Source organism: Tenrec ecaudatus, chromosome 9, assembly GCF_050624435.1.
Source record: "Tenrec ecaudatus isolate mTenEca1 chromosome 9, mTenEca1.hap1, whole genome shotgun sequence".
Taxonomy (NCBI): Eukaryota; Metazoa; Chordata; class Mammalia; order Afrosoricida; family Tenrecidae; genus Tenrec; species Tenrec ecaudatus.
The window spans coordinates 109,925,251-110,069,429 of NC_134538.1; positions in this window are offsets into that span (position 1 = coordinate 109,925,251).

The following is a 144,179-nucleotide window of genomic DNA, read 5'->3' on the forward strand; positions in this document are numbered from 1 at the left end:
CTCCCTTGCATTCTTCTTGATTCTCCTTCCCTCTCATGCCCAAACTTTCTGGTTCTGTATCTTCCATCCAGAAATGTTATGTAACTCTGCGTCCTTTCCAAGTTAGGTAAGACCCCGGCATCCCCACCGTATTCCCTAGAACACACAAGTCATGCTGCACTGTATCATTATCCCACCTTCTCAGTGATCTGTCAGCGCTGCAAGAGCAAGATTAGAGCAAAATTTTTTTTGTAATAAAGCATACCTCAGAATCTTTACCTAGAGATACCAAAAAAAATCAGCAGTAATTGGAGGAAAAATAAAAGATCTAATCATTGAGAAAATGAGGAACCTGTATTTCCGAAAAGACATATCTTGAAAAGAAAATACAGATGACCCTTTAAGAAAACACGTGTGTTTAGAGAAAAGAAGTTTAAAGCCAAAATACCTACTTCAGGAGCAGGGAAGTAAAGTAGAACAGAGGTAACTATTGTCCACAGCAAGCTAACAAGAATTATGGTACAGTTTATAGCTCGGGGAGGAGACAGATGTTGGGAAGACTAAGAATGTGGCAATAAAATATGGCCTAAGGGGGTTGTGTGATGTATAAAATAATCTATTTTAAAGAAAATGATTGTTAAATTTAAGTTTTCATTTTCTGCACCTGCTGCATAGTAAGTATATAGAATTCATACATGGATTACCTACAATCCCGCTCAGCCTGTATCACTGGTGGTGGGAAAAGATTAAGGAGTCCGTGATTCAGCAGCGTGGACTGAAGCTGAGGGAAACAGGAAAAAGAGAAACAGACTGACAGAAACCAGCTATCAGAGCAAGAGCTGAGTAAATAAATGACAAGTCAAAAAGAACTTTTAAAGAAATTTTTAGGGCTATCTTACCACTGGTAGAATAGAAGGTCTAGTTATGTTCTTTCTTAGTAAATATGAAAGTTCTCTGGAGTCCTCGGGGCTAGTAAGGCTGTAAATATTTGCATGATAGAGAAATAAAAACTTCTAGTTTTCGAAAGTTTCAATGTCCTGGAGGTTCTTAATGACTAAGCAAAAAAATCTGAACCCACGTATATTTCAAACAAATAGCTAAATTGATATGTAAACTGTATCAAAAAGGTTACACAAGAAACGTGAATAGTCCTCAAAACACATTTAGAAAGGGTACATTTGCCATGAACACTGACGATACATTAAACATTGTGTACCAGGTAACAAGAAAAAGCTCTGAATCTTACTCAGATTGAAGGAAAACACTTCATGGAGAATGGTCTTAGTATGCAAATGAGAAGCCAGGAACCAGACAACCTCTAGAATGATAGCGCTCACAAATAGTCAACAAAGCTAAACATGTCAGGCAGGTGAGGAATTTTCCCTGGAAAAAAGATTGAACTCTCTCTTTTGCAGTAAGTAATGAAGTAAGCCCGCAGAATATACTGTGGCTCTACCTAGGAATTAAGATATCGGTTTTGGGCACTTCATTTGAATAATAAGTCCTTTATACACATGAAAAAAGGAGAAAAATACCTGCCTTTCAATTTAAAAAAAATAATGTAAGTTATAATGGGTGTGTTGGAATTTCTCCCAGCACTATCATCTGTCTGCATTTGGGCAAGTGAAAATTAAGGAATAAGGTAAGCATCCGGGTGATATGTAAATGTGCAACTGAATGCAAAGAGGTATTGTTAGATGCAACATTAAACCTGGAAGTTCACAGAGGTGGATTCAAGGTCGTCCTATGTCTCTCACTGAAGCTCAACCCAGAAGAGAGTGACCAGACATATGGCAACCTTCAAAGTGACTGGCCAGGTTGAGTGTCTCACGCGTGCTCCAGGAGTTTCTCAGTGGTGCAAACAGTTAAGCACTCAACTCCTAACACAGAGACTGACTGGTAGCTATCTACTGATATGTACCTCAAAAGAAAGTCCTGGAGATCTCCCTATGGAGCACAGATGGTCATGTTAGCACCCTTTCAGGAGCCCTGGTTACAAGATGGGCTGACACCCACATAGGCAGCAGGTGGAAGGCAGCAGCGGCTCCTGGGCTTTCTATTCCCTAAACCAGGGGGTCAAACTGGGGCCCGTGGGCCACATGCGGCCCGGAGGTAATTTTTTGTGGCCCACGATGCTCTGAAATAAAATGAAGATATAAAAAAATTGTTATGAAGAAAATAGCGCTTAGTGGAGATGGAGGCAAAACCATAAACACAATTCCCTCATTAACCCTTTAACTCCTGAAGACGAGGCTACACATGGCCCAGTGTCTTTCTGGGGAGCCTGTGGACGGGTATAAACGCACCGACTCCATTCAGGAGACATTTGGAAGTGAAGTGTCTGCCACTCTCGGTGCCACATAAGCAGATCCCCCTAGCGAAAAGGTTAGAAAGGGCACTCTGGGTTGTGCTGTTATGAATCATACCTAGTGGCAGCGCTAGTTAACAATTTTAGAGGGAAGCCATTGTGTGAGCAACTATTTTTGTCCATGAAATTAAATAAAATGGCACACAGATCCAATTAACTGATAAACACCTATCTGACTTAATGAAGATTGTCTATTCTCAGTCTTTGAATCCAGATATTAGAAAACTAGTAGGAAGAATGTGCTGGCAAGTTTCGAGTAAAAAATAATAACTTTAGTTTTAGAAATATATTACATAAAATAAATGTTTAAATAAAAGCAATTATATATTTTTATTATCCTATCTCTCTTCCAAATATAATTTTTTCAAGGAAATGTATTACATTTTTTACAAAACCTTATCATCTTCAAAGGACTCTCCATTACATTTAATACATTTGCCAAATCTGCGATTTTATTTTTGCTCACCTGGTAAGACAAACGCATACTACAAAAGCTCTACCCAGCAGAGTTCTCCAGCTGGTTTTGTTTTTTTTTGGAGGGGGTACCCCTTCTAAGTATCTGTGTGTGTATACATACACATGCACACACACATACATAGACTGGCTAAACAATTTTAAATTAAATTAGTCTTTCATTTTATATGTATTTTTGACCTAGAAAAATCATTTTTTTTGAGAATTAAACTCAAGAGGAGAATTTAGGAACCTAAGAGTAGAAAGAAACATTAACTAAGTTAATGAAATCAGAAGTTTTCATTAAAACTCATTATTTGTTGTTGGGCAGGGAAAGTAAGTATAAAATAATGGATTCTGTTCCTTTCAAATATCCCAGTATCACATGAAAAAGGAGAAAAATGTCTTCCAAGTCAATATGGTATAAAATCTCTCAACAATTATGATATAAATAATGTGAGATTATCTTAAACATCTCTATGATAGGCCTTTAATATTTATCTTTGATTTTACACTACACACATATACACGTGTGTATAAATGCACACATGGGCACATATAGAGACACACTACCTTCAGTTAATATTGTATGTTAGACCCACTTATGATGATGCCTGAGGACATACACCTGATTCCTCTTGTTTTTTGGGGGAAGGTGGTCAAAAATAAGTATTCTCTGATGAAGAAATGTGCTCTTATAGAAAACAATAATGATGGGATTCTTCCAGGAATGCTTCTTAATATAAAAGTAGAAAGGCTTACAATAACTCACTCCTCACAGGTATCAAGTGTGTTCCCTCGTTGTGTCTATGACAGGTATCTGAGACAAGCACTAATGGTCGGTGGGGAACTACCCCAAGGGCCAGGGGCATCCTTGTTGCTATAAACCCTCAGTATCAGTGCTGAGTCAGACAGGAAAAAGAACCCACTCTAGTTATGGGGCTTTCGTTTATCTGCAATTTAGAGTTTTCCAAAGGAAAATTTTCTTCAATGATAGACTATCAGAATTTTAGACTTTAGACATTATTTACTCATCAAGGGAGGAAAAAAGTTGGTATAATTAATGTATCCTGGGTAAGGTAATGCAGGGAAGTCTCCTGAAATTCAGTTTATGGAATGATAACCACAGGCACAAAGACCGCTGTCATCAGCATTCATAAAGCATTGTGGAGACACACTCAACGGCATGCAGGCTTACCAGCTTGAGATCCAAAATAGGACGTAACATTTGTAAGATAGCAAGCATTTTATAATGTATTCATAATAACTAGAAGACAGTGAAATGAACCAAGTGTGTTCTTTCTCTCCTTCCTCTCTCCATCCAAAGGATCAGTTTGTCTACTCTCAGACAGCTCTACCTTAGAAAATTAAAGCTTAGACTATAGAAACTCTCTAAAATTTAAGTTATTAACATGTTATTTTCTTTGCATTATACGACAGAGAGAAACCCTCAACCAAATTGACTGACATAGCGACTGCGACAAGGGGCTCACGCGTCACGACTAGAGAGTGTGGCGGGCACAACTGTGCTCTGCTGCACAGAGTCTCCACGAGTGTAGCTGACCCGATGGCACCGGACAAGGATCTTATATATGGAAACAACACGTCACAAAGTGTGATCCAGGCATCGTTACATTTATAAGATAAACAGAGGCAGAAGGGAAAATGACGGGAAATAAAACTTCAAAAGCTACGTTAAAAGTCAGAATCTGCTCAGGTTTGGATTGTGGAAAAGCTATGCCTGGAGAGATGGAACCTACTTTATCTGATGTTCTTGGTTCCTGGCTTATTCTTCCAGGTGGATACATTTTAAGATAGTCATACTATTTTCTATCAATTTCAGGACTTTGGGATGAAAATTGGCTCCAAAATGTCACGAAGGCTTTCATGTGTATCAACGTAACAATTTTCTTAAGGAAAAATCTGAGTTACATATATCCTTTGCAATGTGTGTTTTATTTTCTATAAACACCATTTGTAAATGTGTACCTTTTCGACTGAGGACACTGAACTTGTGGAGATCAAGGAAAATACATTGCATATGGAAGAAACTAAGCAACGCAGCAAAAACTGGACTCTCTGAGGAACAGTGCTTGGCAAGTCCCACTACTGAATCAGACAGCTATCTCCTGTATTTTCCACACAGTTACATAAAGTAGAAAGCTCCTTTTCCTAAATTTCCTTTTTATTTTTCTAAAAAAGACTGGTTGCCATTTTGCTCTCATTACTCTACTGAACAGTTCTTCTTGGAATACTACAACTCTGATCTTAGCGAAATACCTTCACAAAATAACTAAAATAATATCATAAAATACAGTTTTCAGGTTATGAAGATATGATCTTGCAAATTATAAACTAAAGGTGTGACAATAAGCTAGTTACATAATATAATATAAAGAATTCAAACTATTTTCCCAGAGAAGCAAAATGCAAACCTCCTCAGACAACCACAAAACTATGTATTTGAAACCTCTCCTAGACTCGTTTGGGTATTTCCAGTGCACATTGTTTAGTAATTTTTAAGGGTGGCTTTTGCAGTGAATGCCTTTTTTTTTCACACAAACAGATTAAAAGAAAAAAGACTCAACAATAAGATCCTATATATTGGTTTTTTCTTAGACACATGGAGTTTGTCACACTTTTGAAAGAATATGAGTTAAATTGAAACTATATTGTTAGAAAATAATAAAAACTTATATTAAGCAGAATATCAAAATGTGAAACTTCTGTTCAAGGTATTTTTCATTTGCCTATACACTCTTAAAGCGGTGTTTCAATCTCCGTAACCCTTCTCTAGAGAAGTCTGCATGTTAGCTTATAATTGAGGGGGTGCCATCCCCTAAAAGGGAAAAGCTCACTGGGCAGTGCTTTCACAGCACACAGTTTTTTCACTAGGTGAGCATCTAGCAACCCACTCTGAGTTAGTGACCCCAGGGGCATCGCCTGGGAAGGTGTTCTCTAGTCACGGTGATTTTTTTCATAAAATGAGTTTTATTCAAACTTTGTTTTGGGGGGTGACTGATTTAAGAAAACAGGATGTGGCTGTGTAATTTTGTTTTCTGCTCAGGAAGAATCTTGCAGAAACTGCTGTGATGTGGAACAGAGCTTACAAGGACAGCACTATGGGAAAAACTCACGCAAGATTGGTTTTCTCATTTCAAAAAAGGTACATGCCATGTGTTAGTCCAGGTAAAATTTTATTGACACTCATATGTGTATAAGAACGAGCTTTGTGTAAGATATAAGAGCAATTGTGCATTGAGAAAACAGCCCAACCCAGTCCAGACGAAATACTAAGACCAATATTAGCCCATACGTCCGATACTAGTCCATCGATTCCTCTTTAGACTCACACAACACATGCAATGATGTGAAATGAAGGAAGATCATAGTTCAGTGGAAGGAAAGTCTGTGGATCCAGTGGCCGTGGAAGTATCTTGACACTGGTGCAGGTCTCCAGCGGCTCTTCCAGCGCCAGGGCTCTGGCTTCCGCAGTGTGTCTCCATGCGGTTTGTCAACAGGAATGTGAAGCAGGGAGTGGATCCCACCTCCAGGGAGGAAGACAGGAGTTCCCGAATCCTCAAGAGAAGGCCATTCCCACACAGAAACCTTATTGGCTATGACCTGATTGATAGGCTAGACTCCACCCCTTCACTTAAGTCGACAGGAGATGATGTAACTGCCACATGTGGATTGAAGACAAACCATTTTCTGGACATCCATCAACTTCCTGAATGGATGAAAATGTTGACAAAATTCATGCACTGTGCTCAAAGACCAACAAAGGGTCATTGAAGAGAGGGGGAAGTTTTCTGGACTATCTTGGAGGTCGGTTCAATGATTTGGGATTCAGAAGGATCGCAGCAAAAGTTTGTACCTCAGGTTCTGACTGACCAGCAAAAAGAGTGTTGACTGGAAATATGGAAAGTTTTTAAAGAACAGTTCTGAAGCGACCAGATTTTTTAAAAATAATTTTATTGGGGGCTCGTACATCTCATCGCAAATCATACATACGTCCATTGTATGTCAAGCACATTTGTACATTTGTTTCCCTCATCATTCTCAAAACATTTGCATTCTACTTGAGCCCTTGGTATCAGCTCCTCATTTTCCCCTCCCTCCACGTTCCCCCTCCCTCATGAACTCTTGATAATTTATAAATTATTATTATTTTGTCATGCCTCATTGTCCGATGTCTCCTTTCACCCACTTTTCTGTTGTCCATCCCCCAGGGAGGAGGTTATATGTAGATCCTTGCAATTGGTTCCCCCTTTCCACCCCACCCTCCCTCCACCCTCTGATATTGACCCAGACATTTTTCCCCCAAGTCTTACTGGTGGCCAGACATGGCTTGATTCTTACGACCCCCGAAAGTGAATATCAATCAAGCCAGTGGAAGATACCAATCTCACTTCATTCAAGAAAAGTTTTTCAAGTGAAATCAAAGGTCAAGAGGATGCTCATTTGTTTTTGTGTTTTTTTTTAATGTGAGAGGGATAGTGTATATGGAGTTTGTTCCATCAGGTAAGATTGTCAAGTTTTATATTTAGAAGTTTTGAAAAGATTGCACAACAAAACAAGGCCTTATTTGTGGCAGATTGGGGACTGGTTTTGCCACCAAAACAATGCACCTGCTCACGAACCATCTCAGTGCACCAGTTTTTGGCAAAATACAGCATGCCTCTCTTGTCCCACATAACCTGAAACACCTACACTCACTCCATGGGACTTCTTTTTGTTTCCACAAATGAAGAGGGACCTGAAAGGACAGTGATTTGGCGGCATAAATGAAGTGAAGGAAAAATGACGGAGGTGCTGCTCTTAGCCATCCAAACAGATAGGTTTGAGAAATGTTTTCAAGAATGAAATCACAGAATTGACAAGTGTCTTTAGTGTAATGGAGAGTACTTTGAAGCTGATAAGGTTGTTTTGTAAGAAAAATTCAATACATCACTTTGAGAGAAATTCCTTTTGCGGGGGGCGGGGCACTCCCTTGTATGTTGAGACTCAACTGGGCTATGTCTGAGGATCACAGATCCTCTTCCTGTGGAATGTTGAGCTTGGGGAACAAGAAGAAACCTGAAGGGTGGGGTAAGGTTTTCCAAAAGCTCTCTCATAGGGTAGCCCTTGCTATATTCTCAGGTGCATAGTTGTGATAGAACAAAAAAAAAAATCTCACTGCTACTTCAGGGGGCTTTTTCTTACTAATAGTTTTCTCTTTTTTTCTTAAAACTTCTCCTAGTAAGACCTTGCTATTGACTCATGTCCTTTGAGCAAATCTAACAGGGTTACTTATTAGAACCCAGACAGTTACCCTAACCTTCTTAGCTGACCTCTCTGCCCTAAATGTAACTGGCCCAGAAGATCCCTCAAAAGTCACTGGTTTGTGGAACGTTTTTGAGGCACCCTGCGAGTCTAAGACACGTGTTACTCAGAGAACTTTGCAACCCCAATTGATCTTAGATACGCATTTAAATGCATTTTATTTAGAATAAAACCTGAATAGTAATAGTTTTGACTTGCTTACAAATTTTAATTTCCAATAAAAGATATGTATATCTAAGTTTAGAAGATTCTAGTCATCAAAGGTATGGACAAAGTGAATAGTTTTTCTTTCTTACTTTTGTATTTTGAGCCCAGATTTGCTTAATGTCGATTACATTAAGAGTAACAAGTATAAAAAGGAGCGATGCCATAAAACCACTTGTGTCCTTCGTTTGTCTGAAATAGCTACAGAATGAGACAGACAAATTACTTCTCTCTGGCTCTTCTGGGGAAAAAATCAATTTTATTCACTTTGATAATGCATTTAGATTGAAATTAAGGCTAGAAACATAGACAACTAGATACAAATATCATTATAAGCTTTCAAGTCATAAAAAGTTAGCAGTGAGTTTTAAAAATAATATTATGGCAGATATTCGATAAGGTGAATGTTTTTAGAAAGAAATTTCATTTGAAGAACTGTATCCTAATGAGTTAATCAGAAGTGTATACAAGTGTCCAAAAACACCCACAGTTGTAACATTTACAATAAAAACTGGAAGGAAACAATTGAGTAAAGTAAGAAGCTGGTAAATGTGCTACATAAACAGACAGTAATATTCCTTTGTTAAAAATCATGATATATAGCGAGGTTGGGAAGGAAAAATAATTATTCACCCTGTCTCTGGGAAAGGGGTACACTGTTTGGTTTTCTGAGGATCTTTCTTGTCCACAAAAAAGCACAGAAAGATTCTTGAATTTTGTAGTCTAGAGTTTATGAAATCACATTTTCCCTAATGGATAACCAAAGCCCTTTACCACCATCCAGTCAGCACAGACTCACTGGGGACCTTCTCTGTGTGAGATTTCCTATCATTCTCCAACAGGCTGCCTGGTTGTTGGGGCTTATGGTTTTCTGTTAAATGTGGAATAAAGTGAGCAGAAGAAATGGTGACATTAAAGAGTGGAGGAAATATCTAAAACATCTTGAATAGATGAACTATAAAAATAAAATGGCCAAAGATCAGGAGTTAGAAAAGCAAAAGGGACGAATACCTTCAGCTTACCTCAAAGAAAAGAAATGAAGGGGAAAAATCAAGAATCAGGTTGTACTATTAAATACATCGATGAGATATTATTGAAAATAATGCAGGGAAAAGAAAAAGAAGATGGAAGAAATACATAGTCACTATATCAAAAAAAATGATATTCAACTATTTCAAGTGGTAGCATCTGAGCAATAACGGTCTTTAAAGGTTAAGTTCAAGCCACCCTGAACACATTGGCAAAAGGCGAGCCTCCAGGAATTGTCGTCAGTTGAGATGTTTTAAGTAACCTCATGTAACACTGGAAGTGTTCCTTCATCGTGCCATGGGATTCAGATGACTGGAAGCAAAGCATACTTATCCCCATTTCCAAAGAAACGTGATCCAATGGAAATTGAAAAAATATTCATATCACAGACAAGTAAAATTGTGATAAAGATTGGAACTGACAGATATTCAAACCGGATTCAAAAAGAGAACCTGGAGAAAGAGATATCATTGCTGACACCATATGGATCTTGGCCGAGAGAGTGTGTAAGATGTTTGTATAAGACTTTACATATATATTAGACAGTGGATCATAAAAACATGTGTAACTTTGTTAAGAACAGCAATTGAGCAACCCAAAATTGTGCTCATGCAGAACCTGACATAAACCAAGAGGCAGCCATTCATCCAGAAAAAGGGAGCCTTGCTTGGTACATCAAGCGGGTACCATATTCATTCAGTCTCTATTCTGAGCAAATGATTCAAGAAGCAGGCTTATATGAAAAAAATGCATAGCCCCTGGATTGGTGGAACAATCATTAACAACCTCTGGAATGCAAATGTCACTTCCCTGCTTGCTGAAATGAAATGAATGATTGAATAAATAAATAAATAGATAAATAAACAAACTTAATGCTAAAGATTAATGACTTCTGTGTGCACTGCGTGTGGATACCAAAGAAAACGTAAATCATTATATCTGAACCAATAATAGACCACATCACAAAAAAGGAGAAAAGATTGAGTTTGTCTAGGATTTCCTTTCACCTCATCTCACCATCTATGCCTATGGAAGCGGCAGTCAAGAAATCAAAGAATGGGTTACCTTGGGCAAATCTGCTACAAATTATCTCTTAAAACTTTTAAGATTTCACTTAGAGCAGAAAGGTGCACCCAAACTATGCCATATTTTTAACTTCTTCCATGCATATTAAAGCAGGATAATGAATAAGGAAAACCAAAGAAAACTTAATGCACCTGAATTACAGTGCAAAACAAAAGAACAAATAGGACATGGGCTATCAAGAGAACAGAAACATATTCTTGGAGGTACTACTGTCAAAATAATCCTTAGAAGCAAGAGTGGTGAAATTTTTATTTTACTTATTTTGGACATATTAAGAGGACCCTATCCTAAGGAAAGGATTTCAGGCTCATGGAGGAGACAATCACTGAAATAGAGGAAGACCATTAAGGAGGTTGATTGATGTAGTGGCTGGAACAGGAATCAAACAGAGCAACGCTTGTGAGGCCACTTCAGACCAGGCAGTATTTCCTTCAAGCATGGGGTTGGGATGACTTAGGCTAGACTAGAAGGTACGTCACAACAATAAGAAGGATCAATTAAATAATATAGACAGTTCGACAAAGCAGACAAGCTCCCTATCTCAAGGAACTTAGGTTTTTGAACTGCATTGATAGAGGAGACAGTAGAAGAGGAATCAAAGCAGTTATAAATACATAATGTTGTGCTTTAGGAAAAATCAAGGTGTCAAGCTCAGGGTTAGGTGTTGAGTGTTTTAGAGAGGATGGTCAGAGTAGTTGAATTTAAAATGAGAATAGGTAAAGATCAGGGAATTTAACATTCCAGATTGTGTTGACATAGCCCAGGAGTCACATACTGAAATGATTTTGACATGCTCTAGAGAGGACACGAAAACAAATGAATGACTGGGGCTTACTGAGCAAAATGGAGAACAAAAAGAGGTAAGGATTTGGAGCAGAAGCCTGTAGCCAAGTCATGCAGGACTGTGTCAGTTACAGTGAGTCCTTGATTAAAAATAAAACAGTGTAAAGTGGTGATGGAATTAAAATTTGGGGTGATGGAACAAATAAATCTAACATCATATGCCACTGGGAGGAGCCGAGATTTGAGAACCCAGACTAAGAGATTATTGCCCTGCACAGCTTCTCTCAGCACTCAGCAGGCGTCTTCCCATTGCCTGTATGTGGACAACTGAGAATCATCCTGGAGTGGTGAATGGGACCCTTACAGTATCTGCCATCCTTTCCTCTTGCCCTTAATTCTAGGACGATTCAGTGAAACACAAACCTAAAGATACACCGCAGTTCAAATGCCCAGTTCTGCAGAGATCCATTTTAATTTCCTTTGTTTCCCCTACAATGAAAAATGCAGAAAGGCATAGAATATCAAAATCATTTCCTGAAATGACAGATTACAGATGTTTTGTGCTTACTATTTCTCACTTCATTTCTGCTTCATTTCTCACTTCATTTTCCACCACTTCTGCCCTAATAATGTTTTCTTTGGGCAATCAGGAATAACAGCAGTTTAAAATGTCAATAAGCAAATGCAAGCTTGGGTATCAGATGCATACAGAATGAAACAAGCTATCACATCCCTAAATTCAACAGAAAGGAACAAATGACGACTGAGTAACAAAGAACATCACAACCAAACCCCACTCACCAAACCAAATTAATCTTGCTCTGAACCACATTACGTCAGCGTGCTTGCCCCAAGTATGATCATTAGTAAAATGTTTTGCTTTAAACATAAAAATGGACAAGATTGTCAATTTTGGATCTTTCCAGCCATTTGCTCCTCAAAAGCACTCCAGGTAGGTCCTAGAGAACTAGCAGGAGAAGGCATGCACACAAGCATGATCACAAAGGAAGGCTTATACCAACGACAATTCCATCATTGCAGATCTGGCAGGAAGGCAGTACAACCATGCTGCTATGAAAACAGTGTCAAAGCCTAAGGACTCTGTAAGAGCCGTCAGTTTGGAAATCTAACTGCACAGTCTGCCAAAAGACAAGCATATTTCCCTCCCATGCACTCAGAACCTCCTCCAAACGGCATTTTGGTGCTGGAAACACCCCTGCACTAAAGCTAAATGAGGAGTCCCCTAAAGCATCCCGTCCCAAGACTTCAATTTCCAGGAACGAAATACCACCCACTGCCAGCTGGGTGCAGATATAAATAATGGAAGATTTTTCCCATAAGTGTGCAAGTATGTTAATTTTGAATGTTAAAAACAAAAATAAATGACAAACGTGTTCTTTTAGAAGTTATCCTGAAATAAGCAGAAGAATGCATTTGTATTATTCGTTTTTTTTTAATGTTAGAGTTCAATGTCGTTAATGAATACTTTAGAGTCATTTGCTCATCTTTATGTGCCTGTCTCATGTATACTTCTACATATAACTATTTTTCCTCCAAAATAATTTATGAGTATAATTTTAAATTATCCTCAACTCCTTTAATGTAAAAAATATAATTCCTGCCACAATATATTGGCATAAAACTTTTAAAATACTATAATACAATAATTTTTAAAGTAAAAGACCTTATGACAGAATCAGAAACAAAAGATAAAAATATGCAACACATATACTAATGTGTGCATATATATACATATATTAATTATATATGTAGATAAATATGTCCAGTTATAAGTATTTTTCTGAGTTATAATCCTTATAAAAGACTGCAGTCCCTTGACCCTCAATCAGCAAGTTCTCCTCATTTTCAGCAAACGAGGTTGTTATTTGTATTGTCATAAGTTGTTAATAAGCCTTCCTCCAAGCCTGATGCTACATATTCTTCACATTGTTGAACTTATTGTACCATTTGCTCAACATACAGATTGAAGAGGTATTATGAGGGTATACAACAAAGATACATATGTTTCCTGATTTGAAACCATGCAATATTCCCTTGTTCTAATGACTTTAATGATCCATGTACAGGTTCCACATGAGCACAACAACTGTTCTGGAATTCCCCTTTTTCTCACTAATATCCAAAGTTTGTTATAATCCTTTTCACAGCCAATAAAACACAAGAAAACATCTTTCTGTCATTCTCTACTTTCAGTCAAGATCCATCTGATGTGAACAATGATATCCCTTGCTCCACGTCTTCTGAATCCTGATTGAATTCCTTGCAGCTTTCTGTCAATGACTGCTGAAAGCACTGTTGAATGATATAAAGTCAAACTTTCCTGTTATATTATATTAATGATACTGTTTGATAATTTTCACGTTATATTAGGTCATTTTTCTTTGGATAGGTACCATCGCATTCATTTAGTTGACCAGGTAGCCATCTTCTGAATATTTCAGCATAGAGTAAGTGCTACCAATGTCTCATCGAATTGTTAAAACATTTCTATTGGTACCTTGTAAATTCCTGGCACCTTTTTTGCTAATGTCTTCATTGCAAATTAGATGTATTCCTTCAATACTATCAGACCCATAGATAACATGCTTATAAAATATTCAAGTTGGCTAGGATTTTCTCTTGCTTGGATCCACAATCAATGTTCATGGAAACAGCAATCAAGAGATCAAATAACACAGTCTGTTGGGTAAATCTGCTTCACAAAGCCAATTTAAAATGTTGAAGACCAAGGATGTCACTTTGAGGACTAAAGATACACTTGACACAAGCCATGCCATTTTCTCAAACCTCATACGCATGTATGTCGAAGTTGGACCTTGAAAAGGAAGACTGAAAAAGAACAGATGCATTTGAATGACAGTGGTGCCTAAGAATATTGAAAAGTACCATGACTGCCAAAAGATATGACACGAAAACCAACCAACCAATACGCAGAAGTACGGGAGCACTTGGGAGAAGTACAGCCAGTGTGCTCTTTGGAAGCAGATGGCAAGACTTCCTTTCACGTGGTACTAGAGGAGACCTATCCTTTCAAAGGACATCATACTTCATAAAGTCAAAAGACAGTGGAAGAAGGGAAGACCCTCAGGGGATCGACTGACACAGTGGCTCCACAGTGGGCTGAACCACCGATGTGGAGGATGGCGCAGGATCAGAAGTGTCTTCTGTGGTTGTGGGAAGGTTACTGGGAGCCGGCACTGACGCCATGGAACCACAACGTGTGGGTGTGTAAAGCATCTGCTAGAGGCCAAACCAGACTGAGGGCCACACAGCAAAATAATAAGTAGAACTCTAATTCATTTCTTCAGTTCATTTCTAATTTAAATCTAAATTGGAATAAGTATCCATCCAGGGATCTACCTTAAAGTCAAACACGAAAAATATGACCATATACATGTTTTTTTCTTTTTCATAAGTTCCCATTCCAAAATATTTGTAAGGGCACATGTTGAAGCTGGCAGAAAGGAAAGCGAACCCTAACAGCAAAGAAGCACCCCTCCTTATATGTCGGACTAGCTATTTCAGACCCTCTGTGGTACATTTGAGGCATTTGAGTTTCCAATTATTCTCCATCTCATAGCACGTGCACACCTTCTGATATAAAAACACCTTAAGCAAGTGTGCGCTGAAAAGAAGGCTTAACTTTAACATAACTTTAACATAAGAGCTCAGAAGAGCTCTTTGCTAATGGCTTAGTGATTTTCCCCTAAAGGCATTTTATATAATAAAAGCACAAGGTGTTTCATGTAATAAAAGCATAACAGGGGGAAAAAGCCACTGCTCACTGCTTCTTTTTATTCTTGAACCGATGAAAGTCCTGCGGAAATTTTCTGTATCTCTGCAAAGGATTACCTTTTCCAAAAGCATTGTGCCATATTTACTGCACATCTATACACCACATAACAAATTTTCTCATTTTAAAGTTTAAAATATGTTTTCAAAAAGGTAATCTAATTTGAAACTGATAACACATTTAAATCTTTAATTATGGCCAGTAGTTTCCTGAAACTTGCAAAGACGTTAAGAGAAAAACATTTTTGACATTATGCACAGCATGATTCTCTTAGGGCTCTCACTGAACTTCTTCTTGTGGATAGACTCACACGTAGACTTACACATGGAAGGGAGAGATCATTCAGTTCTACAGAGAGATTGCCTACACGTCAGCCACTGGAGGGAACAGTCCCCTACCTGTACTTAGGTGCACTTGAAGTTAGGTGATTATGAACCCAAGCTGCTCTTGTTTAAGCACGCAACTGTTAGCCACAGGACAGTGGTCAAGCCCAGCAGCCACTCCATGGTAGAAAGATGTAGCTATCTGCTCCTGTCCAGGCTGATAGCCCTGGAGACTCTATGGCATCACTATGAGTCAGAAGAATTGAGAAGTTGTGTGATTGACATTTAGGATTCCAAAAACATGGGAAAGCGAATAGATGCCCAGAAAACATAGTAAGCCTCTTAACATAAAAGTGGCTATAGCGTCTTTGGGACTTCACCTAATCATTGCTGTTCTAACTACCCTTGAGTAAGTACCAACTCATGGCGACCCTGTACAAACTAGAAGGAAACACTGCCTGGTCTTGGGCTCACGATGCTTGAGTCCATTGCCCAACCATTACATAACTGGAAATTACTAAAATATACTTTGGCATAGCTTGCTAAAAGAATTTTCCAAAGCATGTTTACTGTTGTATATAAACTAATTGGAGATTATGCCATGGTTCATTTCTTAAAAGTATTACTTTAATGCAGTAAAAAAAATGTATGATTTTTAAAAAGATTAAACAAGACTATAGATTATTGTTTTAGACAATATTAAATAGGCTTTTACCTCTAAGATTCTATCAGAGCCTTTAATATGTACAATATGAATCTTCAGAAAGGAACTATATTATCATCATGTGTATATCAATAGTAGTGTTATACTGGTGACACAAAATGTCCTTTCAGGATTTCTTTAAAGACTAAGACAAAATATTCTCCGAAAAAATGTATTCAGGATGATATGCTGTGGCTTGTAGATAAAGAATCAGCATGGCATCATATCATTGTGAATGAGGGGGAGTACATGGTGGGGACTCAAAGCCCAGTAGGCAAATGATGGGGAACCTTACAGAAGGGTAATGGGGAGGAGAGGAGCCAGTCAAGGTACAGTGTAGCAACTTCCCTCTACTTCCTAAATGCTTCCTCCCCCTCACTATCATGATCCAATTCTACCTTAAAAATCTGGCCAGACCAGAGGATGTACACAGGTACAGATAGGAACTGGAAACACGGGGAATCCAGGACATATGAACCCTTCAGGACCAGTGGTGAGAGTGGCAATACCGAGAGGGTGGAGGGAGGGCAGGGTAGAAAGGGCATTGATTACAAGGATCTACTTATAACACCCTCCCTGGGGAAACAGACACAGAAAAGTGGGTGAAGGGAGATGTCAGTGTAAGACATGACAAAATAATACTAATTTATAAATTATCAAGGATTCACAAGGGATGGGGCTTGGAGGGAGGGGGAAACATGAGCTGATACCAAGGGCTCAAGTAGAAAGCAGATGTTTTGAGAATTATGAGGACAATAAATGTAGAGATGTGCTTGAAAAAAAAAGGTTTATTCTATGATGAGGGAAACAAATGCACAAATGTGCTTGATACAATGGATATATGTATGGATTGTGATAAGAGCTGTATGAGCCCCCTATAAAATGATTTTTAAAAGAATCAGCACGATTAAATACTTAATAAGCAGAACTTACAGTGTTCATAAAAGGAACAATATGCTCTATTTCTTTATGTCCCTTCTGATAAATTGATAGTAAATATTCACAGATTTTAGTATGAAGAAAAAGGCCATCAATCCAGAGACAATGTAAACACTGAAACAAAACTGTACGGAAAGAGCATATGACACTGAATACAGTTCGCCCTCTCTGTCCTGCAGCGTGCTTGCTATCGCCTAACCTAGCTGTGCATCTTCAGAGGCCGCTCTCTGAATGAACAGTGTGAAATTCACTTGGGTCAGTATGAAGAGACTTGCTCTTTCAGGGAATTTGTGTGTGTGTGACCGGGAATCACACTCCTTTCATTGATTCCCTATGACTTGGGGGTGGGAGCTCGACACAGGATTGTGCTGCTGAGTAATGAGCTCATGAAGAAATTACCTCCAACTTCCTTTCCCCAAACAGAACAGTACCTTCTGAAACAAAATAACTGATTAAATCTTGCTCATTTAATTTGGTCTTCAGTACATAATAAAGCTGAACTGGAGCAAGCAGTTAGGCAGAAAGAGCTCTTCTTTGTAATTTGCTCTTAACATTCCTAGGAGTGTTCTGGGATTGTTGTCTAGAGTTTGCAAAAGAGCAGTGGGAGAATGCATCAGTATGCGAGACAAGTCACAGTTACGCATTTATGTTTGCAACTGTCACTCAGGTCTTTGGGAAAGGATGCTTTAATGAATCTCATTGCATCTTAAATGTTACATGTCTGCAGATCAATATAGGCTAAGGTTGTCCCATAAATGAGGTCTGTTATAGTCAGAACCATAAGCCACACTGTGGAGTCAATATAAAAAAGGACAATGATTAACACAGTTAAGGGAGAATCGGAATGGATAATAGATAAAGGTCCAGAAGATGCAACAAACATAACATGAAAACTTAAAAGTTGGGGAAGACGTCTTTATATTTCCGTTTAGACTGACACCTCAACAACAAGAATAACAACAACAACAACCAAAAGCAACAGAAAGGAGATAAACCAGCCATCATGTGAATTCTGACTCACAGCGACCCTGTTTTATATATATATATATATATATATATATATATAAACAAGACTGGTTGTGATTCTCTAGGCAACCAGACCTAATACAGCAACCGTTAAGTAAACATTTACTGAAACATAAAGCAAACAATGTTTCTGTACTCCACAACACTCTCATACACACTCCACAATGAAACTAGGTTGTTTAATTATAGGAAATGTCTAAACTGTTATATGTTATGAGAGCATTATTAGTTCATTTCTACCTTTATCAACTGCGCAACAGACAAAGCTGTAACTGGTGATGGAGACCATTCAAAAATAATCTACTGTGGAGATGGAGACCCAGAGACAATTTCAAATAATGTTAGATCTACTGACACTAAATACACATACACACATACACAAACAATGCTATTGAAAGTAATGTTGAGGCTTCAGACACAATGGGTAAATCAAAATAGAATGCCCCAAACCAATTAAACTATAGGAAATTATTTTTAAAAGAAGCAGGGATATTAGAAACAGGAAATACAAATAAAAACTAAAATGTCAGATGTGAGCCCTATCATGTCACTAATTATATGAGAATTCAATGGTATAAATATACCAATTAAGGCAGAGAATATCCAAGAAATTTAGAAAAATATATTACCACAAAATATATATCTAAAAGAAGTTTTGGCATTTTATTAAAACTAAGCCCTAGTCCATTTATAGAGGTGTAAATAAAGGCATGTACACATGTAAATATATTTATATATGAGGATGGGGAAATAAATCTATGTGTATATATTTATAGGTTTAGTATTACGGTAGCGGATGGGCATTGGGCCTCCATTCAAGTACTTCCTCAATGCAAGAATATTTTGTTCCATTAAATTGGCATTCTATGATGCTCACCTTCCTGACACAATTGCTGAAGACAAAGCAGTGAATAAGCAAATGTGGTGAAGAAAGCTGATGGTGCCTGACTATCAAAAGATAGAGTGTCTGGGATCTTAAAGGGTTGAGGATAAACAAGTAGTCATCTAGCTTAGAAGCAAGAAAGCCCACATGGAAGATGCACACCAGCCTGTGTGATCACGAGCTGTTGAAGGGATCATTTATCAGCCATCAAAGAACAAAAATCACATCATTGAGTGCTCACTTCCATGATACGATCCTGAAGACACATGGGTGCATAAGCAAGTGTGGAAAAGAAAGCTGATGGTGCCCGGCTATCAAAAGATATAACGTCTGGGTTCTTAAAGGCTTGAAGGTAAACAGTGGTCATCTAGCTGAGAAACAACAAAGCCCCAGTGGCTGAAGCACACCAGCCTGTGTGATCATGAGGTGTCGATAGGATCAGGAATCAGGCATCAAAGAACAAAAAAATCATATCATTGTGAATGAGGTGGAGGGCGGGGTGGACAACCAAAGCCCATCTGTAGGCAATTGGACATCCCTTACAGAAGGTTCGCAGGGAGACCAGCCAATGAGGGTGCAGTGTAGCAATGATGAAACACAGAACTTTCCTCCCCGTGCTCCGCTCACCACCATCATGATCCCAATTCTATCTTGCAAGTCTGGCTACAACAGAGGATGTGCACTGGTTAGATAGGAAACACATGGAATCCAGGGCAATGATCCCTTCAGAACCAGTGGTATGAGTGGTGATACCGGGAGGGTGGAGGGAAGGTGGGTTAGAAAGGGGGAACCTATTACATGGATCTACATATAACCTCCTCCATGGGGGACGGACAATGGAAAAGTGGGTGAAGGGAGACATCGGACAGTGCAAGATATGACGAAATAGTAATTTATAAATTATCAAGGGTTTATGAGGGGTGGGGAACGGAAGGGAGGGATAAAAATGAGGAGCTGATGCCAGGGGCTTAGGTGGAGAGCAAATGTTTTGAGAATAATGAGGACAATAAATGTACAGATGTGCTACACACACACACACACACACACACACACACAAACACAAAACTAAGCCCTAGTCAATTCACAGCACAGTAATCCTGTTTTACTGGACACATTCCTATACTTTCTTGATTAAACATTTAACTTGTCTTAAATATAAATACTAATTATTGACTTCTCTAAATTACAATGCATGAGTCAACCGTGAATTTGATTTTATGGGTCATCATTCCTAAAATTAGATCTTGCAGCCTTTATAATTATTTTACTAATAATTTTAAGCATAATGTGAAATATATATCCTTCACAGGAAAGTTTATACTATTTAAAAGATCATTGATGAAATTGCCTCACTGAGGCAAGACAAAAATATTCAGGTCTTATCGGCTTGTAAAAATAACAAGTATATAGAACTGCTGAATTATAAATGCTATGTTCAGTTTCTAAGCGACTGATCAAAACCAGAATATCAATGTAATGGTTAATAGTAGCTGGATTGTATAATCTACTGATGATAGGAAGGACTTGTTCTAATCAAAGATAGAAACAATTTGATGGTTCTCTGTATTATTTTACTTTTGTACTATATATCCTCGAGTATAAATCAACTCGAATATCAGCCGAGGCACCTAATTTTACCACAAAAACTGTATTAAAAATGTGCTGAAAAACTCGGCTTATACACGAGTGTAAGTATTTTATGGGTATAGCTATGTGCAAATGGATGTGTTTCTGATGTAGCCCAGGGTAAAAGGCGGATACTATAAACTAAGCCAACTACCATGGAATCAATTCTGACTCACAGAAGCTCTAAGCTCCCTAGGGTCCCCAGACCACAAGGGGAGGACATTACATCATCTTTTCTCCCCCTGAGCATGCTGGTGGGTTCAAACTGCTTACCTTGCTGTTAGTAGCTCATGGACTAGCTCCTACACCACAAAAGAGTTCTGGAATGGTACTGTAGCCCTTAACGCTTTTGATGAAACAATTATGCCAGAACATCAAACAGTTCCCTTTTCCTAGTGAATGCTCTCTTCAACAATCCATAAAAGGTCAGCATTCTAGGCCATTAACTCTCCCCTATCAATATTACAAAATATGATAGCTTAAGTTACTCATCCATATTCTTGCAATGATTCTCTTTAATGGTAATGCAAGCTGAATGCATGGATCATAAAGATAATTCAAGAGATGTAATTTGAAGTTTTTTCAAATACAGTCTGAGGTACTTTTTTTAAGATCTAAGCCCATATTTATATTAAGATACTTATTAAGTATAAAATAGTGTTTTTTTTAATGTGTGCATTTTGCCAACACTGGTTCTGCCTCAGAGATAACAAGTGGGCTAGTTTTTAATCGTCAAAAGTTAGTTGGCTACTAGTGATTAAATCTGACAGTTTCCATTTGTCAACAAAGCTATTAAACATTGTTGTCAGTATAGCTGTCATTCTTAATTGTTATAACTCTGTCGTAGCCGACAATCACGTACATAATTTCAACTGCATTCTACAGTGATTAAAACCAGATTTTGGGGCATAGTATCAAAATACAAAATGAAAATATTATATGGGCAGTTTCACTTGGATCTTGTTTTTTTTAAGTAATTAATTAATTTTATTATTTTTATTAAAAGATCATTTTATTGGGGCCTCTTACAGCTCTTTTTTTTCTTTCAGCCAAGATACTTTATTACAAACATATAAGGCTGAATTATTATTATTATTTTTAAACAATTTATTGGGGCTCATACAATTCTTATCACAGTTCATACATATACATACATCAATTGTATAAAGCACATCTTGTTTTTTGAGATGGCGTATTTAAGAATACAGAGTGCGACCCTGACATTTTGTTTCCTGCTCAGAAAAATGCCACAGAAACTGCTGTGATGTTGAACACAGCTTACAAGGACAGCTCTATGGAAAGAACTCAAGTGTATGCGTGGTTTTCCAGTTTCAATAAAAGTGAAATGTCAATTGATGACAAACCTCATCCTGGAGGTCCACCAATTTCCAAAACAGATGAAAATGTTGACTCATGGTACCTTTGGAGTTTGTTCCACCAGGTCAGATTTCTAGTCAGAGGTTCTGAAAACATTACAAGCAGTGTGTGACCAAAAAAGACCTGGTTTGTGCCAGACAGGGGGCCTGGTTTTATCGCTACGAAAATGCACCTGCTCAGATAGCCCTCTCAGTGAACCAATTTGGTGCTACATGCACCTTACTCACCTGACCTTGTTCTATGCAGTTTCCTATTGTTTCCTTGAATGAAGAGGGACATGAAAGGACAGAGATTTGACAATGTAGAATTGGTGCAGAAGAAAACTGAGGGAGGTACTGTCAGCCATTCACACCGATGATTTGAAAAATGTTTCCAAGAATGGAATCGCAGATTTCACAAATATATTAAGTGTGATAGATATACTTTGAAGGTGATAAGGTTGTTTGTTAAAAAATCTAAATCCAAAATTTTGAAAAAAATTCTGGTGTTTTTTGGATTTCCTCTCTTACACAAGTAATATTAAATGTTTCCAAATTTGCAATTCATCTTTTCCTACTTTCTTTAGTCTAAATCTTTGGATTTATAAAATTTTAAATATGTTACATAAAGAAAAATATACAAGAGAAACTACAGCTTTCCTTTACATCTTTGCATGGATATTTTTTGGCTTAACTGTACATAACTTAAATATTATACAGGCTCCTGAATAATCTTTTAAAATATGTTAGGAAACATGTTCTAAAATTGAAGATGAGAAATATTGGATCATCAAATACTTCAAATGGTCTTTTGGGTCTTAGTCATACTAAAGGTATGTTTATGTTATTTATGAGGAAAGTTATTTATGATATCTATGAATAAGAAGCCCTGGTAGTGTAATGGTTATGCATTGGGCTATTGACCGAACTCAGCAATTTGAATCGACCAGCATGCTGCAGGAGAAAGATGGGGTTTCCTGGTGCCATAGAGTCTGGGGACCCCACAACACCACTTCCACCTGGCCTACGGAGTCGCCATGAGTCAGTACGAACCCAGTGGTAGTGTGTTTTTGAGTGATAAATGCATTGCTTTTTGTACACGTGAATAAAGAGAAAGGAGCCCAGGTAGCACAAGGAGTGAGCATTTGTCCATTAGTCTAAAGGTAGAGGATTCAAACCCATCCTTGGTTTTGCAGGAGAGAAGACTGGCAATCTGTTTTAAATTTTTATCACCTAAAATTCCCTACAAGGCAGGGCTACTTGGTCAAACAGTATGATCATGCAAAGTATGATGCAATGTATTCAGTGGCAAACAACAACAAAAATTTCAGAATTGAAAGATGATCCGAAAATTTAATATTCTGAAAATTTTAAAATTGAAATCATGGTGAAAATCACTAAATAATTCTAACACAAATAATTTTCACAACAGAATTTTTTTGGGTCTAGTTTTATAATAAACAACCTTGTTCTCAAAATACAAAAAGAAAGCCCTAACAGTAACTTGTTATTAAGTCCATGAATGAGGATTTCCTGGACTGAGGCAGAGAAAGTGGCAGGTCCCTATGGACATCGTTGGTATCGAGTGTCCTTCAACTACAGCAGATACATGAGTGTGACAGGAAAGCACTGATGGAACAAATGCGTAGCATTGTTGAAAGTCAAAGATAACTACATCAAGATCTATTCTTATACTTTTTTAGCTCAATAATCAATCCTTTTTGCTAAACCTGTGGATTACAACCCCTTTGAGAGTCGAATGACCCTTTTCACAGGGGTCACCTGATTCATAACAGTAGCAAAATTACAGTGATGAAGTAGCAATGAAAATAATTTCATGGTTGGGGGTCCCCACAACATGAGGACCTGTATTAAAGGGCTGCGGAATTAAGGTGGTTGAGAACCACTGCCATATAAGGAGCCCTGGTATTGTAATGGGTGATGAGTGGGTTGGGTTAACCCCAAAATCAGCAGCTCAAAATCACCCTGAAGATTTGTAGCCACAGATATCAACAGGGGAAATTTTACTCCGTTCTCTGGGGTTTCCACTGAGTAGACATCAGCTTTAAAGCTGTGAGGCTTGGGGAGGGGCTCTCATGCCACAATGGTTAAGTTTGGGTCCAATCCCAAATGTCTTTGGTTAAAACTCCAAGCAAGTCTGGAGTTGACTCCACCAGCATTCTGGGAGAGAAAGATGTGAGAGCCCACTTCTAGAAAGATTTATTGTCACCAGTGAAGCCATGCTGATTCATAGATACCTTAGACTAGAACTGCCCCATAATGTTTCCCAGGTCCCTGGATGTTTGCAAGGCTCTATTCTCTACAGTAGCCACTGTTATCTCTTTCTTGTGTGAAGCAACTGATGGGCTCAAACCACCAACCTTTGAGCTAGCAGATATGCTCTTACCCACTGAGTCATGAGAGTTACTGCCATAAACCTTGGATATTCTTCAGGGCAGCTAGACTCCACCCTGTAAAGTCAAAATTAACAACATCGTGTTTGCATGTTTATTGGTTGATCTGGTTTTTTGAGGGCATGGGAGTGAAGAAAGTTTCACTGAAATCTACTGACTATCCTCTTTATTGTTTCTTACCTAGTTGTCACAAATGAACAGACTTACATCCTCAAGACAAAATTACATTTTCATTATTTTTAGGACACTTTGGGGAAGGTTGACTTTCTTGAGAGAGCCGTAGGAAAATGTCTAACTTGTGCTTGGCAAGTGACAAGACACTAGCTTGGAAATTAATGGTTTATCTGCATGGAAAAAAGCAATTGGGACATATTTTGAGTTTCATTGTATTATTAGGACTAAAACCTAGAAATAAATTTAGATGATTAGATTTTCTAGGTAAGGGTGTTAATTTTTAATTAATAAAAATTTTCTGTCGGTATGTCAACTGAATTTAATTTCCAAAATATATGTGTGAGAGGTGAATTAACAGAATGATCTGGAGCATTTGGAAATTATTAATCAACAAAACCAACTTTGAAAAAAATAATGGGCATAATACTACTCAGAGAGCCATGACCAAAAAAAGATGTCTTAAGGTTACAATCTATGTTTTATCATTCTGAATTGGACACTTTATAGCGTTTTTCTTGCTAAGATTTTAGAGTTGCTATGACTCAGTATCAAGTCAATTTCCATTTGGAAGGCACTGGGAAGAGAGCGTTCCTTATTCCCTCTGGCCCTTTGGGGGTCATTATGTTATTCTTTTTAAGGAAATACCCCTGGATCTGCTCATCAATCAAAATACAGACTAAAAATAGTACAATCTAAAAATGGATGCCAGATGTATCATATCTAGGACTTTTCTCGCCCCATGGTATTTGCCAACTCCCACTTGACACTTCCCAAATATTTTTAGCACTTCAAAGTCTCTTACTTATTGCCTGCACAGCTGGTAGCTAAAAATACGTACACTTTCTATCATGCTACTTTGTAAATCAGAGATTGTTTTTCCATGTGTCATTTATGCCTACTGTGCTTTCATCATGTGAATACAGATGGAGGCAACTTGGCTCATAATGGAGACTGGCATGGCAAGCAGTTGTAGAAAGTGAAGGTCCCCAACCATCGCCATTCAATGAACTCTAACTCATAACCGTCCTGAAGAGAGTTGCTTACCTGAAAGGGACATTGAGGCTCCAGAAATGAAGCTATGGGCCAATCGCTTCAGAAAAAACAAGCAACTTTGTAACCTAAGAATGAAAAACTACAAGAAAGATGGAGCAGGTGGTACCCCTTAGAGAGATCGCTGACATAATCCTCATACATTGCTGTCCGTTCAAACCAGGGCAGATCAGATATCTTGGAGAGACATAGATGCACAAGGACCAACAGTGAAGAAGTCTGGCAGAAGACCTAGCAAGAGCGTCATGAATAAACTATTTCAGGAATAGAACACACACGTTCCTAGCACACTGGGTCACAAGATGACTCCATCATGACACTAATTTCGGCATATGTGGTCAAAACATAAATGTACAGGACGTTAAGGACAATGTGTGTATCCAGTTTATATCAGTGTAAGTGGTGAAATGATCAAACTATGAAATTGTCTCAAAATACCAGGAAATATGAATTATTGAAAACAAAATAGTGATAACTTGGGCAAAAGACTAAACATCAGTTGTGGCAACAATAAAATCTAGGCAAAGTAGAGGAACAGAGAGAGCTAGGCAGAACAGCAGAGAGGGAAAATGAAAACAAAAGGGGGAGAGAAAGAAAATTTAATGCAGAGTCAATTAACTTAGGTCCCCTGGTAGGACGCATCTCAAGGACAGGTATGAGATAAATTACACACTGCCTAAAGATGTGAAAGACAGAGATCATGAATCCAAGCTGTTTGGACACATTTGTACTTTGACTCATTCATTAGGGATATACTTCCCTACATACAGGTTAGCATACTTATTTTTAAAGTGTTCTCTGTAAGTTTTCCTATTACACTTTCAATAGTAAAGACTATTCATGCCTAAAATCAGACATTTTATTGATTGATTTCAAGAAATCAATAAAGCATGAAGCAGGAGCATCATTGTGTGGAAAGTCTACTGAATGTAGACAAGAATGGTCTACAGACAATTGGTTCCCTGACAAAAAAATTAGTCTACTTTTTTCAGATTTGCATTTGATTTCTGAAACATACTTAGAAAAATTACCTTTGTATTCACATTTAGTATACTACTTAATATATGTTCCATTGAATGAACATTCACTTATACCACTCTGATAACTTCACAAGGCAGCTTTGAAAGTCAGCTGACTTAACATACTCAGATTATCCAGAAACATACATGCACATAATATACATAGCACATACACACATTATACACACATGCACACACACCCAGGAATTATTTTCATTTTGCCACTGCTTTGATATTAAAGACACATCTGGAGATACAGGAACATTTTCAAGATCTTGGAGGACCTAGTTACTCTTCATGGAGTACCTGAAATGCCTGGGCCGCCATTCACATTTTCACTCTTGTGAAGAGCCCTGTACTTGTATAGTAAACTCTACAATAGCTGTTTGTTTGTTGTTTCCCCCTGGTTATCGAGCTGTCATTTTGCAACTTAGTAAAACTTAAGACATAGTGACTAAGCAATAGGACTTGAAAATATATATATATTTTTTGAGATACATGCAAAATGACAATAAGAGTTCTATATAATTTTTAGATTTGTGTTACTGGTAATTGTGATTCAGGAATTAAGAAAGTCACCTAGCAAGAGCTATCAGGTGCCTTTCAAAGTTGGAGAACGAGAAAGGTGGGCTAAAAAATGCTCGGTAACAGAAAACGGGGTATGCTATTTCTCCTTTCTTGTCCCCACTCGTGCTTTGTAAAGAAAACATACAGTGTGGACAATTCTTCTGTTACAAATCAATGACCAGAGCATGACCAACTATGTCTGTGTCGTGTTTTCTAGATCTTTAGAACTGAAAGTGTGATGTCCACCATTTTTCCTCCAACCCTGCTTGCCTTTGATGCTTTCCCCAGGCCTTCAGTTTGGTGTGTGGGATTTAGGAATGGATTGTAAATGGTCTCATCGACACTAACATAGTGCTTCCTTCTTGCTTCCTGACACAATGAATTGGCAATAATGTTTCACTCTTTAGTTTCTAGACCTGAGAAGCTTGTTTCTGATTGTTCTCCAGTACCTGACTTAAAAGATTTTCTCTTTGGGCCTTTGCTTTCATTGAGCCACAAGGGACACACGTCAAAAGTGTGCAGATCACATACATTTATGACCTTGCCAGTTACTCAGATTTAAGATGTTCCTGCTGCCATGCTTTTCCTTGCTTACTGGATTATCATCGTTGCCACTGACACCAGATTACTTTACGCCAGGTAAAAGCATCCTCTATCATTTCTGCTTAATGTATTCAATGATAGTCACTGTTGGAAAGGCAAACTGCAGCAGTCAGATTGGCTTCCTCAAGATTTTAAAGAAGGAACATCTAGTCATGATTTCATTTTATTTTATGTCATCCTTGAGTTTTAATATCTTAGTATTCTTTTTTATACGAGTCATTCCAAATTATAACACAATAAATAGATACAAACCTAAACTCAAACATATGTTCTTTTTGAAATGGTCTCCTTAGAATGTATTTCTCCCTCAGAGAAAGTGCTTTAAATAGTGAATGCATTTCCAATTTATTGCTTACTTATGGAAACATTTAATCACTGAGAAAACCAAACTGTAGGTATGTAGGAAAAGTGAAATGATGGCTAATTCCACCATAAATACCTGAGCCTAGACTGTCTTCCAGTGTTATAACCTACTATGTCATCCCTCACACTTAGGAAAGAGTAAACTTCCTTGGAATCAGGTATTAGAGTCAATGAGAATGAGGCTACTGTGTGATTTGAGGATATGGTCTAATAGCTCGTGGAAGAGCAGCAAATGACAGGAATCCCTGGTCATCTCACTGGTGTCACCGAATACTAGAAGGCCTGCTCCAGCTTGAGAAAGGAGAGCCTTAGACATACAACTGAGGCTTATGTTTACATATGCGACTTGGTTATTACTAAAAAACTCTGGCATGGCACTTAGAAACAAGGATTAGTAAGTAATTCACAGAGTTCACTGAAAATTGATGGCAAGTCATGCCTATGTAAGGATTTGGAAAAAGAATATTCTGAAACAGCATATCCCTACAACACAGTCAAGTTCTGATTTATATGATCTGAAAGTTCAAGATTTGCAGACCTTGTTTTAAATGTAGACATCAAAAATAGAAAGCATTATCAAAAAATGTATTTGTGTAGTGCCAATCATTGTTTCAGATGCTAGGGTAACAGAAGGATGCAGAAGTAAACAAAACAGACACTCTTATTATGAGTATCATACTATAATGGAGGATATTGTGAGTAAATAGACAGCCAGGTAGTAGATAATAAACAGTAAGAAATACTATTTATATGAATTAAATGAGAAAGAGATACCTTGGTGTCAATTTTCATATTCTTTACCCCTGAATAAAGCGGATGCGGGGTGCCATGTGAACCACTAGTAGACAAGAAAAGACTTGCTTTGCTTGAGGAATAGTCAGAAATGCAGAGTGGCTAGAATCAGCAAGAGGTAGATGGGATATGATACAGAAGAACTAAGTGGGGTCTTATTGTGAAAGGAGTTGTAGGTATAAAAAATTTTCCAAACGTGTAACGGATACATATTTTGTGCCGATTGTACATAAAGAGCACCTGAAAATTGCTGGGAGAGAAATATGCAAACAAATACATAAGAGTAGATGAGTCACATGCAAAGAAACCTATTAAGTAAAAGAGAAAACTAAATGTAAAAAACCTGATTCTATATTCAAGCTCTTTTTAGAAACTGCAAACTCAAATTAGGTATGATGGATGTTCACCAGTTAGACTAGACTTAAAAGAAAGAAAACAACACTATTTAGGATGGTGTTACAGCACAGAACTAGTCACTCACACACAAGTATTGGTGAAACGCAGGAAAACCTAGGAAAGCAAGAGCCTTTGCAAGGTGGAAGCCTAAGTGAAGAAAAGAGCAAATATAGTTTACTAAACAGAGACCTACACACGTATTGAGAACTGTATCCTGTCAATGGGGGAAATGTGAAAGATCTGGAAAAGCCAGTCAGTTCCATCCTGCTCTTTTCTTGTATATTGCTACAGCCATTTTACCAAGAAATAAGCAATGTTGTTCAAAATGCCTGTGTGCTCTGTCCTAGCAGCAGCATTATTGAAGTTATACTCTTGAGAAAAAGTTGGCTCTTTGGAGATGTTCCCAATACAGTGATCTTTGCGGTGGCAAAACCAATACAAAACAAAATGGAAAGAACATAAATCTGTTATTAAGAAAATAGTGGTATAAATAATGCAACCATTCAACCAATGTGTCTAAGCCATGTCCTGTCAATTCCTGCGTATCGCAGCCATAGATACAAGAGAGACACTGCTCAGTCCTGCACCATCCTCCTAATCTTTGATACTGTCAAGCCCAGTGTCGTGGCCACGATGTCAATCCATCTTTCTGAAAGTTTCCCTCTTTTTGAATGAACCCCTATTCTACCAAGCAGTATTTCCTTCTATAGTAATTGGTACTACACTTCCTGATAACATGTATAAAATACACGAGACAAGTTCTCACCATTCTCTATTTCAGTGGTTCTCAACCTTCCTAATGCTGTGACCCTTTAATGTAATTCCTCATGTTGTGGCAACCCCCCCAACCATAAATTTATTTTCATTGCTACTTCATAACTATAATTTTGCTACTGTTATGAATCAGGCAACCCCTGTGAAAGGCTCTCAACCCCCCAAAAAAGGTCGCAACCCACAGGATGAGAGCTGCTGCTCTATGGCATATATTCAAGTGTAACTCTTTTCAAATCACATTTTTATATTAGACATCCATCAGAAGCCAATGGCATATTCAAAATTCTTCTATAACACCATAAAGACTTTAACTATTCCTTAATCGTCTTTATTCATTGCCCAAGTTCCACATTAATCTGAGGTGATTGAAACATACCATAGTGAGGGTCAAGTGCATCTTAGTCCTCAGAGTGTCATCTTTAATCATCATTTTAAAGAGTGTTTGTACAGCAAATTTGTCCAATGCAATATATCCACTGGTATGACTGCCTCTGCCATAAGAACCGATTGCAGATCCTATTTTCTCGGTTTACCCAGTTGTCTGTTGGTCCATTTGTGAGACTTTTTGGTCTCCTGTACACCGAGTTGCAATCCACATAGCATCCACTCACTGTGTTGAAATAAGTGTCACTGGTTTATATACAAGTTTTATATGAACACAAGTGTCTGTAATTCCCATTCGTTGCAATCTCATCCATAGTTTGTTATCATCTACACAGCAGAATATCTTGCACACTCAAAACATAAGTAACATCTTTCTTGTAGTCTCTACTTACAGCCAAGAGCCAGTTGACAAAAGTAATATCCCTGTTACTCATCCTCTTATGAATTTGACTTGAATTTCTGGCAGCTCCCTGTCTATGGACCATTACAACTGTCAAGTATCTTCACCTAAATTTTCTTTGCATGTAATATTGAGAGTGTTTGAATTTTTTGACATGTTATTGGGTCAACATTCTTTGGGACAAGCACAAATTACTTTCTTTGGCTAAGTAGCTATCTCCATTATTCTTGGCATAGTTGAGTGAGCATCCAAAGCACGGCATCAGTTTGTTGCAACATTTAAATTTACAGTCTTTCAATTTATGCCCCCTTGGTTTTCTTCAATGCTTTCAATTATATGCAATACTATATAACTAATTAAAGTATTTTTAAATTAATTGACCTGGAGTAAGGTGCATGAGACAAGAGAACCATGTTGTTTTTTGCCAAAAAATCAGATGCACTGACATGGCTGCATGAGCAGGTGAATTGTCATGGTGGCAAAACCCGTCCCCCATTTGCCACAGATTAGGTATTGCACACCGTTCTGCAATCTTTTCAGAACTTCTAAATAGAAAGCTTGATTAAACAGACTGACCTGGTGGGACAAACTCCAAATAAACTATGTGTCAACATATTCATTTGAAGTTGATGGATATCCAGAAATTGTTTACTTGGTTTTCGTTTGTTTCAGAACCAGGTATGTCATCATTCGACATCTCGCCTATTTTTGAGATGAGAAACAAACAAGCAAACACTGTACACTTGAGTTTTTCCCATAACGCTGTCCATGTAAGCTGTGTTCAACATCACAACAGTTTCTGTGGCATTTTTCCTGAACAAGAAATGAAATTTCACAGCCAAACGCTATTCTCTTAAATCAGTCATCACACACACAAAAATTGAGGTTTGAGCGAAACTGCTTTTATGAAAAAATTCACTGGCCTGAGAGAACCTTCCCAGGTGATACTGCTGGGTGCATGGCCTCGCATGAAAAATGCGAACTATGAAAGCCCCACTCTGTCCAGCACAAGTCCAGTTTTTGTGTGGTACCCCATTGTACTCTACTGTTATTATGTTATACAAAAGAAAATGAAATATTTATTCAGTATTACTTTTTAGTAAAATAAAAACGTGTATTCAAGAGCCATTTGTATTACCGTGCATATCTGTGTATAAACCGAGTTTTTCAGCACACTTTTATGCAATTTGTTTGGTACAGTTAGGTGCCTCGTCTGATATTCGGGTTGGCTTATACTCAAGTATATACAGTAAATCACATTCTTTTAGGAGCCTGAAAAGGGAAACACTGTTAACTACCTTTTGATCTCCAAATCACCATTATTACTAGGTTGAATGTTAATGAATTGGCCAATTAAAACAAATTTAATGAGCTACTTGGTTTTTGATACATACAGCATGAACCATTCAAATTATAAGTCATCTTGGAGAGACCATTATAGACTTTTCCATTAATTTTGAGAACAGGATTATGGGTAATAAGTGTCCAGAAGTTATTGATGCAAATCATTTTTAATAGGAACTCATCGATAAGTATGGAAGTGACATTAATGGTATTTTGGTTCACTGAGCAGAATTTGCTTCAGCTAATCCTATCACATGGACACAAAAGGAGTATTTTAGAAAGGTGCTTTTCAAACTCAGCGACAAATGCTCTGTTTCTCTTGGTTCCCTTTATGATGAGTAACTCATGTCACTCATGCTACCGTGGCAAAAAGCCTGCAAACAAACTACACTCTGAGTTTCAGATACAATCAGTAAAATCCTACTAAATTGAGCTTTTTGGTTTAATAAGAATATAGAATGATAGGAAATACATGTTATAATATGCACATCTGAGTTTTTTTGTCCTCTAAGTAATTAATCTATTAGCAGAAGAGGATATGGTTTAAAACCATGCATTTTCACATTTACTTGTAAATACTTTAATGTATTTTTCTATCAATCTCAGACAGCTAAGATCAATTATGGTGCTAGTGAAGAATACTAAAAATATCATGGACTGCCAGATGAACAAACAATTCCATCTTGGAAAAAGTATAGGCAGAATGCTCCTAGAAGCAAGCATTTTGAAGCTTTGTCTTATATAACTTTAGACATGTTACCAGAAAAGATTACTCCCTGAAAAAGAGTATCATGATTGGTAAAGTAGGAGGGCAATAGAATATAAGAAACCCACCATGTGATGGACAGACACAGTAGCTGCACCAGTTGGTTCAAAATGATAATTGTGAAGATGAGGCAGAGGCAGGCAGTGTATAATTCTTTTGCACATGGAGACAAAAAACAGGAACCAATTTGATGGCACCTAACAGCAACAATGAGTAAATTACATTTACCTAATTTATTAGGTGGTCATGTATGGATTTTTTTTCTCAAAAGAGAATAACTGAAAACAAAAAGATGAAATATAACATTCAATGCTGGCATTTTAAATGAATCTATTAAGGTAGAAAAAGAAAACATCTCCTTTAGAAGTTTAAAATAATGAGATAGCCATGAGGCATATCAGGAATTTATATATAATTGGCTTTTGTTAAACAAAAAACTAGTGATACTCTGTTAAAAGTTGATAAGAATAAGCTTTGATATACAAATGCACTTTAAAACATATTGCAAAAGTCTGAATTATATAGATTAATTCTCTCACAGTTTCATCAAAACAACTTTTGAATTGCTACTGTCGAATAAACAAATGACTTTCTAAACCATCACTGTTGTAACATTGATTTATCAACACTTGATTTCAGGCAATCACAAAGTTTAAAGGGTAAATAATGTCTCTTGGCAAAACTCTCTTAAAAATGAACATTGTTAATTGCTTGAACTTGGTAGTAAGAGAGTTCCCAGTGTCGACTGTTTTTCGATTATTCTACGATAAACTATATCAATAAGTTAATGATAAAATTAGTTCTAACAGAACATCTCAAATTGTACTTTGGATATTAACCTTAACCTACAAATACAGTAGCTAGATTAGAAAAATACAATGGGCAAAACCTAAAATCTATTGATCCTGAAGATCTATCATAATCTTAAATGACAAAGTTTGTTCTGAAAGAGAATCACCTAAGCATGTATACTGAACATCATTTATTAGTATCAGCATTGAATAAAACACATATTCTCTAACATGGTGCATTTTTCAAATTTTAACAACTCTTTTTACTCAAAGAGAAATTATTTACATAAAACTAAAAACCCAAAATATTTAAATGCTGATCTTAGAAACAGAACCCAACCTTCAAATTATCTCCTTACTGTCATTTTACTACATCTTTATTCTTAAGTCTATGTCTTGCTCCTTGGTAGAAAGAAGTTGAGCAGTCAATCTGTAATCTACTTCTCTTGGGAATGGAAGTAGGCAGAACTCATGAACTTGTTAGACATTTACCTTCGTGCGAAGAAATCATAGCATTTGCTAAGAGATTCATAATCCATAAACTATTTTGAGTTAAGTGGCCCATGATTAGGTATGTGTGGGTTTTTTCTCTGAAACAAACCTAAAATCTATGGATTTTATGGAGTAAGGTTATCTGGGAAATGACATACACACTACACAATCATTTAGGTATATAATATGGTGATGCTCACAACCTAAAATGCTCTCTATTCACTGAAGAAGCTCATGAACCTCACTTAGCAATTTTCTCTTGTTCTCAGCCAAAACATTTGGTCTAAGAAGAGAGACCTTGATATCTAAGTTTGAAGTCCCAGAGTTCTGTATTTGCCTGTGTCTGTTTGCTTGTGCCCCTGGGTTAGCTAACTCCTTCTCTTTCACACCCAGTTATGATTTCTCTCTCAGTCTGGACATATTCTATCCAACTACAAGGTCTCAAGTCCCATCCTCTTCATAATCCCTCCATTAAACTGTACATTCTCTGAAACAGAATTTTACAACTCAAAGCCAAGAAGGATCTTAGGGACTGATTATCTGGAAAAAACTACCTAAGCTACAATAATGATTCTCAGTTCAGAATTTTCAACATAAATCATAGGTCTTGATAGCTTATGGGGAAATTAATTTTTTCTTGGTTTTGTTTGTTTCTATTCAAATATTTATATACCTCATATTTAAAAGTTATAAATGTTGCTCTTAGCAGAGAAAACACACCTTAATAGATAAGGAAAAAAATTAAAGTAAGAGATAAGGGAATTTTTCTTCAAACTCATTGAAGCCCTGTGGGATGGCATCTAAATTAAAACAGCTTAATGCATACGTGCATGGGTAAATGAATTAATATGTTTTGAATCTTTTATAAAAGAAATTTATACTAGCTAATGGTTTGTGTATTTTGATTGTTTCCTAGTAACACCTTCAAATTCAGATTTTACTTCCTTGAACTTCATCCTCATGTATGTAATACCTACTTCCTCTAAGTAGAAGCAGACTAAAGGGATTGGTGGTGTAGTCTAAGACTATTTTTTATAACGCCCCAGTATACGCTGGTAATGATCAAGTTTAAGGACAACTCTAAATTTGTTTACTTTTAGAAGAAATGCATGAATAGAAGGGTTCTCTCTACATAAATTTAGCAAATGTGTTTTAAGTCAGTTTCCTAATTGAGCCATGATGAAAGGTTACTGCTACAAACAGAAGTCAGTAATTCAAACCAACCAACTAGGACTATCACTCTAGCTTCCCAAAAATAAATATTTTTAGGACCAGGAAGCCTCATCGTTCTCCCTTGTTGTGGTTGGTAAGTTTAAACTGCTAACTTTGTGTTCAGCAGCCCAGTAAGTAAGTATTCACTACTCCAGGAGGATTGTTTTCTATAGATTTCAGTCTGGCAAACCCTTGGGAAGTTTTACTCTGTCCTTACAGTCAATATGTGATGAGATGAACTCAACAGCAATGGTTTTTGGAATTTAACTGCCTCTTTATGATTCTAAGTATGTAAAGTTATTATCAACTTAGGAGCTAATTTACTTCTGAAAGTATAATTTCAAATAAGAAAACACATTACCACCAGTTAAATATTGAGAAATGATTTATATTTTTTTAAAATTTTTGAGCCTTTGTAATAAATTCTAACACTTGGGATTATATTTTAGTAACAAGAAGTAATGTCTTTTTTATTATGCTTGATTGGAATTTTCTACATTTATTTTTATATGTCAAGCCTCCTTCATAACATGTCTACTCATATCCTTTGGATGTTTCATCTTTTGAATTGCTCTGAAGGATAGACCTTCACCTCTGGCGTGTTCTGTTCTTAACACATCTCTGAGTACAAATTCAACTATTTTTCTTCTCTACTGATCTGTGTAATGATTAGGATATAAGAGGTCATGACTGACATTTAAAATCAGGCGTGTCTCACAACTTGGGTTGTTAATCAGAATGATTACATGAGGAAAGCCCATTACTTTTATAGTATAAGTAATGCTGTGATAGCAACATATCTAGATGGGAGCTTCTGCGTCTGTCTAGGACCAGATTTAGGTATCCATGGAGAAAGAAACTGAAGTAAATCATTTTAATCCAATTTTCAAATTCAGAATGACAGAAATAAAAATAGTTGCTTGTGAGCCAACAGTACCTGTCTAAGAAATACAATCTATTCCCCAGCCATGTGAACCCTGAAATGCGTCTTCGTAGAGAAGCAATTCCTTTATAAGGAACCAAATAGAAGTTGAAATTTCTTCCTTCAGAGAATTGTCCCTCTCAAAAAGATAGACTAGGTGTGCTCTTATTGCGGAGTCAAACAGCATTTATGGGATTACATTTGAACTTGAATTTTTCCCTAAGCATCAGTAAAATTCCACTTCCTTTCTATTCCAGTAAATAAAACTACTACATAAAACCAGTAATTAAATCCTCAGTATTGCAAGATGGGTGTGGGGTATGGCCATGGGGGAAGGGGGTGGTGGTGGTGGTGGTGGTAGTGTGTGTGTGATGTCCACCCAAGTTTGGCTCAAAAGCATCATCAGTTTCTAAAAATAAGGTTCATCTCCCCCCAAGTCTCTCCTACTCCTGAAAAGGTCTAGAAATATGTCACGATGGGGATATTCAGACTTCCTGGAACATGGGAGGAAGACTGGGCTTTCTACTCCCATAAAGCCTTTCAGTCCCGGAAACCACAAGCAACTCCGCTTTGTCCCATTAGGTTGCATGGAGCTGGAATCGCCTGGGTGGCGGTGTGATTTGGGTTTGGTTTGGGTTTTTCATAGCTGTGAAGTACAATATAACATTAAGACATGTGTGTTGGACAGGGTTCTCTAGAGAGACAAACCAGATTGCTAGTAATTATATATAAATATATTCATAAAGATAGATATATAAGAAATGAACTGTTAAATTATATACAGATAGATAATAAAAGAAATTGACAGTTAAATTATAAAGCAGTGAGACACTAGCAGTCCTTTAAGGCTTGAGAGCCACCAGTTGCCAGTCCCTTTCTGTAGAGAGAGCTGGACTATATATCCAGGGAGCAAACAGCAAGGCAAGTCACCAACTGTCGGTCCCCAGCTCCAGAGACGAACATTCTAATCGTGTGGGATTAAAGGGACCTCAACTTACAGCGACACAGTCCACAGGCTAGGCATCCCACAGGTAGTGTACCCCTTTAAATTGAGGCACAGAACAAGCAAGGCAAGGCTCACTGAGCCATTTATCCCTCTGCCCTTCAATTAATCTTACTTGTGTTTATCGGCCAGGCTGGCACAATAAACTATTGCAGACATGTAAGAAGAAAATACGTGACAGCGATTTGACACCGCACCAATAGAAGTCCTACCTTCCATTTTCAAAAAGGACTTGATCTTAGGTTTCCAAGCCGTAAACCAAAAACCAAACCCATTGCGGCATTGTTGATTCTAACGCATAGAAAGCCTGTCTGACAAAGGAGAACTGTCTTCAGTTTCCAGAGCTGTAACCTGGACTGAAGCCAACAGACACATCCTTTTCCCACAGAGGAGCTGGTCGGAGGGAGCAGCCTCTCTCTCAGTGAGAGACTGAGTGCTGACTCACTCCCTGATGGGCACTCTAGGTCCTAGCCTCAGTCAACTTGAATGTGTCCTTCTATTGCCCCCTTTCCTGTGTGTTTGTTTTATGATGAGGCCCCCACAGTCATTTGCCATCTAATCTAACTGCAGGAAACACAGTCATGGAGAGAGGACTGGGAACAAATGCACACACACATGCCCAGCCCACTGGGGTCTGCAAGTTCATTTAATAGGGGATTAAGGAGGTACCTGTACTGGAGTGCTGGGAAGAACTGATGCAAAGGAGCATTTATTGAAAAAAAATTCATCTTCAGGTGCCATTGTATATATGTAAAGCATGAGTGACCCCTTACCATTCATTTTCTTACTTCTCATTGGGAAAACAGTCTTAGCTCCGAATTCCAAGAGCATGCCTAACAACAAGCTGATGAACTTCAGTTTTCTACATTAAATGTGTATCATTGCAGAATACATTAACAGCACTGTTTAACTGCTGCTTACAGTGAGTCATTATCTTCTAATTTCCACATGCACAACACTTATACATAGTTTAACATTTTAACTTTCTGCCAATAGTAGAATATTATCATATTCAATTTTCTCAGCTCATACTATGTACTAGAAAATTTAAAAATTATTTTGTTAACGGAAGTATGTAGCCCTGTATAGTTGAATACCTCTTTTTTACCTAAAACAAAATGTTACTAAAACTCCGTATACATGTAGCTTTAACATAAGTGATATATCAATTCCACAATTATACGATATACTTTTCTTGAAATCTGAGTAATTTTTGGTTATTCATAATACAGTATCTTTTCCAAAGTATAGAACAGACCCACATTTCGCTTATCGACATAGCTAGTTTCTGAAGACCATCATTATGTGAAAATGAAGAATGACCATGTCACCTAACTCCTCACCTGTGCTGTGAACACTACGTTGGACCTGTGCTGAGGTCACCAGAAGTGCCTTGCCCACCCCACTGCCACCTCAGGAGAACTTGATCTTCACTGGAAACCCTTGCTGTCTCCTCCAGCCAGAGTTGCCCAAGTACTGCTCCCCTGGCACCCCTAGGGGCTCCTCCCTATCCTGACCTCGCAGTGTTTTTAAGATGACTGGCACATAATCATTCCCTCAGTGACCCCAATATGTTCCCAAGAGATCTGTTAGTGGCAGGGCTCCTTGATCATGGGAAGGCGAGATGAAGCACTCCACAAGGCGGTGCACATTCCTCACCGTGTGCAATCAAGGAAAAGTGAGGGGCTGAACCAGTGGCAGTCTACTGTCAAAGGTATCGGGGACCCCAGGGAGATTCAGTGCTCCTGCTCTGCGGCCTCGTAGATCTGGGACTAGACCCTGTGGTTCCTCTTCCTTCCCAGCCCCTAGGCTAGCCAGTGTTATGACTGACTGCCAATATCCTGATGTGAGCCCACTGTGGGCACTCAGCTTCTAGTGCTTGCCAGCCCCACCCTCCACTCTATCTGGCACCTTGATAGCACAGGGAAGCCACATGCCTTCTTACCAACGAGGCTGTGAAACTGTATGAAGTCCTTTCTACATGCATACCAGGAAGCACCGTCAGGGAGACCAGGACCCTGGCCTGCATTATATTTTATAAATTAACAAAATAGTTTTGTGTTGTTTTACCATTTTCTAAACGCACAGTGTTAGATGAGCTAGTGAGTAAAGAAGACTAAGTGAGCTGCTTTATAATGCAGCCTGCGGAAACGCTGCTCCCAGTAATTCCGATGTCATCCGCAAATGAAAGTCCGTGAAACACTATGTGATTCCACTAAATAAGCTTTCACATTTCGAAGTGGCAAAAAAGAAATAGCACCATGCTGACATTCTATTCCATAACACAAACGTCATTGCTGTGTCTCATAGTGAATTCTTTTCTAAGCTAGTGCTATTAAGATGCATGGATGTTTGTCAGCAGTTCCATAGCTTAAAGTTTCGTTGGACAATCATGACCGAAACCTAACCCCAGCCACTGCTTCCATGACTATGGTCTTCACACCCTTTAAACTGTAGTGGAGTCAAAAATACCGTATAGTCACCAGTTTACGTGAATAATCACATGTTCACAAAGGTTTATGATTCACGCTTACTGAGATTGACTACTTAAATGTGATGTCCTATCTTGACTCAGGGTTTGATGCAATTTACACATACAAAATTTGGCATCTAGTTCCACATAATAGTTTCAAAATCAATAATGGAGCATACAAATTCAATCGCCTCCCATTTTTCCCAAAAAATTAAATGAGCATTTGAAGGAAACAAAGCTCAAATGCCTCCCAAGTAAGAGTTTTCATTTTGAATAATCAATAGGCTTTATAAGGTTATAGATATTTTTATTGGGTTGCTTTCAGAATAAACCAGGGACACAATTTTAAGTATATACATTTCAAACTATGTCCAACCCCCTCAATGTATACATATTCATATATCCCATACATCTTTATGGGAGTCAGTTGAAATATATATCACTACCAATTAACAAAATATTTTATTATGTATATTTCTTTCATTATATTTTAGGTGATAGGATTTAAAATAAAATTGGAATCGTTCCTCCACTTCTCATAATTTTATGATGGAACTATAATTTCAATAAATTGCCATTAAAATTTGGTAATGAATCTTAACTATGGCAATTCAACAAATAACTATATTCTCTATCCTCCAATTCTTCTCTACTTCCAATATAACACAATATAGTCCTTTTTTCTGGATTACATTGCTAAATTTGGACTGTCAAAATGTATATACTGTTACTCATATACACTTCACAGTTCAACTTCAAAAAGTCCTAAATCATCAAACTATAGAATTATAAAATAGCCACTTCTGGAAATTAATTCAGTCATTCATAAATATCTAGTATAATTTTCTTATATTAATCTTCTTTCCATTTATGAAGACAAAACAAAAGCCAAGACAACCATTAAGTAAGTGAAGCTATGCAATTTGCTCAAAATAAGCCCTCATTGTTAATTTCCCAGTTAAGGTAGATTGGCGTCTCCGTGGGAAATGTTTGTCCATGAGAATTTCATGCATAACCAGAGGGAGCTTTAATATGTCATGAGTCCTGTTCAGGACACCATGTATCTTGGGACTTTAGATCCCATAAACCAACGCTCCTGGGAGGAGAAGTTAAGGTCACGGACAGCGTCTCGTGTAACGCCATGGGTCATGCTTGCTGTGGAAATGAAAGTGAGCACACGAGTCTGCCGTGCAGGGGAAGCCAGATCATTTTCTTTTGCTACTTAACTGATAATATTAAAACCAAGACCAGCCTTCTCGAAGTATACATCTTCCTAATATAGCCCCTCTCTGATTGCTAGCACTCACTTATTTCATTTAAAAATGGAGTGAGAGATGCATTCTTTGTTTTTGATTTTCTTAATAGGGTTTAATTAAATACAAACCGATGCACAACTGAGAGTGAGGCTGCCAGTTTTAAATTTTAATAAAACATTTTTAATATAAGATTGTAATATTGCATGTGTTACTAATCCCTAGAATTGCATTTCCTTTTTCCACTTGCATTGCTTATTAAAAACACCAAGGTTTATAAACCCAAAATGCATTTGTCAGCAGTATTCTTTCAAACTATCACACGGGTTTAATGTGTGCTCCTGTAATAATTTGACTGATCTACCCGTGAACTTCAGGAGTTTTAAAGACCGCTTCTGTCTGCTAGAGAACAACTCTTAGACTTTTGCACACCAAAAGATGGTCAAGGAGAGTTGCATTTCATTGTCCCTGAACAACTTATGCATACAACACAGGTTTTAATGATTATTTCACATTTTAACGACATAGAATCTCCTGAACACTGACCTCCCCAAACACTGATTAAAATTTGTCTTCAGAAAAGACTACTACGTTAGGCCACATTTCCCTCACGGAAACCTAACGGCGATTATTGGCCCATTCACTTCTGGGACCACACAAAGTAAACTGGCAAGAATGTGGGAACGTGGACTGCACAGTGAGCGGAGGGAGACCGCAGTCCTCCATGAAACCTTTTATTTACCCTGCGATCTGGTTCCCTCGCACTCGTGCCCTCTTTCCTAATCTTTCTGAAGCCCATCCTGGGGGAAGCGCTTCTTTTTCTATCCCAAACAATTATCCCGAGGAGTGCGCTTCCCTCTAAGTCCTATTATTCCCCTTTAGAACTGATATTTGGTTGAAAATTGAGACACAGAGGTAAGGCCAGACCCAGGCCTGAAAGATGACAAAGTGTGGCCGTTTTTTAAGGTTTCCACCAGTCAGATTCAGTCTCTGAATCGGCGTGGACTCGTGGCAGCAGTTTGTTTGGTTTGGGGTTCCATCTAGAATCTTCTAAGAAGATCCCTCAGGGCTTTGGTAGCCACAGCCTCGCGTGGTCTAGACTTATCTGGTCTAAGGTTGAAATGGACATGGTGCTCTGTGTCATTTAAACAGTTTTCCCCTGACATCCATGATTTTCTTCATTGGTCATTCTCCTTCCTTTTGCAGAGTGAGAGAACAAAAGCTACCCCTTGGAATGCTGCTGGTGGAGTTTTCAGACCAAGCTGGTGCTCCCCAGGGTGCCGGTGGCAGAGTGGCTTGCACATCGGGCTAAGGGAACCATGTGCCGTAAGAGACCACCAAGCTTTCTGGTCCTGTAAAAAGGTACAAGCCTTGGAAAGCCTCAATGGCAGCCTTTTCCAGTCTACGGGGTCACGACAAGGTGAAATGAACTTCACCACAATGAGTTTGCCCTTGGGGTTGGCTACTACCCAAAGCGGATGCAGAAAACTTTTTTCAGACTCACACACACACACACACACACACACACACACACACACACAACACCCCAAATCCTCACTGCCACTTAGGTGATGTCATCTCTAAGCAACCCTGTAGATCAGGTCAGAGCTGCCTCCGTGGATTTCTGAGACTGGAACTCGTCACAGGAGGAGAAAGCCTTGTGTTTCACTTGTGCTTGGTGGTTTTTGAACTACTGACCTTTCAGTTAGCAGCCTGATGCAGAACTGCTATGCCAATTGACCTTGGTGTCTTCCAAAATCATGCTACTTACCCTACAGGCCCAGCGACGCAGTGCTTCAAAATGTTTTCTTATGGCTGAGAAGTATGTCCCTTATGTTGCATTCTGTGCACTCTACTATGTTCAGGTACATATTTATAGCATGGATAAATACATAAAGGGACATATCCATATCTTCTGTTAAACCCATATATACGCGTGGGTATAATATCATTCTGCCTCCCATACAAGACTAAGCCAGTTTTTAAGAACATTCTAGATTTCCCTTGACTGGAATAAAATCCAAAGTAAACTGCATGAGAGGAGCCTTTACTGCCATTTTCAAACATCTATTTAGTTTTCATATGTAGTTACCTGAAGATAAAGCAGTAGGGAAACCATGACCAAGCCCCTATTTACAACCCTCGCCCCCACCAGGAGTTGGCAGCACCCCGGGTCAATCCAACAGGAACCAGTAGGACTCTTCTTCTGGAAGCTAGGCCACAATTGTAGTCGGTACTCGGGTTTGGTTCCCCTTTTTGGAACAGGCGGCAATATTCCCATGGCAACTTTGCTCAGTCGCCTCTATTTACAGCATGCCACTTAGCAATACTGTACTGTCACAGCCTCCTTGCTACCCTCAGGCAGGCATTCACAAAAGTAAAATTGGGTTTCTTGGAAACCAGGTTACCTTTTACTATTTTTGCTAGGCGTAATTACCATATTGACAGTTAGCTCAATGATTTCATACATTTGTAACTCCATTTGTGTCATGTAGACTAGAGGACAATATACTGTTTAAAGACGATGCATTAAAATGGACCAGATCTTAAATTCCTTAAAAAACAGAAACAATACTCCTCTGTGCCATTTCCAGAAACTGGCAGAGTAATGCTTTTCAGTAATAAATTATCATAAATAAATTTTATCTCAGTGCTGGTATGTTTTATAGAAAAGTTACTTAAAAATATTACAATTCCATTAACTCTTTTCTTTTCCTTCTTGGTTCCCCAGAAATCATGCCTCAAAAGGAAAAATGGTGTTATGGACTGAACTGTGTCTGCCAAAAATAAGTTGTGAGTTCTTAACCCTGTTCCTGCTATCGGGAGTCCTGGTGGCACAGAGGTTATGCCTCAGGCTCCATCCATGTGATCAGCAGGTTGAAACCACCACCAGCAGCTACTCAGGAGAGAGACTGTGCTTTATTCTCCTGGGAACAATTAGTCTTGGCAAGCCACGGCAGGGCTCACTAAGTCAACAAGGACTAAATGTCAGTGGTTTTGGTTTTGGATTCCTGCAGTTAAAATCCTAAATAATGAAGGCAGGCGCAGGGAGGGATCAATAGAACCGATGGTGATTGCACAACTCATTCTAAAGGTGATTAATCATTAGGGGCAGGGGGAGATGCTGGAAGATAGGTGAGCTGGTGATTGTACAATTCCCCTTGATAAGAGAAGACAATTGAATTATCAATTGCATCATATGTAAATTATGTACCAATAAAACAAAGCCCACATGGAAGAAGCACACCAGCCTGTGTGATCATGAGGTGTCCATGGGATCAGGGATCAGGGATCAAGGAACAAAAGATCATATCATAGTGAATGAGGGAGAGTTCAGAGTGGAGACCCAAAGCCCACCTGTAGGCAACTGGACATCCCCTTACAGAAGAGACACAGGGAGGAGATGAGTCAGTCAGCGTGCAGCAGAACAATTTTCCTCTAGTTCTTAAAGGCTTCCTCCCCTCCACTATCATGTTCCCAATTCTACCTTACAAATCTGGCTAGACCAGAGGATGTACACTGGTACAGATAGGAACTGGAAACACAGGGAATCCAGTACGGATGAACCCCTCACGACCAGTGGAGGGAATGGCGATACTGGGAGGGTGGAGGGAAGGTAGGAGAGAAAGGGGGAACCAATCACAAGGATCTACATATAGCCCCCTCCCTTGGGGACAACAGAAAATGGGTGAAGGGAGATTTCGGAAAGTGTAAGACATGACAAAATAATAATAATTTATAAATTATCAAAGGTTCATGGGGTGGGGGCAGGGAGGGAGGGGAAAATGAGGAGCTGATACAAAGGGCTCAAGTGGAAAGTAAATGTTTTGAGAACGATGAGGGCAACAAATGTGCTTGACACAATGGATGTATGTGGATTGTGATAAGAGTTTATGAGCTCCCAATAAAATGATTTTCAAAAAACAACTGTTGGGAAAATAACTCCTATTTAGTAATGGGTTGTCTTCATTATGTTAATGATGCAAGATTATTGTACAGTGTGCACTGAGTCAATCTCTTAAAAAACACAAAGAGAGACTAGGATAAGCAAGCAATCAGAGGTAAGGGAAGACATAAACCAAGCCATAGGAAGATCTCCCAGGAACAGAATCTCAGAAGAAACAAGGACTTTTTTTCTAGAATGAATAGAAAGTCTTCCCACTGGCACTATGAATTAAGATTTTAGCCTACCAAACTGTGAGAAACAATAGAAAGTAAATATCTAGAGGAGAATGATAGCAACATATGTACAAACATGCACGATTCAATTGATGTATGGATTGTGATGAGTATGAGCCCCCATAGAAAATGCTTTTTAAAATAAACAAATACATAAAGATAAAGTATCCATTTGTGATTTTTTTTTGTGTGATAGCAGCTCTGGATAACTAAGACAGAATTTAGTACCTAGCAAGAACATATTTAGCACATAGCAGATACTCAAAACTGTGGAGGTGGTTTTGGAACTGTAATTGTTAGAGAGTTGAAGAGTTTTAAATTATCCATAGTAAATGGTCAGATTGATTTGACGAGACTGTTGCTAAAAAAAGTATGATTGTTAAAGAAAATGGTGATGATGACTCCAACAATAGTAAGGATAATTATGGAGAAAATCTCTACTGCCTTAGAGGATTATTTTCCTAAGATTTTATTTTCACTGCTTTTCAAGGAAACAAACAATCCCTGGAGTCATTCAGATATCCGCCGCACTGTTAGGAGGAGCAGGGAAGCCGAGCTGCCTCTATCAGGAATGGTGGAGTGGGGGGGCAGACACTCAGTTCAGTCAACAAGACTGAGCCACTGCAGTAGGCTGCGTGAGGGATGGTGTCTTGAATATGGAAAAGAAGAATGGTATCCACTCAAATCGACAAGGAGACTAGAATCACCTACAACCAAAGAAGCCGACTTACCATCCCACTAGGCCTACCAAGCAAGGGTATAGGGGCCTCCACCTAGAAAGCAGAAAGAACAAGTGTGTGGAGAATAGGGACATTGACCAGATGGTCCCAAAGACGTGGTATAGGGTTAGGGGTTCTTTTTAAGCTTTGAGAATTCATGTAAATTGTTCTGCTGCTTTTGGACATCCTTGGAGCCATTAACCCGTAAGACCATAAACAGTCCGAACACTGAAATTGCTGCACCAGATACCACTGGATATCATCCTTTCAATCCACATTTATTTTATGTCAATAAGAGATACGTACAAGGCCCGGGTGGTGGTAGTACTTATGTATTGAGCTTCTAAGCACAAAGTCAATGGTTCAAACCCACCCACAGAAGACATGAGTCTGTCTCCTCATGTAAACATTTCAAGTCTCAGAAACCCAATGGTGCAGTTATACTCTGCCCAGTATATGGTCACAATGCATCAGTATCCACTCAATGTCAGTGTGGTTAAGTTTTTTGGAATCGATACCTTTTCTTCATGTATCATAGAGCCACCTATACAGCTGACATGCCAAAAAACCTTAATGAATATGTATCAACCACCTTAAAAATATCAAGACAATCTAAATCTAAAAGGTAACTTTTGATTACTTTTGAAATTATCCAGTCAGTAATGATTTCATTTTTTGGTAGTTTATTCAATTTGACCCATCCACCACTTATTACACAGATTATTCTTCTTTTAAGTAACATTAAAAAGTGAAGCTACTCTAATCTGTCCATTTATTTTGTATTGCTAGAAACTATGACCTTTAAGTTAAAATACCAACAAGGTCACCCATGGTGAACAAATGTCAACAGAGCTTCTAGGACAAGGACACTAAGAAGAAGGATACACAAACCACTTCTGAGGGATCCACTACTGAAATCTTGTGAAAGCAGAACATTGTCAGATATAATGCTGCAAGATGATTTTCTCAAACTGGAAAGTTCACAAACTACTACTGGAAAAGAGCTGCCTCCTCAAAGTAGAGTTAACATTGATGACAGAGATGGAACCTTTGGGACCTATATTTGCTTCTGTAACACTACTCAAGATAAGAAACAACAAACACCTATTAAAAATCAGAGTGTGGGGAGACACTGGGTCCTGAAAAAAAATAAAAATAAGGTGGTATGAAGGATGAATCTAGGAAATTTTGACTAAAACATTAAATGGAACTCATAAAATACACATCCTAGATATTAGTGAGTTGAAATGGATTCACACTGGTCAGTATGAACTGGACAATCATGTAGTAATCATGGTTTCCTGTGGCAAGAATGAAAAATGGTGTTACATTTATTGTCAAAACCAACCAACCAAAAGCAAACAAACAAATAAAAACAGCCAAACTCAGGACATTGAAAGTACAATATGGTCTGTGATAGTATAGATAGGATACTACTACTCTAAAGATCAGTCAATATAAGCACCAACCATTTTTATGTATTGACCACTAAACCAATAAAAAACTTGAATTCCTTCAATTTCTGCATTTTAGAATTGATGACACATGCGATCAAGATTATTGATAATTACTGGGGATTGGAATGTGAAACTGAAAACAGAGTTAGGAAATGTGGCCTTGGTAAATGAATTGAAACTGGAGATTATATAATAGACTTTTTACAAGACCAATTATTTCTTCAGTGAAAATACCTTTTTTCAACAGCATAACTGGTGACTATATATAAATATGTATCAAGGTAGAACAGAGAGGAATCAAATGGGCAATGTCCATGAGAAGTGACAATTGAGATCAGTATCATAAGCCAAAACACAGCCAATTGTCTAGTATAGGAACTTTTATCACTTACTTATATGCAAATTCAGGCTGAAACTAAATAAAGTTAAAATAAATCCACAAGATACAATACAACCTAGATTATAACCTACTTGAGTTTAGACTCTACCTCAAGAATATATTTGACACACTGAACACTAATAAATAAAGACCACAAAACTGTATGGTGGCATCAAGATCATACACGAGGAAAGCAAACTGTCATTAAAAAGACAGGAAAGAAAGAACAAGACCAAAGAAGTAAGAAAAGACTCTGAAACTGGTCCTCAAATGTAGAGAAACTAAGGTGAATGGAACAAATGTTGAAGTAAAAGAGCTAAAAAAAAAAAAGAAAAATTCCAAAACACAGCCCAAGAAGACAGAGTAAAGAATCATAAGGAAATGTCGAAAAAGCTAGAGGTAGAAAACCGAAAGTGAAGAATAGAGTTTACCTCAAGTTGAACTAACTGAAGGAAATATTGAAATTTCAAATTGAAATATTAAAGGATTCTATGAATAAAATAGTGAATAATCTTGTAAACATCAAAGAAGATGGAATACACAATCACAGCACAAAAATAACTTGTTGATATCAACCATTTCAAGAGGTGGCATAGGATAAAAAAACTTATGGTATCAAGATGTCCAAACTGCACTAGAGGCATAAGCAAAAATCAAGGCCCCAGGAATTAACCGAATGCCAATTGAAATATTCCAATAAATTGATGAAATGCTTGGCACTGGTCTATGTGAAGAAAACTGAAAGACTGCCCAGTCATTGGAAAAGGATGATATTTGTGCCCAATTTGAAAATAGATTGTGGAAGTTATCAGACAGTATAATTAAATCACAAAGAAATAAATTATTGTCGAAGATAATCAAAAGAAAATTTCAGTAGTGCATTGACAAGACGCTGGTGGAAATTCAAGCCAGATTCAGAAGAGAATATGTGCGAACGATATTGATGTCAGGTGGGTCTTGGATGAACACAGCAGGTACCGCCAGAAAGATATTACCTGTATGTTACTGACAATACAAAGGCAATCCCATTTGTGGATTACATCAAGCTATTGATAACATTGTGAAGAATGGGAATTTCAGAACACTTCGTGGTATTCATGGGGAACCTGTCCATTGAACCTAGACTAAGAGACAGACATTCAAACAGGAAAATGAGTTATTTCATGGTATAAAATCAGGAAAGGTGTGCCTAAGGGTGTCACCTTTTCCCATGCCAATCCCATTTGCATGCTTGCTGAGCAAATAATGTAAGTTGGGCTATATGCAAAGGAACATGGCACTAAGATGAACTCATTAGCAGCCTATGACATGCAGATGACTACCTTCCTTGCTGAAAACGAATAAGACTTCGAACGCATACAGGGGAACAACAAATATTAAATATTGATTGCAACTTAATATAAAGAAAACAAACATTCTCACAAGACAACTAACAGGCATCACGATGCATAGACAAAGCTTCATGTGGTCAAGGATTTCATTTTCCTTAGACCCACAATCAGCGTCCACGGAAACAGCTGTGAGGAAATCAAAATACAAAGCACATCGGGCATGTCTGCTGTACAAAATCTCCTTTTTCTTTTCAATCATTTTATTAGGACATAATCCAGATGCCAAACCACTCAATATTTCAGTCACATCAACAGTGTTGCGCAATCACCACCTTAATCATGTAAAGAACATTTCCTGCCCTCTTACGCTTCTTGATATAATTTCCCCATTACCCTCCCCTCCCCCGACCTTTAAAGAGCAAGGATGCCACTTCAAGAAGTAAGGTGCGCTTGACTCAAACCATGATATTTTTCAGTTGTCACAAAAGCATATGAAGCTGGTCAATAAATAGGGAGGATAGAAGAATTAATGTATACAATTACAGTGCTGGGGAAGAATACTGAAAGTACCATGGACAGCCACAAAATAAATATATTTGCCTTTAAGGAAGGATAGCTAGAATGAATGCTTATTAGAAGCAAAGATTTTGAACTTCAACTCACATACTTTGGATATATGAGGGGGTAGCCCCACCTCCTACCCCCCCCAAAAAAAAAAAAGCTCCGCTTGGCAAAGCTTGCAGAGTACGCCTTTTTCACACTGGGTGAGCATTGAGCAACTTGCTCTTAGTGCACCAGTGGTGTTGCCTATGGAGATTCTCTCTGGTCACAGTGAACGTTTCCGTAACAGCAATATCACTGGAACCTCATTTTTCGTAATGGCCGATTTAAGAAAACAGTGTGTGGCTGTGAAATTTTGTTTCCTGATCCGGAAAAATGACACAGAAACTGTTGTGATGTTGAACACAACTTACAAGGACAGTGCTATAGAAAAGGGGCATCTGAGTGGATTTCTCATTTCAAAAAAGGTGAGAAGTCTATTGATGACAAACCCCATTTGAGATGTTAGTCAACTACCAGAACAGATGAAAATGTCAATGTCAGTACATTTGGAGTTCAGTCTACCAGGTCACACTGTTAATCAAGCTTTCTGTTCAGAGGTTTTGAAAAGATTGTAACAGTGTGCAACAAAGAAAGCCTGATTTGTGGCAGACAGGGCTGGTTTCACCACCACCACAATGCACCAGCTTATGCAACCATCTCAGTGCTCCAGCTGTTGGAGAAAAAAAAAAGCATGCCTCTCTTGCCCCATATTCCTTACTTCTTTTTGTTTCTGGGAATGAAGAAAGACATGAAAGGACAGTGATTTGATGACATAGAAATGAAGGAAAAAAGAGAGAGGTGCTGTCAACTATCCAAACAGATGAGTCTGAAAAATGTGTCCAAAATGGAATTGTGAATTTGACAAATGTATTGTTATGGAAAGTATTTTGAAGGTGATAGGGATGTGTTGTTAAAAAAAAATAATGCATAGCTTTGAAATGTTTTTCTTTTTTCGTGGGGGTACCCCTCATACTATAGGAGAGACCAGTCTATGAAAAGGACATCAGGCTAGGTAATGTAGAGGGGCAGTGAAAAAGAGGAAGAACTCAGTAGATAGACCGACAGTACTTGCAACAATAAATTCAAAGATAACTGGAGGAACGAAGAGAATTAGGCATTATTTGGTTGTAATATATATAGAGTCACTAGGAGTAGGTACTAACTTCATGGCACCACAAAACAAAGGTAATCAATTTTAAGCTTAATATCAACATAATAATACGATAGTAATTGGACTTATCCAAAGAACTGTGCAAATACATTCTGTGGTGAGAGGAGACATCTGTCACCTAACACAATGAAGAAAAGTGCTATGATCATGGATTGGGTTTCTTGAACTACCAAACATATCCAAGAACAATTCGACATTAAATGAACATCTAGTGTGTACAGAAATGAGCTCTGTGGAGACTGATTTTTCCTTGATTTTAAAATACGTATTGTATTATTGGTTAAATGACTAAAATTAGTATGGCAGTTCATCGGATTAAGCAAAATAGCTATCTATTCTAGTAGACATCCAATCAAAATTCTAAGACTAGAGGCACAGTATTTCAAAGAAGATTCATTTCACCTTGAAACAATTCAAATTGGGGATACTTGCTTCAGAGACTTTGAAATTCTGAGGAAATTAGTTAATTATCAATGTCTTCAGAAATTACTTTCACTTCTAAGTGACAATGGCCAGACTTTGTCTCATGTTCTTTGGTCATTTTATCAGGAAGGAGAGCAGTCGTGCTTACTAAAGTCAAGTCAGTGAAAAAAAGGAAGGCCCTCAATGAGACAGACAGACAGACAGACAGAGAGTGGCTACAACAATGAGCTCAAACATAAAGTTGGTGAGGAAGAGGAAGGGGCAGGGCATGTTTTGTTCTGCTGTGCATACGGTCACTATGATTAGAAGCTGACCCTAAGGAATTTACAAAAGTAGTGTATTTTTTATTTTTCTCGTAATGGTGAAAGAGAAAGCTGCTGTGTTATTAGTTAGCCTCATCTACTAGCTCAGGCTTGGTCTCGTACTTTGAGCCAGTTGTGTTTTATTGTGGTTTATTTTTCATATGCCAAATACTTTTATTTCCTAGTAAAATCCAACATTTGACATTCCACTTTAGAAATCAGAAGTTACACGTACAAACCATAGCCTACATATTGGCAGCATATATTTCAAAACTTCATCAGAGAGGTAATGATTTACATGGATACAATTAATAAATGTGAAATGTGTGGATAAACCAAATTTTCCTATAGGCATGAAAGTATTTAGTACACTTGAGCAATCTTGCAAAATCAGCAGGTCAGGAAGTAAATAGCAATCAAGCAAAATTGATTACTGAGGGAGAAAAAAAATTGGCAACAGTAAAAGAAATTCAAGTAAGAGGTACTGACTAGGCTGCATAACAAATATCAATCACACTAAATTGATTGCTGGGAAATAAGAGCATTAACAAGGCAATCAAGCAAACTTTATGTCTATGTGACACAGAATTTCCTAAATGAGTGAAAGCAAACCTGAAAACAAGAATTGTTCCTGAAGCAGACTGAGATAAAATCATGTACTCACGATTACATCAAGATGAAATGTAATTCAGTTGTTAGATATCTGACTGTAAATCACCTTTGAGAGTTAAACAATTTTTTTCATGTATTAGAGGAGAAGTAATTTTTCATTAGATGAACATAGCTTACATCATCTTCTATAATGGTCATTTTCCCAAGGAAAAATCATCATAATTGAGGAAAATACAAGTAGGCAAGAGCTTGATTTTGGATTCCCTAAGTAATGTATGACTGCTTAGATTCTATGGAAGGAATTATTCCACTGACCTGGCAAGCATTCTGATTAGTTACTTCATCAAAATAAAAGTAGAGTATTTTTTCCTCATCTACTCCCTCTGGATGATACAGTTTTGAGGTCAAGCTACTTACCGTATCAACTTCTTAATGTCCCTCATCTACAGTGGCTTATTCTCAAATAAGACAGTTGGTAATAAAATTAGACCCTCTAAATTGCCCAGTCCCGTCATGTTTTAGAAGAATAACTTGCAGTGTTTAGGGAAAAGTGGAATTTCACTTCATCGCACTTAAAGAGAATGGCAGAGGAAGACAGGAAAGAGTGCCTATTTTCAAGCTAGCTTTGCTCTCATCAAACGGCACAAGCCTCAGTGAATGATAAATATATTTATATTCATTTATATTGCGTGAAATGCATCCCTCTTTCAAGCAGCAGAAACCTGGTCTTACTAAATCTAAAGTCATTCTTACAAATATTCTTTGAGAATAATGTATCACAGGAGCTTAAGATCAAATGTTTTAATTAATTTGAAACAATGCAACATTTATTTAAATAAGACACATTCTTGCAAAATCCAGAATTGTTTGTAGCCATCTGTGAAAGTAAAGCTATGAGAGATTTATTTTATTTCAATTCATAACATATTTTCAATTACTTATCTTGAAAAATGCTAATCCTTAAGAAAAAAACAGAACTAAGAAACCTAGAAATATAACCAGAGAATAAGGCCATATCCATTCTACTTTAATTACAGAAAAGGTCTTTCAAAATATGGGCGAGGGTATCTAACACATCTCAGAATAATGTCTATTGATCAAGCATCAATTTCAAGGGTTCAGAGATTAGTATTTTTAAGCCTCCCTCTAGCTTGTACTTACTTTCGTGTCTGGGACCAAATGACTTTTATTTCTTTTTTACCTTCGGAACCCCTCTGAGGGCATTCAGTTAATGTTATTGATTAACTGACTGACTAAGGAATCTAACCAAGATTGCTTGCTCCCAAGCTCCTAATTCACAATAAGGTTGTTGCATGTAGTCCCAGTCAATTTAGTCAAATGGTCAATCAAGTTTAAAAAGAATTTAAGCCAAATAAGCTCTTTGAGTGAACAGACTGATTTTTCTGACCAAATGAATTAAGTTAAGTTACACTAGTTTTACTCAATACGTAATTAAAATTTACCATTTTAAGTAATACGTGCCTTTAGCTGGACTTGGAGTCGGAGGGATTTGATCTCCTGTTTTAGAAGGAGTAGCATGAGAGGGTCTTTAAAAGGTTCATGTAAATTTTGCTTTATCTCTTTGTTACATTTCCCCAAGCACGTTTTAAAGCCCTAGGGCACACATGACACACGTGTTTTCAAATGCTCAGCTACGAAAGCTTGGCATTTCGAACATCCCTAGAGGGATCGCAGGAGACAGGGCAGGGGGTTTGCTTCAAGGTCACAGCCTTGAAACCCACGGGGTGTTCTGTTTTTGTTCACACGAGACCATCATAAGGTGCAATAACCTTTATGGCAACAAAGTACCACCTCAACAATCATGGACCGTCACAGGGTTAATGGATACTAGCGCCACTTTTAAGTGCCTTATAATTTATTGCCTTCCATAAATGATCATGAGACAATGGGTGACTTACTTCCATTCATTTATAAAATGGCTATTGTAAAACACACAGAGAATTTGGGGGGGAAACTGAGCTTGGGGCAATAATCGTGGTGTAGCACTGCTAGCATTTAGTATTACCCAGAGTTCTGTGGCGGACTGCCAAGCAGGTAATTCCACTCATGGTCACGCCTGCTCAGAGCATGAACTGGTGCCTGGTCCTGCAGCATCTTTAGAATCATTCATATACTGCAATTCTCTGCTCTAGCCACTGTGTATTTTAATGTCTCCCACCCTAGGGGACATACCTTACAGCCTATCAGGTAACATTGTTTTGATTCATGTGACTTTCATTGCCTAATTTTCAAAAGTAACTCACCAGGCATCTGTTATGAGACTTAACGAAAACAGTGGTTCTCAACCTTTCTAATGCCACAATTCTTTAATATAGTTCCTCCTGTTGTGGTGACTCCCCAACCATGAAAGTGTTTTCATTGCTACTTCATAACTGTAATTTTTCTACTGTTATGCATTGGGCGACCCTGTGAAAGGGTCGTTCGACCCCCAAAGAGGTCACAACCCACAGGTTGAGAACCACTGACCTAAAAGGTCTGCTAAAACCTGTTTACCATGACTGCCCTTGCTGGTATTTGAAATACTAGTATTCCAAATTTGCTAATGGGCACCACCTCTAGCATCATGGGAAATATAATACCACAGCATGACACAGCACCACAGTATGACAAACTGAAAAGATCAGTGGCAGATTAGTAGTATTTACAGTGTTTCTTTCAGTATCAGCAAACTGTATTTGAAACAGAAAAATCACATAGAAAAATGACAAATATCATCTTGAAAATTGTTTTAAATAGAAACTCAAAAGTTAATATAAACCTATATTTCTTAAATGGTGTCATACTTTCATATATCTAAATAAATCCATTTATAAAAGAGTAAATAAATTCCCTTTCAGGAGTGATTATATTTAAATCCAAAAGCAACAGCAGTCTACATTTATCTGTAATAAATACATTTTCACAGAAGCTGCTGAAAAATATTCAATCACTCTCACATTAATGTGTTCACCACATCACTTTTAATCTAACATTAAAAACTTCTATTTAATATATTTACTAAGAAAAACACACAAACCTATTCTATATTGACTGATACCTACTTACTTTTTTGCACCTTCCAAATGAGTTCAGAAAATCACCACTGATTTTTCTAAGATTATACATAATTAAATCAAATAGGTAAACGTATGCTCCAGTGAGGAAAATCCAAAAACCAAACCCATTGCCATTGAGTGGCTTCTGACTCACAGAGACCCCATAGAGCGTTTCGAGCCTATCAATTTTACAGAGCACGTAGCCTTGACTTCTGCTCTCAGAGCAGTGCGCTTGAACTGGCCCCCTTGGTAACAGTTCAGGGCTTACCCCACAGTGGCCCCAGATCCCTAAGAGCAAGGAAAGAGGAGGACATTTACATGCTACTGTGGGATAAATGTGAGTATTATGGGACAACCCAACAGAGGTGAGTTGTTGAAAGAAGCCAATCAAGTAAATGTGGATGAGCAAATATTAAATGTTTTGGAAAATAATGTAAGCTTATGACTTTCTTTAAAATTGATTCTCAAAGTGCTTTCTAAAAGTAAATATAGGTATCCATTGTGACTACTCCATCATTACTAAAAACACTATATGAATTTAAATATGAATCTTTGCTATTCAATACAATTCAACAAATATGCCCAAGTACTCTGGGATTTTGGAATGCCCAGAGCTTCCACTTTGAGCCTCTTGGACCTAAATGTAACCCAGAAGATGTTTCCAGTATTTTTTTTTGTTTTTGCTTATTGTTGGCTTCATTTGTTGTTGGCTTTTTTTTCTCTTTCTCTTGTCTATGTGTATAACCACTTTAAGACAAAAATAAACCTGTGTGATAGCAGAGCAAAATGTTCATGAAGAGAATGGCAAAGACTTCCTCCTAGTTGAACATAGAGCTAGATATAAGGAGTGGAGAAGGAAGCAAATTCTGAAGTTGTTTTGGTTGTCACTGGTTGGCTGACTTCATTTATGATGGCTATGTTGAATATTTCAGGGAATTAAAATTAAGCCTTAATTTTAATACTTGGTGAACTCTATAATAATTTATTATTTAAAAGTCCTGATAATTTTTAAGCAATTGTGATATTAAAATTATCAATGCATGGTTGGGTTTACCAAGTAAATATATTTTAGATTAGTAAGTGTAAATAATATATTTATCATGTTTCTTTATTTCAGATGGAATGTTTGAACAAATATTGAGAACTGAAAAGAAGAAATCTGATTTAATTCCAATAAACTGTTAAAAGATAGTTAACTTATAAAATTCCATTTCTTTCTGTTGGAGAAATAAAAGCTATTGAAGCAATCTGGTTAACTCTGTTAAAGGAGCTTCAGTAGCTGAATGGTTAAGCACTCAGCTGCTAAACCAAAAGTTCCTGGTTCGAGCACACCAGCCACTTCATGGAAAGAATGTGTGGAACTCTGCTTGCATAAACATTTATAGTTGTGAAACCCTATGGACTGTCTACTCTGCCCTATTAGGGTGGCAATGAATTAGAATCAATTCATTGGTAAGAGTTATACTTTAACATTGGAGATCAGGCTAGATAGTGGTTAAGCAGACATCAAGAATTAGAAAAAGTAAATGAAAATTCAATATAGATAAGATATTAAATATAAAAGGTCACTAACCTCAAGAAAAATGTTATTAAAATTACAGGTAAGAAAAGTTAGTCAAGCTACCTGAATATTTATTTTGTATAGATTACCAATATATCATGGATCAGTTTATATATGCTTCTGAATTATTACTGGTTACAATGATTTAATATTAATAAAATTACTTAATTTATAATTAAGCTTTGAAAATGATGTCCAATGTTTTAGATATCTTTTCAATCAACCATGGTGGTTGTGACAGGTTTTGAATCAACTTGACTGGGCTAGGATTCTCACTTTGCCTACCGGGGCCTCTCCTCACTGTGTAATCTTACATAATGTAATCCACTGAATGATGAGTTCGGCTGTGAGCCACCAAGAAGTTGAAAGATTAGCATGGAGTGTTACTCTCAGAACCAAACCACAGTCCTGATGCAAACAGCAGGATGTTTCACCAGCGGGGTGGCCTACTCCTCTGTAGGCTAATTTTCTTCTTGCTGGACTTGATCCTGCCTCTGGCTCAAAGACCGGCTATATTGCCTGCAGCCCCTGGGTGCTATCAGTGGCCTACCATATTGCTTGCCTGCTGACCTTGGACTGATTCAACTCTGCAGCCATGAACGTGTCTTGCTGACCTTGAATTCATCTATGACAGATTCTAGCAGCCAATGTTTTTCTGCTTTCCTGATTCAGTGTCATGCTTTCTCGTTAGTCAGATTTAGGAAAGGCCTCCAGCTTACATCTGACCCATTAACTTGAACCTTACTGAACTTAACTCATTCTCCAGCTGTGTGAGATATAGTCTTTATATTTCACCAGGTTTGTTTCTCTAGAGGACCCAGCCTAAAACATTGACTGTGCGGGCATCAATATGAGTTAAGTAAAAAAGTATTGCCACTAGGATTCCGGTTCTTATGCTCCTGGGCTTACTGCAAAGAATATGTGGTTTCAGCATGTTTCTGTAGCCAGTAGACAATTGCAAACAAAATATTTCAGTGATACTCCTTAGTCTCCTCAGTAGAGTGCCTTAAAAAAAATAAATGCCTACTTTTTGTGCCTGGGAGGAGTGCTGGTGGTACTGAAATTATTTTCTAGCTGCTAACCTGAAGATCAGCAGTTCTAAATCACCAGCAACTCCGTGGGAGAAAGACGAGGCTGCATACTTGTGTAATCAGTCTTTGGAACCCATGGGGCAGTTCTACTCTCTCCTCGAAGTCACTATGAGTAAAGATGGACTCAGTATCAATGAGTTTAGTTTTTTTGTGTGCCAGGGAGGGGGAGGAGACTTGAACTTGAGATCTGGGTTAATATAAAATTGTAAACAAAAGTCAAGAACCTTTCCAAATCTTTGAAACTTTTCAATATTTATGGGATGCTCCCTTACATAAAGTGGTTGATAAATGAATCAATAATAAACTCTCAAAGATGAGTTCAAGGCAGAGTAGTCAGAAGGTTATGGTAATTCGTTTTGGGGGGAGGGTTTATGGTGGGGGATTCCAAAGGATTAACTGTTAGAATAACTTCAAGGGCATTGGCAAAGGAGAGATTATGAAGACATCGAAAGAAAACTGGAAACTATTAGTGACAACAAGGGCAAGAAACTTATGCAAAGACATTTGTTCTAACACAACGATATATCTACACATTCTTCAGGGGAAACAATAGCTGAACTACAATAATTTTGTGGGGAAACTTTACAGCATTCACTCTCTATCCCTGACTTTGTTCCTTTGCATTTCTCTTTGCTCAGGAAACATCAGGCATCTTTCAAAGGAACATAACCCGTGTTCCTCAAGGATCCCCAAGCTGCCTTCTTGATGCAGTTTAAAGCAGGGATAGAGAGACAGCAACACTGCCTGGAGAAGTGTGGAGACCTACATGAAGGATATGGCAAGGGCATGCAATCCAATGGCACTGAGTCGATTCCAACTCATAGTGGCCCTATAGTATTTGATATGTTTGTTTTACACAGTTTTCACTGATTTACTACAAGTTCACAAGAGCTAATGCAGTACTGTGAGCATATCCCACCTGAATTGTGAGATCAAGAACAGATTAACTGCATTGGATATTAATGATAGACAGAAGACCTCTTGAGTTGGGCGATATCACCAAGAACATTATATGTGAAGAAAAAGGCCATTAAAAAGACAAGAAAGTAAAACCTAAGTGAATTTCAGAAGAGATTTGAAAATTTTTCTTAATAATAGAGTAGCTGAGAAAATGGAGGACATGAAATAAAGATAGTAAATAAATAAAGATAGAAAATTTTGAGGATAAATTCAAGAAGAAAAACATGAAATGTGCACATTTCAAAGACCTGGAGTTAGGAAGCCAAATGAGAGGGGCATGCTTAGCTTAGCTTCATCTGAAAGCACTGAAGGAACATGTCAAGTCTCTAATTTTAAAACTGAAAGATTCTATGCTCAAAATAATGAACTTTGATACAAGCATCAAATGACAGAATGAATACTGTGTCACTGTACTGCAAAGAACTAGTCAACATTCAACCATTTCAAGAGGCGGCCTATGAGCAAGAACAAGTTATACAAAAAGATAAAGTTCAAGGTGCAGTAAAAGCATTAGTCAACAAGAAGGCCCCAGGACTTGATGGAATACCAAGAAAAATGTTCCAACAAGCTGATGAAGCACTGGAAGCACTCACTCAACTATGCCAAAAAGTTTGGAAGATAGCTACTGGACCAACTGAAAGAAAGAGATCCGGTCTCCTCTGCCCTTCACAATCACCTATGTTGGTGTGCTGCTTCCATGTGGGCTTTGTTGCTTCTGGGCTAGATGGCCGCTTGTTTGCTTTCAAGCCTTTAAGACCCCAGACACTATATCTTTTTGATAGCCGGGCACCATCAGCTTTCTTCACCATGTTTGCTTACACACACGTCTGTCTTCAGTGATCATGTCGGGAAGGTGGGTATCATGCAATGACAGTATAGCAGGGCAAGGTGTTATTGTATTGGGGGAGTAGGCATGAGGAAGCCCTATGTCCATCTGCTACCCTACTACTGAACCTGTAAATATATGCACATAGGTCTATTTCCCCCATAATCATAAATATATTTACCTATGTACATGTCTGTGTTTAGGCTTCTCTGTATGCACTTTGCCTCCTACTCCTTTCCTCCATTTCCTTTTGCTTTCCTCCCATCCCACTACCATGTTAAGCCTAAATTCTGGTTTCAGTAATTCCTCTCAGTTACCTTGCCCTTGGCACTCCCTACCAGTCCTCCCCTCCCCTCCCTCCTCTGGTTTTGAACCACTCGCTGTTCCCTTGTCCCTGTGTTGGGCGACACCTCCTCCCTTCCCCTACCTCCCACGCTCTCATGTCCCTCCAGGACAGTTGGTCCTATTGTTTTCTTCTCTCATTATTTGTCCAGCCTATCTTGTCTAGGTGGACCTGCTGATACAGTAATATGTGCATACAAATGCAGATGACTTTGAAAGTGCCTAAGTGGCACATATGAACATGGCTTCGACAGCAGAAACACCGGAGGGAGGGGGGGAGGGAAACTGAGCTGATTCCAGGAACCCAAGTGGAAGTTGAATTTTGAGAATGATGAGTGCAACGAATGTATAAGGGTGCTTTGCTCAATTGATGTATGTGCGGATTGTGATAAGAGTTGTATGAGCCCCAATAAAAAGATTAATTAAAAAAAGAAAGAGATCCATATTTGTTCCAATTCCAAATAAGGTGACTCAACAGAATGTGCAAATTACAGAATATTGATTTGTGTGCAAATAAAATTTCATGGAAGATCCACAATGGTTTGAGCAGTACATTGACAGGAAGCTGACAGAAATTCAGAGTGGATTCCGAAGAGGACTTGGAACAAGGGATATCATTGCTGATGTCAGATGGATGTTGGCTCAAGGCAGAGAATACCAGAAAGATATTGACTTCTGTCTTATTGATTATGGAAAGGCATTCAATTGGTATTAAACTATGAATAGCCTTGAGCAAAATGGGAATCCCAGAACACTTCATTGTGCTCACAAAGAACTTGTACACGGATCAAGAGGCAGTTGTGCAAACAGAACAAGGGAACACTACATGGCTTAGAATCAGGAAAGGTCTGTGTTAGGGTTGTTTCCTCTCACTGTACTTATTCAATCTGTATGATAACCACATAATTGGACAAGTCAGATAATATGAAGAGGATGCAGTATCAGGCTTGGAGAAAGACTTAATAACAACTTACAATATGCAGATAACACAACCCTGCTTGCTGAAAGTGAGGAGGGTGTTAGGCACTTGCTGATGAAGATCCAGGACTGCAGCCTTGAGTAGGAAGTATAAATCAATGTAAAAAAGACCAAAATCTTCACAACCAGATCAATTGGTAACATCATTACAAACAGAAACGACTGAAGTGGTCAAAGATTTAGTCTTGCTTAGATCCACAGTTCATGCTCCTGGAAGCAGCGGTCAAGGAATCAAATGACCGTTGTATTGGGTAAATCTGTTGGTGAGACCTCTTTAAAGTGCTGAAAAGCAGAGATGCTACTTTAATGAATAAGGTGAACCGGACCCAAGCCACAGTGCTTTAGGTTGTCTGGACACTGAATAAGGAAGACTGAAGAAGAATCAATGTATTGAGTTATGGTGCTGGAAAAGACCATTGGAAGTACTGTGCACTGCCAAAAAAACCCACAAATACATCTGTCTTAAAAGTACAGCCAGTGTGTTCCTTAGAGGCAAGGAAAGAGGAGACTTCATGTCATGAATTTTGGACATGTCAGGAGAGACCAGTCCTGGGAAAAGGGCATTGTGTGTGTAGAATAGCAAGTAGTGAAAAAGAGCAAGGCGTTCCGCCATAAAACCAGTATTAAGGATGGTACAAGACTGGGCAGTGTTTTGATCTCTTGCACACCGGGTTGCAATGAGTAAAATCTAACTCAAGAGAACCCATCAACACCATTATTTTGGAGCAATCTTTTTTTTGGGGGGGGGGCTAAATATTAATAGAGTCTGTATTATCCTAGGTCTTTAAAGGGAATTAAAACAGAATAGTAAAGCTATCCTTTCATTTATTCTATTTCTTATTATTTTGGATGCTTTACTCTGTGGCAAGTCTGCTCTAAAACACTGGTATGCAGAACTGAACACAGCAGATAAGATTCACCAATATCAAATTTACATTGTTATCAGTATAGACTGAAAGATATGTTTTATGTCAGATGTTATTAAATGTTACAGAAAATCAACGGAAACAAAAAAGTTTCCTTTTGCATCACTTGTTCAGGTCTGACCCGAGTGAACACCGGAAGGAGTTACAGTATCACACGGAAAGATCTATGGCAGATGCAGGATTCCAACAGAAGAAACAAGTGCCAAGCTGGGAAAGGAATGGGTCCCCAGTGTTCTGGGGCCATGGTGGCTGCAGAGCAAATGAAGACAGAGGGACAAGCAGGGCTGATCAAACATGAGAAGGATGCCTGCTTCAGTTCTATATCACTGAGGATCAGAAACATGATTGGTATCCCTTTTCTATCCTGACGATGGATGGTTTCCATGTGAATTACTAGAGAAGACACACCACACATGGTAGTGAACACATTGAATGTTATTTTCCCCTATATTCTCGTATGGAACTATCCTGCCATGCAATTACCTTTCACATGCAATATTTTTAATGAAGTAGTGTATCTATTTGTATGAATTAATTATATTCATTTAAACTTGTCTCAAGGACAGTTTGCTACCTAACTTCCACTAAGTCTCTCTCTAGTCCTCTAGTGCTCTTATGCCCTTGTTACTTCCCATTGGATCCTGTATTTTACCAACAATTTGTTTCTTGATTCTGAGAAGTGACTGATATCTAACATGTTACTTTCCCAGAGGCATTTTGAAAATTTATTTACTATAGGGACAATATCCATTTGTGTCATAAGAATATTTATTGTTTCAGGAGACACACCAGAATTCATATTTGTCCTAATTAAAAGAACATAAGAGCAATAAGAAAACACACGGTTGAAGGAAGAAAAGGAAAGAGAAAGAGGAAAAAGAAAACTCTACATAGGTCCAGGTCAGTTTGCTGGCCCCCGTGAGACCTTCCCCTCGCCCCCCCCCCCAATCTTGAGGGAGATCTGAGGGCTGCCACTCCAAGCCAGAAGTTCATTCTTGGCGCTCCTCAGGGGCTCCAGGGGCTCAGGTGCAGTACAGCACTAATGGGTTACACAACATATCTCTGATCCCTTGAGGGCTCCTCACCCCCTGCTATCATGATCCCAGGGCCACTTCCCAATATAGACTAGATGGGAGTGTGTACATAGGTATAGGCAAGAGATAAAACTCACAACACATGGAACCAGGGAACAGGAATAGAAATAGAGATAACAAAAAGGTAGGGGGAATGTGGGGAGAGGTGAACAGGGAGGGGGTACTGATCACAATGAATGGCACATAACCACACACCCACATCCAGGGGGAAGAACAACAGAAACCAGAGGGGAAGGGTGACAGAGGTTGGTGTGATATTTGAAAATAATTAACAATCTACAATCTATCAGAAGGCCACAAAGGTTGTGAGGGGCGGGGGAGAAGGGAAAAAAAGAGGGGCTGATCCCAAGGGTTCAACGGAAAGTAAATGTTTAGAAAAGAATGATGGAATATATGTACGAATATGTTGGATACAATTGGTGTATGGATCGTAATGAGTTGTAAGAGCCCCCAATAAAATGATGTAAACAAAAAAAAAGAGTAGAAGAGACAAGGCTGGCTTGATAAGAATCATGTCTTGCTTATATCCCATTTACTGATCTCTTTTTGATACTAATTAACGTTGCCTCTTCCAAAAGCAAAACTCATTGCCACTGACAGTGTTCTGACGCACAGTGACCCTATCATAATGGGTAATAATGGGTAGCACCAGCCCTGTCGCTTTCTGAGGTTGTGAATCTTTATGGCAGCAGAAAGGCTCCCATTTCTCCATGAAGCTATTGGCAGGTTCAAACTTTTGTCAGTCCTAGAATTAGGAACAAGCTCTATGTTTCTAAGACTGGATTCTTTTTCCTTTTCTACTACATTATAAGAGTATATGATTAGCAAATTATCTGGTAAAGCACTTTATGCCAGACAGCAACAATATATCGTAAAGGTCCAGCAGAATAGTTGAACTCTTGATTAGTAATAATTCAGAAAATTTACTTTTTTAATTTACCTATATATTTTAGTGATATTCCAAAAAAGTTATATGCTATATTAATATAAATATCAGTAGCTAAATTTAGGCATGTTAGTGGTGCTGGTAACCCCTGAGACATAAGTAACAAAGTTCAAACAATATCACCTGCACACATCTGTAAATTCCATCATGAATACATAAAAGATACAATTTACAAGTTCACACCAACATGGAAACAGCAACAAAATTGCCTTAGAAGAGAAGTTAAAGCACAGCCTGGATTTTAGCCTGCATAAATTTGGAGGCCATCTCAAAAATAAATTGTTTGCAATAGACATCGATGATCAAAGTTCAGAGGAGTTTTAGGATCATACCAAGGACACCATACATGAAAATATTCTTAATATGGTAGATTTTCTAGACACTAAACATTACCTTTGACTATCATAGAAGATAAAATTAGTATTCAGAAATGTTTACATAGGCGAGTAAGCATTGCTGTATAATCATAAACATACTTATTAGACAAAAATATGAAAACGTGAAGGTATTATTTCTCAACATATTCTCCATAAAGATATATACACATCTAAAGGTGGTATTTCCATTTCTCTGTTTCCTTCAGAATTCTGAGATCTTTGATTTAAACTGCATCAAATTGACTGTTTAGGCTACCTTTGAGTATTAGAAACAAAGATACATCTGAAGAGACATAATTAGGACTATAGGGTGGAGGTGTAAGAATTCCCAATAAAATTCTCAAAGTTTCGCTATTAAAAAAAAAAGTTCATTGTTATGATAGGGGAAAACATTTTCCTTAATGCAAATTTCCTGCCTTGTTTCTCACCAAGGCAGTTTTCATTTTTCTTAGTATTTCCTCATAAACCTCTGTCCTTCGAAAAATATTCATCAATATTACTCATTGTCCCTTTCCCCCTGAAAAAAATAGCCATCATAACCTTCTGAATTGGCCTTTCCTCCTTGAATGTAATTATCTAGTGGTTACCCCACAGAAGCCACAGCTTGGATCGCATTTTCTGAAGACGCCCTCCTGAGACTAGAGTGTTACTGAGCAAGCTCATCCGCTGTGATCCCGAGATCACAGAGCCAGCACTGAACAGGTGTATTCCAAACTAAACATGTTTACATGGCCACACCTTTTACTTACCCTTGTGGATTACTCTGTACATAAACATATGCCAAATTTGAAATATAAAAAGTCTTCTTCCTAAGAGACTAAGATAAAAATATTGCACATTTCTATACCTGATGTACTGGAGATGTAATGATTTTCATGTAACTTATGGAATTATGCAGGATAATTTTGTATAATTTGTCCCAAAATCATAAAATGACAGATATCACTGATCAGATGAAACTGGAAAATCAAGATTCTGAATATGTGGATTAATAATCTTCAGGATTTTAAAAATTAATATGTAAAAGAGTGGTACATAGGACTGAAAATAGAATTAAAATATATCACTCAGCTAAATATATATTAAGTATATAACATTCAAAATAGTCTGATGGTGAATGTATTTGACTAGTAAATATATACATTACATGTGCATATATAATATATACATACTATACATTGTGTGCATATATTTGCATGTATACCTAGATTTGCATACATATACATATATATGAGCCCTGGTGGAACAGTGGTTACATGTTGAGTTACTAACTATGAGATCAGCAGTTCAAAACAACCAGCCACTCCTGGAGAGAAAGGAGATTTCTGTTCTGGTAAAGAGCTCGCTCTAGGAAAGTCACAGAGACGATTCTACCCTGTCCTGCACTGACTCCACGACGGCACTGACTCCACGACGGCACTGACTCCACGGCAGTGAGTATTTGTGTGTGTGTGTGTGTATGTGTAATGTTTTTGGAGGAAAATAATTATCAATAAATTTAGACATGTTTTGTTGAAAAGATCTTAGACACATAGAAATGGGAAGGAGTATCAGACAACACAGATAGGGGTTTTTAGTGAGGAGGTGAGTTTGGGATGACTATTTTGAAAGGATGTAATTAAGATCCTGTGATGAAGTATGCCTTGAGTTCTAATGTTTGAAACTCTTTGGCCTATGATTTCTCTTGTGCCATATCGGGACCATTGTGCATAAACCAAGTGCTCATGAGTTCCTATCAGCTTCGATGTCTTACTTGCCCAGTCTCCTCTATCAAGAAATCCCTCATCTGAGAGACAGTAAGGTGCATGGTCAGCAGAAACCAGTCTGTCTGCAGCTTGCATTGATAGTGACTGTGTCCACCATCTGTTACTCTTGCCTGCCTGCTGCTACCTGGGAGTGTCCAGCCTGCCCAGAGGGAGCTAAACATTTTTATGTATGCTTGATAAGCTTTTCCACATTTACCTCACAGAGCTAACGAGAGCACAGATTTCCTCTACATGTTTAACCTCAAAAGCATTCATTTAGTCTTATAATCATTGATCCAACATTTGAAAGTTTAAATAATAGAAACTTTGTTAAGAGGACTTGAGAAAAAAAGATTCCAAAATATGTTAATATATATAAAAGTGTCCTCACAATTCCACATGGAAATTTTATGGAAGATTTCACTGGGCTGGAAGGATGTAATAACTTTTGTAGGGCATAAGCAGGATTATACGATGGGGATCAGAGGTGGTGAGAGTTGGTATCATTTTTAAAGGCACAGAAGGTAAGGAAGTGACCTAATTAAATCCATTTTGACCACTCTAGTACTGATATTTTCCAGGTATAGAGTATGAATTTAGGGAATATCATACTGTTTGTCCCAACAGCATTCGTTTTCAAAGGGTTCCTGTACCACATGTGACTGAAACCAACAGAAATGGATTCTTTCCCATAGCTCTAAGGGCTACAAGTCAGAAATCAAGCTACTGGAAAAGCCGTGCTCCCCTCAAAGTTTATAATAGAGAGCCTGTCTCTTCCTATTTCCAAAAGCCCGGGGTATTACTTGGCAGCACTCTACCCATCCCTGCTTACATCCTCAGGAGACCATTTTCCCTCTGTGAAGCCACTCCATGGGGTAAAGATGTGGCTTTCTGATCCCACAGATACCCTGAAACCCACAGTTCCTTCCTGTTCTACGTGGTTCCGGAGTCAGAAGCAACTTAAGGGCAGTGAATGTATCTGACCCTCTTTTCCACTTTTTTGTAACAGCATCATTCCAATTGGATTAGAGTCTATCTTACTCTAGAGATCTCATGGTCCCTAATTATGTCTAGAACAATACTAGTTCCAAATAAGATAACATTCACATGACTTTATGATTTAAATTTAAGGAGATCTTTGTAGAGAACACAGTTCAAGCAATAACATTGGCTACAATTTTGTCCTTATAAAATACTCTAGAAATACCAAAACTATGTATTATTTTATTCAGCATTTAAGTCTTCTACAACGTTAATTTTCCCCTGTAGCCATCTCAATTTCCATTATCCAATATGTGACCTACTCAGCTTTTATGCTTCTGATTTATCTTCCTACTGATACCCACTGGACCATTTTTCTGCCTATGGAGTCTACCAACTGAAAATGAGCAAGACAGACTGGTTGGTGCAACTCTACAAGTTTCTATTTATAGTAATATACTTTGCTACTTATTTGTGCCTGTGTGAAAATTTGGGGTGGAAACAAGTTGTGGGGAAGTTTAGGATTGAAATATTTTAATTTAACTGAATTATTGCACATAACATTTTGATTGATTCTTGTGTGTAATGAAAATACGGGTATCTCTTTTCTGCCATACTTTTCCTAAGAAGAGATAGCAATTAACATTAATAAGCTTACTCAAAATGAAACAAGTCTCTCCTAGTTTGTATTCACTAAACATCCACTCATCTGAGTCTGAGTGACGCTACCACCATGTTTAACTCAAGCCGCTAGTTATTGTTTGTAAGTAATTTGAATTTCATAATTAGACAGCTCTGTCTGATATATTAAGCTTTTTATCATGAGACATTAGTATATTCAAAGAGAAACAAAGCTCAATAAATCAATGCTACATTACTCAGAGGAAAAGTATCTTTATTTTAACTTATATTTTAATAAATCAGTTAAAATTAATTTCCTTGTTAATGAAGAACATATCAACCATTTCTTTAAAATCTCTCCAGTATGATGTGAGTGAATAAATTATTCTAAGGGAAAAGCAGTTTGAATTATATTCGATTCCACTTTAGTATATTCAATCTATTTAGGTGTATCTTTGTTTATCCCGACTGGTAAACAAGAATAGAGCTTAATCTTGTTGTTCTAAAATGGATTTTTTAAAACCTATATTGTGTTGTGACCTTAAAGGAGATTGAAACTCTCAAATTGTAATGTTAAACATTGCCTTAAGAAACAAGTAAATTGTTTTATCATCATACACATGATGCTTGAATTTTGAGAAGCACAAGATTCACAATAATATTTGTCACATAAAACTCAGCATTTCACTCTGCACTCATTTTAATCTACACTCAAGAGCCATATGTTAATTACATCAGGTTTAATATGTAAACGAGGAGCATGGAAAATAAGGATTTTTATTTCTTCACCTTTAAAAAAACTTATCTCATTGAAACATGCATATGCCAAACCTATGGATGTTATGTATATACATAATCCACCTTCTTTAAAAGGGGATAGCAATATTTGGACATGAGACTGAAAAGTAAAAACCATTCCTAGAAGGCTTTCTATGGGAATAGTTTGAATCCCATAACAAAATAATTTGAAATATTTTAAGCAAATGTGGAAAATCTTTAAGGTAATTGTCAGAGTAGTTTCCAGGCTAAAAAGGGGAGAGTCTAGAGATAAGGTTTTTAAAAGCTAAGCTCTCTTGGGGCAGAGATGGTCTATGGTGTACTTTTTAAATTTTTTTAAGAGTGAAGAAGCAGGTCCAACTCCGAGGGAGTGTTCACCTCGGGATGCGTGTAGAACGCCTGGGGAGGCAGAGTTGTACATGATGTCAGCTTCTTCGCTGTGTTTTTAACCTTCAGTCAGTTTGTTTCTTATGGGCAAAAAATATCTCCGATTATACAATGACTATTGTACTTAGGAAAGAAAGGCAGGACTTTCTAATTTGGTGAAGAGTGTCAGTCTGGGAAACACACATGAGCAATTCTATCCTTCCCTGTAAAGTTGATATGTGTGGGCATTGAATACTCAATGGCAGTGAGTGGAGTGAGTGAGTGAGTGAGTGAGTGGGTGAGTGAGTGAGTGAGTGAGTATCCTTAGATAGATTTAATAGGAACATCCCACCCACACTCTTTACTTATCTTTCCTTTCAGATATCTTTCACTGTGTATGGAACTATGAATAAAAATGCTTAAGAAACATACATAAGAAACAGATTTGGAAGAAGATTTTCAATAGCTTAGCTCAAAATACCCATGGAGCTTTCTTGTCCCAGTATTCAGATGCTAGAGTCGTGTCACTGTGCACAGGATCTCTAAAGGGAGAAAAGGTCTCCAAGTGCAGTTGACTGCAATCTGGGGGAGAAGAAAGGTGGCTGACCTGTAGATGTAGACTCAGTACTAGAATGTAATCAATAGGACTGCATGGCTCTAACCAGGTTAGATTGCAGGCACTATACACCGTGAGTGGTGAGCAAGACTGGAACCATTTTAATTTGAGTTAGTCCTATTTAAGTAAAATTAATCTTCTTAGACTGCTTTGACTGTTTGCATGAGCTTAGCAATAACTTACAATGTTAATTGCTACTTGAGTCCTGCTGGGAATGAATTTGACCTCTCTAGCCTTCTCAGTCACTGTCATTATACACAATTGTCAAGGAATTGACAGAATTATGTCAAAGCAGATTATAATTCTTCATCAACTACTACATTTTATTCCATTTAGATTGTATGACAATTTTTGTGACCTGTAATGTGATGTACTGTCAAAATGAGAGCCAACCTGTATGTCATCTGTAATTAGTATTTTTAAAAGAAATATCATTTTGAAAGTTGGAGTCATTTGAGTACCCATTAAAGAGATGGGTTGCTGGAAAGATGCTCCATAGATACAGTGTAAGTAAAATTCAGTTTTCTGTTCATCTCTTTCATTTGAAGTCTATGACAAGGACAAACTATTTGTGGGTACAATTCTAGGGAACACTGACTTAGAATGGCAGGAACAAAGCTGAACAGCTGGAGCCCACAGGATCTCCACTAGTGATGACATCACTACAGTGGAGACTTCGGGTAGCAGCAAATGCCAAGGTCAGTGGCCAGGTCAATGCAACACTTGAAATTAAAATGACTCCTTTGAATCAAATCCATTTCTATAATTTTCAACAATTTCTCTAGGGAGGTAAGTTCTGAAGAATGAAACAGGGAGATATTGGATTATTGGTAAAAACACCAGGAAAGGGGCTTCTAGATTTATGGGGTGGGTGAACTTGGAAGAGATGTGCTAAAATAAATGGCTATATTTCAATTTCAAATAAAAGACTATAAATAAAAAAGAAAATTTATAGCATATGTATACCACATAAGCAAAAGTCACTAAAGACAAAGCTAGCTATTGGGAAAGATGAGTAGGTGCAGATAACATAAAGAACATTGCGAGCCCTAGATCACGGGGTGAATGCAAATGTGGAAATACAAATAATACGTTAAGCTTTGGACACTTTGGGCTTGAAAGGTCCTCAGGGTACTTAGGTAGGTATGATGGCACATTGTTAACATTTCACTTTGATTATTTCATTTACTTTTTATAACAAAAATGTAGGCTAAGTACTGTTACAATGGGCATCCTGTTGATAAGCATCCTAAGGAAATATGTAGTGATGATCCTTCCCCAAACTGCTAAATAACTGTCCTTAAGCCATAGTGGAGTACTGTTCTAACTGAAGTAGGATAAAGCCGCTGCATCTAGTTGGTGGTACAGATAAAGGTACTAGTTTGAAGAAAAGGGGACTTGAATTAAAACCCAGCCTTGTCACTTATTAACTAAGAAACTAGATTATTTTCCAATTAGGATAATTTTCAGCTATAGAACTAGGAATCTGAGTCTTACCTTTTCAAGTTATAATTGAATTTCTAACATAATATATATACTAGAACCTTGTCACCAATTTCCAGAAACTTAGTAAGTTTAAAACACACATTTTTTATCCAAAAGTTATGGAGGTTAGAAAACTGAAATCATTGTGTTGGAAGGTCTTTGTTCCGTCAGGGGGATTCATGGAGTCTTGCTTTTCCATTATCTAGAACAGTGGTTCTTAACCTTCCTAATGCCACAACCCTTTAACACAGTTACTCATGTTGTGGTGACCCCCAACCATAAATTATTTTTTCTTGTTACGTCATAACTGTAAATTTGCTACCGTTATCAATCATTATGGAAATATCTGATATGCAGGATGTATCTTCATTATTACAAATTGAACATCATTAGAGCACAGTGATTAATCACAAAAACAATATGTAATTATATATTGTGAAATATTTATTTCTAATGGAAAATAAATGAAATTTTATCTTGAAGCATGGTGTAGCATGGGTAACAGTCTTCACGCCCTGTACTCCTGTGTGGGTGCATCCGCATGTGGGCGGACCCACCTGGAGACGGATAGAGGAGCGGTGTCTCAGGTCCTAAGACCATCCGAAATAGGTGTTAGGTGACCCCTTGTCAAAGGGTCATTTGAACCCCAAAGGAGTTTCGACCCCCAAGTTGAGAAAAGCTGATCTTGAAGCATATGGCATTTCATGGATTTTAGCCTCTTTATCTCCAATATACATAATTCCATCCTTTGGTATCAAAATATTGGATTTTTCTATTTTTCAGAATCTAATTTGATGGCAACCTAGTTTTATGTTCGACTCTCTTACCAAGAAGACTTTTGTGATCATATGTGGCCTGCCCACATAATCAAGGATGATCCTCCCACCTCAAGATCTTTAATGTGATCTCATAAGCAACATCCTTTGGGTCATGCCAGTAAAATTATTTACAGATTCAAGACAGAAATTAGAATGCAGACATATTAGGCAGGGCTACTATTACTGAAAAGCCTACCACAATGTAAAATGAGGCTTTGAAACTTCATGGAAAAATGCCACGGTCTTTTAAAAAAAATCATTTTATTGGGAACTCATACAGCTCTTATCACAATCCATACATATATCTACTTTCTCCAGCACATTTGTACATATATTGCCATCATTTTCAAATATTTTATTTCTACATGAGCCCTTGGTATCAGCACATTTTCCCTCCTCCCCCACTCTCCCTCCCTCACGGAACCTTGATAATTTACCATATAAACTCATGTATAAGACGAGTTTTTCATTCACCACATTTTTAACACTGAAAAGTGTTCTTTGTCACAGAACAAAGTGTTCTTGCTTTCAGGAAGTACTTGAATAGAGGTTCAGTGTCCGTCTGCTACCTTAATACTTAACCCATAAAATATGCACATAGAGCTATTTCCCCATCATCATATATAAATATATTTACATATGTACATGGCTGTATTTGGAACTTTATAAATGTCCTCTGCCTCCTAGGTCTTTCCCCTATTTCCTTCTACTTTCCTCTTGTCCCACTATCATGTTCAGCCTTCATTGGGGTTTCAGTAATTCATCTTGGCCACAATGCCTTTGATCAACCCTATCTCATGCCCTCCTTACCATCAATATTAGATTACTTGTTGTTCGCTTGCCTCTGGGAATGGGGACACTCCCCTTCTTTTACCCTGCCTTCCCCTCTCCCATGTCCCTCCCAGAACTGTCTGTCCTGTTGCTTATTCCTCCAGGTTGTTTATCCTGCCTATCATACTGAGATAGATATGAAGAGACAATAACAGGAACAAAAACAAGACAGACCCCCCCCCCCAAAAAAATCAACAACAACAAAAAAAACCAACATAACCAATGGGGAAAAACAGAAAATAAAAGGCTGTAATTAAGTTTGTTGACATTTAGGAACGTTTTCCAGTTGAGTCTGATGGGGTGCCATGCCTTGGCCCCAAAGTCTATTTTTGGTATTCCCTGGGGATTTCATTTCTTTGCTCCCCTTGCTGCTCTGTTGCATGTCCTTAGTGTTTCTCCTGGTTCACTTTCTATGAACTGTTTGAAGCCCCCACATATGGCTGGTAGAAGATAGTAGGAGTAATAATAACAGCAACATTAATAAGAGCAACAATGGTTTGTTGTACATCTCTCAGGGGTAGCAATTCTCCATGTGTGACCTTTTTTTGGAATTGGAAAGAAATTTATTATAGAGTTCATAATAGACATACATAAATAGTGGGCTATTATTAACACTATGAGAATTGCTTTCGTGAAGAGAATAAATATGCATAATTCTCAGATCATTCCCATCCATATACACTGCCAAATAAACTTCTCACTTCAGAAAGATGACCTTTCTAAACTTTCCTCTTACAAAAGCACAGGGCACAACACATAATTGCAGTTTCATATTCCATTCCTCAAATCTAAATCAATTATAGCTATAGAGACCCTATTAATGCATTGGCCAAACAAGTGAGGGTTATATCCTAGAAAAACCTTCTCTGATAAACCTGCCACTTAATTTCATTTTCTTCTTTCTATTTCTATACAAGAACACCTTCAAGTAATAGTTACTTTATAAATTCCAAAGGAATCGTCTTGCTACAGCTTCTTAGAGGACACAGGGGATCCCGAAGGCTTATTAGGAACAAGGTTTAAGAAAACTTGAAACTGTGTTAGTAAGAGCAAGGCGAGAGAGAGAGAGAGAAGTAGTGCCAAGGGATTGTCTTCATCATGACAATGTGCCTGCCCATTCAACAAGGCTAGCAAGGCTGTCCTGCCAGCGTGGCACTGGCAGCCTCACTCTCCACCCTACAGCTCTCATCTCGCCCTTCAGAGTTCCTTCTGCTCCCAAATTCAAAGACCATACAACAGCATGGTAATAGCAAAGACAGGATAGGTCTGACCTCCTCAGTCTCCCTACTGCAATGAGGCAGGGGTCTCACCACACAGTCATCTTTACCTACTCTGACACCAACCGTTCCTCCTTGACACTCTGCTCCGATACGGGGCCCCTAATTCATTTTACTGGGCACCCAGAACTCATAGGAAACTCACAATCATGAGAGTTTATTAGGGAAGTTAATAAATGATCAAAAGTCAGGATGAGAAAACATTTGTTATTGGTCCATGAAAATATCTCTTCTCAGCCAGCCGAACAGCCAAATCTTGCTACCTTCCTCAAACTCTCAGTGATGTGGTTTCTTGGTCGCTGCTTCCATGCAGGGGAAGTCAAATTCACTCTGCCTCACTCTCCTACAGTCGTAGGGTGGCCCCTCTGCTCCATGGTCTTCTTGCCTCCGCCTCTGGTCTCAGCCTGGCTAGGCCCCATGGTCTCCCTGCCAGTTTCTGGTACCTGTGTTCTCCAGCTCTCCTGCTTCGGACAGCATACGCTCCAATGTGCTGTGCTGTTAATTCTAAACATTCTGTGTTCCTGTTTCTGAAATGGCTCTTATAAATAGAAAAATGGCTCAGATGGTGATGTGGTTTTTATCATCATCCAAAAGAACATTTCAAGGTCGTGGAGTATAATGCTGTTTATGATAGGATAACATCTATCCATATACAAGGAAATTGAGTCAAGAACAACTATTAATAAAATTTATAGATAAAGCAGTAAAGCTAGTGATGAAGAAACTGAGAAGTCATCCCAATGTCCGCAGTTTGAAATTGACCCAAGATGCATGGATAATTTTTGGCTATATGAATGAAAAAATTGGAAACAAAGAGGTAGAAACATTTTTTGGAAAATAGCAGCCCTGGTGATGTAATGGTTAGGCATTGGGCTTCAATCCCCATCCTCGCCAGTTCTAGACCACCAGCAACTTCATGAAAAAAAAAAAGACCAGGATTTCGACTCACATAAGCAATTATAGTCTCAAAAACCGCTAAGGGGTTGCTATGAGTCAGCCTTACCTCAGTAATAGACAGTTTGTTTGTTTTTATATAGTATTGCTGATAAGAATTGAGTCTGAAAAGAGGACCTGATGCAAAGGGCTTAAGTGGAGAGCAAATGCTTTGAGAATGATTGGGGCGGGGAATGTATGGAAGTGCTTTATACAATTGATGTATGTATATGTATGGATTGTGATAAGAGTTGTATGAGTCCCTAATAAAATGTAAAAAAAGAAAAGGAAAAAAAAAGAAAAGAAAATGATTAGGGCAAAGAATGTACAGATGTGCTTTATACAATTGATGTATGTATATGTATGGATTGTGATAAGAGTTGTATGAGCCCCTAATAAAACGTTTAAAAAAAAAGAATTGAGTCTGGAGATGACATGATACAATTTTGCTAGACTACCAACTACTTCCCTGAAAATACTTTCTCAACATCATGAAAGGTGACTATAAACATGGGCTTTTCCAGATGGGATGTGCAGAAACAAAATTGAATATACTGTGGATAATGGAGAAGCTTAATATCAGAAGCTTAAATGAAGCCATGGAGGCAACTCTAGAAAAGAGCACCAATTGCTTATAGGTAAGTTCAAGTTGAAGCTGAAGAGGATTAAAACAAGCCCAGGAGAGCCAAAACATGACCTACAGTGTGTTCCACTTGAATCTGGGACATCTGAAGAACAGACTCCATGCACTGAACACGAATTGCAGAAGATCTGATGAGCTGTGTGACATCAAGAACATCACACTTAAAGAAAGCAAACGATCACAGAAGTGACAAAAAAGAAATTAGCAAAGGGGATGTCAGAAGAGACTGAAACTAGCTCTCAATTGTAGAGTGACTAAGCTACATAGAAGAAACATTCACGTCAGAGAGCTGAACAGAACATGTGAAAGGGCAGCCCACGAAGACAGAGGACATATTACAATAACTGTGCAAGGACCTAGAGCTAGAAAAGTGACAACAAAGAACATGCTCAAACTGAAAGAACTAAAGACAAATCTTCAAACTTGAGTTGCAACATTTAAAGATTCTATAGGCAAAATATTGAATGATGCAGGAAGAATCAAAAGAATATTGAAAGACTGCAGAGAAGTTTATTGTGCCTACCTGGCCGATAAACACATCTGGGGTTAATTGAAGGGCAGAGAGATAAATGGCTAGGTGAGCCTTCCCTTTCTGGTTCTTTGGTCTCTCCCTCTCTGATGGTCTGACTAGGGTGCAGCAGCCTTAGCCGATTCCCTGATTCAGCTGGCAAGGCTCACTTCCTGCAAGACATCTCTGAGGAGAAGCCACATGGACCTACCCCGATGCAGCCCTGGGTGCTGGAGCAGCTGTGTAGAGAGCCCTGCCAGTGCTGAGATGCTTACACACTCACAGATTTGGCTTTCCTCCTGCAATCTGCATCATTGCATGTGTTTTGTGAGATAGAGGAGGACTTTGTGGATTGGTGTCGGACATATGGACTAATGTTGGACATGTGGGCTAAGGCGGCACTGGATTGAGATGTTTTCTTGATGTGCACCTACCCTTTATATAAAACTCTCTCTTATACATATGAGTTTCTGCGGATTTGTTTCTCTAATGTACCCAGACTAACACAGTACTCTAAGTTGTCATTCAACCATTTTGATACATAGGATATAATTTTTTAAATGGCACTGAATACTTTCTAGATGCGCTGAAAACATTAGCCAAAACAAGGCTCTAGGAACTGATGAAATACCAGTTATAATGTTTCAACAAGATGATATAGCACTGGAAACACTCACTAGTCTATACCAAGAAATTAGATAGACAGCTACTTGGCCAGCTGACTAGAAGAGATCTATATTTGTACTAATTCCACAGAAAGGTGTTTCAAACTACATCACATTATCATTGATATTGCATGCAAGTAAATTTTTGCTGAAGATCATCCAGGAAGGATTACATCAGTACATTGTTAGTGAGTTGGTAGAGGAGATTCAGGCCTGATTTAGAGGGAGACATAGAACAAAGGATAACATTGCTGATATCAGGTGGACCTAGGCTCAAAGCTGAGAACACCAGAAAGATGCTTACGTGTGCTTTATTGACTATGCAAGGCATCAGACTGTGGGTCATAATAAATAGGGAATTCCAGAACACCTCGCTGTGCTCATGAGGAACTTGTACATGGATCAAATGGCAGCAGTACAAACAGGACAAGGGTTTACTCCATGATTTAAACTCAGGAAGGTGTGTGCCAGTGTTGTATCCTCTCGCCATATTTATGATATGGTGAGCATATCATCAGAGAAGCTGGCTAATATGAATGAAGACGAATGTGCCAGCAGGATTGAAGGACTAAAACCTGTAATATGCTTGTGATACAAGCTTAGTTGCTAAAAGTGAACCACTTGCATATTGATCGAGATCAAGGATTGTAACCTTCAACAGTATGTACTACAACTAAATGTCAAACAGACCAAACTCTTCACAACAGGACCAACAGGTAACATGATAACCTGAGAAAAGATTGCCATTTTCAAGGATTTCATCTTGCTTTAATCCCCAGTCAATCCTTGTTGAAGCAGCAGTCAAGAGATCAAATGGCTCATTGCATTGGGAAAATCTGCTGCACAAGAACTCTTTAAAATGTTGAAAACAAAGATGTTACTTTAAGGACTAAGGTGTGCCTGACACAACACCTTCCACCCCCCCCCCAACCCCCATAAACATGCAAAGTTGGACACTGATTAAGAAGCTCAAAGGAGAATGGATGCATTTGATTCATGGTGCTAGTGAAGAATGTTAAAAGTACCATGGACAGCCGAAAGAACAGACAAATCTGTCTTGGAAGAAGTACAGCTAGAATGCTCCTTGGATGAACGGATGAGGGGACTTCGTTTTCTGAACTTTGAACAGGGTATCAGGTTAGATCAGGCACGGGAGGTGACTATCATACTTAGTAAAATGGAGGGACAGCAACAACGAGGAAAGCCCTCGATGGGCTGAAACAGTGGCCGTGACCATGGGCTCCAACATACGAATGATTGTGGGGCTGGTGCAGGCCACGAGGTGTTTAGTTCTGCTGCACACAGAGTCAACTCTGAGCTGGAACAGATGCAAGGGCACCGCAGCAAACTTCCCACGCCAAAACAACACACTTGATTGCACCATAAAGTTACTTATCTGTTCAATGCTATATTCAGGTGTACTTTATCTACTGTACCACGGAGGGCATTTGTGTTGCTTCCAGATTCTACTAAAACATCTTGACAATAGTTTCCATGCAAGTCACAGCCATTCCAATAAGCTTATTATTCTTGCTGGTACTGAAAATCTTGTTTCAAGATTTTTAATTTTCATATTTATCTTGCTTATTACATATCACCACTATATACACTTCATAAAGGTAGATTGTTGTGGGTCCTCAGATGTATTATCCACGACATTCCTGGTACATAAGGGATAACAGATATTTAGGGAAATAGATACAAAAGTAAATATAAAAGTCTAGCTTTTACTCTTTTACGTGTGATATTGTGACATTTTTCATTGATTCTATTGGTGATTGTGGTAGTTATATAATTGTTTATCGATTTGAGAATTAAGAATGAAGCAGTGGAGCCTAGCCTGTCAATCAGGTAATAGCCAATAAGGCCTCTGTGTGGGCATGGCCTTCTCCTGAGAATTCTGGGAACTCTGGTATCTCCTCCTTGGGGGTAGGAACCTCTCTCTCTCTCTCTCTCTGTCTCTCTCCCTCTCTCTCTCTCTCTCTCTCTCTGTCTCTCTCCCTCTCTGTCTCTCCCACCCACTCTTTCTCTATGTCCTCACTCCCGTGAGACATTTCTGAGGCACATGAAGCTACCCCGAGGCAATCAGAGTTTCAGAACTGAAGGAACCAAGAGGAGACACCTAGCAGCGCTAAGATGCTTACAAAGCCACTGGATCCACAAGTCTTCCAACCCACTGTCCTGTGATCTTCCTGCAATCGGTGCCATTGCATGACTTTGCGAGTCTGAACAGGGCTAATATAGAACTTATGCCCTTGATCCAGATTGCACTGGGAGTTTTTCTCAATATTCAATTGCTCTTGTATATAAACTTCTTTCTTATACATATATGAGTGTCCATGAATTTGTTTCTCTAGTCACCTGGACTAACACAGCGATATATGTAGCCACTTTTCCTTGCTATGTTGTTGATAATTCATAAAGACATACACATTCTTCTCTCTTCCCAGTGAGCTGATATATTAACCACTATACATTTACTCCTAGGGAGTGTATTGCTATTTTTTCTATCATTTTGCTTAATATTGGACTATGATTTTTATATTTTAATCAAAATAATGAAAATTATTTGTATCTCTATTAAAATCCTACCTGTTTTTAATGCAATAGGACTATCTTTTACTTAAAGACTTTGTTGCTTTTAAATTTAGTTTAATATAATTCTATTTAATTATTTTTGCCTTGATTTCCCAAAGTTGATTTTTATAGCCTTTTAATTGAGATTGTTCTTATTCCATTGTCTTCCTCTGTACTAATGTTAGAGTTCACAGTTTATCCTAAGTAGTTTGATATACACACTTGACACAGGTTAACCTTAAGCTAATCACTAACTTTGTCATCTATCTTCACTGTACTAAGTCCATAGAATGTGCTATTTCCAGCTACCTTAGCGTTAAACTGAATAATTTCATTGATAACATATTTATATATAAATTTTGTTGTCACAGGTGCAACCAATTTCACACTTTTTCCATATGGTATTCAGTGTTATAAACTGTCTTTTTAATGAATATCACATTTTCTAAATTATTCCATAGCCATATATTAATTTTAATGTCAAAACACGCATTATGATCACTGAAATGTATGATAAGTTTTCTGAACTCTCTGATCTCTATTTTAACACTGGTAATAATCATTCACAACTGAATCATATCTTCCCTATTTTCTTTGCACAGACAAATCAGGAAAGAGGAAATAGACCCAAAGTCCCCACCCAGTAATGATGTTAATCGTGATTATATAATTTTTAAACGCTAATGTGGAGATATGGACAATTTTGTCATCCTGGTAAATATAAAATGAAGTATCTCAGAAGCAGATAGTATGGAGTTTTACTACCATCAAAAGAGTATTGCTAATGGGGGTGGATCCTTTAGATTCGGAGATATCTGCACACTGAACCTCTTCCATCCAGGGACAAGAAATCCTGGCACGAGGAAAGTGGCAGAGAGGGGGAAGCAACAGAACCAAGAACCAGAACATAAGACAGCATTGCTTCCCACCAAGCAAATAAAGCAGAGTGCTGCTGTCCAGCAGGAGCTTTGCCTGTGGGGTAGGGAACTTCTGGGTGCTTAATTTGGGAAACTACGTTTGCTGACCATGGAACTAGAGCTGAAGGCCTTTGGTCTGAGGCTATGGTGGAGTGCCGTGCCATTTGGGAATGTCCTGCCAGTGGTAAAAAAATAAGGTTCAGACCATTGAGAGAGCAGGGTAGATGCCGCAGGGACAGTGGGTGCAGAGCCAAGGACCAGAGAGAGACCCAAGAGATGGCTGTGCCTGGAAGAACTGTGTCCTGAGCATTTCTGATCCTAATGTCATCTGCTAACTTCCCTCATGAATTGCACAGTCATGAATGTGGTCTGTGAGTCCTGGCTGGTCACTGTACTGAATTACTGAACCTAGTTGACAAATAAGAGACAAGGCTTCGACTCCCAGGAAGAACTGCAATCACAAACCTACAGGATCAACTCTGCCCAAAGAGATCCTATAGCATCCGCTCCAGGGCACTGGGTTAGGTGCTGTCTTTTGAAGACGACAAATCGACCTTGCTGAGGAAAGGGCAGTTCCCCTTGTGACCTCAGAGGAGATCAGATGACACTTCCTGCCCTTTTTCTCCTAGCTTATCAGTATTTCCACATCACCACCATCACCCTTTTAACATGAAACCTTGGTCATTCTGAAGTGCAAGCCTTAATTATGTAGCATTCTTTCTTGGTTTCTTTTTTTAAAAAAATTATTTCTACAGTTTAGATTCAACTTACCCCATGGTATAATTTTTTCACAAAAATATTTTTGAGATTTCTATCAAGATATTCCACAATCATCAATCCAAATAACACCTCTACCATTACTTCTTCCAACATTACCTTCTTCCCTCTATTACCTCCCTCTGAAATGATCAATCTCTAAACTTCCATAATTTCCATATCTTTATCACAGTTCCTCTTGATCAATTGAAATAAAATTTCAAGGTTTTCTTGTTTTTGTTTCTTTTTAACCTATATAACTTTTGTTACTTCTACTTCCAAAGTTGTAGGTATAGGATTGTGGTCACGTCACAAAGTCAGAGGGAAAATATTTTTCTTACTCTTCCCAGAAGGGAAACATACAGTCTTCTTCATCAGGTGTGTGTGTGTGGTTTGTAATCGGTTTTGCAATATATTCCTAAAGTACTTTGCTCACTGCAGTGCAGGATCCAGACCACTCAGAAGATAGCTCCAGGCTCAACTTCCAGCACTAGCTCATCATGTGGAATGCTGTTGTATTTTACATTTAGATTTCCAAGGAATATCGTTTCTTTCTTACTACCCAATCCAGGAATTACAGGGTACTTAAAAAATATTTAATATATAGTATGGGGTAAATTAATCTAAGGTGGATTATTCTGTTGGTTTCAAAATGCTGACCTTATGTTAGCTGCCCATTTGTGAACCCACTATGGCTCTGGGCTCCTTATTCATGATGGAAAGATAGGCATCGTTTGACATAATTCCTATAAAAACATATATGATCATTCAAACTCAATCTTTGCATGTAAATATTTTCTCCAGTAATAAATTTCAAGACAAAATGGTTAATTTGTAATACAATAACATTTTCTCTTACTTAGATCTAAGTGTTAATATAACTACTAATGAACCATCTTGGATTAGGCTATGTAGAAATTAATTTCTAATTCCATTGTAATGTTTTATCAGGTGCAAGTAGATGCATGTGATATAACTTTTATGTGTAAGAGATTTAAAAATAAAAAGTCTAGGTATTCTGATAATTAATCTTAAACCTATAAAGTGTGAAACTCAAATTCTAGAAAGACGACAACCAGGCATCATGTCTAGGCCATTGATTTCAGTCTATTGCCATGGTTAGTATGTGATTAATTTACCCATCATTTCTCTTTGCATGTTTACACTTTGAATAAAGATCGACTTAGGAAAGATAGGCTTTTAAAGAGGAAAATATGAATTCTCTAGTAGAATACAATATACATCGTTGCACTGAATTAACTGATATGTTTTTCTCTTAAATATATTTCAACCTGTAGTGTTAAACCAAAGTCAGATCAATGTTTCACTGAAAAAGCAGCAACCACAACTAACACCCGCTCTGTCTTATGAGACAGGATGAGTTAGCATAGTAAACATATCCTAGTGAACTCAAGAGTTGCACACTCAAACCCATGAACAGTTCAATATTCTGTAAAGAAAAATAACTTTTATTCAAAATAGAAAATTCCTGTCCTGAGAAAAATAGTACAGAATATAACATGCTACCTGCACTATTAAAAAAATTAATGAGTGGATGTTCAGTACATAAACATAAAGTCTGAATTTCACTCAAAAATAAGAATTGCCAAATAAGAGTAACGAGAAACATCAAGCTGCAACAGAGGTAGGGATGCAAATTATATATGCATTGAAATATGCTTGATTTTCCATGGGCTGATGGGAGAATTTACTATAGAAATGTGCGCAGGAGCACTTTGAGCTCATGGTGGAAAATCATTAAAAGGAAATGATTATTAGAGTCCTTCCAGAAAGGAAGGAAATGGGCGCACCCTGATTTAATGGGTAAGATAAGCATAACTGTAGACCAACGCTGTGCAGCCCCTGCACTGCTCAGGGAAGCATTATTCTTAGAAAAGTTGTGTTGAGAAATGCCTATAAGAAACTACTAATTACAAAGAATTTCCTAAAAAGCTTTAATATCTTGTAGACTGAAAAGAAGATACAAGAATGTAAAATTCCAATTCAGAATACTGGGTAAATGCGAAATGCTATCAGGAAAGTCCATTATTATATCTCAGACCCGTTTCTCCAACTGGCATGTGGACTTGCTGAGATGTAATATGCAGATTGCTCTTTCACATATTAAATGTATAGACGTGTCAAGCTGTGTGTGCTAAATGTAAGATTACTCAATATGTAAACGGAAAGATACTTATGGGTAAAATCAAAGTCAAATAGGAGAATAAAGTGCCATATGTTAAAATTTAAAACTTGAAAAAAATTTCATAGTTTAACAAAACGATCACTAATGTGGCTTTTGGTGAGTTAACAGGCAAGGCAGACACACTCCAGAAACCCTGGACAGTAAAGAGATGAGACGAAATAAATACAATCGACAATCCTGGATCCCTGAACTTTAAAGGCAAAGTATGAGGAGTGAATTAACTACTAACTAGGAGTAGAAGGTGAATAAAAGGGGCCAGAAAGGAAACAGATCAGTGAATTGTTGGGATGGCCCAAACAACCCAGCCATAATTGATTGCACTTGCTCAGGACCAGCACAAGCTACCACACTGGTGGACTGACAAGGACAAAAGTTGGATGCACCCTTCTTGCCCACATCCTCCTGGTGATAAGAAGATTGACCACCCCCAATCTCACTTACCCAGTGATTGGTTATTCTCCCTGAGCACAGCCGCTGCTCTGAGATCAGTCACAGACTTCTGTGTCTTCTCTTACTGCACCAACCTTACCATCCGGAGGTGTAGAACTCCCTCATCAGAACAGCAGAAAGTTCACTGCCAGACTAGCATCCTGTCAACCGTCACCATAGTGGGGGAGCAAGAATCACTTTCATAAGGACCTCCTTTACACCTCCTGCTACCCTCTGTTCCACAGTTTCCATCCAGGAAAAAGCACCCTGACCTCAGCCACCATCTTAGCCTGAAAAAAAAAACCAAAACACTTCTAGATCAGTTCCCTGACCCCCAAAATAGCTCAAAACAACCAACCAACCAAACTCACTTCCATCTAGTAAAGTTTGACTCATAGGACCCTTCAGGCACATACTAGCTCTGCCAGGAGACGTTCATCTGAAATGGGATTTCCTGCCCCCACACCCGGATGAGTTCTGTGGCTGGTAGAGGGGGCCAACCCATACCAGGTAACCCACCCTCATTAAAATGAGAAAAATATAAAGATGTATTAGAAACTAAAACTACAGCAATGAACATGATAGCAAGAAAATCTATGAACAAAACAAACTGTTCGTAGATTATTAGAAAGAAACCAGCACCACAAAGCACAAAATGACAGCAAAAAATTCATTCCTATCAAAGACACACATTAGACATAGTGTCAAAAATAGACTAAAAGTCCAAGAATGGGAAGGGCAAGGGGATCAAGTTAATGGCAATCAAAACAGAATAGGAGTAGTAAAATTATTTTTAATAAAATAGACTTTAACGTGAATTCTACAAAAAGAGCATTTTACGAGGATAAAAGGGCCATTTGAACATGAAAACTTACCATAATAAATATTCATACATCTCATGAAAGGACCTAAAACACATCAATCATGTCCCACCAGATTGAAGAGAGCAGCAGCCAATTCTATAATTATAGGAGACTCTCATACACCACTGTCAATGCAGGCGCGAACAACCACAAAAACCTTAGTAAGTGCACAGAGAAATTAAATAACAGGATTAATCAAGTTGACCTTATAGGCATATACAGAAAACTCCAACCAAGTAAAGTATCCGTCGACCTGAAGACAAGCGGAGGCACCTAATTTTACCAAAAAACTGGGAAAACTTGTAAAGCTAGGGTTGGAAATGCAGCAGCTACTGGCAAATTTCAGAATAAAAATAGATGCCAATAACATTACATTAATTGAGGCATCAGTAGGTTAAATTTTCTTAATATTTATTTTAAAGAAAGAGTAAACTAGCTCTGTAAGCTGAAAAGAACAACAAAAGCAATATGGTGTCAACCATAATTGTACACTCTGTATTACTGCATGTGCTGCATGACTACATACACTGTCTACTGCTATTTCACATATTAAATGTATAGACGTGTCAAGCTGTGTGTCCTAAATGTAAGATTACTCAATATGTAAACAAAAAGATACTTATGGGTAAAATCAAAGTCAAACAGGAGAATAAAGTGCCATACATTAAAATTTAAGACTTGAAAAAAATTCATAGTTTATAAAAATGATCACTAATGAGTCTTTTGGTGAGATAATAGGCAAGGCAGACACACTCCAGAACTCCTGGACAGTAAAGAGATACGAGATGAAACAAATACGATTGACAATCCTGGATCCCTGAGCTTTAAAGGTATAATTTGAAGCCTAACGCAGGTTGATAGTCCACAATGTGATGACATGACTGTCTAGAGCATCCCGTGTTAGGGCTCATAAGATACACGCTGTGTTGTGTATGTGCTGCGTTTCTGCACATGCAGCATTAACACATAAGTATGGGAAGTTGGTAACGCAACACATGCAGTAACATGTATAACACGTATAACATACACGCAGCATGTATATCATGAGCCATAACACAGGCTGTTTTATGCAAGCATGGTCAACTGTGGGTCCAGATAGGAGTTAATAAGAAAATAAAAATAAAACATAGCAGACTAAATACTGTAAATAAACGTACTGTATATCCAAGACCAGAGATATATCGGTACTCTATCCAGCAATGCTTGGGCAGAGCAGGGGGCGTGAGCAAGCCCAGGTAAGACTGTGAAGGCTGCGTCATTGGTCACAGCGCTGGAGCAGAGCAGAAGAGCGGCCCTATGGCTATTCATCGGACAGGGATGCGGTGCGTCCCTGGTACCAGCACACCAAAGCGGGCAGGTTCTCGCCCAGTGCAAAACGAATAGCACAGAAGAGAAGAGCGGCGACATCAGCAGTCATCAGACCACCCACAGAGGCTGTAGGTGCCACAGATGAGCAGGAGAGACCAGAGACCACCCTGCCCTGGAGAGCAGGTAAGTGAGACCCTCACCCAAGTATAAGCCAAGGGGGCCTTTTCCAGCATAAAAAGGGAAAGCTCGACTTAAACACGGGTATATCCGGTACATTCTTTTCCAGTGCACATGGAAACATGGAACTGTCTCCGGAATAAATGTTATGTTGGCCACAAAATAAGTCTCAATACATTTAAATATCAAATCACAGGACTATAAACGTAGAAATAAGTAACAGGAAGATCCAACAGAAAAATCATATGCACGAAAATTAACACCCTACTTAAAAATCTATGTAATAGAAAAAATGCTGAATTTTAAAATTCCTTGAATCAAATGAGAATGAAAACCCAACAAACCAAACAGCAAAAGCAGTGCTCAGAATGAAATTTATAGCAATAAACACATACATCAACAAAGAAAGATGATCTAATTCAATACCTTAGCCCAACATCTCCAACATCTCCAGCAATTAGAAAAGAGCAGGAAAATAAGCTTATAGCTCTTAAGTTTGAAGTAGAAGTAAATTAAACAGAAAACCTTAACATGAACATGCTATATATATGATAGGATTAATATAAGCAACATACCTCCTGTAAATGCGACAAAGGAAATCGAGAAGTTGCAAATAACATGAATAATAAATTAGTTATATCACAACAGAACCAACAGAAATAAAAAGATAACAGAATACTATGAAGAGTTGTATTCCAGTAAATTGGCAAACCTAGAATGGATAAATTTCATTCACAACACCTGCCTAAACTAACATGGTCTGATATAGAAAACCCAAACAAATCCATAACAAAAGAAGATGGTCAGGCCATTAAAAATTTCCAGCACAATAATGTTGGTACCAATGTGGCTTCACTGGTTAATTCTACCAATTTTCAGAGAGAAGCTGATGCCAATTTTGCTTAAATCTATTTGAATATAAAAAAGGAGTAGAAATCCACTGAATTCATCTTCTGAAACAAGCTTCACACTAATACCCAAATGATGCAGGGACGTCAACGTAGAACATTGAAGTCCAATCTCCCTCATGAGCATAAATGCAAGAATTCTCAAAAATGAGTGGATGGAATCTCACAATAATATAACAAATGAAAAATACTTGGTCAGGTGGGATTCACATACATTTTTGTTTTCATATACATTTCATGCCTTTTTGTTGATGTTCAAGGTTACCCTGGTAGTCAACTACATAAGACAGTGGAGGACTTAGTGAGGGAGGGCTGATGGTGGCATCGTGACAACAACGTAAGCCATCATGTACATAAAACAAAAGAATAGAACCGTGTGTGTATATCAATTGACGCAGAAAATGTAACTGATGAAAATTCAATATCTGTTGCTAATAAGAGCATTCATCAAAATAGAAAATGAATTTGCTCAACATAATAATTTTGATATATGCAAAACCAATGGTCAACATTATTCTCAACAAAGAGAAACTGAAAGTGTTCTGTTTATGAATGAAAATCATACAAGGATCTTTATCACAACTCCTACTTAATAATATGCTTGAAGTCTTAGAGGAATTAGGCAAGGAAGAGTAATTAAATGTATCTAATTTGGCAAAGAAGAAATGAACCATATTTACATATGATATGATTAATATGTGAATGATATTTCTATACATACCAAAATACAAAGATTTAGTAAGAAAATTATTGGAATTTAAAAATTCTATTATCTGTAATATTATTTTCTCCTAAATATTTGTGTTTTTTAATATTTGTTATGTAAGTGATATGTAATTGATAACTAGCATTAGCTCCTAAAAACCTTAAACATTAAGTAACCTTATGCACACTTCAGAGGCTTAGCATGTGTTTTTAAAAGTATAGACCTAGAATCATACAGGTTCACTTAGAGTGCATTAAAAGATTCCAGAGTCTCTCCCCTGGACCTATTTAGTAAGGATCATGGGGACTTGCCACACTGTATTTAATACATACAAAGAGTACTTGTGTAGACAATGAAGTCTGAGGACAACTGAATTTAAGGAAGATGCTCAGTTCTAAAATTTTTGTTGCTTTTCAAGATCACCCACTGGGCAACTCCATGAAAGACAGTGGAAGGCTTCATTAGAGACAAGTGATAAGGTATATAAATTTCATTCACATTTAGTTGACTACATCTCAACCAAAAGATCGTATCTTAGGTTAGGGTGTCTATGAAATAGAGGATTCACATGAAGGAGAAGGAACCAGTCTTTACCCAGTTCTAACTACCTCAACTCCTGAATACTTTCAGTGCTTCTCACAATGTGTTTGTTTCTCACAGTCTCACATTCTTAGGTAACAGACTCTCTTGAAATGGCATCTGGCAATGATCATTACAAGTTCCTCATGGGATTCTTACCCGCACTACCACTGATTTGACGTTGCATCGTATGGGCCTATGTATTGTTTCCAAGGCAGCAAAACGCCTCATTTTTCTCCTTCAGAGCTTACAATTGGATCACCAGCCTTGCAGTCAGTTCAATGCTCACCCCAACATTTGAGAATTATTGACATTTAAAGTTTTTCATACATTCTTTTAAATGTTTTCCTTTGAAAATAATTGTATTTCTATACTTTCCAGTTTTTTTTTTATAGAAAGAGAAGTCACTTACCAGAATTATTTTGAGAAACTTGTTTCGTCATGAAATTTATTGGTGGTAGTTCTCAAAATGAAGACTTACTTGAATATACACAATCTTAAGCATCCACCAAAAGGTGCTCATTCGGTGTGGCTAAAGCTGGAGCTTTTTAAATTTTTAATCCTAATTATGTCTTTGTTTCAGCTGCATTGACAAAAAATAAAAATTAGCTCTTTATTTCTCTTTATAAGCATTTCTATAACAAATAAGTGTTCATGTCTCCCATTGAAGGATATGCATCATCCTAAGATGAAACATATCCAATTATTAATTTAGTGATGTTGTGAATTGAATTTTGTCCCCTCAAAATATGAGGGTAATTCAAAAGAGTATTGTTACAAAATCATAGAAACTACTAAGCAAAATATTAAAAAATGAAACTATTGTTTATTGACTTATTTTCCCATCTAGGACTACAAACTTTTGAAGGTGGTGTTTCCATCTCTCTAGCCATTCCATAGAGAAATTCTGCACATTTTATTGATACATCAAAATGGCAGTTTTGAAATCCAAGAGGGACTCAAATCGTATTTCTTTTTAAAATTTATTTAAATTCTGGGAGCAAAAGACATCAGCAGGGAAAGATCAGAGCAGTAGAACATCCTAAAGTAACCATGTTCTACTGAAAGAACTAGTCAGTAGTTATTCACTGATGGTAGGGACATGTATAGATATTTTGCTTGAAATAAATCCATGTATACATGAACTATAGCCCTAGTATCAATACTTTTGTTTTACCTTTGGTTGTGTCAACTTGGGCCAAGATGCTAAGTGGTATGGCAGTTATGTAATGATGTAATTTTTTTCAGTTATGTAATGTTATAATAGCCAATCCCATCCTTGTTGGGTTACAATCCACATGATCAGCAGCTCAGAGCATCAGCAGCTCCTTGGGAGAAAGACTGGGTTTTCTACTCCCATAAAAAGTAGTTTTGGAAACCCACAGGATGTACCTAGGAGTCAGCATTGGCTCAGTGGTTTGGGGCTTGGTTTTTGTTGGCCCTCATTATGTGATCTCATGAGAGCACTCAATCACATGAGATTAGGATTATAGAATTAGACTGAGAAGCATTAGAACCTGAACCTTGTCATACCCTGATCCCACATAAGAGTTTCCCTATCTTACAACTGATAAAAAAGAGATAGTGACCTCGGTGCTACCAAGAAAGATGAACCAGAAGTGAAATAAGTCCTTGGACCCAGGATTCCTGTACTGAAAACCTCGCAAAGGGTAGACTGACATCAAGACACATGAAGATTTTAAGAACATACTATGAGCCAACAAAGAAAAGGCCTTACCCAGAGACGTAATGTTAATTCAGACTATAGTCTCCTCGAGTGTGAGAGTGTAAGTAAGAGAATGCTTGGCTAAGCTATCCATTTATGCTATTTCTAAGGCACTTGGGAATTCAACATATATTTGGAAAATGTCTCACAAGTACTATAAAATTAATACATAGTACTATGTACTATGAAATTAATCTAGTAATTTCAATGATCTCTTAGATCTCAGTAGCTTCTGAAAATGACTAAAAGAAATATATAACTGGGAAACTGAAACTCTATGATGGGTTTCTATAAAAGGTATTATTATCCCAGATCCTTTGTTCTTTTCTTCCCATTGCCCTCCTTTTATTAATAGGAAGTGGCAGATCAAGATGTCCAAACCCTTTTGCTATCAAGTCAATTCTGTGGCACAGTGACCCTACAAGAGTACCAGCAAACAAAAGCTTCTGAGTCATATTGCACAATGGTTAAGCTGCCAGCTACTAACTAGCAGTTTGAACCAACCAGTTATTTGTGAGAGAAAGATATAGCAGTCTACTTCTGTAAAAATTATAACCTTGGAACATAAATGGAGCAGTTCTGTTTCATTCAGGGGTTAGTTCAAATTGTCCTACAATAACATTCTCCAAGCAAACTCACTGCTATGGAGTCAATTCTGACTCAGAGAAATGCTATAGTATAGATTAATAAAGAAAGTGTTCATCCTCAAAATAATTTCATCTTGTATTCCCAATAAATCAATTAGCATTCTGATATATGACTACATGATCTGATTACTTGGACTTAAGACTTCTTAGTGAGCTAATGTTTTACCTTTTAGCCTCACAAAACTAAATCTTTTCTTCCAAGGTTTTAACATTTAAATGAATAAAAATACGATCTTCACTTCTGTAATAAACAGCATAAATGGTACAGACCTCTTTCTATTATAAGTCCATTAGTATTACATTGCATGTACTAAAAATTGAATTCACCTATCCCAAACCCATGTCAAAAATCCCAAATCCATAATGTGTCAATTTGATACCATTTATGTACTTGTTGGCCATCATTTTCACAAGTCATAGACAAAACATTAAACATTACCAGAGCATAAATGAGGGGAACCCATTCATGAACAGATTGTTAAAGCGCCTAAGGAGTCTATGGTGAGCACCAACCTGACCATAGTGATTGACTACTGGCGGAAGGGTTGGCAGTCGGAAGTCACCCAGAAACATCTGGGGAAATGGCTTGGGAATGCACTGAAAACCCAGGAAACGGTTCTGTGGCCACATGCGTGATTGAGCATCAGCTCGAAAATGGATGCACCAGTTGTTCCCGTTGGCAGTTTCCCCAGGTGCACAATCCCTCCAGAAAGTGTGAACCGAGTGCAAGACAATGGGGATCAATGTGCTTTACAGAAGTGTGTTTCCTAAAAAGTCTAAAATTGGTTTCTAAGATTTATGTTACAACTAATTGGCTGCCTCATATAATGAGAAATGATAGCAGGATATAAAACTGTTGCTGGCATCGCCTCTTCCACGTCATCTTCTAGTTGAGATGTTAGTTAATCTCTGTAATATAATTGCCCCATCACATGTAGCATGGAATAATAGCTCCTCCATAGAAGACACATTGTGAAAATTATGAAAATATAAGAAGCACCCAGCTGTGCATCTGAACAGTGTTCAAAACAGATGTTCAGTCATTTTTCTGTCTCCAGAACAAGCAAAAATTCAATGAAGGTATGCAGAATTTAAAAGTAACCTAAAGGGACTGTATGGCCTTGTCCTGTATCTTCAGGTGTTACTGGTTCTGAGTGGTCTGAATAGTAGTGCATGCTCAATGCATTACTTTCCAAAGGCTTTTCGTAATCAGTTTTATTATTTGCTCAGAATTAATCCATAATTAACAATCCTATTGGAATTTTAAAAATCAGTATGCATTTTAAAATAGAAAATTTAACAAATTATTGTATGATTGTGCATAGTATGTTCCCTAATGGCCAACATATTACACATCACTAATTGTCATTATTAGATATACATATAAACAAAAGAAAATATTAAACAATGTCCTTGTTTACAACCAATGATTAAAACAAACTGTTTCTACGTATAAAGTCTTCTTATATGCAATGTTTAGGTGAAAGCTCTTTTTATGAAACCTCTTATAGACTAGCTACCTTAATCACTTTCTCCCACCTGTTTTAAAATGATTCAGTCTGGAAAGCTATCACAGTGAAACCTCTGTAGTGACTTAGATTTCATCTAAACTTGGTCTAGATTCCATCTAAACTCAATCCAATTTTGAATTTTAGTTTGAATTGATGCAGTGAGGGAGGCAACGCCTTCCAGGTATGCATGTTTAATTTACAGTGTCACAGCAGCAGTGTGGGAGTGCTGGTGCCACAGGGGGCTACACCAAGGGCTGCTAACAGCAAGGTCGGTGGTTCAATCCCACCAGCAGCTCGGTGGAAAAAGATGAAGCTCCCATGCAGATGCACAGCTCGCATAAGAAACCCTATATAGCAGTGGGTTTGGTTTGCATTTGATCAATTCCAGATCCCTAACTCTCAGCTAAGAACAAAAGAATAGGCTATTTTCCATTCACCTCGCTTTCTTATGATAATAGGGGTAGTAACATGCCTGGAGAAGTAGTATCTGATGGTATTGTGGGGCTAACCTAGATCCAGGTCCCTCAATCCTACCAAAGATTTTCATTGTATTATTTCTCTACATACAAACGATTTCTTTTTCAAGTCACTAGATTAGTTTCAATGTCTTTAGTCGAGTATGGGCTGACACAGCCTGCAATAGTGGGGAAAATATAGGTAGCAGGAATTAGCTGGCTCTGTGTCTTTGTTAGGGAATTCTGGTGGCATATTAGTTACTTGTTAGGCTGCTAACCAAAAGATCAGCAGTTTGAAACCACCTGCAGCTGCATGGAAGAAAGAGAGGCTTTCTACTCCTATCAACAGTGAGTTTCAGCAATCCACAGGGACCGGTCTACTCGGTCTTACAGGATCGCCGTGAGTAGGAATTGACTGGTGGCACAGAGGCTTGGTTTTTATTTTGGAGTCTCTTCAATCTCATTGGAAAATATGGGGAGGTTTTGTCTCCCAAAACAATGCTCTACACCATGTCAGCAACGCTTTCAGATATACCCTTTGATTAAATATATAATTCCACAGGACTTTTTAATCTTTATAATACCTGCCCATCCATTTATGTTAATGTGTTGTTGTGGTTTTTTTCCTTTTTGGATGGGAGGTTTCCATCTTTACATAGGAAAGCCAGTGATCCAACTGCACTATGTGGGCAACTGTCACTAGTCCATAAACTCACCACAATCAAACTGACTGCCAGCACAGACTCAGTGACCTTGTAAGGACATGCAAGAACTGTCCCTGTGGGTTTCCCAGGCTAACTCTTGATGGGAATAGAAAGTCTCATCTTTGTCCCACAGAGCAGATGGTGGTTTTGAACTGCAGACCTTGTGGTTCACAGCACAACACAAAACCACTGTGTTAATATGCCTTGCAACAAACTTAATCGCCATCACATTTACTGGCTTCACATGCAGGTTTTAAAGTACTAATTAGAACCACACACACCCTGCTGGAATCACCACATACACATCCTTAACCCTTGGACTGCCAGGTAAGGTTGTCTGCAAATGTTGACCTTGCTGTATGCAGCTAGAGGGAGGCAAAGTGGGGAAAAGAGATTTTCTAACTCTTGAAGACAGGACTTCCAGGGGTTGAGAAGGGTCAAAAAATAGGGTAAAGTACAAAGTGGACGGATGAATTACTTAATTTTGTTCAGAATAAACACTTCCTTTTCAATGTTTTGGGCTTTCTCAGAGCTGAAAGAATGGTAATGGATCCCAACATAAAACACAGTTGGATGGGAAAAAGGGGCTGGGAGAAAGACGAAAGCACGTTAAAAATAAGTGTCATGTTTAACGCTTTAGCAAGATGGTATTCTGTCTCTAAGGAACTGCGGTGGTCAGGTTTTAAATGTTGCTCTTCACCCTGTAATGCTGATGAACAAATCACCGTATATACTCATGTATCAGGAGTTGGGATGAGTTAGGAGCCCAGTGCGCTATCCATTGAGCCACAGAGCCCAGCTTATACTCGGGTATAAGCTGAGTTATTTTCCAGCACATTTTTAATGAGGTTTTTGGGGTAAAATTAGGTGCCTCGACTGGTATCAGGTTGGCTGATACTTGAGTATATATGGTACTCTGCTGCCAAGATAAGCAGCCCTGGTGAGGCAGTGGTTACCCACTGGGCTGCTAACTGGAATATCAGCAATCCCAGCCACCAGTGGTCTGTGGGAGAAAGACAGGGCATTTTGCTCCCATAGTGGGGAGTTGCAGTCTTGAAAATCCACAGGAACAGTTTTCCTCTGCCCTACAGGGTTGTTATGACTCAGTACCCATCGACTGGCTGACAGTGAGTTGGCGACTTTGTGTGTTTGTTTTGTTGATCCAGCGTTTTTGCTCCAGCAAAAGCAGGGGAGTTTTACAAATAGATCACTGCACTAGCTGACAGTGGAGGAGAATTAAACGAATGAATACTGACTAGATATGTGACGATAGAAAAGCATTTTTTTCCTCACATCCAAACTAACAAAATCATTACAACATGCTGTATTTGTGATATGCTAGACTTACATCATTAAAATGAGATCTCGTTTTTCCACACCCACAAGAAACTGACATCTAGGAATGCTTTGGAATCACTTTCAAACCAGTATTTCAAAAAAGCTCCATGGGCTGAAATCTAGAGCTGGTTTAGCAACAGCAGCTACCGAGTATTCAACCACTGGGTTCAAAGATAGTTCTAAATTTGATCAGTACGCTTTCCTCTCTTTAGATATGTTGCACAGCACCTGAGATTAATGGGGTACATGAATGAAAAGGGCTCTATCCTAATGATATCAATAATGACAGCCAATTGAAGCTGGCAGTGGTTGGACAATGTACGAGTTAAGTAAATTGCCAAAGGCATTGCATTATCAGGGTTGGAGAGTATTTGGTGTATGTGAGAAGGGAGGGATGTCGGGGGTGTATTCATGAGTATGAACTTGCCTGAACTTCAGACTCTCTGCAGACTCTGGTATTCTGGTCCCTGCATGACTTTCGAAAGTGATAGCAATGAAAATTGTCTCTTATATTAGAACTTTCTATAGTTACCATCCAATCATTTTTAATTATGGAAATACATGGTAGGTTACAGTATGTGTTAAGCAAGGTTGATTAGAAACAAATCCAGTGACACTCATATAAGTATAAGAAAGCTTATATCAAGAAAGAACTAATTATGTATCAAGAAATTGTCCTAGCCCAGTCCAACTCAAGTCCCTAAGTCTGATATTAGTCTGCAAGTTCCTCTTCAGATTCCCGTAGCCACATGCAATGACGCAGAAGACAGGAAGACCACAGGGTGGTGGGTGCAGAGTTTCATGAGTACAAGGTTGGTAGAAACGTGGCACAGCTCCTGAAAGAGAACGCATCAGTCTGTGACCTGATTGACAAGGTTGGCTCTTAGCCAGGAGGGTCTAGTTGACATAAAATCATCTGACTGCCGCAGAGCAGCTTGTGCGCCATAGGATTTTCAATGGCTAATTTTCCAAAAGATAACCAGGCCTTTCTTTTAATCTGACTCTGATTTGATTCAAACAGCCAACTTTTCAGTTTGCAGCCAAGTTTGCAGCCATGTAAAACATGTCGACCACCTAGGGATCCTTTTAGTAAAGAGAAAGAGGAAGGCAAAGACAAAGAAGATGACGATGAAGAAGAAGAAAAAGGAGCTAATACCTGGGGTAGTAGCAATGAACAAATGGTAAATGACACAGCCCAAATAGCCTTTATGTTCTACGTGAAGACTCTTGTTTAGTAATAGCTATAAGGGCCATGTTGAGTGACAGACTGACCGATGAGCAGTAAGGAGGAATAAAGACAGCAATTATAACGACTATATATTAGGTATGGAAGGAAGGAGATGACCAGGTGGTCAAGATATCAGTAAAAAGGCCATTGCTGTGGAGTCGATTCCAATTGATAGTGACCTAGGGTAGCGTACAACTTCCCTATAAGATGTTCAAAGCCATAAACTTTATGGAAGCAGACTGCCACATCTTTGGCCAATGGAGAGCTGGCTTTGTACTGTCAGCGTTTGATTATCAGGGGAACACTTAGTCACTGAGCCACTAAGACTCCTTACTCTCAGAAAGGAATGTCATCTGTCAAAGCTAAAGACTACTTTCAAATTTAAATGTAGCGCACCTCAACATTCTGAAACATCTTGGGATGGCAGTGTATGTTGCCCCCCCAAAAAAATACCCAATCAAAAAGGCATACTATATACGTGTATGTGTAATTGTATGTATTTACATAGGTTAATAAATGCTGCGTATGTTCACTCATATGAACAAAACTCAGAAGTTAATACTGATAGTAAAACCCAAACCCCAAATCCCAAATCAACAATCATCGAGTCCATTTCAACTCACAGAGACCCATTTGGGGGCGTTTCTGAGGTTCTCGGTCTTTACTGTGATATGGAATGGCTGCTGGGCTTGAGCTGCCAATTTGGTGATTAGCAATCAGAATCTTGCCCAATAGTTCAACCAGGGCTGCTAGCACTGCCACTCCCCAAACCAAGCTCCCTGCCACCCACTTGATGACAATTCACAGTGACCCTATAGAACAGAGTAGAATCGTCCTTGTGGGTTTCTGAGGCCAACTCCTTATGGGAGTAGAAAGCCTCATCTTTCTCTCACAGAGAAGCTGATGGTTTTGAACCACTGACCTCAAAATCTCTGTGACAGGAAGCAGCATGACACATTCTGATACATTTGAATGTAGGCAAGTTTGCAAGGGAAGGTAGTGTACAGTGAGGCCACTGTGCATTTTTGTGCTCTGTAACCAAAGGTCCCGTATTCCAGTACTGTGTTGAGTAATGTTACATTTCAACACACACTTCATCTAATTTGGGGAAGTAAACCACAAGAATTCTTTTCCTTATCCTGTTCTGTAAACTCTGCTTACATCCTTCCACCATGGGTGATCCTGCTGGCTGTTGAAACAATGGTAGCATTGCACTTTGAAATATTGGTTGCGTAGCATTCTTCACATAGCAAGACTTTACATTACGGCAAACTGATAAACGGGTGGAATATACACGCAAACACACATACCTATATCAATGCAGTGAAATGGAACTACGAAGGGGAGAGCTGTCCATTCTATTTCTGGTGAGTAAGATATGTGCGTATGTGGATGGGGATGGAGACCTCCACGTTCTGCCAAAGTAGGTAGTGAGTTGAATCTTAAAATGCTGTGGTATAATGGGCCCCAGAGATAAAGGCCACACACGCAAACCCTCCAGATTTGGGGGCTCGGTAGAGAAGACAAACACATGATGGTAACTCTTGTATTAATCTGTCCACATTGATCTTTCCTTTTCCCAACCACCAATTTTTTCCTTGCATTCACACACATGTATTGTCCTTCCCGTGGCTGGAAGTTTTTCAGTCCAATCTTAAGTATCACAACCAAAATATCACTTCCACACTAAAGCTTCCCTTGACATACGCTGGAAACAACCTGCCTACACTAATTACGTCACTTTTCCCCAAAGCACTTATTTTTATAGGAGCGATGACTATGAAATTCTATTTTTCCTTACAGTATTTGATTTCTTCTATCCTAGCATTAAAATGTTAGCCGTGGTTTGTCTTACTTTACGATATAACCTGTGTGTGACACATAGGAAGTGCTCAATAACGACCCACTGCAAATACTTACTTTAACAGAAGGAAAAATGGAAATGTGAGCTGTAAAGAATGGAAGTAGGGTTTCATGGGCACATACAACAAAGATAACCAGTCTTTTCTGAAATACAGGATAGAGTTCCTGAGTAGAGAGTTTTCACTAGGCTTTGAAGAAGCCAAGAAGTGCGGGGCTGGATGGGGCTGTGAATCAGATGATTTCAGGGAGGGGAAGCAGAGCTCCAAATCTCTGGGACAGGAAGCAGCATGACACATTCTGATGCATTCCAGAGCAGGTAAGTTTGCAGTTTGCGGGAGAAGTTAGCATAAGGTGAGGCTGGAGAGATCCTGTAAGGCAACTGGTTTTACAGAAGGGAGTGCATTCTCAGGCACTACCTTCAAAATGATTATTTGGACTGTAGTGAGAAGGTGTGCGGAGACAGGTTTACTACTTCAGTTGGGCAGGTGTGAAGCGGTGGATTCTTAAAATGAGACAGCACTGAGGGAAAAGGAACCTTGGATAAACGTGATGTCCATGTGATATAGAGTGATAAACAGGATGATTACTTTTAAATTCTTTTAATTATCTTTAAATTATTTTTAAAATAAAGATAGAGTAATAAATCGGATAATTAGCAATGCCAAAAATAGGGAAAAATGGACACTGTAAAAATCGAGAGAAGACCAGTAAATCTCAATTTATATTTGATATGTGTTGAGCACAAGGGTAAGTTAATTTGCAACAGCAAAATTCTGTGAAGCTGACTTGTCATCAATGCAACAAATATCAAATGGTAATTATTAAATTCCTAGAAATACCATACAATAAGTAAGCTAGGAGGATATGATTTTATGCCTATGCAACAAATTGACAAGACATTCTATTTCTTTTCAATTTCTGCATGTTTATGGTGATGGTGCAGTTTTTCCTATGCCCTGGGTTTAGGTTTGTCTTCTGTCCACCCTTGTTATTCACCATTATTCTTACTGCCATCATTCATTCTACTATGAATAATTAGGTGATTTATGATGATTTTATAATTAGCTAAATGATAAAATATAATAAAATGATAAAATTAGCTAATGAATTTATCCTGAGCTAAATTTCATCATTAGCGTTTAAGGGCACAGGATAGGGATGGACTTCCCTCTTTCCAGCTCCAGTGTCATACAGAGTGAGACCTTTCTTTCTTTTTCTTTCCCCTGAATCATGAAGCTCCAAATCGACCGAGGAATCCTGAAGTGGACCTCGAATGACCTAAGCGAGCTAGTGATGAGTGTGACCCGCCTAGTGTTGATGTCACTTGGTGAGGGAATGTGTGGTGGCCCGCCCTGAGCCCATCTTGGATTTCCTCCCATGCCAGACTGTACAGACACCTTAGTGATGCTTGGGATTAATCTTAATCATAGGATAATAGGCTCTATTAGTTTTAAATTGCTTAATTGTCATATTTATTAGATCATATTAACAAAATTGTTTTATAAAATCTCTACATTGAATTAGATACATTCTTAGATTAGTAATTGAACACAAGTGTTTTAAAATTTTTCTCCTGTGATTATAATTCTGTAAAAAGTTATGGATATAAATTCACAACTACTAATTACCACAATATTGTATGGAAAACCCTTTGAAATTTGACAAATTGAGCAAATAGAAAAACACCAGCGGCAATAAAAAAGCGAGAGCAGCCACTTATAGCCCATGCAGAGGGCAGCACGTAATGGAAAGCGTTGGTGTGACTGGGCGGGAGGGGCGGCTCTGGCTGCAGTGCATGCGGACTGAAAAGTCAAGGAGCACAGCATTTCCAGCCTTGGAGGGATAGTAATACAGGAAAGCTGGGCTGAAGGAAATGCTTGTGTTGCTATAACAACAAGAACATTAAAAATAAATAAATTTCTGCTGAAACACTGCACAAAACATGTATAGTCATTTTTTTATCTTATTTTTGTCAGTATCACACACTATGGTCTTACCTGAAACTAAATTACCCAGGTGACTTAATTTTATATTACATGTCTTTTTATTCACCTATTTGAAAGCCAGTAATTGAGTCTAAATGTGGTATTAGACAAAATATTTTATTCAGCAGGCCCATCTCCAGGCTCCTCTCCTCTCCTCTCCTACTGCTGTACAACTGAGATGGAATTCATTCTGTCCACTTCAGATGTGGTTTCAAGAAAATAAGTTTTTATTTGAAATCATATGCAAAGTATCAAAAAAGTGTGACAATTTAATATAGGAATTTTATTGATACACAGAATAATGCACTAGGGGACTGTGTATGAGGCATTTTAGAAACCACAACAGAAAACATAACAGAGCCAGAAAAACACACACCATGGAAAATCGGTAGTGGCTCCCCACTTTCATTAAGGATAAAGTTCAGATTCCCTTGTGTCATAAATTAAATGCTTTACAATTAGACATGGACTGATTTGTGTCCTATTCAGTCTCCCTATGCCTTTCCACAATCTAATTCACATGTCCTTTCTCGGCAGTTCTGCAAGCCAACTCCTCACCATCCCATGCAGCGTTCTCTCCTCTCTGAAACCTCCTGGATCCCATTTCCTCTTTAATTTCATGACCTTTATTCACTAGCATTATGGATGTGTTGAGTTGATAAAGCATCAGGCATATAGTCAGCGCTCAGAATGGCAGCTGTTATTATTGTGTATTGGTTTTAATGCACAGCATTTCTCCCTCAGTAGATGGGGTACCCCTGGAGGGCAAGCATCTAAACTGTCTACATGACAACCGACAACAAACACTTAGAGAAATGTTTGGAACACTCTAGGTGGTTAATTGATATTTGATACATTTTAAAAAGTGTAAATGAAGTAAAGATTCACATCTTAAAACTCTCGACATTCTGATCATAGAAATATAGAAAAGTAGATTTAGGCCTCTCATTAGAATGGTGGCTGGTGTTCAGTTTTGCAAAATAGAAAAAGTGGATGTCCCAGTTCTCATGCTCATTCTTTTATAGCACGCTTGATATATGTATTTATTTATAGATAAAAATATCTTGTGAAGCACCGCACAACACCCCTATGAACAACAATGGAGTCATAAAAAAACCCCAAACATTTCAGTGCCATCTACCTGATTCTGACCCACAGAATTAGGGTATCCAAGATTTTAAGTATTTCATGGGAGCAGCTAGCCCTATCTTTCTTCTGAGGAGCAACTGATGGGTTTGAACTCCCAACTTGGAGGTAGACAGCAGGACTTGAAAATAAGCATTTCTCTCTCCTACTTAATTGTAGCGATCCCAAAAATCTTTCCTGAATATAAATCATATACAACTTGTCTGCCAAGAAAAATACGTTTTTGAAATACACAATCTTAGTGATCCTAAGTAATGGTTTCATTTAATAGATCTTATATATATAGCTCTAGACACTCAAGACATGCTGGAGATAAAGGACCACACATGGGGAGATTTGAAAACTTTTTAATTGAAATGACTATTACTGTGGGAAATAACGTCAACCTTCATAGCCGTAAAGCTGAGGAAGAGAATGCATTGATGGCTTTAAGGCCACATTGTTTTTTGTTGTCTTTTCCCAAATATATAACAGTTATTTTCAAGATCTAGAATGTTTTCAAAAACTGTTTTTATGTCATAATCTCACTAAAGATTTTTCAGAGAATACATTAATCTTAATTTAAGTACCAATATTATAGAGTTATTTCCATCATTTCCCCCCTTTTTTTGTGCTTGACTGAAAGCATCTCATTTTGCCCTAGGCCTGACTCTAACTCATAATTTGGTAGCAATTTGAACTATTTTTTCTTATGCTTCATCTACTTTACAGCATTCAAATTTTATTACATGTCTTATTCTCCCCATTTCAAGTAGACGATTTCCTACTCTTTAAAAAGAGCTTAGATTTAATACCACAAGCTTTTAACTAAATACCTGCCCCTGGACTTTGAGTTAGGTGAAGGATTTTTTTCCCCTTTTCTTGCTAAACTTCCTGTGCTTTGCAACAAGCAACAGAAAAGTTAGTAAAGTAATCCTACTGCCGCCAGGTTTTCACTCAAGGACGAACCTTGAAGAACAGGGAATGAAACAACGCAAATCTGAAAGGGCCAGAGGTGAAGCCTAGGTGACGGTAAGGGAACCCTAAGATCTCTGAGGTTTGTGCATTAGAAGTAATTATGGCTCAAGAGGAATAGATCATTATAGTACAGTGGTGAAGAAAAGAGACCCTAGAGACAAACTCTGACGTTAGTTTAATGGTTCAAACCCTCCAGCCTCCATAGGGCAAAGATGTGGTAGTCTGCATCCATAAAGATCTACAGGTTTAAAAAACGTATGAGGCAAATCTACCCTGTCCTGCAGGGTTGTTGTGCATCAGAATCTACTTGTTTCTTGGTTTCATTATTATTAGATTGGTCCCCATTACTTAAGACAATCAAATTTATTGTACTACCAGTCTGTATAAATTTAGAATTTTTCTGCTACAATTTTAACTGCCTACATACAGGATCAAACACAAGAGATTGTAGGAGGGGGTGAAGTGACAATGGCGTCTGCCACTGGCGTGACTGATCTCTGCTTTCAGGGTAGTCAGAACAGCACCATATTTCATCACCAGAAATCACCTTGGGGGGAAAAGTCCGAGTCGCTTCAGAGCTGTTATTTCAAAGCATGATGTGGTAGTTACATAATCTGGTACCAACTTGGGACGAGTAAGAGAGAAGGGGTACAGTTTTGGCTGTCATCAGATTGCTGCTTGATGAGCTCATTTGGAGGCTCTGAGGAGATACATAGTTTGCTGGATACAACACACACACACTCTCTGCTTCATATTCCTGATGACAAGACACACAGAACTACACAATGGCCCTGGAACTGGAGAAACCAATGTACATACCCAGGCCAGAGCTAAGATGTTTCCACCAGCACTGGATCCATAGGACTGTCCACCCACTTTGTCTGTGATCTTCCTGCATTCAGTGTCATTTTACCATATATACTCATGTATAAGTCAAGTATTTCAGCATGTTTCTAATGCAGTTTCTGTGGTAAAATTAGGTGTCTCCGCTGATATTCAGGTCGGCTTATACTTGAGTATATATGGTATGTGCTGTGTAAGTCTGAAGAAGAATTTATAGACTGGTCACAGACACAAAGGCTAAGATAGGATTTACAGACTTGAATTGGACTGGGCTGGGGTGTCTTCTCTATATACAAATACTCTTTTATATAAAGCTCTTTCTTATACACATGTGTAGCTATGGATTTCTTTCTCTAGTTAACCCAGACCCACACCCATGGCACATTTCCACTTGAAGATCTTTTTCCTGGTCAGTCAGAACCCGAGGCACAAATTCCTCAGTGGCCTTTCTCATTCCCAAATCTTCCACTGAAATTCACTGAACCAAACTCTAAGATAGTCCAGATAAATCCCCCGTCTCTTCAATAATCCTTTGTTGGTCCTCGAGAAAGTGCATGGATTTCATGGACATCTTCATCTCTTTGGGAAGTTGATGGATATCCAGAATTACGTTTGTCATCCATTGGCATTTCATGTTTTATGAAATAAGAAAAACACTCATATACTGGATTATACTCATATACTGGATTATAAGTGTCCTTATAATCTATGTTCAACAACGTCAGTTTCTGTGGCATTTCTCCCAAGCAGGAAACAAAATTTCACAACCACACATTGCTCTCTTAAATTGACCATCCCAAAACATAAGGTTTGAGAAAAACTGGTTTTACAAAAAAAGTCACTGTGACCAGAGAGAACCTTCCCAGGTGACACCACTGGGTGTACCAACTCAGAGTGAGTTGCTGGATGGTCGCCTAGTGGGGGAAATGCGTACTATGAAAGCACCACGTGGAGCTTTGCGGATTTGGGGGGGACACCTTCTCAAATCATGTTCTGGTATCAAGGTTTTGCAAGGTTTATCAAGTAATTCAAAAGTTAGATCTTCATTTCAAGATTTTAAAATAAACCACCAAAGCAGTTTCTATTATAAATATAAACTAAGTATTCTTAATGTTTCTTTCTGGGGTTCAGTTTTTTATAATAGTATACTTACTCTATTTATACCAGATTTTAAACATGTCAATTTCTCCATCATTCTCAACATGAAACACATTTTTAAAAAAATTCCTAAGTGTGATGTGTGTTAAGAGCTGTTTAAGATATACAACCCATTTCCACAAATTTCAGGCTGTCTTAGTATATATGATGATGTGTTTATCCTCATTATACATTGGTCAAAGTTTTAGCAGAAAATAAAATTTGGAGAAACTCCACATAAATGTACTGGTTGCTATTGTTAAGTATATAGTTGGTTCTGGTTCATAGTGATCCTGTGTACACAGAATGAAAACTGCTTGGTACTGCACGATCCACATTGTTGCAATGGTAGAACCCATTCTGACAGTCACTGTCAAGCCATACCTGGAGTCATTTCTCCTCTATTTCACCTAGCCAGATCTTCTCCTCCAGGGACTGGTACCTCCTAATGTTCAAAAAGTATGGGAGACAAACTCTCACCATTCTTGCTTCTAAGCTGTATCTGGTTGACCTCCTTCCAAGATGAATTTGTTGGTTTTCTGTAAGTCAGTGTAATATTAAATATTCAACATATTAATTAAAATATTTATTTTTATTGATTCTCACTGCCATCAAGGTGATGCTGACGCAGAGAGACACTATAAGAAAGGGTAGAACTGCCCCTGTGGGTTTCAGAGACTGGAACTCTATAAGGGAGTTGAAAATCCCATCCGGCTCCCTCTGCGCGCCTGGTGGTTTTCAACTGCTGACCCCGTGGTTAGCAGCCTAACATGTACCCAGTAAGCCAAGAGGGCTTCTAACTTTTCCTAGATCTTATTTATTGATTGTCTAGCTTCAGCATGTGTATGAGGATGTTGAAAATACAGGTTTCCATCAGGCACACCTCAATTCTTAAAGGGAAAATTTTGCTTTTTAGCACTTTACAAGATCTTTTCCAACAGATTTTTTCAGCATAATATGCCATTTGATTTCTTGATTGCTGCTTCTATGGGCATTGATTACAGAGCCAGAGAAAATTAAATCCTCAACAATTGTATATCTTTTGTGTATCAACATGTCGCTTCAATGTAGCTTTCTATTTTTTTTATGTTGAGATATGATCCTTGATGAAGGCTGAGCTGTTGGTCTTCATTGGTAAGCACATTCCAGTCCTGTACTTTCAGCAAGTTAGGGCCCATCATATTTGTATTGAAGGCCATTAATGAACCTTCCTCCACTCCTAATGCCGTTTTTAATCATATCACCTAGCTTCTTAAATTATTTGCTTAGCATGCATAGTGATTTAAATTTGCTGAAAAGATTGACAATCTTTCTTGATTTTATTTACTTCTTTTAAAGAGATTTTTTGCAGCGATTTTTTACCAATGCAATATGTAAGTTGATTTTTCTAGTTCTATAGTGAATTGAATGAGGTGACTACATCTATTTCCACTTAACAATTCTTAATTGTTTTTTTTTAAACTTCATCTCTCTAATTGGAGACTCCATAATGAAACAGTTCATCTTGTTTCTTTCTTATCTTACCTCTTTCCATTACTCCATCTTTCCTAAATCTTTACAAACAATGAATCCTGGATATAATGGGATAACAGAGTGAAATAAAGCTCAAATTTCATCCAGGTGACCAGGACTGCTGGCTAGACACAAGCAAGTCAAATTCCTGAGACTACAGCCGTTAGTCACCCCCTTAGGGTTTGGAAATGAACCCACTCCCCTGGCCCAATTTCCAGGCAAAGTATGGATCAACAGGAGGAACAACACTGGGAAAGCAAAATACATCTTACAATGATAAACTGTTGGAAACCAGAAGGACAGCGTTTGCCCAAGGACAAAGGTCGTGCCTGCTTTTCCAACATACGGTATCTCCTTGTATGACTAGCACAAGGTCAACTGACTAGTTCTCAGTCAGTCAGCAACTATGAACATCGTTAAACACTGGAATTCCCATTCTTCATGATGTTATCCATAATTGGTTATGCATCACCACTAAGTGCCTCTGCATTGTTAATTAAATGTTAACAAGTAAACAGTTTTCTGGTGTTCCCAGCTTTGATCCTGATCTATGTGACTGCAGCAAAGGTATTCTGTGTTCCGTGTCTGCTGCAACAAGGACTGCCTTAGGTCTATTCATATGTGATGTTCACATTGAAAATCACATTCTAGATTCAAAACTTTCCTGGGCATATTCTAATTATGGGTAATACTGAGAAGAATGGAACCTTTAGAATGCTTTATTGTGCGCATGTGGAAACTACATAGACCAGCAGGCGGTCTTCTACTAAGGGAATGCCGCACGGTGAAAACAGGGAAGGGTAATGCAAAGTCATGTCCTTTCACCATTCGTACTCAACCTTTCTATGGACTAAAGAATATGAGAAGCTGACTATATGAAGAACAGAGCATTAAGGTTGGAGGAAGTTCATCAGCAACATACGGTGTGAAGATGATACAGCGCTGCTTACTGAACGTGAACAGGGCTTAGAGAACTTACTGCTGAAAAGCACACTCCCAACCTACAATCCACCTCAAAAAAAAAAATCTAACAACTAAATCAATAATCAACACCTTAGTCAATGGATAAAAGAAGAAAGGAGTCTCATCTTACTTAGATCTACAGTCAACACCCATGGAATTAGCAGTCCAGACAATATATATGACAAATTCATTTCAAAAGACCTCCTGAAAGTATATTAAAGCCAAGATGTTACTTTGAGAATTAAGGCACCCTTGACCCAAACCATAAGTTTTCGATTGCTTCATATGCCAGCGAAAACTGGGTAATGTATAAAGAAGACTGAAGAAGATTATTATGAACAAATCTGTCCTGGGAGCAGCTCCTCCTTCGAGGAGAGGATGGCTGCGCTTCCTCTCGCAGACTGCAGACGTGGTAACACAAAGAGTGAGAATCTAGAGAAGGATGCTATGCTTGCTTATGCAGGTCCACCAAAGAGAGGAAGGCCTCAAAGGTAGACTGACACACGGATTGCAACAATGGGCTGGAGCATAGCCATGGTTAGGAAGACGGCACAGTCCGTTGCATACAGGGTCCCTGCAAGTCAGAACTAAGTGCAACAGGAACCTGAGAGACAGTGTAACCACAGGTCCACAGTTCAAACCCACCACATTCTCTGCAAGAAAAAGATGAGATTGTGCGCACCCATAAAAATCCACAGTCTCAAAACCCTGTGGAGTAGTTCTACTGTCAGATAGGGTTTCTTTGAGTCTGTCTTAGTGGTGATGGCGGCTGTACTGTGGCTTTGGCAGTGACAGTAACATAAGAAACATGACAGCACACATCCACTTCTCCTTCCTAAACTTTGTGGCATTGTTTTCATACATTTCACTTCATGTTATAAATGTTATAAACTTCACAATACATTCGTGTTGTTTGTTATTTTTAAGAGTTATTTTTAGAGGGAATTTTTAAAAATTAGGATATTTGTTTACTCAACAGTCACTATTTTCAATGCACTTTATTCTTGGTGCCGATCCAGATTACCATCTGCTATAGTTTACCATCTGCTTATGAAATTTTTAAACATTAATTTGTTAAAGGGTCTTCTAGTGATGAATTCTTTTTAATTTTTTAAGTTTTTTAAAAAGTGTTTCACTTTATACTCAAGACAAATATTTGTTGAGTAAAGAATTCTAGGTTAGAGTTTATGTGTTGACTAGAGAAATACATTCATAAACCCTCATAAGTATGTAATAAATAACTTTATATCAAAGAGAAAATATACAATAAGAAAACATGCCAGCCCAGTCCAGATCAAGTCCGTAAGTCTGGTATTAGCCCATGTGTCGATCCTAGTCCATAAATTCCTCTTTAGACTCACACAGCCATGAAATGACACTGATTGCAGGAAGATCAGAAGCCAGTGGGTAGAAAGTCTTGTGGATCCAGTGGTGGTAGAAGCATCTCAGCAGTGGCGTGTGTCTCCACATGGCTCTTCCAGCTCCAGGGCTCTGACTCTGTCAGTGTAGCTCCATGTGACTTGTCAACAAGAATGTCTCAAACAGAGTCAGTGTGTGTCTGGCCTCCAGTGAGCTATTTATCTCTGTCAAGTCTCCAAATGAGCTGATCAAGCTGCAACCTGAATGATACCAGATTATGTAATACCACACTTTCTATCAGCAAATTAAAGATGTTGTATCATTGTTTTTTTGGACTGGATTTCTTCCAAAGAATTCTATTTCATCTTTGATTTTGTTCCCTGGGCCACAATGTGTTTTTCCCTTAGCTTCTTTTAAACTTTCCTGTATTTATTTCCCAATGCAATATGTCATCAAGGAGTTTGATTGCTATGTGTTTTGATAGTGTGTTGTTTTTGTTTCTAATTCTTTTCTTTTTAAAGTCTGGGTTGAAGTTCCTGGATCTCTAGAGCTATACTTTTCACCAAATGATCAGCTATTTATTCCTTCAAATATTTCATGCACCAACCCTCCTCCAATTTTAGGCCATTTAAAGAAATCCTAAAACGTGTTATAATAGCTGTTGTTGCCTTTGTTCTTGCTGTCATGTTGTGCATTTTCAATAGTGTCACAGTGGTGTAATCTACTGTACAGTCTATTGTTAAATTTATCCACTGTACCTTTTGGCTCCAAAATTAAACATCTGTCTAGAAATATATTGCTTTCTATTTTATTATCATTCAAAATGCATTGTGTTCAGTCATAATTCTAGCTTCTTGAATACGTGAAAGGCAGTTGTAAATATTTAAAACAGTTTTGCTAATCTTATAGTTGGTGTGATTTCTGGGATATAGGTGGTGCACTTTCTTCATGTTTTTCTGTTTTTTAATACTTTGTCATTTTTGCTTGCATGCCAGCCATTGTAAATTTTAACTTCCTAGGTGATAATGGGGTTTTTTTTAAATTGCTTTTATTCCTATAAACCCTGGTCTTTTTAGCAGGCAAGATTAAGTTTCTTAGCAATAGATTGAGGTCTTCCTGCATTGGCTGATGGAAGTAGATGATAATCTCAGATTCCCTATAATCATAGAGGTGTTTGTATCAGGTGGTTTCCAGACTTACTATCCGCCTCGATTTGAACTCAGCTGAACGCTCAAGAAGGAGAGGAAAGTTTCCAATGTGTGCTCCTTGTGTCTGTCTCTACCTCCGGACAGGTGCTCTGCACTGCAGACCTGATTCCCCTTGATGCCCGAGAGACCAGCGCTACCTCCGTAATTCAGTTTTCTCTGCCTTGGTTCCTCTTTGCTCTGAGGCTGGATGTGCTCTCAAGCCAGCAAAATGTAGCGATTGAAAAGCTCACCTTGTTTTCTACCTCACAGGATTTTGTCATTTTGGCCTAATAGAGAAGAACCTGAAAGATAACATTACTAAAATATTATATTTTTGAAAGGGAAGAGTAAATCCAGTGATGTTATGAGGCAAAAATCTCATGTGTTAATCATTCAGTCTCTCTTGGGCTTGGAGAACGATCTCTGTATTGATTTATACTCATTTTTTGCTTCTGCATTTTTAATTATATTTACAATGAAAGAGAGGAAGAAGTCAAATTATTTTCAGTAAGCATGACTAAAGGGAGAACTTCAATAGTTCTGAGTAATTTTCCTTTATTTAAAAATAGCATTTAAAATGATGAAGGGAAAAGACTGAATAGACTAAAGACAAGTTTACATTTTTAGCAGTAATTTTGTTTCTCACATGTGGCCACGTACTCAGTATTGATGTGAAAAATATAAAATGCTTGATTAAGTCTATCTTCTTTAGTGTCCTAACCTTTGATTTCTTCAAAACACGTGGTTGGGTGGGGGGCAGGGTTAAATTGATTAGAGAATATAATTTGCTTTTACTCAGTTTTTATCTGAATTGTATTCAAATAATGTGTTCAACTGAATGGTGGCAAATGATGTGAGATATGGAAAGGCAAAATTAAAGGGAGAGAGTTAAAAGAAAAATCAATCTATGCAATGTTGGGAAATGTGCCCAATAGGAAAAGCCACAGGACTAAATATACATACCCAAGAAAATTGAAATGAAACTAAATAGCACATTTCAAGTACATGAAGGACTATTTTATGGGTGGCTGTGAATGGCTATTTTGTTAGTAAATTGAGGGCAGGACTTCAATGGCCTCCTAGCGAATCATACTGTCACATGTCTCATTTTCCTCATGAAGTGATTCATCTCACACAGGCTGACAACACAATATTCCTCAAAGGATAGTTTTACCCATATCCCCTCACATTCAGGAACTTACAAGGACCCGGTCTAACTCACTGCATTAACTTTACAACAATTTGCATCCAACATTTCATCAAGTAATGCTTTATTTTCTACTTCATGCCTCAATATTTATTTTAATCTCACCATTTGAACTGAAATTATCTATACCATCCTTCCTGATATTTCTTTCCTTTAAGGTTTCTCCTTCTTCCACCACCTCACCCATTTTATCCATATGCCTGCCTTTTCCTATCCTTTTTTTCAAATCATATACATAGCTACTAACATGAGACCTAGACTTATCTTCAAAAACAATGCCTTTCATATTAAACATCACCTAGATCTAAATCTACTTTATTGTCATGCTAGCCTTTAGGGACCTTCACATTTTATATGTGTATATAAGATTATGAACTTGATTGTTGGTTAATATGATAATTGTAATTCCTGTAACAATCACTAAGAACATAATTCAGCAAGGCAGTACAAAATAAAGGGCACGGAAATGGTACACATAACATTATTTACCACAAAAATGCATTAATGGAAGAATAGTTTATGTCTTTGCATTTTAAGATATAATTCATATAGAATATAAATTCCAGAAACAAGCCCTACATCCAAATCAAATCTCCCTACTTGTCTGCCAGTCTGCCATACTGTGATGACTTTCCTGCTGCTGTGATGGGGGGTTTGTCACTGGTCCATATACCAACAGAGTGACTCCAGGTAAACGGATTTCAGGGGATCTTCCAGACCAGGGAGAGACTATAAAGAAGCACAGAATACTGAAAGGACCAGGGGCTGCCAGAAGTACACGCTAATCTGTCTTTGAAAAGTGCAGCAAGAGTACTCCTGAGAAACGAGAATGGCAAAACTTCATCGTACATATATTGGACATACTATCCAGAAAAGGCCAATCCCTTGCAAAAGTAATCTTATGGGGTGAGTTAGACAGGATGTGTTCTCTAGAGATGTAAATTCCAATGGTGTGACGAAGCAGGTCTTGAAGGAACCTTAAATTACAGCGACACAGTCTGCGGGTTAGGTGTCCCACAGGTAGTGTAGCTTGCAAATGGAGGAACAGAACAAGCAAGGCAGCCGCACACTGGTCCAATGATCAAAGAGTGAGACACAAGAAAGGCGGGGCTCACTGAGCTATATATCCCTTCGCCTTTCTATTAATCCTACATGTAATAATTGGTCAGCTTGGAACAATGAACTAACTTCCTCACTTGGTAAGCATAGGAGCAGCAAAAATGAAGATGACCCTTTATGAAGTGGAAGGACACGTGACTGGACACTGTACACAAATATACTCATTGTGAGCATGGTGACAGACCAGGCATTGTTAAGCTGTGTTATACATAGGATCAAGGTGAGTTGGAACCAACAATACTCAGTAACTCAGTCTCTTATATGTCAGTTTGTTACACAACATAATGCTTTCAGTGATAGCAGAATATCCATGCTACAAGAAAAACCATTTAACTGGACTATTCTAATTTATACACCAATTACAAATGCCAAAGTTCTGGAAAATGTAGTTTTTCTGAATGTCTGCAGTATGAAATTGATCAAACATATAATTAGGTACACTGATCATTATGGGAGATCAGAATGTAAAAGTTGGGGGAAAGGAAGATATGTCGTTGGAATATATCACTTCGGTAATATCAGTTGCTAATGGATAGACTGGTAGTTCTAATGCATCAGCTGCTACACAGAAGACAGCCGAGGTGATTTGCTTCCACAAAGATTTATAGCTTTGACCACTATGGAGTAGTTCCACTCTGTCCTGTGGGGTGACTGTGCGAGTTGGGATCCGTCAATGGCCGTGGATTTGGTTTGGATTTGCAATTCAGGTACGGGGAGAACATTGTAAGTTGAATCTATTACTGTAGCTTCAAGTTTGACACATGGCTACCAAGTACTATGTAATTATCCAAGTACTAGATTTTCCACGGGCTCTCCTGATCAAAAAACTGTTCATAGTTTCTTCTAATATTTTAATAATCCTTGTTTAATTTTGAACTTCAATACTACTAGTGAGTTAAAAGTAAATTTAGAAATTAATATCTAAATGTGGAAAATAGTTTAAAAAATGTTTCCAGTGTTAAATTACTTTTTAGAGATAATGTTAGGAGACAGGGATCTTTATCAGTACACCCTTAGAAAAAGTAACTCAACCAGCAGCAGTAGCACCAGGAGCGTGAGACAGGGAGTGGGCTTCCTAGGCAACAAAATGAGTACAGCTTAGTCTCTCAGGCATGAGGCTTGCTTGAAGCATCTGGCTCCTCCTGGCACTTAATTGGGCCCTAGGTTTGCTGCCATAGGGTAGTAGACCTTAGTGCCTTGGGACTGAGGTTTACCACTGCGTGGAGTGTCCACTGGATTCACTGGTTGTTTGTTGCCAGTGCTAAAAGGATTTTGTAATTGTTGTAGCAGGGCTGATACTTTTGTCCAAATTTATCTTCAAATTTCCCAGATCTATTATATCAAAGATACTACTTTACTAAGCTCTTTGGAGACATTTCAAGGACTGCTTTCAGTTTCTTTTATCTTTATTTTTTCTATGATTTTCTCGGTTTCTGGGAGAATGGTTTGCTAACTGTATTTACTGAAATAATTGCTAGCATGTACATGTCTTGGAGCCCTTAAGTCAGCATGGCTGGATCTTTTTATTTCTTTTTTTTTGATCCTACCACTTAAAAAGAATGTGAAACCAGGGAAGAAATTAAATTTTTCTTCTTAATCCTTGTGCCTTGGAACTAAAATGCTGGGAGTAACCCAACTCCAATCTGAGGTCATTTAGACTCCAGTTAACAACTGATCATGGCACAACATAAAACACCCAACATAAGAAGTCGATAGATAAACGTCTGCCTGCAGACCACAACTATGCATCCCAGAGAATGGCACTCAGCAGCTGTCAGGTAAGCTTATCTTCTGAAGACTCGTGGCTCTCACTTCTCTCATCTAACACAAAGATTAAACACTGCCATTGATTCAGTTCAAACTCATAGTAATCCCGAGTGTGTCGACTTGAAACTGTGTTCCACGGGGTATTAATGGTTTAGTTGGAGAACAGCTTTGTTTTTCGAAGGCAACTCTGCACGGACTGGAACCTCCAACACTTCTGGTAGCAGACAAGCATATTCGCCATCGACTCTCCCTCCCGCCAACTGCAAGAGCTCCCGGCAACTGAACATTTTACAATCTTTCCTTCTGTCTCCCATGAACATGCCTCCGGGTGTGCACTTTCTGTATAAAATAACAAATACATATACTATCAGTGAGTGTTCACGTAAGAGGCTTTATAGGTATAAAATGTGTAAGATTCAGCTCCAGTATGGAATAACCAAAATGTCTTCTCCATTGACAATTCTAATTAAAAAGGATTTATTTGGTACCAAGGACTAGTGGATGTTACATTAATGGATTATATAATTAAATTAAGTATTTATACTTAATAGAAAGTTCTATGACAACATCAGTGTGTTTCTGAACACAGAGCCTTTCTGTAATGGGAGTTGGTTATGTTCTAAATCAGAGATCTAAGTCACACTGCAAACCCTTACACAAAGCAGATCCATAAGTGTGTGGGAAAATGGAATTAAAGATAATGGATTTTTTTCATGAAAGTTTTAAGGCTTCCTCATGTTCACTACTTTAATCTTGTTTTCTCTTCTTCATTTACAGTGTTGAAGAAGTGCTGTCTATCTATGCAATTTTAAAAATTAGGTATACTTTTTAAAAAATTAATGCTTTAAGAGAAGAAAAATTATGGTACTTGACCTGAGAGTTGGTCAGCTTAGAGAGAGAAACATTACACACCATCAGATCAACTGCAAACTGATACATTCTGTGATAAGAAAAAAGCAAGGAAGATAAAGGAAAGAGATGAGGAGGGAGATGAAGGACAGAGAGCACAAAAATCAGATCATTAAACTAGCCACTCCTCATTGTGGAAAATGATGCAAACAATTAAACACCAGGTGAAGGTAAGCTAGAGAAGCCGCTAGGATCAGAATGAAATGGTTCTTGCGTTCAGGTGACCAAAGTTTATATGCATATATAAAACCAGTCCATTTTAAAAAGCATCATCAGTAATAGCAAAGAAAGCAATAATAAGTTACATGGAGTTTCTTAAATACCAACAGCTTACATAGAACTTTTTAACAATTACAAAGCAGTGTTCGACACAAATTAAATTCAATCTTTATAAGTTTGCCTAAACTGTCTCTAAAGAAGGTTTTATTATTACTAACCCTATTTTCTGTATGATGAAATCAAGCAGGAAAGATTTAAGTGACCTGCTCAGGCTTCTCAGCTTGGACATGGAATTGCAATGGAGCAAGTGTAGCTCCGGATCCTGTGCTTGTGCCAGTTTCCCTTGTTGACCCTTCCCTAGCTTTTCAGTACCAGCTGTACTTTATCAGCATATTGCTGTTCTGAGGGAAAATCTTTACATGCAAGGAAGTTCATACAAAAATGGAGTTAAAAGATTATGAATGTTTTCAACAAACATTTTGCAGCCTCATAATGTTTACTTCGCTCACCCTATCCTCTTGCCAGGACTCATCCTCCTGGATCGAGTACAAATCCCTGAAGGTGACTGCTTTGGAAGAGGGGACTTCTGCCTTCTTCCCTTGGCCTGTCAGCACTGTATAATCACTCCACCACACTTCTGCCATCTCCATACCACTATGTGCAGCGGCCTTGCTCCACGTAAACAAAGGCTCATTTCTCATAGGAAACTATTTTTTTTTACCTGTTAAGATTTGTAGCCTTAACCACTTGGCACTAACAATATCCTCTACGCTTTTCCTCATACAGGGAATTAGACTTCCTTCACAGTTGGACAATCTGTACATCATTCTGATATACTTACTGTAATAAAGCCATTTTTCACACTTGGGAGAAGATAACTAATATAATAAAGTGACAAATCTTTTATTTGGAAGTCTTTTTTCCCACGTAATAGTTAAAAATGAGAAAGAAACTCATTGCAAAACTATGACATTCAAAAGAAATACCATATAGATAACTCCATCTAGAGTTCTTGGTCAATATAAAGCCTTAGATACTTACACAACAATAACCTCCAACAGCAAAGACATATTTTACTGATTAAAAAATCTCAGCAAAATAGGACTAGGAGGGAATTTCCTCACCATAATCTAGTACCTATGAGGAAGCTTAAAAGTTCATGGAAATGGAATTTAAAGGACAGTGGTACTGTTTCATGAGCTTTTTGAAGTCCCTTCATATAAACAAGGCAAACAGCCAACATATTCTGACTTGGGAGAGAATATTACAAAGACAAATCCTTTTCCTCAGAATGGATATGAGACAAGGACGTCCCCTGTCACCACTTGCATGCCATATAGTATTAGAAGATCAAGCCATTGAAATGAAGCAAGAATGGAAGACGGAGTAGTCCAGATTGGAAGGGAAGAAGTCAAGCTATATTCACAGAAGACACTTCTTTACATAGAAAACCCAGCTATTCCACAAGAAATCTACTAACCCTAGTAGGATTCAAGAGAGTGATACAGTTGCTTTCCTTTGTCCTAACAAGAACTCCCAAAAGCAAATCAAGAGTTCCATTTTAATAGTCCTCTAAAGCATAAAAAAATCTAGAGTACACCTAACATGGGATGTAAAAGACCTATCAATGAAAACTGTAAAGTGCTAACTCAACCAATAAATATGGCCTTTCCAAACGAGGAAACATTCACAGTGCAATCATTTACTTGATACGGTTTTCTAGCCGCAGTCATTGTAGATCCCACCGAACAACTGGGTGATACCATGTAGATTAAGTATCTCCTCTTCTCCTGATGCGTCTGGGTAAAAGTTAAGAGAAGATGCTGACAGGATTGTATGATTCAGTTAAGGGAGTAAATAGAATTGTAAAAAGGGAGACTTGGAATGTGGGGATTAGACAACTCTGTCATCTGCTGGGTATGCAAAGAAGACAGAGGTAGGATCTCACTACCATCAAGAGAAAAGAACCAAGAGTAGAGTGTATCCTTTTGGACACAGAAATTCCTGCATGCTAAACTTCATCACTACAGGCTCAAAAAGATGCCACACCAGACAAGTGGCAGAGGATTGACAGAAAGGCAACAGAAGCAGAAACAACAGTCAAGGCATAGGACACAGAGGTGGTCTTCTCAGACCAAGGACTGAGTAAAGGTCAGTGTCCGTGGTCAAGCAGCTAGCTTGTAGATTGTGGCTGGATTTGCTGACCTATGGAGACAGTGGCTTACAAAGTAAATACAGAGCAACCAGAATGGAAGTAATGGAAATGGTGATATTATTAAAATTAACAAATGTCACAGAATAATCTATTTCTATAAGTGAGAACCTTATAGTTATCAGTGTAAATTTTTTCCAAAATCAAAATAGAATATCAAAATACAAAAAATATAACTCGTCCCAGTTGAAAGTGTCATAGTCAATCTACTATTCTATAGTTGAGAAAGGATAGACTTGCTGTTCAGGTTTCTGACATTTTAAAAATTTGCTGCATCTTCTAAAAGATGCAGAAAGAACTTATTTCAAATATACAGAGAAACATATCCTAAAATTCACCTGTATCATTTTATACACCTGTCGTAAGAAGACAAAATAGTTTGTCAATTAGTATCCCTTGCCATTCCATCTTCCAGATTTATTTTTCTCCCTCTCTAATAGCTCTGAAGACTTGGTTGGTGCTCTCCGGGAAGGCCTGGACTGCTCACCTGGCCAGTGGTTCGAAACCACAAACTGCCCCATGGGAGAAAGATGAGGCTGCCTGCCCCAGTAAAGATCAATAGCTTGATATGATCAATGCTGACTAGATTAGAGAGAGGACGGTAATATCCCTCCGTCAGTAGGATTCTGTTTGAGGTTAAATAGTTTTGCCTCTGTTATACAATTTATCTCAATCAATCAACAAGTAGAAAGAGAGTATTAATAAGCTAAAAATATTTATAGTCACTTTGCCTTTATCTCAAGACTGTTTCTTCACTGCAGCTCTCTGATCCCCAAGTGTTTATCTTTGAGTTCTACCTACAAATATACACATGTACAGATATATGCACATATACAGCGTGTTCTACAACTACCTTTGTCACTCCCCCTCCTCAGCGTTATCCTGCGGAACCAGTCATGCTTGTGTATATATGATTTTGCTCCATTATTTTATATAAAGAGTGTATGGTGGACTCAGGAAAAATAACTATTCTTAAGAAATTACTGTTCCATCTTGATTTTCATGTAAAGCCCTTTACAATTGCTTGCTCAAATGTCCAAAAGCCTGGACCACAAGAAGGCTATTTATACAGTCAGGATTAAATGTGTTAATACAGGTGAACTGCTAGAACCCAGTGTTTGCTAAGTAAATGGTGTGCTCATGAGAAAGAGCGGTACCTCTTACAACAATATGCTGATGTCTGACTGCCAGGCATCCCTCATGTTTGTATAAAGCAACTACTAAAAATTATTTCTGTATTATATACTATTTCATTAATCTTTCTACTAGTGCACAAAGTAAAATACATTAAATATACAAGATTTTTCCAGATTAGTTGTGCACACTCCAAGGTATTAACATTTTGAAAAGGTACCAAGTGAGTTCTTCCAGCAAGTTTGGGGTAGAGTTTAGACAATTAGTAGAAAGCAGTGTGTGTGTGTGTGTGTGTGTGTGTGTGTGTGTGTGTGTGTGTGTGTGTGTGTGTGTGCGCGCGCGCTGTTTGGTTTGGTTTGGGATGTATGGTCTTGGAGACCAAGGACCAAGAAATGCCTGGTCTGTGCATTCTAAGGAAAGTGGCATGCTGTTAGAAAGGGTTTCCAGAAGCACTGGGATTCAGAAGGAGACTACCTAACTAAACAGATTATGTACAAGACCAGGTGGTGACCTTCCTGAATAGTCTTTCTAACAATTCCGTAACTACAGTGCTACCATTTGTGCAGCTGTAATTAAAGGCTTGTGAGTTCCAATGCCCACCCTCTAACTTTGTCCCTTAACCTGTTCATAAAGAGTGGCTGTAGGCTTCATCCCATGGTGTACAATATTAATAATAGCTTTGAGATATAGCTGAAGAGAAATTATGTTTCCTCCCAGAGTTTTCAGTGTTCCACTTCTTGGGTGAGCTGGTCTCCATCATCTCACTTCCCAACTAAGGACAAATGGATAAAGGAGAGTGAGGAGGGGTGAGTCAGATGGAACCAAGGTACCTGGCTAGCTCTGTTTATTTTTACAATTTATGAGGACAAAACAAAAATAGTTTTGCTACTCACAGGTGGTTAATACAACCAAGGGAGTATCAACCTACTTCAAAGTAAAATAGAAGCCCCAAATTTGCCTCCTGCTAAGATGTTTTACAAAAATTGAGATGGCGGGGGGGGGGGGGTGGTGAGGGGAAAAATTGAGATAGATTTAGAATAGGATATGATCATAGTCTAAAATATTTGCATTGTGTCAAAACAAAAACATGTATTTGCATATCATATACTATAATCAGAAAACAGAGCATAGTGGAAGCAATGATATATCCCTGCCACTGATAGAACTAGAGTAAAATATAATTAATAATGTCAGATAGATATACCTACTAGCTAATCAATAAATACTGCATGCTTCAAGTGTTTTATTATCTCTTCTTATAAAGATAATATGATCAGATTGACAGTAAAACTCTATTAAATATAATTTAGGAGAAAATCATAATGTAATTCATGATCATACAATATTGATGTTTGTGATACATATTAACTATCACATTGCATTTAGGGTACTGTAGACAATGATGAATTGAGTGTACTATGGTGGCTTTAATTTTACTCACTGTGGTGGAATACTACTCTAATTTCCAATGAGCATTTCGCTTATAGAGTTTTTGACGTAATCACTTTCATGTTTGGTACTAATGAAAACATTTTAATCTCAAGTGATTTTACAGTCATTCCATTTTGTTTATGCAGCTCTATTTTGCTAAGCTGTCTTCTGGTCCATTAAGAAGTTTTTTCATTTCAACCCATGCTGTTTTTCACTCATCTCTCGAAGCCTCGATACAAAACAGTACAAATTCTTGGAGCTACCTCTACACTCCAGAGACTGCTGAGGCTCACATTGCCACTTAAAGCTATCTCTGGGGAAAATATTTTGACAGAAAATGAGTTAATATCTATCAACTACAGCAGAATTAAATATTTTAGGGATACTGGCTACTGAATCAACTCACTTGCAACACAAGGTCACTAATATGACCCCAATTTTAAGGAGAAATATCAAAAGAAATAACATTTTAAAAGCTAATAGGATTATCTGGTACCACACTGAAAAGAAAGACCATACAAGCCATCATTATTTTACAAATAATTGTTGTATAAACATAACAGCATATTATCAGTCTTCCAAGAGAGGCTCTATTTAGAAGACATTTATCCAGATGGGAAATAGTCATTAACAGAAGACTCAGTAATCGGAAAGAGTAAGCTGCCAATCAAGCAAATTACCTTAATGACAGTGATCATTAGGAAGGAAATGTTTTATATGAACCACTGATTGCCGGGCAAAGGAACCAGAGCACAGCATTGGCCTGCTTGAGGCTGACAAACACCACCGTGCCGGTGGCAGGCTGCAGGCAGGATCGGCTCCTACGCCAGGACCTAGTGGGCTGCGTGCCTTCCCGGGGAGTATCTGTTAGTATTATAGCTCTCTCTATTATCTAAAATATCCGAGCATACATCACAAAGGGGTCAACACCACTGGAATCCGTTCTTACAGAATATTGAGGACAAATGACTTGTCTGCGAACTCTCTTCTAGGGAAACACGGCTTTCATCCAAATTGCTGCTCTCAGCCGCTGGGCTGGGCCCTGGCGCCTAGTAGCACTGGGCACAGAGAAAAGAATCCTCTTCGACATCAGACTCACGAAGCAGTGGCAGCTCGGACAGCTTGTGATGATGGACAGGGTTTTCACTCGCTGACTTTCAGGGGGAGATCACGGCCCTTCTCCCCAGCCCTCAGACTAAATCAGTAAACACGGAGGATGATAGATGTTGATTGATCATTGCATCTTCTGTATTATGTGTAAGATCTTTAACTCTCTTCTCCTGACTCAGGCGAAGAGATGAGACACATAGAAATATAAAGGTTGAGGAAACTCCCCCAAATTTTCTAAAAGGTCTGTTAAAGGATAAAGCTCCATAATCTTCAAAGACGGTTTCTGCCCACATTTTCCTCTTTATTATTGCAGGATTGCATCATGATTACCCACCTGCGATTGGTCTAGTATTGAAAAGTGGCTCATTGGTGTGCCAAATTACTTCTAATTTTTTTTCCCTGTGGGAAAGAAGAGTAGAGATGCCAATATCCCTCAGGGCTGCAGGGGTCTGCCCACCTGCAAACCTAGATTGGTCACTGCCCAGCTATACAACCCTGGTTCTGTGGACGGCTCAGCAACGTAGCATGCGGTCAAACAGAAGGGACGATGTAACTGGACGTCATCAGAAATATAATGCTATGAACACAAGCTTCCTGTGGTTTTTGGTTCTTTTTTTCCATAGAATTCTTTAAACAGGGAAAACATAAAATGAATCCATTACTTCCAAAATAAAAGAGGGTGGATAACCTATGTCATAGTTACTCTAACTTGTAATTAAGCCAAGAAACAAATTGAAGTCAGAGCTTTGCACCAGTGCAGTCATGACCCGTGCAACCAACTGTGAGAAATCAAAATCGGCAGGCTAGGAGTCGGTAATGACCCTTGGAGCAGAAAAGCTACAGACTGGAGTCTTGGAATGAGAGATTTGGAAGAGGCAAGTGATGATGTATTTATGGCCAAATTTTCCATTGTTAGATCTAATTGAAGTGTTAAATCTGTTGTGATATAATTTCAATTTTTCTGCGTATATATGTACAAAATGTTTCATAAAGGTTAGGGAAGAGAGGAAATGTATTTTTGAAAATGGAATTACAAACAGGTGAATGCTAAATTGTCTCACTTTTTAAATATGATTTTTGAGGATTTTTTACATTAAAGGCCATGCTGAGACATGTGAGATCTCCATGTTAGAGTGTTCTAGTACTTATTTCACATTTACTTGGAAGAGGAGGTAAAAGCAACACACGCTCAGGGCACAGTTTTTTATAATCTGCCAGGCTAGAGGTTGGGTTGCTGTCAGTGCACACACTGCCCTCTCCTTTATTTGCCAGGAAACAGATTGCGTTTGTAGCAGGGTTTCAGTATCCATAATTTCCCCCCTGTAGGTTGTCATTTCAGCCATCAATGGTTTGAAGATTCTGGTTTGCCTCCATTTCACTTCTTCAGTCATGACTGAACCAGGAAGAAGAACTTGTTCAAAGCCCTGAGTAGACGTTGCAATTGTACCAACTCTGCAGCCACCTCGCTTTCAGCCTTTGAAGCTGGAAGATAGTTAACTGACAACCTCAGACACCCTCTGTAAGGTCGCTGTAAGTTTGAATTCACTGACAGTGGGGTGGTGCTGTTGTTTTGGAGGGAGAGGGATATTTTTGCTTTTACTTAAATGAAATTCTGAACTTCACTTACACTTAAAATGAAATTCAATGAGCACCAGGCCTGGTAGTAGTTATGAGATCTTCTCACTGTACTCATCAATTCCAAGGACATCTGAACTCTGATGCATGTATCCTACACTGAATCTGAATTAGAAGCAGCTGATGGAATTGTGAAATGAAAGACATTAAGAGTTACAATAAACCATAAATAATAAATCTGTTTTGAGCTTATAAGTAAGCATGTACTTTAGCTATAGAAAATTGCTTTTACCTCCTCTTCCAAGTAAATATGAAATAAGTGTTAAAACATGCTCTAACATGGAGGTGGAGGTCTCACATGTTTCAGCATGGTCTTTAATGTAATATCTGCAAAAATCATATTTAAAAAGTGAGACAATTTTACATTCACCTGTTTTTAATTCTAGCTTTTAATTCTTCTCTGCCCTAAACTTTATGAAACATTTTATACATATGCAGAAAAAAAGAAATGATATCACAATATATTTAACACTTCAATTAGATTTAACCATGGAAAATTTGACCATTAATGCATTATGTCTTTTTCTCTATACATATTTTTATACACGTGATGTGGAGGTGGGTTAGTGCTTTTGTTTTGTATGCTCTACCATATAAAATTTAGTATTTCACCTATGCATACTTCCTCAAAAATTTCAATAACTAATTCATTTGGAATCTTATCAGGAATATTTTGACCCAATTTTCTGCATCTTGGTTTTAGAAATAAATTTGTATCAAAAGATAACTTATGCAGAAAGATGCAATATGAATAGAGTGATTCTTGTCGGCAATTGCAATTCAAAGTATCCCTGATACTTCAGGAAGTTCTTCTGTCACAGTCAAGTACCATTATCACCCTCAAACAAAAGGATACACAAAGCACAGGGTTGCTATACGCTGGATTCAAGTACAGCTCAAGGCTCTTCTGTAACTTGCCATCATTTTTACAATTATGTCTGAAAGCCACATGGTACTCTTCTGCAACTCTGAAGCTTTATCTATGGAGAAGAACACTTACTACTCCCTCTACTTTGTTTAATAACCAAGAAGATGGAAGTCTTTAAACTCTGCTAAACTTTTAATAGGAGTCCTGGAAGTAGAGTGATTAAGCCCTTGTCTGGTAAGCTTTAAAGTTCCACAGTTTAAACCAGTCAGCTGCTCTAGGGGAGAAGTGGGTAGCAGTCAGTTCCCATAAATAGTAGGCAATGTCTACTGTCCTCTCAAATTGATTTAAGCTGGAATGCACTCGATTGCAGTGGGTAAATCTTTAACACTTCTTTAGAAATCAAACAATGACTTCAGAGACATCATGTTCAATTTATGATAATGTTATAAATCATCCCCCTGGATATGGCATTAATTTAACCAAAGGTACAGAACTTAAAACACTGTTTAGAAAAGGAAATTGACCAAGTACAAGGCAGCTTTAGACTTCAATACATGGATTGTTGACTTATGTAGATTAAACTCTTACCTGGACACTATTTACAAGAACAACAGCAGTTGGCAATAGGGCAAAACTTTCTATAGCACTCATTCACAAACAAAGCCTACCAGAGTAATACTTAAGTAAACAAGGCAAGCATTATAATCATAAATATGTGGTAGTCCCTGGTCACTATTGAGTCAGCTGTTTCTTCTCACACTCGGACACTTCAGCCTTCAGTGTGAAGGAGTATTCCAGTCCCTAAGTCTTAGGGCCTAAGATCTGCCAAAGGTGAGTGTGAGGCAAAGCCCATTCACTTAGTGGAGTTTCCAAATGGAAAGGAAAGAGTCCAAAGTCCCAGTAGTCTATAGGACCTGCCCTAGGCGGCCAAGTACTAGGTAAAAATTGATGAGAAGGTCCAATTAGGGACATGGAACTGTAAGTATTCTCCCCTTGGGTGCTAAAATAAATCCACATGGAAAAAGCACACCAGCTCACGTGATCCAAGGATTAAAAAAATGATAAAATCCAAATCTGAAGGAGGGAGTAGCATCAGAGCTTAAATTGTGAAAACCTGGTTTGCAGAGGGCTTTGGATGACAAAAGCCTCAAAGCCATTAGTAAGGTCCTTGTATGGATTCAGCTTTTGGTGAATGCCCTCTGAACACAAGCCAGGGATGGGAACAGCCTTGCGATCAGAGAGCGCACGGAGAGGTCAATTATGAGAGATACTACTGGGTCAGAATGCAAAGCCTTATTTGTTGATCTATTTTGATGCATTTTAAAGTCACTTCAGTTTTTATTTTCTGCTTTCCTTTTGGTTGAAGTTTCTCTATCTTATATCTAATCGCCGTTTTTCTTGTTTGCTTCCTGTTTGTGTTTTGTCTGATTTTCTGTATATTACATCCAGGATAAGCAAATCTAGAGACAGATACTGGAATACTATTAACTCAGCGGCATGGCAGGCGAGGATGGTAAGAAATGGGGAGCAAACAAGTACAAAGGTTTTAAATTGATTGTGATAATTACCCAAATTCCCCTAATATGATTGAATTAAATTGTATGATACAGGCAGTATATGTCAATAAAACTGTTTTAAAAATAAACAATGAGACAGAATATGTCTGTGAGGTTTAATATTTTGGTTAATTTAAGTATAAATTTTAGTTTGAGATTGTTTACTGAATTTGAACAATACATTCCAAATTGAAGCTAATTTTATTTAATTTAAAAGCTAAAGGGTGAATCAAGAAAATAAAATGTTTTATCTGTTGCCCAAAATATTTTCAAAAAGTAACCTATCAGTATTACAGGGCTTTGTTTTTTATGTTACCCAAAACAAATGAAAAATTGTGAATTTAACAGAGTACATTGTCACCAAAATTTAAAAAGTGATTGCAAGCTTGACCCCAAAACAAGTTCACTGCCATCTAGTCAATTCTGATTCATAATGGTGTTGGAGATAGAGCAGAACTGTCCCTGTGAGTTTCGGAGAGGAGCGCGCCAGTCTTATCATTCTTCGTTGGAGTAGCCGGTGGATTTCGAACTGCTCACATTGCAGTTAGCATTCCAACATGGAAGCCACTATGCTACCAGGGCTCCTACACACTTAAACATGCCTTAAATACCTAAACTACTGCAGCACTTCGGTAAAACCAAGTGGAGCAATAAAGTGTCTATCAAGGCAGACCATGAAGATAAGCTGGGTCAAATGCAAACTTCTTCCGCTTACTAGCCGTGCGACCGCGGAGCAAGGGTGCTGTACTTTCCCATCTCTACAATGCATGCTATAAACCATTACCTATCCTATTATACGATTTCATAGTTAGATGAAAATACACTCATAGAGCTTTGATAGTATTTAAATTTTCCATGAAATTTTAGCACAGTATATTTGCCAGTTCTTAAAGACCAATTATGCATACATAGTATATATAATCTGTATCTACAGGAAACAGTACAATAAAAGTATTTTCTTATTTAGGTGTATATTGCCATCTTACTTATCCATAATAAAAAACAAAAGAAAACACTATTCCTAGAATCAACGGAAATGAAGTACTTACTATCACAGTTTCCTTTACTCTTTTTTTTAAAGCAGTACAACTGCAGAGTAGTGAATTATTTAATAGGATTCTTCCAGTCAGAATCTCTAACTCCCACCAAACAACTTTTTCCTAATAGGTCTGAGTAAGAGAAGATGGGGCAAGATCCTGACAGGATTCAGTTGTGAGGGATTGTTAACAGGATTCCATGTGATTGCCAACCTGCTGCCTATCCAATGAGCCTCTCGAACAGGACAGGGAATCTCACGACCTATGCCAGTCAAGAGTGGAGCATATCCTTTGAACCCCATGATCCCTGTGCGATGAGCCCTCTTCATTCAGGAACAGAGTTTTCACACCAGAGAGTAACAAACGAGTAGCAGAACTAGGCCATGAGACAGAGCTGTCAGTTAAGGCTTACATAAAAGTGAGCATTTATTATTATCAGTCCTATAAAAACTTTTTCAACATGTCCTAACTGAACAACTGTATCCTGAGCATTTGTCATCTGAATTGTAGACTATTGATTTTCATAATAGATCCGTCATGAGCATCGTTCGAGAGTTCTATGCAGCCACTGCAATAAACTACACAATGTAGCAATGAAGAGTAGCTGGTGAGACAGAACTAGCCCATTACATATTTTATTTTTCTTCTTTCAATGTTGCATTCAATTTATGGCTCTTTATCAACTTATTTCAATTGCCCTATTAAAATTTTCCAGCTCATACTATTACTAGTAGGCTAGCAACAGCCTCCTTAAATGAGATATTTTGCTGCTGCTCTGTCAGTGATCCCAAACTCCACCGCCATCTCACTGATTCCAATCCCCAGCGATTCTGCAGCACAGAGAGCTGCTCCTGGCATTCCCAACGCTGTGCATCTTCGTAGGGGCAGGAAGTCTCTTTAACCTCCAGTCGAGCAGCTGTTGATTCCAAACTGCTGGCTTGGTGTTTAGTAGCTCAAAACATAAGCCACTCTGTCGCCACTTCAAAATTCACTTCGTGTTTATGCACCAGAGTTCGGCTTTTCCCTATGCAGCAGCGATTCTCGGGGATGTGCAGTTGGGTTCATGGACACGAAGCAACTCAACGCACTATGACGGCCATTGAGTCACGGCGACCCTAGAAGACAGGAGCAACTGCCCCTGTGGATTCGGAAACTAAATGCTCCTGGGAATAGAAAGCCTCATTTTTCCTCTTGCAGAGCAGCAGGTGTTGGCTCTCAAACCCCTGTCCTTGCTGTCAGCTGCCCAATGCATAACCCACTCCCTACCCCGTAAGGGCTCCTTGTGGAGCTTTTGTGGAGCTTCACAAGAGAAAGTTGGGCACAAGGGGCCATTTGAGAGTATTGATGATTCTAACATGTAGCGATGCTGCTGCCATCTTGGAAAATTTTCAGTGACATTGTCAGGAAAATTATCTCTCTTCATTATGGGTTCATGTGAATTTCTAGAATTGAAAGCAGTGGGATCATTAGCTGCTTTGGGGTACCCTATTATTCTATGATCAGTTAAGCTTCAACACATTATAAATTGTAAACTCCATTTTTAAAATAAAATGGCACAAAATCCCAATTGATTACCTCTGACTGAGTACCCTAGTTCTGCTGGGGACTCAGAATGCACCAAGAATTCACTGCTGTCTCTTCTACGTGTACATTATTTCCTGTAAAGGCGCTGCTTCTGTACTCCACTGAGACATGGTGCCTTTAATAGGATAGTAAAATCTTGTCATATAATGTTCGAAGATATCTTGCAAGTAAATATTTTACCATCTGTTTTATTAAGAATTTATTACTTTTCTAACAATATTTCCCAAGAGCTCTATTTTTAGCAGCAAAAATATAAGAACTACAGGATTGACTAAGTTAAAAAATATGTTTGGTAAACAGAATAGCTGACATCAATACAACAAAAGCTTTTGCTCTGCTGAATCTACTGCACTCTAGTATAATTTATATGTAATAAACTGCAGTTTATGCACACAGTTCAATACGTTCTGATGAATGTAAAAACCCATATTACTAACCTAACCTAGATGATTTTTCAACTGCTACAAGCTAAATGTCACCAACGGTTTCATAATATTTTTTCAGAAATTTTCATTACTTTAATTCTATTGCTATATATCTTCTCAGTTCAATAGACAAAAGAGTAGTTACCATTTAGTCAACAGGACCAAATTTTATCTTCCTCATTTAGATTGTTACAGAATTCTGAAACACCTCGTGATATGTGCGACGGGTCATTTTCCAAATGCACAATTCCAAAACTTCAGTAAAATTCCTGAATTATGTCATAATAGCCACAATTTTAAATATCTCATAATACAGCATATGCTCATTCACATCATTTTTATATTACTATAATTTTATTTGGTTAAATTAATATTTACATAAAACATGTATAAACCCCCACAAGCAAATGCTACTTATGGTAGCCTTACTTTCTATAAACGAAATTCTTCCTGATTAAACTCTATTTGAATCTATACTTAAAAGATCAAAAGGCTAATTTCATTTATCATGTATTCAGAAAACAGAGATAAAATAACCTCATTCCTAATTTTTTAATTGTACATGATCTCCAAAAAGTGGCATATTATTTTCTCAATAGTGTTTTAATTTGAAAATTGGTAATTGTGGCCTAAGTGTGGAAATAAGTCATGGTACACAATCAGCTAGGAACCTGGATAAACCCCTATTTTTAATCACAATATCTTGATAAACTCCTCTCAGTTTTCTAACTCTCACTTCATCCTACTTAAAGTCACATTTAAATACAGAATCAGTGACTCTTAAGCTTGTTGATATGTTGCAGTTTTATATTATCGAGACTACTTGATAACTTGGACCTCTCACACTCGGTCAACAGAATCTCGGCTCCATACGAAGTCAAGTGTAAAACATTCAAATGCCATGATAATGGTTTTGTTAGAGTAGAATGTAGGCAGTAATACTAAATTGAAAATATCATGCTGTCCAATAATCACTCTTGAAATCAGACTCTAAATTTCTACATAATTTATCCTGAAGTTCTTGAATATAGATACTCTAAATTTTACCTTCTTTATCTCTGTATCATGATTCCTTACTAACATTTATCAATTAAATTAAGTACCTTAGTTAATTTTTTTAATTTCCAACCCCCCCCTCCCTTAGTTAATTCTTAGTACTGTTTTAAAACACAGCCATTTTCAACCCATTGTACAGGTTAAAAAATAGAAACAGAAGCATTGTATAATTTCTTCAAAAGACTATGAATAGTAAACGAGAGTTAAGATAGCTTCTTTAAGTCTTCTAAAGCTAGAAAGAAGGCATATACAGAGGCAACATTTTTCACTAGAATGCTTTAAAATAATTTATTTGGCTAGCATGGAAAGAACTGTTAAAATATAACTAATGTTAATAGTTTACTTGATAATTTACTATTGCACTCTCCATTTCCTGGTTTAATTATTATGCTATTATGACATAAGACGTTAGGATACATTGGGAAATGTGGATTAAGGATACATTAAAAACCAAACAACACTATAAAGGATTTATGAGCTGTAAGTCATGTAAGGAGCAGATGGACTAAATTTCCTCTTGACGAATGGTTGGTGGGATTGAACCATCAGCCTTGCAGTTAATGGTCCAAAAGTCACCTGATAGCACCCCTAGAAATCTTTAAAGGGTACAGTAGAAAAGAAATTATTGTTTGGAAAAGTCTCTGTCTTTGAGGTAATTCGGATTGACAGTAATCCTGTAGGGCAAAGTAAAACTGTCTCTTTGGGTCCCAAGGCTGAAAGACTAGAGGGGAACCGAAAGCATGACTCTTCTGCAGCAGCACAGCTGCTGTGTTTGAGGGGCTGAACCTGAGACAGACAGGTCCTCAGAGCGCTTTCTACTGCGCCACCAGCGTTCCTTTATAATTTTATCCAAGTGTACAATTACATCAAAATTAAAATATCCAAAAATGTAAAGAATTTCTAACTTTTACCTAACAAGTATATGTATCAAAACTTAGAAAAGCAAAAAGAACATGCCCAGCATCTCTTCAGCTGAGAAAACTGAAGGAAAATATCAAGCCCCAAGTCGTGATATTAAAAGATTTTGTAGGGAAACTATTGGAGGATGCCTACGCATGAAAAGAATATGGAAGAAACACAACCACTGTAGCAAAAAGAATTAGTTGACATTCACCCATTTACACCAGTATCTTATTTATGACTTAAAAACAAACCCAGACACTACGGGGTTGAAGGAAGATGTCCAAGATCCACCCAAGGCATTCGCCAAAACCAGGGCTCCAGGAATTGAGGGAATGCTCCAACAGGCTGATGAAGCACCTGTCTTCACTCAGCCAATGCTAAGAAATTGGTTAGACAGCTACTTGGTCGACTGGGGGAAAAACAATCCATATTTGTACCCATTCTAAAGAAATGTGACCCAACGGAATGCTCATATTATAGAAAAAATATTACTCACATGCAAGCAAAATTTTACTAAAGATCATCCAACAATGGTTGCAGTAGTACATTGACAAGAACTGCCAGAAATTCAAGTCAGATTCAGAAGAGGACTTAGAACAAAGGATAGCGTTACTGTTATCAGATGGATCTTGCCTGAAAGCAAGAGAGTGCAGGTAAGATGTGTTTTATTGACTACGTAAAGGATCAACTCTGTGGATCATAACAAATTGAGAGTAGGAATTCCAGAAGGTTTCACTGTGCAGAATGTTTAGAGAGATAAAGAAGCACACACTGGAATAGAAAGGGGGAATGTGCCATTGTTTAAAAGCAGGCACAGTGTGCTTCCCAGGATTGAATCCTCTCCGCAGACTTAATTTGTGTGCTGAGAAGCTGTACTGGATGAAGAACAGCTCGGTATGAGAACCGGAAAAAGGCTTGTTGACAACCGTGCTTGCTGAAAGTGATGAAGACTTGAAGCTGATTAAAGTCAATCATTGCCGACTTCAACATGAATCACAGTTCAATGGGAAGAACACCCAAATCCTCTGCACCATCATGACAAACTGAAGATTGAGGCAGTCAAGAAGGGCATCTTTCTTGGATTCACAATATATAAAACGACAATGCAATGGGTATACCTGCTGTATCAGATCTTTAATTTCAAGAGCAAAGAATTAACTTTGAGGACTGAAGTATGGCTGACTCAAGCCAGGGTTTGTTCAGTCACCTCCTATGCAAGTAAAACTTGGACATTGAATAGGGAAAAACACAGAAGAATCAATACATTTGCATTATGATTCTGTTTAATGTTGAAAGTGTCATAGACTGCCAGAAGAACAAATATATATTGGAAGCTATAAGTGAGGGTGATGAGACCTCACCACACAAACGTTGGACGTCATCACGAGAAACCAGTCCTACCTGAAGAAGGACACCAAGCTTGGCCAAGGAGCAGTGAAAAAGAGGAAGGCTCTCAACAATATGGACGGACATACTGACTTTAACAATGGGCTCAAACGTAACACTTGTGAGGATGTTCCAGGACCAGACAATGTTAGTTCTGTTATGCACAGAGTTACTAGGGTCAGTACTGGCTCCACAGAAGCTCACAAAAACATCGTAAGTACAGGATCCTGTCGGTTGGGTTGTATGCATCAGGCATCTTCGCTGTAAAGGACTCTGGAGTGGTAAGGAGCAAAGCTGTCACTTTGAGCACCAGGGTGAACTTATTGAACCATAGTGTGTTCGATCACCTCATATGCACATAAAAGCTGAACAAGGAATAATTAAGACCAAAGAGGAACTGAAGCATTTGAAACATGGTGTTGAAGGATATGGAAAGTAGAGTGAACTATGAGACCAAATAGGTGTAGGAAGCTGTACAGCCAGGACGCTCCTTGGAATTGGGACAGAAGGATTTTATTTCATGTGCTTTACATGTTATCACAAGAGACCCGGCACTGGAGAAAGATATCATGCTTTGTGAAGTCGAGGGTCAGTGAAAGGCAGATGACCCTGAATGAGATGGACTTGCTGCAATAATGGACCCCAAATATCTGTAGGGCTGGCACTGGAGCGGGCAGCCTTTTGTTCAGTTGTATGCAGGGTCACTGTGAGTTGAAACTGACTCCAGTGCCGCAGCCTTTTGCACACACCAGCCCTCACACTCCGAAGATACAATGAACAATTGTGCTGTCTTTCAGTGGTGACACGTCAAGTGATTGTTTGGTAGATGGGCTCTTCTGCATTTTCCAGTTTTTCAAACTTGAACATGGCTTGTGATGGAGGGGGGGCATGGAGGGGGGGGGGAGAATATTAGAATAATACGAAAGGGAAGTTAACCGGGCCAGGACTCTGCAGCCAGTCCTTCTCGTTGTTATGTAATTCCATGATAACCAACTGGTGCATTTCCCTAGTTGGACAAATCAGAGTGTTTGCAATGGTTGGTGAATTTCCGGAAGGAAAGTAGCATTCACAGATATAACAGATACCTGATTTTAACATTCTAGGTTAAGAATGCCTCTTTAGAGAAAACTTGTTATGTATCATTCAATTTGACAAGTCTTTTATACAATAGGACTTTCCATCTCCATTATGGCTCACTCTGTGCTCTGTTTAATTTGATCATCATAAACACTTTAATTAAATAATTTGGACTCCCTAATGCCCTTTGGCAATTTAAGCTTCCCTCTAATTCCAATCTAGTAATAGTCACATATGATTTGGTTTTCAAAAATTACCAGCAATATTTTCTCATTTTTTCTTAACCTCATAAGAGCACACTCATTAAACAAACCATGCCAGTGAAATACTGGGCCAAAATGTCAGTGGGCACAATAAAGACTGTGACATCATAAATCAGGTAGCAAAATAGGAATTTAACTTTCTTCAAACAACTGACATATATGGCTCAGCAATGCCTTCAATAAATGACAAACCTTATGGATGGAACGATAAGTAAAAAGATTACAATCAACAACATAGCTTAAGGTAACATTACTATCATCAGTGTAAAGATATGTATTCAGGGTAAGATACTTTAACTCACATGATGATTAAAATATCATTTTCCAAGGCTAAAGTCTTTGAGGACTCAAGCAAAGAATTCAAGTTAATTCTTAAAAACACTCTGCCAACTCTTTTCCTATCTGCAAACAAATTGTGGCAACTTACCTACTTTGATTTTAAGAAGCTTCACATTTCCCTAATAAAGGAAACTTCCTAGATAAATTTCCACCAATTAAGTTTTATTGTATCCAAATTCACATATCATACATATTCATAACTCAGCTGTGTTTAAAGTGTTATGCCGACATCACCACAATCCGTTCCCATGCATCTTCCCTCCTCGGATACGCAACACTGGCTCCCTAGATCTCTTCAACCATCCACCCAGTCCCAACCAGCCACTACATCAATTACTGTGTCTCTATACATCCACACCTACTGTGTTCATATAGTGGGAAACATACCAAAGCAAAAAAAAAAAAAGGAAAGACCACCGGCAATGTGGCAATATTAAAATAAACCAGAGAAAGTTTTCTGTTGAGAAAATAGTGAGAAATATTTTAAAATATAATTCAGAATGGGTAAAAAGTGAGATCAGCAGACCAAGTACTCTATTATACCTTAGTTCTATTCACCATAATAGTTTACAAAAAGTTTATAATCATCTTTGTCTGATAGTAGGCATGTTTACATCCTTCAACTATGATCAGAGGGTATCTTCCATATAAGTAATCTGAATAGGTACTTGCAGATGTATTTTGGGATCCCATTGTCCTTTTTGGATTTATAAAAATTGGGTGTTCACAGTGTAATCCCTGATACCTTTCCTTCCACAGTATTTGGATTTCTTTTTTATCATCTTTGGATCACACAGGCTGATGTCCTTCTTCTCTGTGGACTTAACTGATGCCTCATTGAGATAGCTGTTTCTTTAAACACAAGCCTTTAAGGCCCCAGACATGATTCTTATTGAGAGCAAGGCATCAGCTTCTTTCACCCCCACACTTTGCCGGCACCCCTCTATCCTCAGTGATGGCTTCACGAGTGTGTGTACTGAGCTTCACGAGTGTGTGTACTGATGCTACGGCATCCGCACCGTGTCCTTGAAGTGGAGCTAGAATTTAAGTGGGAGCACAGAATCCACTCACTTGTCCATGGATTGTCAGCAGACAACATTTTCAATCATCCTCCTGGAGTTTAAGGCAATTGCATTGATAGTATCAAGCATTTTTCCAGTGGCATCAAAGATAATGCTAACAGAAGTGACACTTGATGTCAAATTTTTCCTCCCTAATTTTTTTTTCATTTTCCTCTAACAGGACCTTGCTAGTTCACTGTTTGTTCCTTCAATCATCTACTGTAAGCTTTTAATAACCGATTACTGCAAGAAAGGCTATTCCAACAAGGAAGGATTCCAGAATCCATGATTACTATTTAATTACAGGAGATTTACACATGACTGTCACAGAATGGGTGCAGTATTAAAGACTGGTCACCCCAGACCACTCAGATCACTGAACAAAAATTCATTTACTTTCAATAATAAAACTAAAGCCCCTACCATTGACTCAGTTCCAGCTGAAGGTGACCCGATATAGGATTCACAAGGCGTCAATCTATGGGAGGAGAGACCCTTATCTTTCTCCAGTGGAGCAGTTGGAGGATTTGAATTGCTGACCTTGGGCTTCCCAGACTAATGCTTAGGCAATAGCACCACCAAAACTCTCTAACTTGTGCAATTCATTAAAATAATCATATTTAATATTTCAAGTGGCAAGGCACGGTTGTAAGTAATTAAATTATTTTAAATGTGTAAATAACTTTGAATAATTTAAATGCAAAATAGATTAGTAAATAAGAATTGGTGGGCAATATGTTTGGAATTGAGATTGGAATGTTCAAAAAATGAAGTACTTAACTTACGTCAAAACTGACTTACAGATGGCAACATATGTACAAATGCTCCTGACACAATGGATGGATGGACTGTGATAAGAGCTATAGAAGCCCCAATAAAATGATAAAAATAAATAATATTTTTAAAACAACTGTCTTACAGAGTCCTTGGAACAGAACCAAGTGGTAAATCAGGCACACTGTATACATACAGCTCAGACTGCTCATATTTAAAAACAAATGTTTGATAAGATAGTACAGACTATTTAAAATATTAAACTAATTTGTATAAGTTGTCAGATAATAATCCTATTTTGTTTCAAATGTCACATATGGTGATAGCTTACTTCTTTCCCCTTCTCTTCAATGCCCCTCCATCCCCCCTTTTGGTGAAGTCTACGAGATTGATCACTACGTGTACATTACTGCTTTATTACATAGGTCAACTCTTCTAAAATTGAATTATGGGGACAAATTAGATCTGAGAAGTATTAAAGCACAGAAAACTTAAAAGAGTTTTCTAGGCATAAGTCTAAGAATTTGGTCTTGGACTTTCCGTTATTGACAAATAGTAAGTATTACACATTAGGAATTTAAGGGCTATAAAAACTCAATAATAAAATATGACTTAATTTTATTTGAACCCGTATTTCCCACATTTAAATTTTTTCATTGGTTTTCAGAATGTAATTATATTATGATTAACAATATTATTTGGAAAAGAATAATGAACACACTTGTCAAAATTGTTTTCTGTTTTGCTGCTTATTTTCCTATATGGCACCTAGCAGAAATAATCAGGACAGATGTTATTGTTTTAGAAATAGATTCACTTTTATTATATAGTCCCCAACCACTTATTTTTACTAGAAAATTATCTAGACAAGCTCTTCCAATTAATGCATCAGGTTCATATTTTTCCTTATATTTTTGTGCTCTTCCTGTACCAGCGAGTCTCCATAAATTTTTCCAGGATGCTTTCTGGCTCTGAAATCATGTAACCCTACACAAAATACATCATCATTCTCCCTAAAAGAACTTTCCATTTCCAAATTATTTCTACAGCAAGAACCCATAACCATAAGTTAATATGACTGCACTATAAAGTGATAATACTGTAGCCATGATATAAAACTACTTTGGAACTCACCCAAGTTTAGTAATATCCTTAAAGCCACCCACCATCCAACTGAGGCCCAAGAGAAGGCCTAAACATAAATTGAATTTATATGTGAAAGCCCTAATTCGACCCTGTTGAAGCCATTAGCATTACATTGTCTATTGTGCCTGGCTGCTAGAATGGTTGTTCTCACTGTGTGCAATAAATGAGAAACAACATCAAATCATAGTGTCTTCTAGCTGGAAGGCACCATGGGGTTTAGCTTTTCTAGCCTCCTCTGTTTACAGAGAAGGGAAAGACGGCCCTGTGAGGTTAAGTGACCTGCTTAAGAAGCCATTTTCAAAGTCAAGATTTGTTATCATTATTTACAGTACATGGTAGGAAGTAAAAGCACTTGACATATTGCAGAATATTTTCTCTAATCAAATACATAAACTTAGTTGTTGAAAAGAAAAACATACTAAATTCAGTGGACAGAAATGTGGTAAATGAGATGCATATTTTTCTGAAAACAGGAGGATAAGTCACAAGATATTGCAACTAGGAATACATGGGGGCTTACTATAAATCTCTTGCAGCATGTTTGGTATCTGTGAGTAGCTGCAAACAAGTTCTCAATAACACAACTGTGTTAGTCTATTAGGATGCCTTAAAGATCCATACAATACAGTGGAGATGTAGTTACATTCAAGCCATAGAGGTAAACTTCGAAAGTGATTAATTTGGGGGATTCCAAAAGAGTAATTTTGATTTTTCTCTAGAGATGATGAAGATGAAGGAGGCTTATTTTGAAGAAATCTTACCAAAACTTCATTGGTGAGAAAAAAGGCCAATTGTTGCAATGAGGAATTCTGTTCCTATCATGACAATGCATCTGATGCTTCTGCAGTAACAAGGGTGGTCTAGGGGAATTTCAATGAGATATCTTCCTTAATCCGACCAACCTCACTGATCTTGCACCTTCTGTTTTCTCTCTGTTCCCCAAACTCAAAGAGCATAAAAAAGAAATGCGATTTGATTCCCTTGTGTCAGAACTGCCATTTCGCTGTGGTGTGAACTGAAGAGGGCAGGATTCTTCAGGGGAAAGATGGGACGCTATCCACTGCTTTCAGAAGTGGGTAAAACTACACCGCTGCTATGTCAAGAAACAGGAGCGTCATGCTGTGGTGGTGAGTCTAACATAGATGTCCACCGTTCTACAGCAACACCTCTGGCCTTGCCATCACACTGTTTCACTCACAGATGTTTCTGTTCCCTGTGGGTTATTGTGGTAAGTGGAAGTGCAGAGATCATGAAATATTGCAAGAATAACAACTTATCTATAAAGTCAGGTGTCCACAAATGTAAATGACAGTCAGGATGAGGAACTGGGACTATGACATTTTACCATCCACTAGACATAAGATTGATGGTGATTACGCTTGTTTAGACCCTATAGAGATCTGAGAATTAAGGCTTAATGCATTTTCCTTAAAAATTCACATTATATAATTGGTCCTTGACATGTTCACAATGGGTACTTTGGGTTCTTATAAATCCTAACCTTATTTACATAAGCCAAATTCAGAGCTTCACACCAAAATTGATTGACACAATTAGACACCCAAGGGAAGTGATCAGTGTAGAAGAGAGGTCAGTCCTGCATGATGGGGGCTGTGGAGTTGTGGACTGATTTTGGTAACACCGGCCAAGTCGAACAATATGTCTTACAAATTGTCCTCTGCTCATTCTCACCACATGCACATCTCAATCTGTTTGTTTTTCCATCCTTTCTTTTATTTTCTATGCTGTGGAGTCCTGCTCAGCATCCTAGGGCTACAGAAGACCTCACATTGCTAGTTCATGCAGAATAACCATATATAGCTAATGCCCCTTAATTCAACTCAACCTTTATTTTGCAACCTCTTACATTTCAGTTTCCACTGAAGTCCAAACTACAGAAATAACCGTAAGAAGCAAAGGCAAAAGAGAATTAATGAACATCCCCACCCAAGTAGCCACAAGTACAAGCCTAAAGGATCTGATCCAGAACCTGTGTCCTATCATTATGCCCCAGAAAACCATAGGCATCTTATCTAATGCCCAAATCTAAACCCACTGTCATCCAAGTCGATTCTGACTCTCATAATGCCCCACGGGAGAGAGCAGACTTGCTCCTTAGGATTTCCAAGACTAAATTTTTATGAGATCTGACAGGCTGATCCTTTCCCCTCCAACAGCTGGTGTGTTAGCAGTGACACACTGAACCACAAGAGTTCCTTCATCTGGTCTAAGGGATCAACTACAAGCCCCTGAACATTCTGATCAAGGCCTGTAAAGAGGATCAGACGGAGGCACCAGTCCTGTGAGAAAGGGAAATGCATGTCTTGACTTCTCTAGTTCTCAGAAAAGACTTCATCCTGTGGTGCAGTTTGTTCATTCATATTCTCTCTCTCTCTCTCTCTCTCTCTCTCTCTCTCTCTCTCTCTCTCTCTCTCTCTCTCTCTCTCTCTGTCTGTCTGTCTGTCTGTCTGTCTTTAATCACCCACCCACAGGAATGCTTATCTAGCAATCATCTATCTACACCATTGTGGTACAAACAAGAATCACAATCATGGAATCTAGCAGTCTAATAAAGACCGTTCATTCAACGATTTCATGAGCAGTATTTTTCTGTAGGTACACAGATGATATTTCTGGGTGCTGTGGAGTTCATTCTAATCTACAGAGACCTCCCCTGACAGTACAAGCACCCACGGGGCTGTTCTTGGCCATCATCTTTATGGAGGCAGACCATCAAGGGCTCTGGGTGGATGCAAAATGCCAGTCTTTCAATTAGGACACCTAGGACTCCTTCCAGGTACTATGGGGGTCACCCATGTAACATGAGAAGTGCTCTTATATCATTCTGACCAAACTCAGTGGAGGCTCTGCCGTGAGTTCAGAGCTCTGCATAGGAATGGCTAGAGATTCCATTTTGCAAAACATTTTGATCGTCACATATGAGGTGATAGGGAATTCTGCCCACTGCTGCTGTGATGGTACTCCCGACCAAAATAACCAAAGTCAGCGGGGAGAGAGCCTGTCTTACTTAACTCACCTACCCACATTTCCTGGTGTGTAATATTAGGGTACTTGGGAACCAAGAACCTATTCCTATGAATCAAAAAATATGCCTTCTGTCCACTATGAAAGGAATTTACCTTTAAACATCCCCCAAAGTATGTATTTTATTTAAAAGATTTAAGAACTTGAGGCATAGGACAGTGATGAGTAGTTTGAATGTTGAAGGCAGAGTTGGGGATCTGAAATGTAAAACCCCCACCTAATTCACCAAGTCATTAAAAAGACATTTACTCAACAACAAAGTTCTGAAGAGTTTGAAAAGAATGAGGAACAACACAGGAAACAGGAAGTGGGATATATGGTATTACATTGTGGGGATTGAAATCCGTAACCTGAAACAATATGTATATAAACTATGGAACAGAAAACTGATCTCCTCTGTAAGGTTTCACCTAATTCACAATAAAAACTTAGAGAAAAGATTTCCAGAATGTTTAAAATGCTCAGTAACTACCTTAAAAATAATTGTTACCCCCAACTCTCACAGATTTTAGAACACTCTAATTGCCCATGTGCAAAGTTTAAATATTTAAAAGATGGTTTTATTTTTTCTCATTATCGAAACTAAGTAGTTACATATTATAGCCTTTTTTGCACGGTTTGTTTAAAAACCTGGAAACACTACACTGTGCAAAAAACCCAGCCATTTATTCACATCAAACGTTCCCTTTTCAGACTACAAGCATAAGTTTAAAATTCTCAAGACATTTATGCATTTTCTTTTCTACAAGATAGTTTATCATTTTAAAGATGCTAAATGTGTTACATTATTATAAATATTTCTGCTCTAAGAACTAAACACTACAGAGAAATGGTGGATTTGTACTGACAAGGTTTTATATAGCACTACTTGACATGCATATCTGACGTGCCATCAGCCCTGAGAGTACTTAGGAAGAAAAAGCCTTTCTGGAGTGTGAATTCTGATTTGAGGGAAATCTATATAAAATAGTTACGTATGTTACTAGGTTTTAGTTCTTAATATATTACACCTTGCTCTTGAATGTTGGCTAATACCCTCATTCATCATACCACATAGGAAAATGTTGACAAATAAACTGAGCCTTTCATGGTCCTTATAAAGCTAAAAATTATTCTCGCTCTTATACATACTCTCTAGGATTAAATTAGACGTCCATATGCTTATTGTCTAAGTGGATCGAATAGTGCATGAAAGAATTTGAAAGGGCTTTTAAAGTTTGTGAAAAAAATTAAGATACTGGAATTTATCCACCAACTTTCGAAGCCCCCTCATAGAATCCGAGGAGTAACATATTCTATAACAACTGTTACAGAGAAGATTTATTTGTAAGTGTTTAACCTTACAAAGTTATATAGACTTAAAAATCAGGGTCTCTTTCTCTCTCACACACACAGAGACAGGTACTAAAGATAGCTTTTATATTTTTATGAGTAAGCCTATGCTGAGGTTCAGTTGAGATAGCTTAGTTAATTTAAAAGGCCCTGAATTTCTTGTGAAGACAAGTTTAAGTTCAAATTTTACCTGTTTCATCAAAATTGGACAGTTACATTATGACTCAAATCTGCGAGTTGATTTTCTAATATTTAGAATCTGAATCAGTAGTATTTCCCACCTAAAATAGTTCTAAAGGGCAAAATATAATAGTGTTATGTCGGAACCTTAGTAGTCTAATGGTTATTCTTTGAGCTGTGATCCACAAGGTCTGTAGTTCAAAACCAGAGACTCTGCAGGAGAAAGATGGGGCTTTATACTCTGGGAAAAAGTTGCAGTCTCTGGCAGTTCTACCCTGTGCTATAGGATCGCTATGAGTTGGCCTCAACTCCATGGAAGTGAGTGTGGTTTGGTTTCAGAGTGTTGCGTTATCGGTGATTACAATCCAGCCTCCTGGAAACCCTTGCATCTGCTCCTGGAAAGACTGCTGTGGGCAGGTGCTCTCCAATACACTCTAACTAGAACACTCGCAAAGCAAAACTAACACCTCCCCTTCTTGTGCTGTGCTCACAACCACTGCAAAGTTCAAGACTGTTTCTGCAGGCATGCTATTACTCCACCTCATTTACGGTCTTGCGCTCTCTCTGACCCTCTGCTCTTCCAAGCACAGTGTCCTTCCCTAGATGCCTTGTCATCCTTGCTTGTAAGGAGCACTCTGACTGCACTACTTAGACAAAGACAGACTTTTTCATTCTGCTGGCAGTCTGTGGTGTATCTTATATTCTTCATAATTCTAAAGCATCCCTTTTTGTCTTGGCCTTCCTTCTCCTTACTCTAGCTTGGGCATGCAATGAGGTGATTGAAAATGCATTGGTTTGCGGAAGGTGGATGTTAGTCTTTGAAGTAACAGTTTTATGTTAGAGGTTTTGGGTTTGTTTTGTGTTGTTTTGTTTTATTTCCCAGCTGATAGTACCTGTCTCTTAAAAAAGAAACAAAACAAATACATGTTTTGATGTTTTAATTTTCTAATGAACCTGTGAACTTTGCCTTTCAAATCCAATGAGCTTCTCAGCATAGCCAAAGAGTCTTTTTGTCTTTCTTTTACCTAGTTTTGCGTGGACTTTAGGGTTTAACTGTGAAACAATTGTGCACACATTAGTAATCCTTTTTGAAGGATAACTTATTTTGAAAGGGCTTTTACTGTATAATGTTAATGTCTCCAACAACTTTATATCTTGAATTATTTTAATAAAACTGATAAATTAACAGAAATGAAGATCAAAATGTATTCATTACAATGTTTATTTTAATAAAATAGTAGGCATCTGAAATGCCCTATGGAGGGTTGGTTTATCAAAGCACACCTAAAAAAATTTTTTTAAACCCAAATGTAATGCCATCGAGTTGATTCAGACTCACAGTAATCCTACAGGAGAGGGTAGAACTGCCCTGTGGATTTTTGAGGCTTTAAATCTTTAAGGGAAGAAAAAGTCTCATCTTTCTCCAATGGAGTCATGAGCAGTTTCAAACTGCTGTCCTTGCACTCAGCAGTCGAGCACTGATTCCCAATGCCACCAGGACTCCCTCAGTACACTGAACTAACAAGCCCTCGTAGTACTATCAGGGAAGGGATGGGCTTCTAACTGCATGGCTGGTGGGCCAAAGGCCCCTGTCAAGATGTTGAGCTTAGGTTCCCAAACTTTGGCCTATGGCCTTTTCTGGGGGAAAATGTCAACACACCCTAGCAATTATAAATGCTTGTACTATCCCCCATAATCTTGGACAGAGTGTATCTATCTGCATTTACAGCCCCGTTGAATTACACCAGTGACCTCACCCCAAGCCACCCCCATGGGACAGTATTACTCATTTTGGGAAACTGGAAGCCTACTAAAATCTGGAATGGGTCAGTGTGAGTCAGAATTGTCTTGGTGGCAGTGGTCTTGGTACAATGAAATGTGTACAACCACTTGATGTAATGCCATTATTCTTTATTAATCCTGACAGCTATTTATAGTATCCTAAGCGCTCATTGCACTTTAAATAAGTTCAGTTGAAAACCAGCGCCCTCTACAGGGTAGAGAGAGATAAACTTTCCATTCCTGTAAAGAGTCTCAGAAACTTACAGGGCAGTTCTACCCTGTCCTGTAGGGTTGCTATGAGTCAGAATCAATTCAATGGCAGTGTGTTTGGTATTTTGTTTGTTTTTGAGCAAAAAAAGAGGAACTTTAATTCCAGTATGAGGCCAAAAAGTGTATACAAGGGTGCTTTAAAAAGTTCGGAGAAAACAGAATTAGAAAATAATAGGAGGCTGTATGAACCTCCAATAAAATGGTTTTTTTTATAAAAGGATATAAGATATATACAATGTTTCTCTGGTATGAGATTCAGTAAATTTTTCCTTATCTCTATTATCCCTAATAAAGTTTGGTGCCCGGAGCAGCAAAGCCAATTCATTAACTCCAAGTTAAGAGTCAAAGAGGTTTCTTAGATGATGACATCAGTGAAAAGACTGCCAGCTGTAAACTATCTTGATGGAGTTCCACTTGTGCTCAGCATACCTAGAGATTGTTTTTCACTGTGGAATTTACGTTCTGTGTGGCAGTTACATAATCTACTGTCAATTTGAGCTAAGGGGTGGAGTCCAGTCTGTCAATCAGGTCATCGCCAATGAGACCTCTGTGTGGACATGGCCTTTTCCTGAGGATTCTGGGAACTGCTGTATTCTTCCCTAGAGGTGGGGCACTCACTCTCTCTGTGCTTCATCTTTCTGCTGACAAGCTAAATGGAGCCATGTGGCTAGAGCCAGAGCCCTGGAGCTGGAGGAGCCCCATGGACACTATTACAGTGCTGAGACACTTCTCCCCCCACTGCATCCACAAGAGTTTCCACCCACACACGCTGAGGGAGTCATATACATGGTTTAGATTCACTCACATTTCAAGATGATCACAAAATATAATTGTTGACTATGAGCAAACAGTAAAGTTCTTTAAGTTTTAGGATAATTGAAGTATGTCTCAACTAAGAATCTCAAAATGTATGTTCACTAATAAGAAATTAGCTTTGGGGAATGATTCTATGAGTTATCTTAGGCTCTTTCAGGCAATATGCTTGCCTCTGAGCAATACAGCAAGCTATAAAATGTTAAGAGCCTGAGCTAGAGGTCAGGGTAAACATTAGGCTACATGTAGTCAAAGGGAAATGGCATTTGCTAAATGTCTATCACCTGCGTCTTGTAAAATAACCAAGGTATGAAAACCTGCCGCCATTTCTTAAGTTGCTTAGCCTGGGTGGAAGAAAGGCCCAGGTGATTGCTCTTACTAAAGACAGCAGCCCTGGACTGCCTGAGGAAGCCACAACTAAGCTAGGCGAGAACACCCAGGGCAGCAGATTGTCCCTCATATCTAAGAGTCTTGACTAATCTCCCCTCACCTTCTGCCTGGGATAACAAATTGTGTTGTCAATAAAGTTTTTTCTGAGTCCTGAAAGGGTGTGTTTATGCAAAAGGGGGGGCTGTTTTGAGGTTTCCTTTAGTTTCATGGCTGAATATTAAATTAGTTAAAGTTTTAAATTAAAAAAACTGGCACTCCTCTTAAGTTTAGCAATTCACAAAGTATACTAGCATATGTAATCATCGTTCAATTCAACATTGTTCTAATAAAAACGCCTTCTTTGGAAGACAATCCTCTCATTAGAAGATCGTATGTATAACCTTAGGTGTTCAAATGGAAACATATTGTTACTTCAACTTAAAATAACTGTCCGTTGCTCAATTACACATTTTAAGAGGGAACCGCAAGACTAACTCAGAACAGAATCTTTTCCACTTTATGGCTCTTTAAAATACCAAATAAGTATTGTTTCCTTAACACGGCGCTATTACTGGTAGATGTTTAATTTTAAATATGTCTGCTACAAATGATGGATTTTCAAGGTGATAAGATTTTTAACTTAAAGATGACAAGGTCACCACAGTTGTTTTGAAGCTGCCTTCTTAGCCAATGGACACTGACTGCTGACGAGAGACAGGCTGGATCTGATTGAGAGCCAAGGAGACTAAGAAATCCTGGTAAGGCTATGGGACAGGCAGTGGGTCGCTAACTACCAAGTCAAGAGTTCAAACTCATCAGCCACCTGTTAGCAAGGTGACGCTACCTGCTTCCCTAAAGACTCACAGTCTCAGAAACGGTGCGGGGATCACTGAGTCAGAACCACCTCAAGGACACTGGCTTGGGTATTTGGGAGTTTAAAGCGGGAGTGAGATGGGCGAACCACTGGAAAACGGTTCCATTCAGGAACATGGAAGGAACCTTCATTGCACTTTTCCTATCCTGCTTTCTAACCTTGACAATTTGGTACCATGATCGCTAAGGCGTAGGAATGAAACTCTACCAAAATACGGCTTGCCAGTACTTTCGCAGAGTGATGGGTGAAACACGAGTGCCTCGCAACAGTGATGGCACCGAGCAGGTAGCCAGAGGTTCAGTAGCTTCGTTCTGTTAAAAAACTCCTTAGGTAAGAAAATCTATGGGCAAAGGAGAAACACTGCTGGCTTGTATTTCAAGTGAATTGCTCATACCACACCCTGCCCTACTACAAATAGACGTACTTGTACTCAGGGATTTACTTTTTTAATAATTGACTTCTTCCAAATACCAAATGTTATTGAAAAGTCGTTTTTCAAGAACAGTACAATCTTACAGGAAAAAAATGATAGGTTGAGATCTTTCATATTGTGGAGCTGTAATACAGGAGCACTTCTGTTTTATCTGCGCCAGGAATAAAAAGACATTGGCAGCAGCACTAG